The sequence below is a fragment of the Onychomys torridus genome, chromosome 7 (assembly GCF_903995425.1).
Source record: "Onychomys torridus chromosome 7, mOncTor1.1, whole genome shotgun sequence".
Taxonomy (NCBI): Eukaryota; Metazoa; Chordata; class Mammalia; order Rodentia; family Cricetidae; genus Onychomys; species Onychomys torridus.
The window spans coordinates 106920353-107037643 of NC_050449.1; the positions used below are offsets into that span (position 1 = coordinate 106920353).

A 117291-nucleotide genomic window follows, 5' to 3' on the forward strand; every position below is an offset into this window, starting at 1 on the left:
CAGTACATAAAGAACTCAAGAAATTAAACCTCAAAATACCGAACAATCCAATTAAAAAATGGGCTAAAGAGCTAAACAGATAATTCTCAAAAGAAGAATCACAAATGGCTGAAAGACATTTAAAGAAATGCTCAACATCCTTAGTCATCAGAGAAATGCAAATCAAAACGACTCTGAGATACCATCTTACACCTGTCAGAATGGCTATGATCAAAAACACTAATGACAGTCAATGTTGGAGAGGATGTGGAGCAAAGAGAACACTCCTCCACTGTAGGTGGGAATGCAAACTTGAACAACCACTGTGGAAGTCAGTATGGCAGTTTCTCAGAAAATTGGGAATCGATCTACCTCAAGACCCAGCCATACCACTCTTGGGCATATACCCAAGGAATGCTCAATCATACCACAAAAATACATGCTCAGCTATGTTCATAGCAGCACTATTTGTAATAGCCAGAACCTGGAAACAACCTAGATGCCCGTCAACTGAAGAATGGATTAAGAAAATGTGGTACATATACACAATGGAGTACTACTCAGCAGAGAAAAACAATGACAGCATGAAATTTGCAGGCAAATGGATGGAACAAGAAAAAATCGTCCTGAGTGAGGTGACCCAAAACCAGAAGGACAAGCATGGTATGTACTCACTCATAAGTGGATACTAGATATAAAGCAAAGAACAATCAGACTGCAACCCACAGAACCATGGAAGCTATCCATATATATGGCGTGGGGGACCCTAGGATGACTGTAGCTTATAATAAGAGTTGGTTTTACTCAATTACTGAGCACCCCTCAATGAAATATTATAGTATTAAGATAAGAATTTGTACTGTATCAAGCTGTAATTGAAAAATAAATAAATTAATTAAAAAATAAAAAATAAAAGAAAAATTTGAACTATAAAAAAAAAACAAAAACAAAACCGCTCTTTTGGGTCTTGGCTCCAAGATGACCAAAAAAAGGAGAAACAACGGTCAGGCCAAAAAGGGCCGCGGCCATGTGCAGCCAATCCGCTGCACGAACTGCGCCCAGTGCATGACCAAAGACAAAGCCATTAAGAAGTTTGTCATTCGGAACATCGTAGAGTCCGCTGCTGTCAGGGACACATCCGAAGCAAGTGTCTTCGATGCGTATGTGCTTCCCAAGCTCTATGTCAAGCTGCACTAGTGCGTGAGCTGTGCTATTCACAGCAAGGCAGTCAGGAATCGATCCCGGGAAGCCCGCAAAGACGGGACACCCCCACCACGATTTAGACCTGCTGGTGCTGCACCACGACCTCCACCAAAGCCCATGTAAAGAGATGGCTTCATAAAGACAGAAGAAAAACACCTTAGAAAAATAAAATGGGGCTTACACTTAAAAACAAACAAACAAAAAAAAAAAAAACAAAGAAACGAACAAACAAACAAACAAAAAAACCCAACCTAAAACTCAGAGAGGGTAAATCATGAGGTTACAAAGCCAATAAACTGAACTCAGATTAGCCAGCCTACAGAGTCTAGTAAGTGTCAAGTGATCTGCAGCAAATACAGTGCTTGGCGGTGGACTTTCTTGCTAGCATAACAGCATTGTTCAGGTCACGTGAACAAACGATCTTCAAATATGGAAAAAAATGCACAAAAGCCAGACTATTTTCAGCCATTGCTTTTACAGGGTGCATGACAGAGCTTTAGAGCCATCGACTCTTTCTCGAAATGGCCCTCGGACATTCCAATATATTTAGCCAATAATGTTGTGACAAATAATTATCTAGGTGCTAGCTTAGGTTCTCTGTGCTTGCTGGTGACGGTGAAGGTGATGGAAAGATGCCGGGGGCCGGGGGTGGGGTAGGGTGAGGGTGGGGTCTTTCCCAATCTCTCAGGGGACATTTCTGACATCAAGATCAGAGGCAGGCATGGTGATGTGCACCTGCTAAACTCAGCACTTGAGACAAGCAGGCAGGAAGATTTCGAGTCCATCCTGGGCGACATGGGATTCCAAACAAAGAAACAAACCAAAACACAAATCCATCAAGACCATTAATTGTACAAGTGCTGCCAACATTTTATCTGTCATGCAGCTGCATAGAAACTGGAAGAACCGGCTCCAGATGTGGGTCCAGCCTGAGGCACTCATCGTCCCTTGAGAATGCAGAGAGGAAAGGCCAGAAATCCGGGACGATGCTAATCCCGGCGGCGGGGACGGGGACAGCCGGTTTGTACCTGGGCGCAGTTAAGGCTGTGAACCCCGCTTGGACCGACTGAATGGTGGGCGGCGCAGGTTCCACTCTGGTCCCAGGTTACCGCCCCACTGAAGGGTGGGCGGCTGTGCCGCACACCTGACACACCTTGCCCGCCCTACCGCTGCAGCCCCGGTGACAGGTGATGCACGCGGAGCAGCGTTTCAGCTCGGAGACCCAGGAAAAAGACAGCGCCGCCACTGAGTACAGCGACTCACGAGTCCGCGCACGCGCAGTCCCCCGGCCTGGGCTACCGCGCGTGCGCAGCAGCGTCCCGCTCCTCCGACAGCCCCGCCCCAGACCCCGCCCTCGGGCTTGGTTCCCGCCCCCGCAGGCGCGGTCAGCTCCAGAGCCCCGAACGCCCATATCCGGGTTCCCTCAGCCGCCGCCGCCGCCGCCGCCGCCTCGCTCTTTCAGCCCTGTCAGGAGTGGTGTGATTCCCGACCAAGATGGCGGCCGTGGGGCGAGTCGGCTCGTTCGGTTCATCTCCGCCCGGGTTAGCCTCGACTTACGCCAGCGGGCCTCTGGCCAACGAGCTGGCGTCCGGCAGCGGCGGTGCGGCGGCGGGCGACGACGAGGACGGACAGAACCTCTGGTAACGGCCGCACCCCTCTCTGGTGCCCCGCGGGTTATCTCCTCGCCCGGGCGGACGCCTTGGGGATCCCAGAGCTCCGCGGGAGCAGGGAGCCGGGCGGGGCCTCCCGGGAGCTGGGGCCGGCGGTTCCCGTCCTGGGCCGGGCCCGGCCTCAGCCTGCGCTTTGCTCCCCGTTAGGTCCTGCATCCTCAGCGAGGTGTCCACGCGCTCGCGCTCCAAGCTCCCGACCGGGAAGAACGTGCTGCTGCTGGGTAAGTGCTCTCCGTGGTGCCCGGGGCTGCCGGGGCACCCATCGGCTCGCCCACTCCCTTTGTGCGGACAGCGGGGCCCGGCCGCGCCCCGCCTCCCAGCCTGCGGCTGACAGCTGGGGGACGAGGGGACCAGGTCCTCCCGGCATGGACCCTCCCGTCCTTTCTCCTCCCTGGGATGTGGGGTGGCCCTGTCATCTCCCCTGGGAGACAGAACGAACACAACCACCCAAGGGAATCCTAGTGGTCTGAGCCTCTACCTAGACCGACGGGGACAGTTTTTCCTTTCATAACAGAGATTGGTAGCAGGAGGGCTCCAGCGCAAATGCATGCCATTAATATTTAATAGCTGCCTCTTTTGTGTAATTGACAGGAGCCCAGACTGGGTCGTGATGAGTGTTATTTGAATCAGCGTTCTCCCGTTCTCTCCGCGCTGTGTGCTCGGGTTGCAGTTGGCTTTTTAACTGTCACCTAATAACTCCGAAATTTGTAAAGGGCTGTAGAACAGCGTTCTTCTCATTTAGTTCCTTCCACCGAATGGCTAGAATAAGGGAGCCCTGTCTCTCTCCTCCTTCTCTCCGGTATATTTTATCTCTGCTGGCTGGAAAGGACTGAAGGCCAACAGACAATCCCAGCCTCACATTTTTACAAGTTTTTCCAGCTCCAGGAGAAATTTCTTGCTATCTTTTCTTTTCTTTCTTTCTTTCTTTCTTTCTTTCTTTCTTTCTTTCTTTCTTTCTTTTTTTAAATACATGCAAGATATTGGAGTGTATAATAAGATGACAGATTTTAAAACTTTGATATGGGTGTCTCAAGACTTTAGACTCTTGAATTTTAGCCAAAAGGCTGGGAAGCTGTGCCTGAAGAGTTTTTGTTATGTGTGCCTAAGAATTGCTACCTGAGAGGCTCCACAGTTGACTGTGAATGGGTAGGTAGGAAGAAATGACTCATTTTCTATGACCTCCTATCATTATATTCGTCCATCTTTGTGTTGTATAAAGCTGTGGTCAAGCTACTTGGAAAATCAGCTTTGTACCTTACCTTTCTTTTCGTGTGATTGAAAGCACCACGTGCAGATAGCCTGGATTGAATAGAGGCCCCATCACATACAAACCGTGTGATATTAAGCAAGTCCATTGCTGTCTGTAAACCTGAATTCCTTCATCTTTCAAATGCGAGCTGTGGAAATAACAGTGCCTGCCTCCTGGAATTGTGGGAGGGTCAAACTGGGAAGCCAGGCAGCAGAGACTGTGAGATGGACTTGTGCCTGCTGCTCCCATTGCAGTGTGCCCGGTAAACCTGTCTTCTTCCTTAAAAACAAGAAAGGATTACTGCCTACATAAGCAGTATTGATAGGGCAGAGATAAATTAAAGTAGGGTCCCAAAGCAACCAAAACAAAAACCAGCTCCAGAGCATGCTTTTAATTACTAATGTAAACAGATTACTACTAATTGCTACAATGAATTTAAGACTGTATGACCCCCTTGAAGTGGATTCTGTTTTAATTACTCTGTTATATAGATTTTTTTTTCATTTGCAGCTCACCAGTAAAAAGTGGCAGTCTTGTTTCTTTCTGGTGTTTTCTAGATCCTTCTGACACTGGGTCAGTCTAAAGACTTGGTATACTTGGAGGCCCCACACTCCTTCAACTCCCCTCTGCCTAGACTAGATTTTTTTTTCTTATGAACTTAATAGTTCAGAAAGCTCCATCTGTTGTCAAGTTATATAAGCCTGAAATGTCATGTTTTTCTTTCAGTACTATTAGGGTTTTCTTGAGTCCTTTTCAGCTTTGGAAAAAGCTAATCATTAATTTTCAAATGCTGTTTATGCAAAAATACAGTTACTTTCCCAAAATTGCTCTAGGGAGTTCTTAGAGACATTTACTTATCAGGTGTTACAGCAGTGTTCAGTCTGTGGTGGTAGAGGAAGGAAACACACAGTAGGTGTGCCGTTGTCTTTGTTGTGAGTTTGAAACAGTCAGGCCAGGGAGATAGGTGCTTGGCTCTAGTGTGTCATTCATGAGTGAGGGTGGTGTTTTGGAGACTATGTTAAAAGAAAAAAACGAAGTCTGAGCTCATTAGCAAGGCTTTGTATTTCAGAATTCGCCTAGTAAGGGAGGGATGATGTAGGCCTTTGTCTGAATCCCTTGCATAGCTACACTGCTTAGCCACACACCATAGTTTAACCCTTAGCTTGCTAGTTCACCTTTCCTCCAGTAGGATAAAAGAGTCAGAACTATATGTAAGGGATTATCAAAAGTATTTCCTTTGCCTTTTATTATTTCAATTATGTCTATGTGTGTAGGTGGGTGGGTGGGGTTATATACACATGAATGCAAGTGCCCACAGAGGCCAGAGGTATCATGGGCCCCTGGAGCTGGGGTTACACAGGCAGTTGTAAGCTGCCTGATACGGATGCTGTGATTCAAGCTCAGGTCCCAGCAAGAGCAGTGTGTGTTCTTAACCACTGAGCCATCTCTCAAAAACATTTTCATACACATCTCATCTACAGGTCTATCATTGCCCAATCTAGAAGGTAGATGATAGCACCAATTTATAGACGAGGTGATGGTATTTAGATACAGTTAAGTAGGTTCTCCAAACTCATATTGTTGTTAAGGGTCCTGTGTGGTGTTGCACTGGTATAGCTTTCCAACTGGATTGAAGTCCCTTCAAGGAAGACAGTGCCATATACAAAACTCTTACTAGTCATTAGTTATTTTTGACCCAAAATACCGGTAATTATTTAAAGGAAAAAAATCTGGTCTTAATCCAGGAGGCTAAAGCATGAGAAAATAAATCAGGGCTGTATAGGAGACCTTGTCTTTAAAAGGATTTGGTGGTGAGCACCTGTTGTTCCAGTATTTGGAGATTCAGGCAGGAGGATAGGGAATTCAAATCCATTCCCAGTTACATAGTAAGATAACAACAACAAATCAAAAACCCAAGCAAACAAAGAGTGAGGGCTGGAGAGATGGCTTAGTAATTAAGAGCACTTGCTGCTCTTGCAGAGGGCCCAGGACCACATGGTGGCTCACAGCCATCTGTAATTCCTGGTCCAGGGGATCTGACACCCTCTTCTGGCCTCCTCACCAGGCACACAAGTGGAGCACATACACATGTGCAGGGTAAACGCTCATAAATGTAAAACAAACAAGCCCCCCAAAATCCGAACAAAAAATAACTCCTAAAAAACAGAACAACAACAACAAAAAATACCTAGCAGGAAAAGATGAAGAAAATCCAAGTACTTATTGGGCTTTTGGATGTGGCTTATTGAGGGATATAACTGGTCATGACACTTGTGAATAAGCAGACTTATTAATCTACTTAGGTCTGGCTCATAGTGAAGCCCAGAAGGACTATGATAGTACTTAATCATTCTACCTATATCTGTGTCTTATTTCTTTTTTAGTGGGGGTGGGGTGGGTAGTAGGGATTGAACTCGGAGCCTCACGCATAATAGGCAGACACTCTTACCACTAAGATGATCCTAAGCCCCTGAACTATTACTCTTTTAAGGAGCAGGGATTAAAGATCACCAGGGTTCTGTAGCCATAGGAAACATGTCTTTATTAGTTATGTCAATGCTGTTTCCTGGTTAGTGATTATGAGACTATGATGCCAGTGATAGAATGATACAAAGAAGAGTGTCTCATATCCTGAGTTGAGGATTAGCATAAAATTATGTGTTTAGTATATGTTACTACTAAAAAATACCAAATACAAAAGGTTATGAGGATCAGATGGCATATTGTTATCTTAAAATAGGGCATAGGGCTGGAGAGATAGCTCAGTGGTTAAGGGCACTGCTTGCTCTTCCAGAGGTCCTAAGTTCATTTCCCAGCAACCACATGGTGGCTCACAACTATCTGTAATAAGATCTGTTACCCTCTTCTAGCATGCAGGTATACATGCAGACAGAATACTGTATATATAATAAACAAATAAATCTTAAAAAAAAAAATAGTCAGGGCTGTTAGGTGGCACACGCTTTTAATCCCAGCACTCTGGAGGCAGAGGCAGGATCTCTGAGTTTGAGGCCAGCCTGGTCTACAATGAGTTCCAGGACAGGCAAACTACATAGAGAAACCCTGTCTTGAGAAACAAAAAGTCAAGGCCAAGTTTTCTGTAGAGGATCAGATACTAAATACTGTATGTTTTGTGAGTCTGTTGCAGTTCCTCAGTTCTGCTCTTTAGTCCCCAAACAGCCACAGATAATACCTGAATGAATGAAACATGGCAGTGTTGTAAAACTGTCAAAACCGAGAGCAGAGCTGCAAGACTGATCGATACAGACTGGTAGAAGGTTCTTCAGCTACAGTGAAGTCCACTGAAAGAGAGTGCCAGCAGAAGCACCTGGAGCATTCGGGAGAGTAGCTGGACATGGTGGCACACTCCCAGTGCTTGGGAGGTGCAGACAAGAGGGTTGGGAATTCAGTCATCCTCATTGCATAGTGAGTTAGAGTTCAGCCTGGACTACATGAGACTCTTTGTCTCAAAAACAACTTAAAAAACAACAACCAAACAGCAGAGCCCTGGATTATTGGGCAGACCTATCTTCACTGGCTTAATAGATCACCTTTTCATTAATTTCTTCAGTAGTTTTAGAATTACACTGTGCAGAGTCATCCAAAGAAAACTGGGTTGAGACTTCCTTTCTGCCCTCCAGAAGCTTGTAAAGAACTGCGGAGAGATGACACAGTAGCAGGAGTTGGATGAAATGTCATTTTGAAGCAGCAGCGCCCATGGGAAGGTGTTGCTGGAAGTGCACTGGCGAGGGATAGAGGAAAGGTTTGAATACCTGCTGAGAAAGGCCAAGGGAACTCAGATATGGTGGAGGAGTCCACCTAGAGACTGGGCAGCTTGGAGGAGACTCTGTCTTTGGAAGCTGTGGCATTGTGGACACCACTTCCTGACCTATAAACTGAGATAATTTTATACTTCATGATATTAAAAGAACAAAAAGACATTATGTCTAAAAACCTTTAAAGTTGGAAGTCACTAACTTAAAAGTTGTGCATGTTTCATGCTAGAGAAAGAAAAATAAAATGTTAAAAAAAAAAATGAAGCCAACTCCTAGGCGTGGTGGCCCATGCCTTTAATCCCAGCACTTGGGAGATAGAGGCAGGCGGATCTCTGTGAGTTCGAGGCCAGCCTGGGCTACAGAGTGAGTTCCAGGACAGCATGGTGAGAGGTCTTATTGGAAACAAAACAATACAAAACCAAAACCCAACACAAAACAAAAAACAAACTATTATATATATATATATATAAAATTTATTTATATAACTATGTTTAAATATGTATTATCTGTGTGGTGTGGAGTGAGGACAACTTTGTTGAGCTAGTTTTCTCCTACCTTTTTTTAGTTTGAAAATTGACACCGTTTTTATTATGAATTGTTAAAAGATATTGCATCACAACCAAGTTTTGTGTTACATATTTGTGATCTGAGCATTCTGTAGGCTGAGAAATTTAGTTTGAGACCAACTTGTGCTGGAGTTCTTTGCCATTTGGGCCACATAGCAAGAGGCCCTCTTACAACAGCAAAATGCAGTGAATAAATAACTTAAAATAATAAGAACAACAACATAAGAAGCAGATTATGGCATTTTAGGTTTTTTTTTTTTTTCTACAAAATATTTCCTAAACTGAATGGAAAGAGGTATTTGTTCCAAATACTAGTCATTAAATAAAGCCCTTGCGTCAGTGTATGCTAACTTACTTGCACATCTTTATGACAACCAAAAGGTCTAGCAGAGTAGCATGCATAAGTGTGTAAAATCAGTGTTGGTTGATAATAAAGCTGAAACATGGGAAACCCTTCCACCTTTATGGTATGGTCCAGAGATTGAACTCAGATTGTTGGGCATGCTTGGCAATCATTTTATGTGCTGAGCCACCTCACCAGCCTGGCTTTATCTTTCTGTATTGAATAATAGTATATTTGGCTGTATCGTAATTATGGTTGATTACAGGCCATTATTGTTACATCTTATTTTCCATGTACCCAGTATTATCTTTGGGATAAATCTCTACGAGTGACATTGCTGAGTAATGCATACCATAGCTTCTGATAAAGAGCCTTTAGTTCAGTAAGACTTTGACCTCTGGAGCAGAGGAGCTAGTGACAGCCATTGGGATCAGCATTTACTGGCCTTAATGTTAATTGAATTAAACTGATTTTTAATTTTTTAATCAGTCTGTGAGAGTCAGAAAAATAACTGAGAATAAGTTCTAATTTTCATGTGATAGGAACTATCCTGTTACACCAGTTACTCGTGCTGAGGTTCTCCCAGGTGATGTGTTGTGTAGTGAGTGTTTCTGCTGTTTTACAGACAAGGGCTTTGTGTCTCAGGCTTCACTGTTCACTAGTATTCAAGACTGGCTTTGTCTTTTTGCTCTACAGATACTCCTTGATTCATTCTGAACAGGTGCACCAATGTTACCCATGACTGCAGCTGGGTAACAGCCTATTCCCACTTTTCCCACCAGGGAGGGAGATGGCCCCTGAGGGATGGGAGCAGATCAAAAGCCCCCATCTCTCTGGATCCTCCATATAACCTGTGGAGGGCCAAGTGGAAGATCTGAGCCAAAAGTAGTTGAACGAAAGTCCTTCGTGAGGCTGGGCGTGGTGGTGCACACCAGCACTTAGGATACAGAGACAGGTAGATCTCTGTGAGTTCAAGGTCAGCCTGGTTATATAGGGAGTTCCAGGACAGTCAGGGCTCGGTAGAGAGACCCCCATCTCAAAAAATAAAACAAACAAACAAACAAAAAACAATAAGAAAGGTCCCTCATGGCTTTTGTCACTAGAACATTCAGATGAAACATGTTGGTTTATGTTATATCGTGCAAGACCAAATAAAATTGCATCTTGTTTTTATATGGCAGGTTGGGGATTCCTTCTCACCTATTTATCATGATGTGTACCCCTGATGTATCAGGGGTGTGGAGATGCCAGCCAAAGCTCTGCAGAGAAGGTTTGTGGCACAAAACCTCTGCTAAGCTGGAGTCCAGTGTCTCAGCAAAAGAGAAGAAAGAGAAAAAAGAACGCAGAATGCTATTTAATTTGGCTCATTGTCATGAATGACAGGGGGTTGATCCAGGCACAAGGTAGTAATGTGGCTTAGTGTTCATGAGTGCTTTGGGTCATGAGTTGCTTTGCATTTCAGACAGTGCCACCCACTTTCTAGCCTGGGAGCATGATGTGCAGTAACTTCTGTGGAACCCTGGGAGCAGTGCTGTGCTTCAGTGTTTAGGACAGCAGTCACATTACCTGCTGAGTGTGGCTGGCTTCTCACTTTCACATGGCTGCATGTTTTCTTGATGTTCTTTTTAAAGTACTGCTGTTGGTCCTACAGGAGTTTCATTCTTACATTGTCACGGATACAATAAATAATAATAGTAACAGAATTTCAGTCCACCACTGTGGACATAGTCCCTGATGTGTCCAGGTTCACACAGCTGATGATGGGATGTCACAGTTGGAGGTCACATCCTAATCTTCACATTCTTCATATGTAAGTTGATGTTACAAAGTATCTTAATATGGGCTGGTGAGATGGCTCAGTGGGTAAAGGTCCCTGCTGTGAAGCTTGATGACCTGGGTTAGAAATCCCTGGCATCCACAGAGTGGAAGGAGAGAACTGAGCCCCTCAAGTTATTCTCTGATACCACACATTCTTAGCTTGTTGGACATTCAAAATCACCAGGGGACAGTCCCTGAATGTCAGTTGGGAACTGCTTTGCCCTAGCCACAGCCAGGGAAGAACCTTGTCTGACCAGCTGATGAGCAAAGGAGCACAGGCTTGTTGATCACTGCTGCAGACAATAGTGAAGTCTCCACTTCAAGTAAGCCTGTAGTTGTCTGTCAGGACTGTGCTCACATGAGCCACACACAAGACCTAGCACTTACTGGACTTCAGTTTTTTTTCTTATGCAACCACAGCTGTCAATTCTTATTCCTCAGTTCAAATTTAAAAACCAAAGTAAGGGGGCTGAAGAGATGGATCAGAGGTTAAGAACACTGGTTGCCCTTCCAGAGATCCTGAATTCAATTCCCATCAACCACATAGTGGCTCACAATCATCTATAATGAGATCTGGTGCCTTCTTCTGGCACAAAAGCAGAACACTATATACATTTGTTTTTCTTTCTGTTGCTGGAAATCAAACCCAGAGCCTTGTGTATGCTAGGCAAGCTCTCTGTCACTGAGCTATATCCCAATTCTGTGTCTCATTATTAGTTTTTTTTTTTTTTTTTTTTTTTTTTTTTTTGAGACAGGGTTTCTCTGTGTAGCCCTGGCTGTCCTGGAACTTGCTCTGTAGACCAAGCTGGCCTTGAACTCATAGAGATCCATCTGCCTCTGCCTATAGAGTGCTGGGATTAAAAGTGTGCCACCACCACCCAGCATAAGTTTGTTTGTTTGTTTGTTTATTTAATGGGTGTATGTATGTGCATGTTTCTGTACTTGAGTATGTTTATGTGTGATGGGGTGCCCTTGGGGGCCCCAAGACGATGTTGGATTCCTGGAGCTAGAGTTACAAGTGGTTGAAACCACCTACAGGCAGGTTGGGAACTGAACTCTAGTCCTCTGCAAGATCAGCAAGTGCTCTTAACTGCCTAGCTATCTTTCCCTTCCCATTTCCCAGTTTTATAGAGGCCACTTACCTATTTTAGGAAATGGAAACATGCGTGACAACATTCCTGTCATGTCATCTTTTTGCCCTGGCTTCTCAGCTCTTTGGTTTTTAGTCTAGTTAACAGTAAAAAAAAAATAAAAAGTAATAGTAGTAGTAGTAGTAGTAGTAGTAGTAGTAGTAGTAATAATAATAATAATAATAATAATAATAATAATAATTTCAATACAAGGTTTCTCTGTGTAACAGCACTGGCTGTCCTGGAACTTGCTTTGTAGACCAGGCTAGTCTCGAACTCATAGAAATCCACTTGCCTCTGCCTACTGAGTGCTGGGATTAAAGGTGTGCTGATATCATCACATCTAGCCTAAATTATTCTTTTTTTTTTTTTTTTTTTTTTTTTTTTGGTTTTTCGAGACAGGGTTTCTCTGTAGCTTTGGAGCCTGTCCTGGACTCGCTCTGTAGACCAGGCTGGCCTCGAACTCACTAGAGATCCACCTGCCTCTGCCTCCCGAGTGCTGGGATTACAGGTGTTTGCCACCACCGCCCGGCACTATTCTTTAAAATAGGAAAGGGGATTTGTGAAATTCACAAGAATCTAGGCTAGTACTGAGTTGATGGCACCTTTCAGTGACCACTCTACGAAGACAGAGATGAATAGATAGTTTGTCACACTTTGTAGGCAGTGGGGCAGTGAGCAAAACCATCAGAATAACTTGGCCTTCTGCAGCTTCCAGTCGGAGACTCAGTGCAGCATGTGTGTACTGGGGAGTTCTGTGAGAAGAGCCAGCAGAGGCGAGGATGGTTAGCAGGCAGAGTTCCTATTTGACTTGTTATTATTGTTCTTACTGTGGTGGTTCTAGGGATAGAACGTGCTGCCAGATTCATCTAGCTAAGTGCTCTGTTACAGGGCTACAGAGCTACAGCCTTATCGCTCTCTCTCTCTCTCTCTCTCTCTTTCTCTTTAATTAGTTAATTTGTTTTGGGAGAGAGAGTAAGTGCATGTGTCTGTGTGTATATGTGTATACATATATGCTCTTCCCCCAACCCCTGTACACAGGTGTGAATGGCCTGGCATGATGAGGAGGTCAGAAGACAACTTACAGGACTCAGTTCTCTTTTCCTTCCATCTTGTGGGTCCTAGGGACTAAACTTGGGTTGTTGGGCTTGGTGGCAAGTGTCTTTACTCCTGCTTTAGATAGATCTCATTAAGTTGCCTAGGTTGATCTTGAACTCACTCTGTAATTAGGGCAAGACTTGAACTTGAATATTCCTGCCTTAGCCTCCTGAATAGCTGTGGCTACAGACTTGTGCCACTAGGCCTGTCCCAGGCTTAATCTTACATGAGTCTGGCTTCCTGGCTTCTGCCACACAATCTTTCTAAAATATCTAAACTGCTAGTGGCTTCCCGTCATCTTAAGGACAGTTTAACTTTCTTAGCCTGGCATGCTGGCCTCAAGCTTGCCTCCTTGGTCTACTTTCTACATAGTTCATGCTGGTCTCAAACTTGGGATCCTACCTCACTTCACATAGTGCTGGAACTATAGGCTGTGCCACAGTGCCAAATGTTTATTTGTCCTTGTTAGAAGGACACTTCCTTTGCCTGGGTCTCTACACTCCTTTTCTCTTCCTGAATGATTAACTCCGGTGGTTAATGAGTCCTGCTTTGGCTGCAGTGTTGCATTAGTTGCAGAGCTGACTTCAGGCATTGCTAGGCTCCTTACTTCTTAGGATAGTGACTGTGGCAGGTGGGGTTTTGTATTTTCTCTTTTGTTTTTTGAGATGAGGTTTCTCTGTGTAGCCCTGGCTGTCCTGGAACTCACTCTGTAGACCAGGCTGGGCTCAAACTCACAGAGATCAAACTGGCTTTGCCTCCTAAGTGCTGGGATTAAAGGCATGTGCCAAAACTAACACCAGCTGATTTTATTTTATTTTTTTTGTATTTCTAGTTCGTGGTTTGTAGGCACAGATCTCTTAAGCTTTCCTATAGCCCTTCAAACGTGGTAATTTAAATTATTTTTAGTGTGAGGATCTACTGCAGCCTCCTGAGGTGATGGATAGAAATTCTCTTCCTTATAGCTTTCAAGCAATTACAAAGCTGTAAGTTAAATGCTATAATGCTATATAGAGCTAAGAGAATTTGAATCGCAAGACTAATACAGCAAACACTTTCGACATATCCCACATTGCAGCAGTTAGCTTTATTTCTAGCTTTTAAGCATGATGGTTTATCATGGGAATTATTGTTATTATCATAGATATTACTGTTTTTAGCCTAATCTGTTGTTTTGATGGCTAGTTTAATAGTATACCATAAAAGTAGCATGGAATACTCATTTAATTGCCACATTCTTTTTTTTTTTTTTTTAATTGGGTAAAATTATACTTGCTTGCTGTGCACAACATACTGTGTGGGACATATGCACCCTGAGCAATGGCTTGTCATGTCATATGTTGCCAGTTTTGTGATGAGAAGCCTCAGCATGCTCTGGGCAGTCCTCACACACACACACTGCAGGCTGTTGCAAGTCATGGGCTTACAGCAGTGCAGGAGAACCCTGATACCACTTTCCCTTTCTACTTGAGACTTCGTGATCTTTGTGATCTGTGCCTCACCTGTTCCCCAGATCCTGGGAACCACTGCACACAGTGGGCTTAGTCTCTAGCTCCATATAGAAGGGAAACTCCTGTGGCATTTGTCCTTTGTGCCTGGCTTATCTCACTTAACATTGTGTCCTCTTAGTTCATTTCATGTTTTCACAAATTCAGGATTTCTTTTATGACTTTTTAGCAATCTCCTGTGTATCTATATGCTTCTTTTTATTTTTTGAGGCAGGGCCTCATGTACCCTTAACTGGCTTCAAACTCATAAAGTTGAGGTTGGTTTTCAATTTATAATCCTCCTGCCTCCAAATCCTAAATGCTGTGATTATAGATATGTACCACCACGCCTAGTTTTACTGAATTTTCTATCAATTATCCATCGGATGATAACTCTTAAGTTGAGTGTCATATCTTGGCATTGTGGATAATGCTGCAATGAACAATGGAGTGCAAATACCTTTTCAACATACCAATCTGATTTAATATGTATGTATGTATGATCTATGTGTGTATGTGTGTAGGTATTTATGTAATGTATAAATTCTGATACTTATGGTTGTATTTACTAATAATGAGGTGTTGGAAAATGATTCATGAAAATAACCAGTCTTCAACTACAGATATAATATGGTAGTAAATGTTGTGAGGTACCTTCTTTTGTAGTACCTATAGTCTGGTTTTGAATTAACTGTGTAGCCCAGGTTAGCCTCAAGCACTCATTACATTGCCTCAGTCTACTAAGTGCTGGGATTATAGGCATGCATGTAGCTGGATTTTTCTCCAGTCCTGCTCAGCACCACAGACCCTGCAAGAAAAATCCAGCTACACCTGCATCATTACTTCTGGTGTGTATTGGTTAGTTTTTTTCTCTACTCGATACAAGCTGGAGTCATTAAAGAAGAGGGAACTTCAACTAAGAAAATGCCTCCATCAGATTGGCCTGTAGGCAAGCTGTGTAAAAATTTTTTGATTGATGTGGAAAAGCCCAACCTACTATGGACCTCCCTGGATAGTTGGTCCTATGGTAATAAGAAATCAAAGAGGGATGGAGAGATGGCTCAAAAGTTATAGCTGCTCTTGCGGAGGACCCAGGTTCAATTCCCAACATGCATACAGACTTGCAGAGCCTGTAATTCCTGTTCCAGGGGATCTGATGCCCTCTTCTGACCTCCACAGGGCAGGCACACACATGGTGAACAGACATACATGTAGGCAAAACATTCATACAATAAAATAAAGATATAAAAAAGAAAGCAGAAAGAGCAAACCAGTAAGCAGCACTGGTCCATGGTCCCTGCTTCAGCTCCTGCTTCCAGGTTCCTGCCTTGAGTTCCTGCCCTGACTTCCCTGAATGATGGATTGTAAGCTCTAAGGTGAAATACCCTTACACACCAAAGTTGGTTTTGGTCATGGTCTTTATTACAGCATTAGAAACCTAAGACAATTGGCATCTGGAATACTTTGCTTTTTAAACTTTAATTAGGTTTATTTTATTTGTGTGTGTGTGTGTGTGTGTGTGTGTGTGTGTATGTCTTTGTATGAGTATGTGCTGGTGCCTGTTGGATCCCACTGGGGCTGGAGTTACAGATAGCTCTGAGCTGCTTGTTGTGGGTGCTAAGAACCAAACTCAGGTACTCTTAACTCTCCAATAAACCACCAGGAACACTTTGTTTTGAGTTGGATGTGTCTGTGTTGCCATTCTCTTCTCTTTTTCCTGTCTCACCTCTGTTTCCTCTTGACACCATGATTAGAAACACCAGTGAGCCCAGTGTGGTGATGCACACCTTTAATGCCAGCACTTGGGAGGCAGAGGCAGGTGGATCTCTGAGTTTGGGGCTAGCCTGGTCTACAGTACAAGTTCCAGGGCAGCCAGGGCTATACTGAAAAACCAAAAAGAAAGGAAGGAAGGAAGAAAAAAGACATGAACAGTGGGCAGGTGGCCACTGTCATCTTGTGTCAGCATTCAGAGAATAGAGGCAGTCATTCAGATTTGTGACGCAAGTGGCCTTGGCTGCTGCTGCTTCTGCTTCATCATCATCTTTTCCTCCTTTCCCCCTTCCTCCTCCTCCTCCTCCTTCAACATGAAAATGAAAATAGGCTAGAGAGATGGCATAGCCATTAAGAATATTGGCTGCTATTCCAGAGGACCCCTGTTCAGTTCCTGCACCTATGTGGCAGCTCACAACCAACCATGTGTAACTCTAGTTCCAAGGGATCTGACAGCCTTTTCTCATCTCCACTGGCACCAGGCATGAATCTTGTGCACAGACATACATGCAGGCAAAGTACCTATATACATAAAATAAAAATAAAATGAAGAAAAATATACAAGGTTTCATGTAGCCTTGGTTCAAACTTAGTAGCTGAGGATGACTTTGAACTTCTAAACCTTCTGTTCTACCTATTAAATATAGGATTACAGACATGCACCATCATACAGGTTTATGTGGTTGTCTTAGGGTTTCTTTGCTGAAGAGACACCATGACCACGGCAACACTCATAAAGGAAAACATTTAATTGAGTTGGCTTACAGTTTCAGAGGTTTAATCCATTATCATCATGGCGGGACATGGTGGTATGCAGGCTGAAATAGTGCTGCAACTGAGAGTCTTAACCTCTTGACCTGCGGGCAACAGGAAGTAACCTGAGTGTCACACTGAGCATAGCTTGAGCATAGGAAACCTCAAAGGCCATTCCCACAGTGACATACCTCCTCCAACAAGACCATACCTACTCCCAAAAAGCCACACTTCCTAATAGTGCCACTTCCGATTTGCTTATGGGGGCCAGTTACATTCTGACTACCTCAGTGGTACTGGAAGGGAATCCAGGGATTTGTACATGCTAGGCAAGACTCTACCAACTAAGTCACATCTCAGTCCTTAAACTTTCTATATTTGCTAAGTTTAAATACTACCTTCTCCTGCCATTAATATTTTTAAGGCTATTTCCTACTTTTGTCTGTTCTATCTTCCTTCTCTTTTCTCTTGTACAATTTGTTATCTCTTTTATTTTTTTTTCTTCTTTTTTTTTTTTTCAAGACAGAGTTTCTCTGTGTAGCCCTGGTGACCTGGGACTAGCTCTATAGATCAGGCTGGCCTTGAACTCAGAGATCTACCTGTTTCTGCCTCCACAGTGCTGGGATTAGAGGTGTGCGTCACCACCGCCCAGTTTACTATCCCTTTTCTGCTGTCTCAACCCCATGTCTCATGGTTAATAATGGAACCCACTTGTTTGTTTGTTTTTTGAGACAGGGTTTCTCTGTGTAGCTTTGCACCTTTTCCTGGGACTCACTTGATAGTCCAGGCTGGCCTTGAACTCACAGAGATCCGCCTACCTCTGCCTCCCGAGTGCTGGGATTAAAGGCATGCACCACCACTGCCCGGCGGAACCCAGTTGTAGATGTAATTCTGAATGGTTTTATTAAATAAGAAACACAGAGCCAAATGCAGAGTTAAAAGCCCAAGAGGTCAGAGCAGCCACCAAGAGCTAAGACCAAGACCGCCTTCTTACCTCTCATTGTCACTGTCATCCTTCCCCTTAGAAAGAGACCTACTTCCTGTGTGTCTTTTTATTGAGTTTCTGTTCTGCCTTCTCATTGGTTGTAAACCCAACCACATGATCTCCTCGTCACTGCCTGTCTATACAGACCTCCAGGTCTGTATGGTTCATATTGAGATTAAAGACATATATCTCCATGCTGGCTGTATCCTTGAACACACAGAGACCTGCCTGTCATGTGATCAGGATTAAGGGCATGTGCTGCCACTGCCAAGGCACTTTTATTTATTAACATACAGATAAAATCACATTTCAGCACAAATGAAATATCACCATACCTAGTTCTCTGCCTGACACAAATCAGGCCACTCCTAGGTCAAGAGCAGTAGCAGTCCTGTAATCCCAGATGAGACAAGCAGATCATGAGTTCGTGACCAACCTGGGCTATACAGTGAGACCTTTTCTCAAAAAGAAGGGGTGGAGAGTACTGGAGGAATGGCTCAGTGGTTTAGAGCATGTCTGCTCTTGCTGAGAATCTGTGTGTGTTTTCCAATACCCATGTTGGATGGTTCACAGCCATGTGTAATCCATGTCCAGGGAAATCATAGTATCTGACCTCCAGACACCTGCGCTCATGTGCACATACCACACATACCCACACACATAATTTTTTTTAAAGATTTATTTATTTATTATGTACACAGAAGAGGGCGCCAAACCTCATTACAGATGGTTGTGAGCCACCATGTGGGTGCTGGGAATTGAAGTCAGGACCTCTGGAAGAGCAGTCTGAACCATCTCTCCAGCCCCACACATAATTTTTAAAGTAAATATTTTTTAAAAATCCAAAAAGAGAGTGGTGGTTCTGTTCCCATCCTTGCCCTCTGCAGTTTGTGGTATACTTTGTATACCTTGCCTGTACTCTGGTCTTTAAACAAACAAAAACGGTGTCTCTTTGTAGCTGAGATTCTTCAGACTGAAAGCTAAGAGGGAGCCCTTTGCTCCTTATAAATTAAACTAGGATGATGTACATGTGGCATTTCCTGATGCCATGGCATCCCACTTTGTCTCCATAAAAGACTCCGTTTATAGCAGGATGGAAAAGATTTACCAAGAGTGATAGCAGTACTTGGAGAAGGGAGTCTGGCATGGAGACTTTGTCTTCAGTGGTGCAGCTGCCCATCTATCTTCCATCAGATTACTTTTGTGGCTGATGCCACTTGAGCTAGCTTTTCACAAAGTGCCAGAGAGTATCCTTGGTCCATATTAGAATTAAAACAGACTTTTTCTCTTCTTTTTTAAATATTATCTATCTAGGTGAAGATGGAGCTGGAAAAACAAGCTTAATAAGAAAAATTCAGGGAATAGAGGAGTACAAGAAAGGAAGAGGCCTGGAGTATTTGTATTTAAACGTGCATGATGAAGACAGGGATGGTAAGTGTGGCTTGTGTGACACTGGCCTCCTGAAGTCAACTTGGAGGGCCCTGCTGTTCTCCACTGCAGTTAGCTTTTCTCTAGTTTGTCATTGCTCAGCAGATCTGGGATGTCACTTGGGTCAGTGAATAGTTATGTCTAGACATCTAATGATGTGAAGTCAGGTTTCAAATCATATTGCTTTAAGCATCTTACAGCACCCTCTGTGGAATGTTAACCCTCTCACCATCCTTAAAAAAACCATCTCAGTTTTGAAGTTGGTTCTCCTGCACAATGATGATTGTTTTGCCTACCCCCTTTTCACCTCTTCCTCATTTTCCATAATAATGTAACCATCCTCATAGTTGTTTTCATTTGCTCAGTCTTTCTTTCTTCTATAGACCACTGTCCTTTTTGTGTAATTTCTTGAGTATGTACATCTCTATCTGCTGATGGTAAAATATGAACATGGTATTTACTGTCTTGCCTTTAAAGGAATAGGAAGTAGAGAAGGGGTGCTCTGTCCTATAATCACCTGTTACATCATTTTAGGTTTTTCTGAATTGCCATACTTGACCCAAATAGTTCAACTTTGTTGATTATAACAGACATCTCTTGTGGATAATGAAATGACTTAATAGTGCTGCTAGAAGAAATGGTGTGGATGCTTTTGTCTTTCTAGATCAAACAAGATGTAATGTATGGATCTTGGATGGAGACCTGTATCACAAAGGGCTGCTTAGGTTCTCTCTGGATGCTCTTTCTCTGAAGGACACTCTGGTTATACTGGTCGTTGATATGTCAAAGCCGTGGACTGCTTTGGATTCCTTACAGAAATGGGCAAGCGTGGTGAGAGAACACGTTGACAAGATGAAAATACCCCCTGAGGAGATGAAAGAAATGGAGCAGAAGTGTGAGTGGTCAAGAAATACTAACGTGGGCTTCTGATGCAGCTATCTTAGCTGGCTATAAAAATCATTTTGATTGTCTTTTCTACGAACCAGATTCAGTGAAGGAAATGTAATATGATTATCATTTTGAAATTCAATTTGAATGATGCACTGACTTTTACTATTTAAAATATATAATATAGTAACTTCTTTGATAGAAGTGTGTTTTATTGCTGTGTATTCATTTTGAAAGGTCATTTTTATGGCGAAAAATGTGAACCTTCAGTTGCTTAATTCCAGAGGTTTGGTGACTAGTACACTTATCAACTTTGTCAATATGAAAAGATGTTAACATAAATAAAAAGATGTTAAGTTGGTTTTGTTATTTACAGAGTACATTAGAGTGTTATGTATATGTTTGTTTGGTTTTGGTACAGTGTCTCCCTTTGTAGCTTAGGTTGGACTCAAACTTAAAATCTCCATGCTTTTCTTCCCCGGTGCTGAGATTACAGGCATGTGCCACACACCTGACTGTCCTAAAAGATTTCAATCTGTAGTTTTCTTTCATTGATGGTCATAGCTTGTGGAGTTGTTTCCCTTCCCAACCCTTAATCCATGCTTGTACTGGAACTGTGTTTGCTTCTAGTTCATACTCTTGTGTGTGTTATGTGTGAGTTTGTGTAGACATGTGCATGTAGATCCCCTTTATTTAATTTTGTGTGTATATTTTAAGAAATGTACACATGTAAGGCAGATCCTTAACAGAGTCCAGGGAAAGACTTTGGATCCCCTAGAACTGGAGTACAACAGTGTGAGCTGCCCATGGTGCTAAGAACCAAATTCTGAAAGAACAATATGTGCTTTTAAATGCTGAGCCATTTTTCCAGCCTCTCCACCTTATGTTTTGATTCATGGTCTCTTGCTGAACAGCTCACTTCTTCAGCTTGGCTAGCTTGTCTCTGCATCCCGAGTGCTTGGATTACAAATATGTGTTACTGGGCGTAGCTTTTATATGAGTGTGAAGATCTGAACTCAGGTCCTCATGTGTGCCCAACAAGTGCTTTTCCAACTTAGGCATCTTCCCAGCCCCTGTTAGAAACTCCTCAGTAGGTAAGGAATTGTGGACATACTTGATTAAGATCTGTATTCATCCAGGGCATGGTTGCTCACCTATGATCCCAGCACTCAGGAGGTTGAGGTGGGTTCCAGACCAGCCTGAGCTACATAGGCAAAACCTCTTGCAAGAGAAAGAAGTACCCAGCTGAATGTGGTGGCTCATGCCTATAATCCTAGCACTCTGTAGGCTGAAGCAGGAGGATTTAAGGTGTTACAGTCGGAATTACTCCCACTCAGGTTATGCTAGAAAAACAGGTGTATTCTCCCATGCTCAGTAAGCACTGTTTTTTTTTTTTGTTTGTTTGTTTTAAATTTTATTTTATGTGTATGGATGTTTTGCATGCATGTCTGTCTTTGTGCCATGTGTGTGGAATGCCTATGGAGACCAGAAGAGGGCATCAGATCCCTTGCAACTGAAGTTACAGATGATTGTTAGTCACCTTGTGGATGCTGAGAATTGAACTCAGGTCCTCTGGAAGAGCAGCCAGTGCTCTTACGCTCTGAGCCATCTCTCCAGTCCCAGCACTATGCCTAAGTTGTAGATTCTTCTTCTACCTTATTTAGTTTTCTCTAATTCCTGCAGTGTCTGGCCTTTAGAGAAGTCAGAGGGCGTAAGGTTCAGCGTGTGTGTGTGTGTGTGTGTGTGTGTGTGTGTGTGTGTGTGTGTGTATACACGCTCGCGTGCAGTGCACACGTGTGGAGACTGTATGCAGGATACACACTAAACACAATCAATTGTATTTTTTACTTGCGTGTGTGGATCCAGGCGCAACTGCTTGTGGAGGTCAGAGAGCAGTTGGTAGGCATTGGTCCTCTCCTCCCACTTTGTGGGTCCCAGGTATCAGATTCAGTCACCAGGCTTGGCAGCAGCTACCTTTACCACTAAGCCATCTTTCTGGCCTCCGAAGTCCTATACAACTAACTGACCGTGTGCAGAGCCCCACTGTGTGGAGTTGTCAGTGGGGAATTGTGCTGTAAAACCAGTATTGTGAGCCAGGTGGTGGTGGCGGTGGCTGTGCACGCCTTTAATCCCAGCACTCGGGAGGCAGAGCCAGGCAGATCTCTGTGAGTTCAAGGCCAGCCTGGGCAACAGAGTGAGTTCCAGGAAAGGTGCAAAGGTACAGAGAAACCCTCTCTCAAAAAAACAAAACAAAAAAACCAGTAACATGGGCCCATAAAGTGAGTTTTGTTTCTTCTCCCATGTAAGATTATGTCTAAGCCCAGAAAAATAGAGTTAGACTGGCAGAAATAGCAGAGGCTCACACAGTGCCATCTCTAAACCTTCTTTACTTGGACTTGCAGTGATTAGAGACTTCCAAGAGTACGTGGAGCCAGGAGAAGACTTCCCAGCTTCCCCTCAGCGAAGGGCCACAGCTGTGCAGGAGGACAGAGATGACAGCGTTGTCCTCCCCCTGGGTGCAGACACACTCACACACAACCTGGGTCTCCCGGTACTTGTGGTCTGCACAAAGGTCAGTTTGCTTCCTGGGAGTCTCGAACAGCATGCAGCTACTTTGTTTTTGGGGTGTTAGTTTTCCTAGATGACTTTTTGCTTTTTTTGGAGGGTGGGGGAAGTTTCGAAATAGAGCTGTGTAGCTTTGGAACCTGTCCTGGAACTCATTCTGTAGACCAGGCTGGTCCTGAAGTCACAGATCCATCTATCTCTGACTCCCCAGTGCTGGGATTAAAGGCGTGCACCACCACTGTCCAGCTACAGCTGTCTTTTATCACCTGTTATGTAATGTTGGTATGCCATTATTAAGAACTTGTTAGTTGTGTATTTATTAAAAGGCGTGTTTTCAAAGTCTGTTGGCTTACTGGACATGGTGACATACACATGGATCCCAGGTTTTTTGTTTTTTGTTTTGGTTTTTTCGAGACAAGGCTTCTCTGTAGCTTTGGAGGCTGTCCTGGAACTCGCTTTGTAGACCAGGCTGGCCTCAAACTCACAGAGATTCGCCTGCTTCTGCCTCCTAAGTGCTGGGATTACAGGCGTGCGCCACCACCGCCTGGCTGGATCCCAGCTTTTAGGAAGCAGGAAACTCATGAGTTCCAGACCAGCCTGTGCTACATAGCCAGACCTTATCTTATACTGAATATATTTTGTAATGAAAAGATACCTCTTTTGAAGTATAACTTATCTGCTAAGCCCATTTTCTCTCCACTTAGTCCTAAGTAATGTGTTTTTACTATTTGTCCATTGTGGAATAGTTGAGAAAGTGTCAGGACATAAACTGTTCTATTCCATTCCATCAAAACACAGGGCTTTGTATATGCTAGGCAAATAAATGTTCTGCCATTGAGCCCCACTCCTAGAGCTAACAGAACCATAAAGGCCTGAAATTATTCCTGCTTTTTAAAAAAAAAAAAAAAATTTATTTATTATGTATACAGTGTTCTGCCTGCATGTGTCCCTGCAGGCCATACGAGGGCACCAGATCTCATAACAGGTGGTTGTGAGCCACCATGTGGTTGCTGGGAATTGAACTCAGGACCTCTGGAAGAGTAGCCAGTGCTTTTAATCTCTGAGCCATCTCTCCAGCCTTATTCCTGCTTTTTATACTATGAAAAAGGTGCATATAATGAGAAGAAAGTGAAGAAATCTGCTCTCATCTTTGGGATAAAAATGAATAAAAACAAAACAAACCCCTAATGACCTGGCTTAAGTTTTATTTTAAATTTTATAAAACTTACTAGTAACTAAGGAGTAAGATGGAAGTATTTAGATGCGTTTAAACCTGTTACCTGATTTTCAAGTGGTGATTTTGGTGTAATGCATATTGTTACATCTTTTCTCTAGAACATTATTTTACAGACACTGGAATCTGTGTGTAGTTCATGTTTGTTTGACCCTGGTTATTGGTAAATACATCAGTATTTTGGAACTACAACTTAGTTCATAAAAAGCATTTGTGACTTATGTGTGTGTGAGTTTTTCTATAGTGACCAAATTGTCTGAGGACAATTTGTGGGCAGCGGCTCTCCTTTGAGCATTTGGGACCTGGGACAGAGTGCCTGATGTCAGCTGGCCAGGGCAGCAGCCTCTGCACTGTCGTTCTTAGGCTGATGTAGTTGAGTCACATTCCCATCCTTTTAAGGACACACAGTCTTGGTGTTCTTATACTTTTTGTTTTGTCCCGCACCCCTACTCCCACACACACTTTTTTAAAACTCATACACTAAAGAATGTATATAAAGTACTTCTCACAGTGTCTTAAGATTTTAAGAAATACAGTGTGCCACTGCGCCTGACTCAGTTAACCCTTTCTAAGGAGTGAGAGGATGCTGGGAGCTAACACATACTCTACCACTGAGCTATATCTCCAGTCCCTTATTTAGGTTAAAAGCTATTTACTAAATTGCTGTACTTCACCAATATGTCAACAGTATAATAAAATGTCTTTAATCACTTGAAATGTCACCTAGTAGTATTTAAAATGGTCAAGCTAGTGTTCATGATTATCTAGGAAGACTGTTCTATAATGTATGTGTGTGTAACAAATATATATATGAAATTTGACTCCAGACTGTTGCATATAATAATTAACAATCTACAGTGTTTATTTTTTTATATTCTACACTTTCTTTTTTTTAAATTTATTTTATTTTTATGTTCATTGGTGTTTTGCCTAGTGTATGTCTGTATGAGGGTGTCAGGTCCCCTAGAAATGGAGTTACAGACAATTGTGAGCTGCCATGTGGGTGCTGGGAATTGAACCCGGGACCTCTGGAAGAGCAGCCAGTGCTCTCAACCCCTGAGCTATCTCTTCAGCCCATATATTCTACACTTTGAATTTGGAAGGGTTTCAGTGAGATCATTTGGATGTCATGGTGTTTGAATATGCCTCTTGGTATTGTCCTTGGTGTTTTTCTGTAGCAAGGAAGAACTATTCTTGTTAACTGTGCAGGTGGTGTTTCACAGGCATCCTTGCTTTGTTATGGTGAGACTGTGATGAGGTGAAGCATCAGGAAAGAGAGGAGGGCCACAGGTGAAAGGAAATACACAGCTGTGTTCTATAGAGCTGAAGTAGGGTTAGATGAACTCATTCATTTAGGAGATTGGTGGCTGAATGGCAGATGTGACCACTTGACATAAGTCTGTTGGTCTTTATTCTTTTATGTACTGAAACTGTCTGGAGCATCCTGGCCAGATGGAGTGTAACACAGAAGCCAGTGCTGTTTAGGATGTCTCTGTTGATATTCCAGGTTCTGTTAGTCGGTTACCAGAGTGTACTGGTAACTTGTTATGTTTTCTTCTCAAACATTGAACTGTTTGGTTGTTTACATTATCCTATTGGATTTCAGTGTTTAAATTAAAGTTACTGCAATGCTGTCTTATGATTGCTTTATATCCACAGTGTGATGCCATTAGTGTATTGGAGAAAGAGCATGACTACAGAGATGAACACTTCGATTTTATCCAGTCACACATCCGCAAGTTCTGTTTACAGTGTATCCTTTAGCAGTGCCCCACAAGCAGACCCATTAGGATGACTTTAGAAAGTCTGTGAGTATTATTAGTCCACCAGTCCACTTGCCGGGTCACTTACATGCAGGTGTTCTGAGGTGTTACTGTAGTGTTAAGTTTGTGTTGCTCTCTCTGCTTTGTTGAAATTATGGGAGATGGAGACAGAAGTAAATGGGAGAAAACAGACTTATTCAAAGCTGGTCCTGAATAGGTTTGTTCTCAAGTCTCTGTCTTGGGAGAAGGGGCACAGAGATACAAAGTACTTTTATGGGACACAAAAGGTGTTCAGTGAGAGAATGAGCAGGACAACCCCCAGGGTTGGGGGTTGGCTGCTTTTCTCTGGAGTTTTGGGGTATGTGTGTGTGTTTGTGTGTGTGAGGGAGAGAGAAAGGAGAGAGAGAGAGAGAGAGAGAGATAGATAGAGATAGAGAGAGAGAGAGAGAGAGAGAGAGAGAGAGAGTGTGTGTGTGTGTGTGTGTGTGTGTGTGTGAGGCAGGCAACCTCTAAGTGTCGGGATTATGGGCTGTACCTCTACACTCAGCTCTGGGTGTGACCTTTTCAGAAAGGGCATCTCCCCATGAAAAAAGCCATCTGGGTCAGCATCTACAGTGTTGGTTGGTTGGTTGGTTGGTTTTTAAACAGACACGTCGTTTTTCTGAAGTCAGTTCATGTGAGCTGAAGAAAAAGGGTCATTACAGAAGCCTCTTTTTGTCTATAGTAGCACACTAAAGGGATGGTTCATTAAGAAATTGGGGGAACAAGCCGAGCCAGTCACCGGAGCAACCAATAGCTGACAGGGACATCTGAAGAGAGATGCTATGTGAATTTACCTAGCTGTTTCCTGAGGTTCAAGTCTCCTTCCCATTGGCTGAAGGTCATAGCCGCCCTTGGCTTTTGTTCATCCAGGAAGTCCTGTATGAAAGCTGAACTTGGTTGTGGTGTAGTTTGAATTTATTTCTGTTTCCTTTTTGAAAGGTTGTATTTTATCTACTTAAAAAAAATTGGGGAAAAGTTTGGGAAGAGGGGCACAACTAATGGCTCTTGCCCACTCTGTTATATGTGGAGGCAAGAATTGAAATATGTAATGTTAATTTGCCATGTTTAAAGAATTGTGCTTAAGAAAAATAATGATGAGGCTGTGTCGGTTTGAATGAAACTGGTCCCCATAGGCTGTTTGAATACTGCTCCCCAATTGGGAGTGCTGGTGGAGGAGGTTAGACTGTGCGGCCTTGTTGGAGAAAGTGTGTCACTGCAGATGGGCTTTGTGTAGAAGTACAGCCTGTAACCCAGGCACTTGGAACTGACACAGGAGGCTTTAAGTTCTAGGCTAGTCTAGACTACACAGTCTGTCTCCAAAACACACACACACACACACACACACACACACACACACACACACAGAGAGAGAGAGAGAGAGAGAGAGAGAGAGAGAGAGAGAGAGAGAAAGAGAGATCAACCAGCTAAACTGTAGAGAAAAGCAAGCAAGCCCCAACAGAGCCTAGGAACCATAGTATTTTATATTTACCTAAAATTACGTATGATACCTATAAGTATGTGCCATAGATAGAGATAGATAAATGGATAGATTGATTTTAGCGTTAAAATACGCACAGACTTTCTACTTTGTGCTTGTGTAAAGGATGTGAGCTGGCATCTTGCTCCGTCCTGCTGCTTGCTGCTATGCCTCCCTGCCGTGCCAGGCTTTTCTCCCTCTGGAGCTGGAAGCTAAATAAACTCTTCCTTCTCTAAGTTGCCTTGGTTCTGGTACTTTACCACAGCAACAGAAAAGCAACTAATACACAGGTGTATGTGGAAAATTACAGTGTAATATACTGTCAGTCTACCTGATTGAAAACTATGCTAGGTATGGGGAGCATGCCTGGAATCTCAGCACCTAGGAGGCTGAGACAATAGAATGGAGTTTGAGGCTAGCCTGGGCTATATAATGAGTTCAAGGCCAGTCTGGTCTTCATCCTGAAACCCTGTCTCAAAATCCAAAAAGCTGTATCCATCCATCTATCCATCCGTGTGTGTGTGTGTGTGTGTGTGTGTGTGTGTGTAGTGTATTTGTCCATGCCATATGTGTAACAGACAGGAGAATGCTGGTGTCTTCTTTGTTGCTGCCCACTTTATCATTTGAGACAGGATTTCTTACTGAATTTGAAGATCACCAGTCAGGCGGAGGCCAGCCAACAAGCTCCTGGGGTCCACCTGTCTCTGCCTCCCACTTTTAGATCCAGATGGTTGCTGGATTTGAACCTGGGTCCTCTTGCTTTCACAGGAAGCACTCTTACCCCTCATACCATCTCTTAAGCCCCTGTTCACGTCCATTCCCCTTTAAGACAAGGCATCACTATGTGATCCAGGCTGGCTTCAAACTGATGATCCTTCTGCCTCAGCCTCCTTGGTGCTGCGATTCCAAATGTGTCCTGCCATGCCCAGCATTTTCATGTGTTTTAAATATGGTAGTGGTGTCATTATGGTTAAATTTACTTATAGTTCTTAGCCTCATGAAACATCTACCCCCCTAAACTAAATTATAAAAAATTATTTTATTTTCCTTATAGCACATAAGTATTTTTTACTTTTGAAAAAAAAAATTTTTTTGAGACAGACTCACATATCACAGACTGGCTTTAAACTCTCTGTATAGCTGAAGCTGACTTTGAACTTCTGGTCTTCCTGCTTCTCCTTCCTGAGTGCTGGGTAATTCAAAACTTCTTGCTAAGTGTATCATCATATTAGATACCCTGGATGCTTCCTCCTAAGCCACTGTGCAGATGGATATGCATGTTAAGCTGAAAACATGGTTTATGGTACCTTCATGAATCTCATGCTTTTTTCCTTAATGAGATGACTAGATGGTGCAGCGCTTATTTACACTTCAGTGAAAGAGAACAAGAACATAGACTTAGTTTATAAATACATCGTCCAGAAGCTGTACGGGTTCCCCTACAAGATCCCTGCGGCAGTGGTGGAAAAGGATGCAGTGTTTATGTAAGTGTGCTCAAAGCACGGTTTATAATGTGCTGTTGCTCAGGCTCTGTGTTCCATTTTGAGATGGGACTGGGAGGCCTGTGTGACAAGTGGGTGGGGATAGATAGTTTGTTGATAACCTGTCCGGACCTACATCTCATTGCCTTTCAGTTTACTGCCTGTCTTTTGCAAGTTCTGTGCTGTTTTAGCTAAATTGTCTGTGAGGTGCCTTATTAGTGCATCTGTGTATTCAGCTATTACAGTATATGATGCCCAAAATGGAGTGTGGACTTGGTTTTACAGTCTTTTGTGGGAGGGGCTGGTAGAATGCTTCTCTAGCATGCATGCAGTCCCGAGATTGGTCCCTGAGGCCAATGGTAGAGCACTTCACTGCATGCACTAAGCTGCCACATGTCCAATCCATAGTGCTGTGCTCCCTTAACTCCCCAAAAATGTTCCATGGGTTAAGTGAAAAAAAATGATAGTGTAAATATTTGATAGTTTTATGTGCATTTCTCTTCAGTCCAGCAGGGTGGGATAATGATAAGAAAATAGGAATATTACATGAAAATTTTCAAACTTTGAAAATAGAAGATAATTTTGAAGACATCATAACCAAACCTCCCGTCCGAAAGGTAAGTTTTATCTAGACCTAAGTTAATATCTAGACCTAAGCTGAGAGTTACTCTGTCATCTGTAATGTTAAGGGTACAGAAGGAGGTCCCCTTAACTGTTCTGAGAATTGCTGAGTGTGTGTGACATGTGCACCTGTCCCAGCAAATGTCGGCTGACTACTCAACTGCCGAACATTAGTCTTTCTATCCTTATATTTCATACTCTAGATCTGAATCACTTTCTAACATACTTTGGAAGCCACATGAGTGGACGTGTGGACCTTGAACACTTAGAGTGCATGGAGATTGTGGACTTGGGAGGCTACAGCTCTTCCCACAGCCAAGGCAACCCTACAGTAGTTTCCTCTACTCTACCCATTGAGGCATACTCACCGCATTGGCTCACGGCTGTCTAAAACTTCCCATTTTGTTAGTCTTGGCTAAAGTTTTACTTTAGGACTGTTAAATCAAGTTCCAGAAGGTATTTTTCTAAGGTATACATCATGACTTTATATTAAGCTGTACATACATAATGTTTGGTAGATAAATACAGATATAGATGTTTCTGGAAGTGACATAAAATGAATATTTACATGTAATTCTTCTCAGATTTAATGCAGCATTTTAGGAAAAATAATACTGCTGTAATAAATATTATGAACCTTCTGTCTTCTGTGTGTGGGTTGTTAAGTAGTGAGAAAAGCAAGCTCCAATGAAAAATGAATCAGCATGTTAATTTGGTTTGGATATCTATTAAATAAATAAATAAATAAAAAGGAACCGTACAAAAATGCTCCCCATTTTATTTGTGTATGGGCATGTTTGTTGGTGTGGGGGCATATACACAGGAGCATAGTTGCCTATAGAGATCAGGAGAGGGCATTGGATCCCCTGGAGCTAGAGTTAGAGTGAGTTGTGAGCTGCCCAATGTTGATGTTGGAAACCTAACTCAGTTCCTTTGCAGGACCAGAGCACATTCTTAACTGCTGAGCCATCTACCCCTACCCCCCTTTTAGCAACATGATTATGCTTTATGGCGTCCTTCTCATTCATTCATTGCACTCGGGCACTGTTTAGGTACAGAGTGCTAACTAGGAAGGAGAAGGATACACATATAGTAATAAGCTGATATATAACTGGGCCTGATGGTACACACCTGTAATCCCAGCTCTTTGGAAACAGAGTGGGGAGGATTGCCACAAGTTTGAGGCCAGCCTACTCTACATAATGACTCCCAAACCAGCCTGGACTGCGGAGTGAGATGCTGTCTTTTAAAACAACAGCATGAGCTCTAATACATGGGTCATGAGTGGTAATGGAAAGTGTGGAGATGAGCAGGGTGTGGTGCCACTAGAAGACTGGGCCTGAGGGGCTGCTATAGGAGGGGAGAGTGTCGGAGCTGGGGACCCGGCTTGGTCCTGGTCACTGGTTGTGAAGCTTTTCAGTATAAAGCTAGCAAAATTACACACTGCACTAGGGCATCACTTATGTAAGAAGAGATCAAGTTCAAGTTCTTGAACTGTCTTTCAGTTAGTCTATGGGTGGTGGTAGCAAAATGTATTCAACTTACTCATTTCATTCACCTTACTTCTTTCAGTTTGTGCATGAAAAGGAGATCATGGCAGAAGATGACCAAGTGTTTCTCATGAAGTTACAGGTATGAAGTCACGTTAGAAGTGGTCTTTGTAGAATTAATTATGCAAAGATTGTTTGTTTGTTTGTTTGTTTGTTTGTTTATTTGGTTTTTTTTGGGTTTTTTAGAGACAGGGTTTCTCTGTGTAGCTTTGTGCCTTTCCTGCATCTCGCTCTCTAGACCAGGCTGACCTTGAATTCACAAAGATCCGCCTGCCTCTGCCTCCCGAGTGCTGGGATTTAAAGACATGTGCCACCACTGCCCAGCTGCTTTTACTTTTTTAAAAATTAAATTATTTTAATTAAAAATACTTTCTGCCTATGAATTTTTTGCTTGCACATATGTATGTGTACTATGTGTGTGTCTACTGCCCAAGGAAGTCAGAAGAGAGCTATAGGATCTCCTAGAACTGGAGTTTGGGAGGTTGTGAGCTACTGTGTTGGTGCTGGGATTTGAACCCAGGTCCTTGGAAGAGCAACTAGTATTTCTAACTGCTGAGCCACCTTTCCAGCCCCTTATTTATTTACTTACTGATTGATTGATTGGTTGGTTGGCTTTTTGATACAGGGTTTCTCTGTATGACAGTCCTAGCTGTCCTGGAACTTGCTTTGTAGACCAGGCTGGCCTTGAACTCACAGAGATCCACCTGCCTCTACCTTTCATTAAAGGTGGGCACTACCATCACCTGGCTAATTTATTTATTTTTGACACACGGTCTCACTGTGTAGCCCCAGCTGGCTTGGAACTCATAAGGATCCACTTGCATCTTTTTCTTGAGGGCTAGAAGTGCTGGAATTAAAGGTATATCACTGTGCCTGGACCATGGTTACTTTTAAGGTTAATGTGCATACAAATGTAAAAGTTAAGCTGTGGCTAGGTGCTGGTAGCACACACCTTTAATCCCAGCACTTGGGAGGCAGATCTCTGAGTTTGAGGCCAGCCTAGTCTACAGAGTGAGTTCCAGGACAGCCAGGGCTACAGAGAAACCTTGCCTTTAAAAAAAAAAAAAAAAAAAAACCTGTATATTGTCTTTAAAAAGACAGTAATGTGAGCTATGCATGTCTAAACTGGAATTATTTTTTCTCCCCCAGTCTCTTTTAGCAAAGCAACCACCAACTGCAGCTGGAAGACCTGTGGTCAGTATTATAGACTTTGACAAAACTATTAATGTTCAATACATGCTATTGTAGTTCTCTTAAACACACAACAGTGTGTATGCTTCAATATAAACTTCAGTTGGTAATTCTTCTGGAATTGTGAGATGTTTTTAGAGAATCTGTACTCCTTTGTAGAACATTGAAGTGTAAAGCTCCCATGCTCCTTCTATACCTGTGTATTACTGTATGTCACCACACAAACTGTGTGTATTCTTTTACAAACCCTCAAGACAGCCTTACAGAGGAGTCCTGTTACAGAATAGTTCCATGATGTAGATGGGTCATGACTTCCTGATCATGCAGCTGGGAAACCAGCTCTGTCTCCCAAGCTAGTGCTCAGAGCTGTACTTCATTATCCCATGCATTACTCCCTCTCCACTAGTGCAATGATTGGTATCCTAAAGGGGAATAATTCCTAATAATGAGACCGGGATTATTAGCATTTTTATCAATGAGTTGTAGTGTAAAAGCTAGTAGTATAGTTGGGGATGGTAGCAGAATGTTTTTTTTTTTTTTTTAATATTGTGAAGGTTTTAATTTTTAGTATTTGTGCTTTTCTCATTTTTACCTAGGATGCCTCACCAAGAGTTCCTGGAGGCTCCCCTCGAACACCAAACAGATCTGTGTCATCTAATGTTGCCAGTGTGTCCCCCATCCCTGCGGGATCAAAAAAAATTGATCCGAACATGAAAGGTATAGCTCTGTCTCTTGGAGGAAGCAGTGCAGTACATTTTATAATGAACATGCTTGTCTGGAATCTACTGAAGTGTTTTCCTTTCCTGCTCCATACTCCTAAGCTTTGTTTGATAGATAGGAGCTCATAATCAGCTGTAAACACCACAGTGTCTTCTCAGTGTATCACTGTGTTCATGGTGAAAGCTTTACTTATTCTCCTATGGGAGACATTGGAGAAATTAATTCTGATAGTAACCTAGGGTTGGTGAAATGGTTTAGCTGGTAAAGGCACTTGCCACCAACCCTGACAACCCAAGTTCAATCCCTAGAACTATCCACATGGTGGAAGGAGAGAACCACTCCTGCAAGTTGTCCTGTAACCTACACACACACACACACACACACACACACACACACACACACACACACACACATGCATATACACAGAGATGTAGCTAGAGTTTTCCTGGTCCTGCCTGGCCCACAGTCAGGACAAATCTCTCTCACCTGCCAGTCCTGCAGCCGCTCAGACCCAACCAAGTAAACACACAGAGACTTAATACTTCCTAAACTGTTTGGCCTAATGGCTCAGGCTTCTAGCTGTCTAGTTCTTACATCTTAAATTAACTCATTTCTATAAATCTGTACCTTGCCTCGTGGCTTACTAGTATCTTTTTTTTTTTTTTGGTTTTTCGAGACAGGGTTTCTCTATATAGCTTTGCACCTTTCCTGGAACTCACTTGGTAGCCCAGGCTGGCCTCGAACTCACAGAGATACGCCTGGCTCTGCCTCCCGAGTGCTGGGATTAAAGGCGTGTGCTACCACCGCCCGTCGGTTTACATGTTGGTACTCATGGCTGCGGCTGACAGCGTCTCCTCTCAGCCTTCCTGTCCCAGAATTCTCTTCTCTGCTTGTCCCACCTATACTTCTTGCCTGGCTACTGGCCAGTTAGCATTATTTATACAGAGTGATATCCACAACATACAGAATAAATGTAAAAAAGATTATGAAGCTCTTTTAGAAGGGAGAGGTAGCTGGTCAGTGGTGGCACATGCCTTTAACCCTAGCACTCTGGATGCAGAGGCAGGTGGATCTCTGAATGAATGAGTAAATAAGAATTTAAAAAGGGAGGGGAGAGATATATTAGCATCTAACATATATGTTTAAATGATTTTGGACCAGGGCTGCCGAAATGGCTCAGTGGTTAAGAGAGAGCACTGGCTGCTTTTGTTGAGGACTTGGGTTCAGTTCCCAGTACTTGCATGGCTGCTGAGCCATATGTAATTTCGGATCCAGGGGATCTGATGCCTCTTCTGATCTCTGTGGGCTCCTATACAATGTGGTCCCCATGCATACATATATACACACACACTATAATAAAATATAATAAAATAAAAGATACTCTTGGCCCCTTAAAATACCGCTTTAGGGCTGGCTAGATCCCTTAGCAAATAAAGTACTTGCTGCACAAGCCCAACCACCTGAGTACAGACCCTGAACACATTAAATGTGAAGAAGAGAACCAACTCCATCAAGTTGTCTCTGGCCTACACATGTGCAGTGTTGCCACATCCACTACTACCCGCACGCTCACACATAGATTAGACACATATGTAACTGGAGGCAGAGCTTTTTGTCCTATAAGCCTGATTATACCCAATAAGTTGCTTCCCAAATTACCACTCAGAGGCTTATATTAATTATAAATCCTTGGCTGATGGCTCAGGCTTATTACTGAGTACCTCTTATATTTAAATTAACCCATTTCTGTTAATCTATGTATCACCACATGGTCCCTGGCTTACTGGTACCTTCACATCTTCCTTTTTGGGTTGCTCACAGCGTCTGCCCCAGCTCTGCCCTTCTTTATTTCCATCTTCAGTTTGATTGTATCACCTGACCTTATTCTGCCTCACCATTGGCCAAACAGCTTTATTATCAACCAATGAGAGCAACACATATTCATAGTGTACAGAAGGACAGACAGTACACACACACAATAATAATGAATAAAATTAAGAGTAAAAAGCTATCCTTGCAGGGCTGGAGAGATGGCTCAGAGGTTAAGAGCACTGTCTGCTCTTCCAGAGGTCCTGAGTTCAATTCCCAGCAACCACATGGTGGCTCACAACCATCTATAATGAGATCTGGCGCCCTCTTCTGTATACGTAATAAATAAATCTTAAAAAAAAACAGCTATCCTTGCAATTACTTTTGTGTGTGAGTAGATGAAAGTATAAGTAGTTTGTAATAACTTATGAAAAAATGGAATCTTTGTTCTAAAATGCTTTTTGTTTGTTTGTTTTGAAGCTGGAGCAACGAGCGAAGGTGTCCTGGCCAACTTCTTCAACAGTCTGTTGAGTAAGAAGACTGGCTCCCCTGGAGGCCCCGGGGTCGGGGGCAGTCCTGGAGGAGGGGCTGCAGGGGGAAGCTCCGGCTTGCCACCCTCCGCCAAAAAGTCAGGTAGAGCTTCCTAAGCAGGGCACTATTCTCAGAATGCAGCCTTAGTGGGTATGACGTACAGATGAGTCACATGTGGCTTTAGAAACTGTCACAGAATCTAATTTCAGATCATGTTCATCTCTCAGAAGAAAGTCAAACTTTCCATACTTTCCAGTGTCTGGGCCACTGGTCGCCTTGTCTGGGGCTGCTTAGCTGGCTGTCATGCCCCTGCAGTCTTAGCAGTGTGTCTCGTTCTCTGTGTCCTCAGGCTCCTTCATGTAGTGACCTGTCACAGCTTCCTTTCTTTCCATGGCTCACTAACACACCCTTGTGTGCATAAGCCATATTCCATTTGGCTGTTGTTTCTTCTTCTCCTCCCTCCTTCCCTCCCTCCCTCCCTCCCTCCCTCCCTCCCTTTCTTTCTCTTTTGCCCATTTTGAATAATGTTTCTATGAATGTTAATTTTTATGTCAGCTTATATTTTTAATTAGTTGGGGCAATATTTGAGATTGGAGTTCCTGGGTCATGTCCTGATTCTATGTTAAATTTGTGTGGGGAGGTCAAAAGACAACTTTCTGGTTCTAGTTTTCTTCTACCATTTGGGTCCCAAGGATCAAACTCAGGTCATCAGTCTTGTTGGCAAGTGTCTTTACCTGCTGAGCCTTCACACCAGCCTCTATATTTAAAGATTGGAGAATGGCTGGAGTTTCAGAGAGTTGGACATGTTACCCCTTGGCAGGTTAGGACAGCTCTGGGCCCCTGACCTCTATTCACTGCTCATTTTGAGGCAGTTCTTGCTCCTCTCTCCAGATCTCCAGCTCTGCAGTTGGCTGGATTGTTCACTGCCCTGTGCCCTAAAATAGAAACAGCAACCCCACATGTGAGGTTAAATGATGGCTACCAGTGCACTGCCCTCAGTTTAAAAAGAGGACCTGCCTTTTTAAGGATGTTTATATAATTTAGTAGGCTACATAACATTTTTTATTATTGGGGCTTTTTTGTTTTTTTGAGGGGGGATTTGTTTTTTTTTTTTGTTTTTTGTTTTTTGTTTTAGATAGGGCCTCAAACTCATTATGTAGTCGAGGTTAGCTGTGATCTTATGGCAGTCCACCTTTCTCAGCCTCCTGAGTGCTGAGATTATAGGCATGGCCACCCTGCATAGCTATTGTTTTCTCTTGCCACCCCAACCCCCAAGACCAGGTATGCTATGGAACCTCCTCAGCCTTGAACTCAGCAACCATCTGCCTTAGCCACCGAGGGCAGCCTTAGGAGAAAGTGTAAAGCCAGTGAAAGCATTGGCCAGCTTTAGGGAGAAGACTATGTCTAACTCTTGTTCTTTTTGAAATGCACTGTAGGCCAGAAGCCTGTGCTCTCAGATGTTCATGCAGAGCTAGACAGAATCACACGGAAACCTGCTTCCGTTTCTCCTACAACACCTACGTCTCCTGCGGAAGGGGAAGCCTCCTGAGGACACCAAACAGAGCCATTTGTTCATTCTGCGGGAACGTCAGCTTGCCTCTGCCTTTTCCTTCCAAGTTGGAATTCGGGGGCTGGAAGCTTTTACAGACAAAGTTTATGTCCTTTTTTTTTTTCCCCGTGGCTGCCCATTTGAAAAGAGCTACACAGAAGAAAGACATTTTACATTATATAGAATAACTGTTTGCATTGCTGTTCTGCAGAAGGAAGTAATTTTGGATTTTGAAAAAATTCCCAAACTGTATAAGACTGCAATAGAACTAGGTGATCCTGTTCTCTGGGCCATATAAGCCATACAGGAGCATTTAGGGAAGGGCAGAAAAATGTGTAATTTGGGCAGTTGATTAACTCAGAAGTCTAAACTTGTTTTAGGTAAGACTATTCAAATCATTTTTAAAGATACCATGTTTTTCTGAAGAACACTGATCAGCTATCAGGTTTCACACCAATGACAGTGTAGTCACACCTGAGGCACAGTCGTCTCACTCCGTGATTCTGAAGTTACCATCAAAAGGACTAGAACCATTGGCCAAGATGCTCCTCTAGTCACGAAAGAAAGCACACCAGCTGAGTGTGAGAGCGGCGGAAGTTATGACCGTGTAAAGAGAGAAGCGGCTTTGCAGTTGTCTATACATATATATATATGTCTATATATATGGCTCTGCCTTAATAGACTCCTTTTTGTTCGTGACTTTCAACTGTAATCAGTTAATAAAGTATTTATTCTCTGCAGTCAGGGTCAAACATCGTGTTGCCTTTTCTTACATTCCAGTTTGATTTATCAGATAAGGAATGAAATCTGTTAGTAATTTGAACTGTTTGACTTAATAGGATTACACAGCATTCTGATCTTTCTCAGAGGCAAATGTAATCTGGGAGTTCCGGATCAGTACTAATTTTCCCCACCCCTTTACTTTTTGCTTTCTGTGGTTGTTTTTTTGTTATTGTTGTTTTGTTTTGTTTTTTGTTTTGTTTTGTTTTTTTAGAGACAGGATTTCTCTGTAGCTTTGGAGCCTGTCCTGGAACTAGCTCTGTAGACCAGGCTGGCCTCAAACTCACAGAGATCTGCCTGGCTCTGCCTCCTGAATGCTGGGATTACAGGTGTGCGCAACCACTGCCTGGTGAAAAATGATTCCCTCCCACAGCAACAAAATCAATAAAATTGGCCAAAGTCCTTAGCTAAGGGTGGGGCCTTATGAGTCCCCTCCCCATCCCTGCTGGAATGTTGACCGATGACCTTTGCAGGTATGGCTGCTGTGAATTGAAGGTGTGGCAACTATGTCATATCCAGAAGACAGCCTTCAACAACACTCCTGCTCAGTGTTTACATTATCTCAGCCCCATCTTGGTGCTCTTCCTTGAGCTTGAGGAGCAGCTGTTGATCTGGATGTCCCATTCAGAGCTGAACACTCAGCAATCACTTTGATAAGGTGCAAGTCTCTGAATTAACCATTCCTCACTGCAAACAGAAGCTCCCCTGACCAAGGTTGAGAGCAGCACCAATCTACAGCCATAAATATAATACTTAGACAGCAGTTGGACAATATGACTATCTTGCAGAACAATAGTGGATTCCCCACAAGAGCATGACTTCCCTGGCCACGGGCTTTCGGCCAGCTTTACAGAACCAGGCTTGGATATCCTCTTGGGGAGTGGGGTCCCAGATTAAATCAGAAAGTGGTTGATTACTCCCTTAACAGTCATACCACTGCTGCATTAGTAGGTACATCTTGCCTAACATTGAAACCAAATCCCACTATGTAGCACAGCCTGGCCTAGAATTTGGGATCGTCCTACCTAAGATTTCCAAATGCTGGGATTACAGACATGTACCTCCCTGGTCCCACCCCAAATTAGAAGCTATTTTTAAAACTTGGCAATTGTACTAGAGTAGAGAATAGTTAAAAACAAGTGTGACCAGTTCTGCCCTTTTAATGATGTCAGTTTTTAATGCTTGTTTTAGAATGTCCTTAATAAGATGGTGTTTTTATTGAAATTCAGCTGAGAAAAGACATCTACATTTGACCTATTAGTAATTTCAGATGGACTTGTCTTTATTGTTACGATTTAAATCTGAAATATCCCCATAGGTTTATTTTTTAAATACTTGCTCTCCCTGGTAGTGCTTTTGGGTGTGTTGAGGAGTAGTGACTGCTATTGATTCCTTAGAAGTTGATTCCTGGGCTGGAGGGATGGCTCAGAGGATAAGAGCACTGACTGCTCTTCTAGAGGTCCTGAGTTCAATTCCCAGCAACCACATGGTGGCTTACAACCATCTGTAATGATATCTGGTGCCCTCTTTGTGGTCATATATGCTGTATACATAATAAATAAATAAATCTTTTTTATAAAAAAAGTTGATTCCTATTGGAGGAAGTAGGTCATGGGAGATGTACCTTGAAGGGCTCATCTTGTCCCCAGGCTCCTCTCTCTTGCCTCCTTGTCTACTGTGAATTGAGCCTTTTTAACCCTCCACGCACTGCCTGCCACAATGTTGGCAAAGGACAAGTGGCCGTGGGCTAGAATAATCCTCACACTATGTTGCCAGCGAGAGGGCTCAGCAGGTAAAAGGCTTGCCTCCAAGTCTGAGGACCAGAGTTTAATCCCTGTGTCCATAGAGTGGAGGGGAACACAGACCTCTACAAGTATCCTCTGATCTCCACATATCATCTGTGGGATGTGTACCACTCTGTAGTATATGTAATTTTTAAAATTTAATAAAAAAGGGAGCTTGGAGAGATAGCTCAGCTGCTCTTCCAGAGGTTCTGAGTCCAATTCCCAGCACCTACATGGTGGTTCACAGCCATCTCTAATGAAATCTGATGCCCTCTTCTGTTGTGCACGCAGAACACTAAACATAATAAATAAATACATCTTTAAAAAAGTAATAAAAAGATAAATACTTAATGCTCTTTTCAAAGGTATTTTGTCATAGTGATGAAATGTGACATCAGTCATTTTTCCTGCTTCATATACTCCAAAGATTTGTTTGAGATGGTGCTTCTGTAACTCAAGTTGCTGCCCTAGAACTCACTATGTGGCCCAGGCTAGCCTTAAACTCTCAGTTATCCTTCTGCCTCGGCCTCTCCAGTGCTAGGATAACATGCATGAACCACCATATCTGGCTTTTATATTCCAAAGACTTTTTCCAAATAAATATTTGATTATAAAATCTCTATGGTGGTGGTGGTGGTGGTGTATGCCTTTAATCCCAGCACTTGGGAGGCAGAGACAGTAGGATCTCCATGAGTTCAAGGCCAGCCTGGTCTATAGAGCGAGTTCCAGAATACACAAAGAAATCCTATCTTAAAATCAACCAAACAAACAAACAAAACAAACTTCTATGACATAGCCTTATCTGGTCACTAAAGCTTTAAAACCTAGGCTGTATGTGGTGGCTCACAGTTGTAATCCTGTCACTTGGAATGCTGAGGCAAACAGATCTCTGAGTTTGATGCCAATCTGATCTACATAGCAAGTTCCAGGATAGCCAGGACTATATAGTAATGTAAGATCTTGCCTCAAGCAGAACCAAACAAGAAACTTCTTTAAAATCTGTGCAACTTTACAGTGCTATTTGACACCTTATAATTTGATGTGACTGCTAAAGATAAATACACAAGAGAATAATAATTTGTTTCTACATGGGGAAAACTGGGTATAGGAAAAAAATTGAAACCATTTTTTTTTTTTAATTTGATCTAAAAGGAAAAAGCTGCTAAATCTGGATATGACACACACCGTAATCCCAGCTGCTGGGAGACTCAGGCAGAAGGGTGAAAGTGTTGAGGCCTACCTGGTAGTGAGATTCATCTTAAAGTAAATGGGCTGGTAATTTTTAGCTCAGTGAGAACATGTGTGGCATACAGATTAAATACTCAGTATTGTGTTGTGGTAGAGTCATTGATAAAATCTAGACCAGAAAGGATTCTGTAATTTTAGCAATACAGGGGTTTAGAATTTTATTATAATTATCATTGTGAGGATACAGCATGTGTGGAGGCCAGAGGATAACATCCAGGATTTGGTTCTCTTGTACTAGGGGATCTGGGAATCGAACTCAGGTGGTCAGGTTGGCCGGGCAAACGCTTTTATCAGCAGAACCATCTCATTGGCACTAGAATTTTGCTTTGAAACTAGGTTGTTCCTGGTTTGGGGTTTTGTTGTTTAGACAAGGTTTCATGTAGCCCAGGCTGTTCTCTACAACTTGCTAGGAGCAAAGTATGACCATGAACTCCTGATCCTCCTGCCTCTGCCTCCCAAGTGCTGGGTTTACAGACAGGTACCACCACACCCAGCTAATCTTGTTGTTTTTTCAGCATATTGATCAACTGTGCAAATACAGAAAAGTGTATGTTACAATTAAGATTTGAAGCATCACAAAATGACCACATATAACCAACACCAAGATAAGAAAACATTCCCAGAATCAAAGCTTCTAGTGCACTTCTCAGCCCACATGTGTGTGCTCACACCAGTGAACACACATTTCTGTGTCTCTATTAGAGAAACACAAGAAAGGTGTCTGGAGAGAGATGGCTCAGCTGTTATGAGTGTCTACTGTTCTTACAGAGGACCTCAGTTTGGTTCCAGCACTCACACTGGGAAGTTCACAACCACCTATAACTCTAGTTCCAGAGATCTGATGCCCTCTACTGGCTTCTGTGAGTACCTGCATGCACATGGGTCACATAAACACACACATACATAAATAAAAAATAATCTTAAATACAAGGAAGATGACCAGAAACTAACAAACTTTGCTACCTGTGGAAGAGGGTTGGGCAGGAATATGGCAGAAGGAATTCTGATTCACATTTTTCATTGCTGAAGTTGCTTCCTTTTGTGGGAGAAGTGTGTGTGTGAGACAGGGTCTCACTATGTAAACCAGGGTGGCATCAGACTCACAGAGATCTGCTTGTCTCTGCCTCCTAAGTGCTAGGACTAAAGGTGTGCACCATCGCCTGAACAGTTGCTTTGGTTCTTCTGTTTTGAAACAGAGTCTTATGCAGTAGCCCAGGCTGGCCTGGAACTCACTCTGGAGCTGAGGATGACTTTGAACTTAGGAGTCTCCTGCCTCTACCACCAGAGTCCTCGGGTTATAGGTGTATACCACATCTGGTCTTGTTTTTTCACTTGGTATATGAGTGGTTTGCAGTAGGATGTACATGTGTGCTGTGTATCTGTATAGGTGTGTGTACACTACAGCATTCATGTAGAGGTCAGATTTGTGCTAACTTCAGATGTGGGTCTTCACCGTCCACGTTGTTTGTGATAGGATCATCCTGTCCACTGCTTTAGCTGGCCCATGAGTTTATGACTTGTCTCTACCTCTGACTTTCCCAGAGCAGTAGGTAGGGAATTCAGCATCTCTCCAGGTTGTGTGTGGGTGCTGGGGCTCTGAGCTCACCCGGGCAGGTTGGTACAGCAAGCACCTTTGCTGGCTGAGCCAACCCCTGGCCCTTGTTTGACTTTTTATTTTTATTTTGTTTTGTTTTGTTTTTTGTTTTTTTGTTTTTCGAGACAGGGTGTCTCTGTGTAGCTTTGCGCCTTTCCTGGAACTCGCTTTGGAGACCTGGCTGGCCTCGAACTCACAGAGATCTGCCTGCCTCTGCCTCCCGAGTGCTGGGATTAAAGGTGTGTGCCATCAATGCCTGGCAATCTTTTTTGGTTGTTTGAGACAGGGTTTCTCTGTGTAACAGCCCTGTCTGCCCTGGAACTTGCTAGACCAGGCTGACCTGGAACAGAGATCCACCTGCCTCTGCCTCCCAAGGCTGGGATTAAAAGTGTATACCACTTATGCCTGGCTGTTCTCACTTTTTAACCCTTATCAATGCTTCACATTTTCAAGACCTGAATTTTTTCTTATTCATTTATTTATTTTATTGTGTATTCGTGTTTAGCCTGCATGTATCTGTGCACCGCTGTGTGCCAGGTGTCCTCACAGACCAGAGGAAGGCATCAGATCCCTGGAACTGGAATTACAAATGTGAACCACCAGGTGGGTGCTGAGACCGGAACCTGGGTCCTCTGGAAGAAGAGCCAGTGCTCTTAACCTTTGAACCAGCTCTCTAGCCCTTAAGAACTGAAAGTACTCAGTATAGAAAAAAGGGAAAGAAAACAAACAAACCACCCTAAGGTGGATTTCTAGCTAGCTGGGGTGGCACTTTGTTTGAGACAAGGCTTCCTGTTAATAGTTACAAAATAGTGCCCAAGCTCCCTCTAATCCAAACTCCAGACTGAATCCCCACCCTCTCCCATCCCCAGGTAACTAGAAGCTAACTCCCCCTCCCGCCCAAAGTGGTCAAACTGTTTTGCACTAAAGTGCTCACAGGAGGCAGCTGACCCTTGAGCCTTTTCTTTTCCTAGTAAGTCTCTGGTCTTCTTCACCTTGCACAGTGAATGAACACACCAGCCCGCAGCCCTCCTTATCAGTCCTTTGCTCTTTGTTGCCCTCTGCTGGCGGAAATGGAGCATGCAGATTGGGAACACAGCTTGAACTTTGCTAAATTACCATGTCTGATCCATTTAAAGGGCTCCTTCATCCATTCTATGGAATTAAATCGCAGACTTCTTCTTTGCCTTTCCTAACTGTTTCTTGTGTTCTTCCCCAACCCCTTTAAATATTTCTGTATTTGTTTGTCTGTGTATTTGCCAGGTTGCTCTTTGGTTTGTCTCTCTAAAGTGTAAACCTGAGGGCTTCCCCAAACATTGGGTCTCATTCAACACAAATACACCTTTCCCCACCGCCCATTTATGAAGGGACCTTTTCATTTGCAGGTGTGTATTCTTCACCGTATCACCAGTACAGGGGCTCTGTAAACCCACCATGAATTTAAAATATTGAATTTTCATTGTTGTTTGTTTGTTTGGCTTTTTTTGTTTGTTTGTTTGTTTTTGTTTTTTGAGACAGGCTTTCTCTGTGTAGCTTTGCGCCTTTCCTGGAACTCACTCTGTAGTCCAGGCTAGCCTCAAACTCACAGAGATCCACCTGGCTCTACCTCCTGAGTGCTGGGATTAAAGGCATGCGACACCACTGCCTGGCAAAATATCGAACTTTTAAATGAAAATGTATTCTTATTAGTGTGTGTATGGGTGTGGGTGTGTGCATGACACACTGTGCATATGGAGGATTGTAGTAAGACTTTTTCATTGGCTTCCCAATAATGACACAGGGACTTATTAATATGAAAGCTTGGCCAATAGCTTAGGCTTGTTTCTAACTAGTTCTTATAAATTAACATATTTCTCTTAATCTACTTTCTGCCTCATGACTTTATTACCTTTACTCTGTACTGCCCATCCTACTTGTTCTGCTTATTCTGTGTCTCCTGGCCTCTCTACCTTTTCCCCAGCGTCCTCTCTGCCTGGAAATTCTACCTAACTATTAGCTGTTCAGATTTTTATTAAACCAATCAGAGTGACACATCCTCATAACAAAGACTATTGGGGTCCAGCCCCTCTATAGTCTTTTCCCAGAGTTCTAGAAGAGTCGCCATGAGCAGCAGATTAATTAATCTGTGGGATTCTCAAATAAATCTATGTGTACAAAACCTTTTAGTCCATTCACTTTATTCTTCTAAGTCAAAATCTCTCTACACAGCTTCAGTTCTGTTCTCACACTCAGCTCCTCTCTGTCCTTCCTCTCCTGTCCTCTCATTGTTCTCAGTTCCTTCCATCTTTATTTCTCCCCAGTCCAATTTAAATACACATATAATCCACAATTCTCTGGCTCTGCCTCTTTCTGCTTGGGTGGGGCAAGTCTGTCCAGTAGCTAGGAAGCCTGTGTCATAGCTTGATACATCTGGTATGTGAAAGCCCTTTTGTTCTGAGTTAATTGTTAAATTGAAAGTCTAGAGGTACCATTTTGGGATATGAGAGAAAAAGGAGGTTAAGCTTAATTTGCACAAGAAGCAAAGGTTTGTACCTAACTTCCACCTGACCTTGGCAATTGTCTCCATATGAATATTTACCTTAATTTAGGAGACTAGCAGGTGGTCTGGATGCTTATGTATCTGCAGTCTGTCCTTAGAAAGTCTGAGAGGTATCACAGATAAAATCCTTTGGTCCAGAGATGGCCCTAGCTGGGTGTTGCTAATAACAATAATTACAGAAAGGCCTGAAATTAGGGATCTGGCTGTGTGACTGCTTTTAGCACAGTTGGGAGATGTATCCAAATACTTTCATTGTATAGGGGAAATTGTGCCCAATGAATGATCAAACACACTGTTCTAGGAATGGAAAAGGTACAGTAGCACACAGGAAATTCATAGCAGGAAACAGCTAATATTCAAGAGCCAGTTTCACCAAGACTCCTTAAGCCTTGGCTTTATCCTCTGGAAGGGCTCTTGGCTTCTTCCAGGCACAGCTTTGTCATAGTCAGCTGCCTTCCTACTTCATATTTCTGTGGCCCACAGCATCTTCACAGTGTGCAAAAAAATTATTCCGCAACTGAGAACAGAGGATAACTTTAGGAGTCAGTTCTCTCCTTCCATTATGAGTTCCAAAGATTCACCTCAGGTCCACTGGCTTGTGAGGTAAACACCTTTACTGGCTGAGCCATCTTGCTGGACTAAGTTATTTTTTTGCTACAGAGTCTCATATAGTCCAGACTGGCCTCAAACTCAGTTGCTGTGTAGCCAAAGGTACCAAAACTTCTGGTCCTCCTTCAGGGTGCTGGGATTAGTGGTGTGTGCCATCAACTAGGATCCAACCCAGGGCTTCATGTATGCTAGGCAAGCACTCTACCAACTGACATACATCTCCAGCCCTATCTTCATATTTTAGGTCAGCATACAAAGTGTGGTTTTCATTGTGGCATTTTACATGTATGTCATTGTATGTGGGCCTCGTTCATTCCCCTCCCCCTCAACTGGCTCCTTCTCTTCCCTCAGGCTGCAATTCTGCTTTTGTGCACTCCATTGTCCTCCCTCCTGTCTCCTTCCCTCTCATGAGCCCCTTTCTAGTTTTATGATCTACAAATACGCCTATGTAAATACACACACACACACACACACACACACACACACACACACACAAATTTAGATTAAATTAAAATTTATCCTGGGACTGGAGAGATGGCTCAGTGGTTAAGGGCACTTGTTGCTCTTATAGAGCACCCAGGATTGATTCCCAACACCTACATGGCAGTTTACAACTACCTATAACACGGAATATTGGTTTAAGATGTATTACATTTGTTTATGCTGTGGAACATTTGTTTTAATGATGTAAAGATGTGTTGAATTCTTTTTTTTTTTTTTTTTTTTTTTTTTTTTTTTTTTTTTTTGTGGAGCTGAGGATTGAACCCAGGGTCTTGTGCTTGCTAGGCAAGCGCTCTACCACTGAGCTAAATCCCCAACCCTGAATTCTTTTATGTTGCATTTGTTTAACTCTGTGAAGCTGTTTACTTTGCCTGCCTAAAACACCTGATTGGTGTAATAAAGAGCTGAATGGCCAATAGCAAGGCAGGAGAAAGGACAGGAGAGGCTGGTAGCCAGAGAGAATATATGGAGAAAAAGAGAGATCAAAAATCAAGAGAGATCAAGGAGCAAGAAAAGAAGGGGCCAGCCACCCAGCCACACAGCCGCCCAGCCACACAGCCACACAGCCACACAGCCACACAGCCACACAGCCACACAACCCACAGCCCACAGCCACACAACCACACAGCCACACAGCCACACAGCCCACAGCCACACAGCCACACAGCCACACAGCCACACAGCACACAGCCACACAGCCACACAGCCACACAGCCACACAGCACACAGCCACACAGCCACACAGCCACACAGCCACACAGCACACAGCCACACAGCCACACAGCCACACAGCCACACAGCACACAGCCACACAGCCACACAGCCACACAGCCACACAGCCACACAGCCACATAGCCACACAGCCACACAGCCACACAGCCACACAGCCACATAGCCACACAGCCACACAAGCCACACAGCCACACAGCCAGCCACTGAGTAAGAGTGAAAGTAAGATTACAGAAGTAAGAAAAGGAAAAATCCCAGAGGCAAAAGGTAAATGATCCCATTTAAGTTAAGGAAAACTGGCTAGAAATAAGCCAAGCTATTTTGAAAGCCAATACATTTAAATAAGTCCCCATTTGGGAGCTGGGTGGTGCCCCCACCCCCCAAAATAGCAAAGAGCCAAAAAGTAAAATAACAACTACAATATAACACTAGTTCCAGGGAATCTGATGCCCTCTTTTGATCTCTGCAGGCAGTAGGCATGTATGTGGTATACAGATACACATGTAGGCAAACATAAATTTAAAGTTAAAATTTAATTTTTTAACATTTTTCTTTGTATTTCTATCTCTCTGTCTGTATATGTGTGTGTGTGTTCACGTGCACATGCACACACAAATGTGCATATATGTATGCATGTGTCAGGGGAGGCAAAAAAAGGACATTGTGGAGTTACAGGTTGGTTGTGAGCCACTCTGTGGGTGCTGGGAACTGAACTTTGCTCCTATAAAGGAACAGAAATTGTTCTTAACCACTGAGCCATGTCTCCAGCCCCATTTATATAATTTTAAATCTAGAATCTGCATATGAGAGACCATATGATCTTTATCTTTTGAATTTACCTTATAGATTTGAATTTACCATATTTATACTCTGTTGCATTCATTTTCCTGCATATGTCATGATTTCACTAAAAAGAAAAGCAAGAAGGCAGGCAGTTCTTTGTGAGTTCGAGGCCAGCCTGGTCTACCGAGCGAGATCCAGGAAAGGCGCAAAGCTGCACAGAGAAACCCTGTCTCGAAAAACAAAAAAAAGAAAAAGAAAAACAAGGACAATTGTTGAGTACAATTCCACTGTGTGTATATACTTCATTTTCTTTGCCCTCCATCTTTTGGTGGACATCTAGGCTGGTTCCAGTTCCTGGTTATTGGGAACATGCTGCTAGAAACGTGTCAGAGTTTCTGTGGTGCGCTGACTTAGAGGCTTTTGTGTATACCCAGGAATGGTGTACGTGGTAGAATGGAGTTCTAGTGTCAGGAACCCCCACCTGATTTCCATAGTGATGAACACGTTCACATTACATTCGTACTCTTGATAGCAGAGAACAGTTTTGTCTTTCCTGGTCCTTCATGACATTGCTTTCTTGATAATGCTCATTCTGACTGGGCTCTCACAGCAGTCTTAATTTGCATTTTCCTGACGGTGAAGAATGTTGAACACTTTTTCAAGTACTCATTGGCCATTTATCTTTCTTTTGAGAATTGTCTGGTCAGTTCAGCAGTCTGTTGACTGATAGAATGATTTGTTTCATAAAAATTATCAACAGTTGCAAATGTGTCTAACCCTGTTAAATATAGTATATTTGTTTAGCCGCCCCAAACACAGCCACATTAGCATATGTTTGGAAAAATTTTAAGTAATAAATCCAAATTTTTAAAATAATAGTTGACTGTCTCACATAATTTATTGAAAAGAGCCAGCTTCCAGGTCCAAAGAGTGGTTTCTGCTGAATATGTATGGATTCCATACTGTCATTAAGTTAAAATCTAAAATTGAATCATTATAGGTTGGCATGGTCAGTATCTTCATGTTATTTATCAATATCTGATATTCTGATTAATCTGTTTATTAATTGTCGTTTGGAACTTTCATTATTCTGCTTAGTGTCCTGCCAGGAAGGATTTTGTGTCTTTGGTTGGCATATGGCAATAAACTTAATACCAAAGGTTGACTTCTGATCTCCACACTCACACACATGTGAGCCTGCACCTTCATACACATGTGCACCACCCCCTATGAATGAAAGAAAAGATGACTATCTGAAAAATGGACGAGTATGGGATGTAGCAAGTCTTTCTCTGTCCTGCCAGCTTAGCCTTAGCTTAGGCTTGCTTGTTTTTAACTAGCTCTTATCACATAAATTAACCTCTTTCTGTATTGCCTTCCCTGCTTCTCTAGTATGCCTAGATTCCCCTCCTCTTCATTTCTCTCCTGGGAAGTCCCACCTATACCTCCTGCCTAGCTATTGGCCGGTTAGCTTTTTATTACACCAATCACAGCATCACACAGTGAACAAATATCCAAAAACAGTGGGAAGTGAGAAATAAATCAAAACTCCATTGGGAGGAGGTTGGGGGTGCATCAACAGGGGTGTGTGGTTTTAGCATACAGAAGGCCCTGAGTTCGAACCCTGGCACCTTTAAAAAACAAAACAGGTTGAGCATGTAGGGGTGCATGCCTGTAATCCCAGCACTACAGAGATCAAGGTTGGAGGATTGGTACCAGTTCCAGGAGCTACTACGAGTTCTAGGCTAGTCTGGGCAGATGAGATCTTGTTTCAAAAAAAAAAAAAAAAAAAAAAAAAAAATCAGACCGAAACCAAAATAAAAGTCAGGGCGGGGAGATGGCTGGGTAGCTAAAGGCACCAGCCGCCACTCCTAATGATGATTCAGTCCCACTCAAAGGGTAGGAGAGCTGACTCCCTGAACAGTCTTCTGACTTCCACACGGCGCCCCTCACTAGGTAGGTAGATTAAAAAATAAATGTAATTTAAAAAAACCCCACCCAAACCAAACCAACCAAAGTCCACAGAAAACATGCAACTGTCAATTACTAGCACTTTAAGAGTTAAAAGAGCCGGAAAGGTGGAGGGGGCGTGGCGAACAAAGGGACTTTACGGGCTGGGGCGTGGCGAGCGGAGGGGCGTGACAAAGGCGTGACGGGGGCGGAGTTGACCGGAAGCGGGGGCGGAGCCCCAGGAAGTGACGCCCCCTGCTGCGCCGCGGAGACTTTTGCTAAGCGGGCGACCTTTAGCCGGCGATGGAGAACCGAGCGGTGTATAGTCCCACTACCGAGGAGGCCCCGGGTGCCGGTAGGGGCGCGCGCAGCGGCCTGGCCGCCTGCTTCTCCCTGGGCCGGCTCCCACCGTCTCATCGCATTCTCAAAGGCTCGCAGCTGGTGAGGTCAACAGCGGCGGCGGGCGAGCGGGCAGTGGGTCGGGGGTCGGGTCAGGGCCAGGGCCCGGACCAGGGCGGGGAACTGTGGGCTAGGGAGGGTGCCTCGAGCTGCTGCTCGGCCTCGTCGTTCCCGAAGCAGCCGTTTCCACACCGCAGTTCCTTCCCTTTCCAGTAGGGAAGGGGGCGTTGCCGTCCGCCTCCTTCCCGTGGCCCGGCCCTCGTTCATCTCCCCCATCCACCGAAACCTCCTCTCCCTTCTCTCAGCTAACACTCTTTCATTGTCTCCGTGAGAGCTTGTGTTTTAGACAACCAAGTGCTTTCTGTTTATCTTTTTTGGCTTTTGCGGTTTTCCGGGTGCTAGCCCAGTTTAACTTGTCGGACAATTTGGGTTTGGGTTTAACTTGCACAGTGGGTTCGAGGTAGAGAGTCAAAAGGACATCTTTTCTGGTTCACGTGTGCCGGGGACAGAACTAGATTACTTCTCTTTATTTTTGGCAGTTAAGCCGAGGTGTGAACATACAGACATCTTTGATATTTAAATTATGATCTAACTGATACACATCTAACTGATGTGGCGTTTCAGGGTCCTAACTCAGCTGCCAATGGATATTACTTTTTTCAAGAAGACAATTCTAGGAAAAACTAGACAGTTTGGAATGTTTATGGTTTTTGCTTTGTTTTCTGAACCATTTTTGACAAACAAACAAACAAAAAACCAGCCCATGGGTTTCCTTGGGAAGATTTGAAATTCTTAAAACTCTGATAACCAGAACTTAGCATTCTTGGAACACAGCTGACCTACTTTCCTGGAGTAGAAAAACAGCGGTTAGAAAACTGGCACTGCTTTTAGTTGCGAGAGGGAAAGAAGCTGGGGAGAGGAGGAAACCATGTGGAGACAAGTTAGATAAAATGGTGTGTGCAGCCCTGGAGGATCTGGTCCTGTGTGTCCCTCCGTGCCCTCCTGGAATGGCCACAGTGGGCACCTTTAGGTTCCTAGGAGCCCGGGTTCCCTCCTGGCATTGCTCCTTTACAGAACCAGTTCCTTTTACACGGATGGGTGTGGTTTTGCTCCCCTCCCTCCCTCCCTCCACCTCCCCTTCTCTCCTTCCCCTCTCCCTCACCCTCTTTCCCTGTCTCCCTCCCCCTCTCTCCCTCTTTCCCTCCCTGCTTTTTCCCTCTTTCCACTCCATCTGTCCCACACTTTCTTCATAGGGTCTTAGTAGTACAGATTAGCTTCACACTCATTCCTGTATTGTAGAGGATGATCCTGAACTTCTGATCTTCCTGCCTCTACTTCTCAGTGCTGGGATGACAGGTGTGCTCTGCAGTCTATGTGGTGATGAGAATTGAACCCAGAACCTTGTGTGTGCTAGGCAAGCACTCTACCAACTGAGCTATTCCCAGAGATCCAGATTCACTTTCTTTTGCTCTTCCTCTATGTAGTCCTCACACATTTTCTAGATACCTGCTGTGCTTCTCTGCAGGAAAACACATGTTTCTAATGAGACTTTTTGGACAGAGAAATTACTGTACTACCGAAGCAGTCTCGCTGCTCCAAGGAAATCATCCCTGAGTCTGCTGTCCATTAAATCTCTTATTTTCAGTTGCTTTTATTTTTCTTTCTAATAAGAAATGCTAAAGCCAAAGTAAAAGTTCTCATTACTTTATTAACTCAGCAGGCCTTAGTTCTTTATCTTCAGAAGGGACCCAACCAGAAGTTTTGCCTGAACTTTAAAGTTGGACCACAGAGGTCAGTTTGCCTTGAGAAGGTTGTTAGCTATTTGCCATCATTCCTAAGGAAATGGGGACAGAACAAAACACTGTTTCTGTTAAATTCATTCGTTATGGGTAATTGTAATGTTCCAGGCATGCTTTCTTTAACACATAACTTTAAACACTCTTGTTGTTGTTGTTGTTGTTGTTGTTGTTTGTTTCTCTGTGTAGCTTTGTGCCTTTCCTGGAACTCACTCTGTAGCCCAGGTTGGCCTTGAACTCAAAGATCTGCCTGGCTCTGCCTACTGAGTGCTAGGATTAAAGGCGTGTGCCACCGCTGCTCAGCTACTTTTTCATTTTTATGGTTGCCTTTTTGTTCCTGTTTTTTCTGTTTTAATAATGTCTTACCTATTAACAATGAAAATATACTACAGAGTTATTCCAAAAGTCCTAAGAAAGTTATATATGAGGTCCATAAAAAATTCATCCAAGATGAGAGCTGTAGGCAAAACTTTCTTCACCTTATATTTCGACATTCTCGGTGTCTTCAGTTGATTTCAAGTCTAATAGAATTGCAGAGCTCTGATAAGAAAACAGGGTGTGGAGACACTGGAACAGGAGGCGCAGTGTGTTAACAAAGAACCTCTAAACCCTGAGAAATGTATTCAGAATGTATGTGTGTGATTTGTTATTCTGGGTCCATAAATCTTAACAGATTCTGAGATTGCAAAGAGGAAAGAAGCCACGGTGAAAGAGTGGACTTGGGGGATTCTCCCCTCAGAGCCATGAGAGGCGGGCCTGCGTCACCTCTAGCTTCTTTCCTGTAGATCTCTCAGGCTGCTCAGACATGCTGTTACTAAGCTAAATACCAAGGGGCACAGGGTGAACTTGCAAGCACAGGAGGTTAGCTTGTCTAGCTCTTGGAATTATGCTGCTGTGTCTGTCACTCAGATTTGACCTACATTCTGTCAAAGGCTTGTCTAGAAATGTAAAGGTGGGTCTCACTGTCTCATACCTTTCCAGAGCTCAGTGATGAATGAGTGTTGAAACAGTTGTCAAGAGCTACTGGAACCCTCCCCCCAGGCCCCCCCTCCACCTCCTAGACAGGGTTTCTCTATATAGCCTTGGCTGTCTTGGTACTAGCTCTGTAGTCCAGGCTGGCCTTGAACTCACAGAGATCTGCCTGGTTCCTGAGTGCTGAGACTAAAGATGTGTACCACCACCACTGGGCTAGAATCTTAAATTTTATGCAACTGGACTTTTGGTTTATTCTGTTTGTAGATTTGTCCTTATGTTCTTATTTTGTTATTTTTTAAATGTTTGATGATGAATTCATTTGAGTTTTAATGTTTAAATGACTACATGAACCAGTCTATCAATTAAGTTTTAAATTTATTGTGTGTATTTGTGTACATGATATGTAGATGGGTGTGTATGCTATGACATGTGTGTGGAGGTCATTGTTTACATGATATGTGTGAATGGGTGTGCATGCTATGGCATGTGTGTGGAGGTCAGAGGACAGCTCTGTGGACTCAGTTCTCTTCACCTTTCTGTGGGTTCTAGGATTGAACTCAACTCAGCAAGTTTGTACAGCAAGTGTTTTGACTTTGAACCATCATGTTGTCCCCACAGTCTGAAAGGTTTTTAAAATGGATTCATATCATCTTTTTCTAGATTACACATATGATTGAAAAACATTTTCTGAGCCAGGCGGTGGTGGTGCACGCCTTTAATCCCAGCACTCGGGAGGCAGAGCCAGGCGGATCTCTGTGAGTTCGAGGTCAGCACAAAGCCACACAGAGAAACCCTGTCTCGAAAAACCAAAAAAAGAAAAAAAGAAAAACATTTTCTGTTGCCAGCATCATACTATGAAACTGAATCGCTATCCAAAATGAATTAATATTTTTTTAGAATTTATTTAATTTTTATGTTTTTCCTGCATGTGAATCCCTGATGTCTCCAGAAGCAAAAAGAAAGTGCCAGGTCCTTTGGAACTAGACTTACAGGTGGTTGTGAGCTACGTGAACTATATTGGTTTGTGTGTGTGCCCACATGTGCTGTGTGTGTGGAAGGCAGAAGTCAGTGCTGGGTGTCTGCCTCAAGGAGACAGACGGGTCTCTTCTGGAACTTGAAGTTTGCTGATTAGGCTGTACTGGCTGCCTTGTTTCTAATCCCCAGTGCTCTGGTCCCGGGTGGTGCAGCTGCACCCCCTTTTCCTCTTTTTTTTTTTTTTTTTTGGTGGCGAAGTCTTGTGTAGCCCTCACTGGCCTTGAATTCCCCATGTAACTGAAAAACAGTCTCAAATTCTGCCTGTGCCTCCTGAGTGCTGGGATTATAGTTGTTCACATTCAACTTGCAGCTTTTTTTCCCTTTTTTTATTAATGTGGATTCTAGGGAATCAAACTTAGGTCTTCGTAATTGCACAGCCTTTATGGTTTTTCTTGTTTTGAGACAGGGTCTCATGTAGCCCTGTTTAAATGATTGACCTTAATTCAGAAAATAGCTGAAGGTGGGTCCCTGAGCTCAGGATCCTTCTTCTTCTATCTCCCAAGCCCTGGGAATGTAGGGTGTACTACCATGTCCAGCTTTTGTTTTGTTTGAGAGAGGATCTCACAGTGTAGTCCAGGCTATTCTGAGGCTTGCTGTGTAGCTCAGGTTTATAGTGTCCTCCCACCTTGGTCTTCTGAGTGCTGGGATTATAGGCATGTCCACTGTGCCTGGCTTCAGTTATATGTTATTAAATTTTTTTTTCTTTTTAGCTCTATTCTTTCTCTCTCTCTCTCTCTCTCTCTCTCTCTCTCTCTCTCTCTGTGTGTGTGTGTGTGTGTGTGTGTGTGTGTGTGTGTTTTGTGAGGCTAAGTGCATATGAATGAAGGTACCTGCAGAGGTCAGAGATGTCAGATCCCATGAGTCTGGAGTTGCAGGTGATTGTAGGCCACCCTGTGTGGATGCTGGGAATTGAGCTCAGATAGATCCTTTGCAAAAGCAGCAAGTGCTGTTAACCATTGAGCCATCTTCCCAGCTTCTTAAAACTGTTTTTAATAATGTGCTCTTCTCTAAGTACATGTAATTTATAGAGGATGATGCCTTCTAACTAATGCCAGACACTTTAAAGATGTTTAAGGGGACAGACTTACACTGTACAGGACTAGCTCAGATTCTTCTGTAAGCCCAGATGGGAAACTGTTCTGATGATCCCTGCTCTGAATGCTGTTTCCTTAGTCATACCCAGGTAGATAGGCTTAGAGAGCTGGCTGCATTGGGTCTCTAGTATAAGTGCTTGCTGTTTGTAATGGATGTGTTTACCAAGAGAACGGCGAGAAGCCTTGAATTGAATTTGTGTCTTTGCGGTATAGGGGACTCGCTTCCTGCCTCTGACCACTTGTGAAATGCTGGTGACCACTATTTCTTGAAATTCTTCCTTCTCTTATTGAGCACATTCTTTTTCTTTATTTAATACAGAAGGTATCTGTTTACCAAAACAAACAACTAAAATATGATTAAAATAAAATGAAACATCCCCATCAGACTCACTCGTAGGCATCACTGTTGGGTAAATTGTTTGGGATGTTTTCACTTGCTTTCCAGGTTTCCCTTTGTATTTTAAAAACAAACCCAGACCAGCACACCCTGACTCACTTATCCTGTGCTCTTCAGCCCCTTTACCTCCTGCCCTTTTTTGTTTGTTTGTTGTTTGTTTTTCAAGACAGGATTTCTCTGTGTAACAGCCCTGGCTGTCCTGCACTGGCTTTGTAGACCAGGCTGGCCTTGAGCTCACAGAGATTTGCCTGCCTCTGCCCCTGCTGGGACTAAAGGCCTGAGCCACCACCAGCCAGTTGTTCTCCCACTCTCGAACTGGGGAACTCCCTTAATCCCAGAGTCCTGTATTTCTCATCATATAGCCACACCCACTCCTTTCAAATTTCTTGCCATTCCCATCTAGTTAGGTCAGTACCCCTCTGGACTCACTGGGCAAGTTCTTGCCCTCATGAGTCTGTCCTTTCTCCTCCAACTGGAAATGTCCTCTCCTACTTGTGTGTGTCTCAACCCTGGATTGAGTCCTGTGTGTTCATCCATCCTTCTCTAGCTACTCTGGGCATTTCCCTGAACATTTCTCAACTTCCACGAGGACTGCTCAGTTGTGTGGTATCAAGCACTGATGCTTATTGTTTTTGTTGCTCTGTCATTGCATGCTCATACACATACCCATTGTTGCAGAATATTAAAGCACACTTGGTTCTAAAGAGGGAATAATGCTGAGGGTGATTATAAAAGAACTGTTGAGAGAGGAGAGTTTCATAGTGACGTAGTGTGTGTGGTGTTAAGTTCTTGGCCTTGAGAGATCAGAACTGGAAAGTGTTTAGCCTGGCTGTTGAACCCCATCATTCTTCTAGGATGGCCAGGCAGAGCCTGCCTCTTGTCAGTAAGAATGCCTCTTGTAAGTACATAGAGCAGGGCTGCTGGTGGCCTGGACCCTCTGCTTCTGGGGAGCAGTCCTGCCCTCTTTCCAGACAGGCACCCTGTGCTGCAGGTCAGGCGTCATTGTCTTGCAGCTCTCACAGGAGTATGTCAAGAGCAGCCAAACAGAATCCTCAATTAAAAGTTTTCTCAGTCATCTGGCTTAGAACTCTAGCCAAGAATTACCTTGAACTCTTGATCTTCCTGCCTCTGCTTCTCAGGTGCTGAGATTACAGGAGTGCTCACTAACCTGGCTTCAACTGACTTTTATACACATCGGTGTATTTTTATTTTATGTATATGAGTTTTTTGTTTGCATATATATCTGTACTTTTTGCATGTTTGGTACTCAGGGCAGCCAGAAGGGGGTGTTGGATCCCCTGGAACTGGAGTTACAGACAGTTGTGAGCCTCAGTATCGGTGCTGGGAATTGAACCTGGGTCCTCTGAAAGAGCAGTCTGTGCTCTTAACTCTGAGACATCTCTCCACTCCCATGTAGGTATGTTTTTCAGATATTTCCTAGACTCTTAAACTTGGATAAACTTAACATATACAAATACAGCAAGTAGAACCTTAGACATTAGAATTCATTGGACTCTCATCCTGAAATTTCATACTCTTGCTACCAGCACAGGAGGTTAAGGAAACAGTTAGGTGTGATTTGTCTCAGTGTGTCACTCTATATTCTGTGATGTAACGGTAGGGAATGATTCCATCAACATTGTTCGTGATGGGGTGTCTACTTTATGAAGTGTTAATCTAATTAATCTTTATCAATAAAAAATCAGGAGTCAGCCGGGCGGTGGTGGTGCACGCCTGTAATCCCAGCACTTGGGAGGCAGAGGCGGGTGGATCTCTGTGAGTTTGAGGCCAGCCTGGTCTACAGAGCTAGTCCAGGACAGGCTCCAAAGCTACAGAGAAACCCTGTCTCGAAAAACAAAAAAAACAACAAAAAATTGGGAGTCAAGTATCTGTGTAAGAACCTGAAAGATCAGAGAAACGGAGCAGCTGCCAGTTGCTTCCTATCTCTACTGTTCCTCTGTCCAAAAAGGCCAAGATCCTCTCTCTGCCCTGTCTTACTACTTCCTATCTCCTCCCTGTCTACAGTCCTCCAAACCTCTATGATCAGCTAGTGGCTCGCTCTACTCTCTGACTTCAGGCGAGCTTTATTTGTCAGAACACAATCAAAATATTACACAACAACTTTATGTCTGGTTAACTTCAGGAAACCAGAGCAAAGATGTCTGTTTTTGTTCTGGCGTAAAATCTTTTTAGTTGTGAGGTGGGAAGTTTCCCTTAGAACAGTTGTTCTCAACCTGTGGGTTGCAAACCCTTTTGGGAGTTGAACAGCCTTTCACAGGGCTTTTTTCCTTTTTGGATATATAACTTGTTTTTTGAGACAGAGTCTCTTATAGGCCGGAGCTGTCCTTGAACTCTTGATTCTTGACCTCCCAAATGCTGACTTCTCTCTCTGTCTCTGTCTCTGTCTCTCGCTCACTCTCTGTGCAGCCACACTTCCCCTGAACTCTAGACTAGTCTCACCATTTGCCTTCAACTATACCTCTGCCTAACTCTCTCACTGATTCCTTCATTACAGCACATTAAAAAAAAGGGGGGGGGGTGCTGGAGAGGTGGCTAAGCAGTTAAGAGCATTGGCTGTTCTTCCAAAGATCCTGAGTTCAATTTCCAGCAACCACATGGTGGCTCACAACAATCTATAATGAGATCTGGTGCCCTCCTCTGGCCTGCAGGCAAAACATGTAGGCAGAACACTATGCATAATAAATAAATTTTTAAAAAATGTGTATATAAAGATTTGCTGAGTGTGGTGGCACTCAGCCTTCTCTCCTGGAAGTCCTCTTTTGTGGCTGTTACAATGCTCTCATTTATGAGTCTCTGTGTTTGACACACATTAGGTAACTAGTGTATGCAGACTGTAAATTCTGTTGATCAAGTTTGTTGGCTAATCTTGTTTGCCCTGTCTCTACTTTACAAATATTTGACTAAACAGATAGTGAGTTTAATTTTTTTTAGAAGGGGATGGCCTCACTGTCTTGGCAAGGCTGGCCTTGAACTTTTGATCTTCCTGCGTCAGCTTCCCAAGTGTCTGGGTTTATAGGCATGTGCCACCAGGCACAGCGTCCATGTAGTTTTGAATGTCATGGGTTACCTGACTCACTGAGGTCACATGGTTTCCTTCTGTAGCTGCTGTCCCTGCTGGCCTTCATCTGTGAAGAGATTGTGTTCGAGTGCACGCTGTGTGGAGGCTTGTACTTCTTTGAATTTGTGAGCTGTAGCGCCTTTCTCCTGAGCCTCCTCCTGCTGGTTGTGTACTGCACACCAGTGTATGACAGAGTTGATGCTGGAAAAGTCAAATCATCGGTAAGTGGGGAAAACTTGGCCCCTGGTCAGGCACTTTGGCTTGTCGTCACACCTGCTTATTGCTACAGTAGTCATGTTTCAGAGTGAAGCTCTGGGAAGAGCACTGTCCGTGTTTAGCATTCTGTACCCTAGCAACTCGGGCTCCACTTCAAAGATGGAGATGGGAGATGAGTCTAGAATGAGAGCGAGAAATCACCAGTGATGTGTGTGATTGGTGGCTTCCCATAATTCATGTTAGACTTTTTGTTGTTCTTTAAGACAGGGTCTCATGGGGCTGGAGAGTGGCTCAGAGGTTAAGAGCACTGACTGTTCTTCCAGAGGTCCTGAGTTCAATTCCCAGCATCCACATGGTGCCTCACAACCATCTGTAATAAGATCTAGTGCCCTCTTCTGGCCTGCAGTCATACATGCAAACAGAACACTGTATGCATAATAAATAAGCCTTAAAAAAAAAAAACCAGACAGGGTCTCACTAGCCCAGACTAGCCTTGAACTTATGATCCTCCTGCCTCAGCATCCTGAGTGCTGGCATTATAGACTTGGGCTATCATGCCTTACCTAAACATTTCTTAGAAGTTTGATTTTTGTCACTTTTTATTTCTTACATTTTAGAGTGTCACTCATTGACTCTCTAGTTAGGAGTTGTGTGCCTACTTCTTTGCAGACATTATACTGTGTACTGGACATACTGATAAATAACATGGACACTACACGCTTTTAAACAAAGCAACATGCAATTCTGTCTGTATTTTGCTTTCATTTAATTTTATATATATATATAAAAGGGTGTCTTTAGGTAAATAAAGAAGGTATTTGGGGCTGGAGGGATGGCTTAGTGGTTGGGAGCAGTAGCTGCTCTTCTGATAGACCAGTACCCACATGGCAGTTCACACTGTCCTATTTCCAGGGGAGAAGAGACTGCTGAGCTATCTCTCTAGTTCACAACAATAAATAAATAGATAGATAGATAGATTAATTAATTTAAAGAAAGAATGTATTTGTTGGTTCACTGTTAAGATGTTTCCTAGGTTGGGTATGGTGGCACACATCTTTAATCTCAGCAGGTAGATCTCTGTGAGTTTGAGGTCAGCCTGGTCTACACAGTGAGTTCCAGGACAGCTTTGTAGAGAGACTCTATCTAAAACAAATATCTAAAACCAACCAACCAACTAGGACAGCTTTGTAGAGAGACTTTCTAAAACAAACAAACAAAACAAAAGAAAGAAAAGAGAAGAAAAGGAAAAAATATATTTTCCTTATAATGCTGGGAAAGCTTCATTTTCACATTAGAGGTGCTTAGCTTTCTAGTGGCAATCTGCTGACCCATGGTGCTTGAATATAATTTAGATTTGATGGCTGACAGGTGAAATAATTCATTTACCCCTTTATATTCATTTATTTAGGGAACACTTGCACATTTGATTTCTTAGGCAGTGTTTGGGTTGTCAGTAGTCGCTGGTAGAGAATGTGTTGTCAGGATTGACATAATTAAAGAGTTGACATCTCCAGGCAAGGATGAAAAAGATTATTATATTTTTAACCATTAACAGGAGAGAGCAGTGTAAAAAGAAAGCCATATGATTCCTATATTCTAAATTGATGAGAAGTTGGCATAAGGTCAGGAATTGATCATATGCTTAATATGCTTTTTTCTGTCTTCGTGGTGCTGGAGAACTATGTAGTTAGAGTTTTCCTGCCTGGCCCACAGTCAGGACAAATCTCACTCACCCGCCAGGCCCATAGACGCTCAGACCCAACCAAGTAAACACACAGAAACTTATATTGCTTACAAACTGTATGGCAGTGGCAGGTTTCTTGTTATCTACTTCTTCTATCTTAAATTAACCCATTTCTATTAATCTATACTTTGCCACGTGGCCCATGGCTTACCATTACCTTACATCTTCCTTGTCATGGTGGTGGCTGGCAGTATCCCCCCCCTTACCTTCTGTAAAGTTGGGGCATTTGTCTTCAGTCTATAGGGCTAGAGTCTCTCGGACACTTCTCTCAGTGTCCTGTAGAATGTCTGGCAGTTTCCTCTGCGAAGCAGGAACCTAAAGGACCATTTTGTCAGGCAAAGTTTAGTGGTCACCTTTCTATGGGTCCTGCATGTCCAGTCAATCAAGCAGTCCAGGCAAGAACAGTTTCTTGCCCAAATGGCTATATTTTGCCAAGATAAACTCCATATGAAGTGTCTTCAATGCCCATCCTCCTCTCTGAAGTAGATCGGTGTTGCCAGGAGCAGACACATCTCACTGTCCAGAAAGTCTAAATTTTAAAAATATTTTAAATGCCATATTCTGAAGATCTTTGAAGTATTTGAAGATTACCTATCTATCTGAAATATCTCTATACCTAGAAGACTTAACTAACATGGCTACAAGTATGATTATCATAGATGATTAATTATTAATCTATTTTTAATTATCCATTACAATTTTAAATGAGCTATACAAACATAATACCTTAAACACAAGTAGAAATATGCACACAGTATAACAAAATTAACTTTAAGTTTGTATCAATAGACTAAAATCTATACCAATGTAAAACATTTTAAACAAGTTGTTGCTCTTTAGAAGTAAGTTCCTTAATCTACCCTTTCATCTTATTATATCTATATCATATCCCCTTTTCTTTAGAAAGAGATTGCATTTGTAATCAACCTGCTTTAAATAAAAATACTGTTTTTTTTTTTTTTTCTGTCCCACATCAGAGGGCTCTTCTGATTTGGGACACAAGAATCTCCTAACCTTTTTTTAAAACAATGTGCTTGGGTTTAGAGAAGAAGTGAGACAATTCCATCTCCAAAGCCAGCTGGGAATTTGGGCGTAGTTTTTCTTACTACTTCCTGCTGGAAGAGGGCGCTGTATCTTATGGGGACACAAAGAAAATTTTAGGATTATGGAGTAGCCCGTGAGGGTGAACCTCTGAGCCAGTTGCCTTGAAACCATTCTGGATGTCGGATCATCTGGGCCATGGTGTCATTGGAGACCTTTCAGGTGGTCTTGGCTGATCAAACCTGATGTATCTTAATCTGGAACAAATCCATAGCCTCTGGCTTTCTGTGGAAACAAAAAGCAACATATCCTTATATCCAAATTTTGAAGTCAAGGTACCTTTAAAATTTACCTATTTGTTTAACTCAACAACTTTTACAATCAAATCTTTTTCTGTAGTTAAAAATCCCAAAGACAACATAAACCAGATTCTCTGTGTAATATCCATCTTTGTAAGACTGAAAAGCTGCTGTGGCTGCTGGCTCCGCCCACCTCAGCTTCCCAACATGGCGGTGGTTCAGTTTACCGCCAGCTCTGGGTCTGGAGCTACGTGTACCATCAACTATCAGAAGCAGTTCTACCAAAGCAGCGTGTAGCCCAGAAACTTTTTTTTTTTTTTTTTTAAACTAGCAAAGGCTAAATTTACCACGCAGCAGAGTAAAGTGCCACTTGTAGACTCCTCATTCCCGCCACACTGCAGGTCAGACACACACGCCAGGAACCCGCCATAGTAGCTGAAACCGGCAGGCTGCCGCTAACTTGAGAGAGACAACTATGAACTGTTTTTAGCTCTGTTTTAGAATCTTTTTTTCTCAGGTTTTAGGTAGAAACTCTTGCCCCACGTTGGGCACCATTTGTAGTTGGAGTTTTCCTGCCTGGCCCACAGTCAGGTCAAATCTCTCTCAACCGCCAATCCCATAGACGCTCAGACCCAACTAAGTAAACACACAGAAACTTATATTGTTTACAAACTGTATGGCCGTGGCAGGTTTTTTGTTATCTACTTCTTCTATCTTAAATTAACCCATTTCTATTAATCTATACTTTGCCACATGGCTCGTGGCTTACCATTACCTTACAGAACTATTTAAACTGTATTCCTTTTTGTTCTTCACAATTTTATTCTGTAGGAATCTGTTGTCTTAAAAAGGTCGGGAAATGGGGCTGGGAAGATGGCTCAGCAGGTAAAACACTTCACAGATATTAGTACAGGGATATGAGTCCTCAGCACCCACACATGACCACATCTTTTCCCCCAGTGCTGGATACTGGATACCAGTGCTGGAGACAGACTGGACTAGCCAAGTCTGCGAGCTGTGTTCCAGTTAGAGATGCTGCCTTGATATTAGGTGAACATCTGGGAAAGACATCTACCTCTGCCTCAACATACACACACATATACACACAAAACAACAACACCTCCCCCTCCCCCAACTGACAGGGATATAATTGAGTTGGTAGAATACTTAACTTGGTTTGCAGTGAAGCCTGAGCTTTATGAATTGGTGTAGTTTTACATGTCTGTAATCCCAGCAGTCAAGTTCTAGAGAGAACTTAATCCACAAGGTCGCCCTCTGGCTGCCACACACAGGCAATGACATGCCCCGCCCCCTCCTTCCCCCCAACACTAACAATAAGAAACAAATAGGAAGCCAGGCAGTGGTGGCTCACACCTTTAATCCCAGCACTTGGGAGGTAGAGGCAGGCGGATCTGTGAGTTCCAGGCCAGCCAGGACTACACAGAGAAACCTTTTCTTGAAGAAACAACAACAAGAAACGAACAAAAAAAGAAACAAATAAAAAGAAACAAGAAGTTAGGTGATTAGAAAGTGGTATAGCTTGGATTTGAACTGAGGTAGTCTGCCTTTAGAAGCTATGTTTAATTGAACACTGAATCTTTCTTTTTAAAAAATAGGAGGCTGGAGAGACAGCTTTCCAGCCTCAATAGTGCATTTTTTTTATCAAGATGTTTGTCCTAGGTAGGCATGGTAGTCCCAGCATTTGGAAGGTGGAGGCAGGAGGATCACAAGTTAATGGCTAATCTGGGCTACATGAGAATTTGTGAGAAATTAGCATAAAACCACTAACCAAACGTTTAGCTCAGGCTGGAGAGATGGCTCAGAGGTTAAGAGCACTGGCTGCTCTTCCAGAGGTCCTGAGTTCAATTCCCAGCAACCATGGTGGCTCACAACCATCTGTAATGAGATCTGGTGCTCTCTTCTGGCCTGCAGGAATACATGCAGACAGGAAATTGTATACATAATAAATAAATAAATAAATAAATAAATAAATAAATAAATAAGTCTTTAAAAAAAAGTTTAACTCAGTGGCAGTGTTTGCCTAGCATTCACAAGGCCATAGGTCACCCCTAGTAACACCAAAAAAAGAAAAGAAAAACCTATTCATAAATGAAAATGGGCTAGGTATGGTGGCATATGCACCTAGCACTCAGGAAGCAGAGGCAAGTGGTTAGAGCTCTGTGAGTTCAAGACCAACCTGGTTCACATACTGAGTTACAGACAGAGTAGCCAGGGCTACATGGTGAGACCCTGGCTCTGGCTCAATCCCCTCCCCCCACAAGCTGAGGATCAAACCCAGGGCCTTGCACTTGCTAGGCAAGCTCTCTACCACTGAGCTAAATCCCCAACCCTCAAAAAAAGTTTTTATAATGTACTATTTTCTTCAACTTAAAGTGGATAGTGTTTGCATGCAGGCTTGTTGAAAAGGTGCCTGGCTAGCATGTTTAAATTTGGGTTGCACCAAGAAAATGTAAGTCCTTCAAGGGTTTTTGAAATTAAAAATGTTAAACTTTGTGTCTGCTTTTCTAACCTGTTGTGTTCTTGGTTTCTCTACATGTGCAGGATTTTTACATCACCCTGGGAACAGGGTGTGTGTTTCTATTGGCGTCTATCATTTTTGTTTCTACTCATACTGGGACATCACCTGAAATTGCTGCAATTGTAAGTACTTTGCATTTTTAACCTTACTTATGTTTGTTTCCTTAGAAATAGTGAATTTAGAAAGTTCTTGATAAGTTATATATGAGTAATAATTTTTACTTATTTGTTTATATTCATGATGTGTGTGTTTGTGTGGGGTAGGCACCTGTATGCCATGGCCTGTGTGGAGGTAAGGGATGAGCTTCAGGTTGGTCCTTCTTTTTTCCTTGTTTGAGATGGTCTTTTCACTGTAGCCAACCAGCTCACTAGTTTCCAGCCCTCCTTCTGAGATAGGTCTCACTGTGTAGCCCTGGCTGGCCTAGAACTCATGGAGATCTAAGTGCTGGTATCAATGGAATGAGTCAGCTCACCTGGCCCCATTAGCTTCTTGGAATGTCCAGTTTCCACTTCCCATTTCCTGTAGGTGTTCTGGGATGTGCTTTTGATACGGTGTCTGACTTTTTGATGGATTCTGGGACTCTGGGACCTGAACTCAGATCTTCAGGCTGCCCCCCCCCCCCACACACACACACAGGCGGGCTAATTTTTCTTCTAATGTAATACTGACTAGAAGACCTAGAAGTAACCAATTCCGTAGTCTTCAGAACCTAGGAACCTGCCTGCAATTCGACTGAGTTTTGTTACAAAGTTTCCTTTACACTGCATAGAAACAAGTGTCTGCTAATGCAAATGGCAGGATGGCCTTTGTCATCAGACACGGGTTTTGCCCTTTAGTAATGCATTAGGTGCAGAGGCACTCTAGAGAAAAGGCTTGGGGGTTAGCCAGGCACGTTGGGATGGAGTGTTGGAGTGAGCAACAGAAGCTTGTCTGTGCTTTAGTCTTCTAGATTACTTCTTTTAGATTTTGTTTTGCTTTGCTTCTCTCTCTCTCTCTCTCTCTCTCTCTCTCTCTCTCTCTCTCTCTCTCTTCCCCTCCCCTCCCCTCCCTTCCCCTCCCCTCCCCTCCCTTCCCCTCCCCTCCTTTTCTTGTTTGTTTGTTGCAATACCGGGGATTGAATTTTGAATTTAGGACCTTATATATGCTAGGCAAGTATTCTACCTCTGAGCTACAAACCCGAGAATTATGTCTTGGATTTTGAGATAAGAGTCTTGCTCTATAGTCTAGGCTAGCCCTGAACTCACTATTTATTTTTGGTCTCAAACTCAGAAGTCTCTTGCCTCAGCCTCCTGAGTGCTGTGATGCCAGGCGTATATGCTGCTAAGGCCATCTGGAGCAGTCTTTAGCAGGCTACACGTATCTTTAAAGCCTAATCAAGACTTTGTGCTAGGCAGAAATAATTTTTGGGGAAGTTAGTCCATTTTTAGGTTTTTTTTTTTTTTTTTTTTTTGAGACAGGGTCTCTCTATATAGCCCTGGCTGTCCTGGAACACACTGTGTGGACCAGGCTGGCCTCAAACTCAGAGATCTGCTAGCCTCTACCATCTGAGTGCTGAGATTAAAGGTGTGCACCACCATGCCCAGCATAGTCATTCTTGAAATTAGTACAGTGACAGTTCTTCTGGTGGAGGAGTCTGACAGTTCTCTCCCATTTCCTTCTCCATAGTCACTGTTAATCCTTCTCACTCACTTGCCTGTCCCAAATCCTGCCGCTGTGGGACGGACGCCTTGACAAAGGAGAGCGGTTGAGGGAAGAGCTAATTTCATTGGAATCCTTTGGGCCAAGTGTTGTGGGGTTTTTTGTTTGTTTGTTTTTGAAGACTGTGTTTCTTTGTGTAGCCGTGGCTGTCCTGGAACTCATTCTATAGACCAGATTGACCTCAAACTCTGAGATGCGCAGGCCTTTGCTTCCTGAGTGGCTGAGATTAAAGGCGTGTGCTCCCATACCTGGCTCCAAGTTTTTGTTTTTTGTTCTTTTTAATTTGTATTATTGTAGATTTTAGAAAGGTAGTACTTGTATGTTCTGTATTATCTAACACCTTTAGAAGGCCTGGGGCAGAACTCTATAATCCAGTTTTAATATTTATGAAGAGAAACACACGAATATCTGTAAGTGAAGACTAGTCTTTGTGTGAATTTTGAGCCAAGCAAATCAGGAAAGCTGAGTTTTGTAGCTTTTCAGGTCAGAATTGTGAATGAAAGGTAGTGGGTTGTACTGACTGGTAGCAGTGTGGCAGTGTGAGTGACTGGCAAGGCCGACAGACCTGCAAGTCCGCAGCTCCAGTGCTTTGTAAACAAGGGACTTTCAGCTGGAGGAGCTATCAGCTATTGATACATTAGGAGGCCCTCGGGTGGTGTGTGTGTGTGTAGGTCAGAGGACAATGTGGGTGGGTTTGTTTTTAGTTTTGTTTTGTTTTTTTTTTTTTGCTTTTTTTTTTTTTTTGGTTTTTCAAGACAGGGTTTCTTTGTGTAGCTTTGTGCCTTTCCTGGAACTCACTCTGTAGACCAGGCTGTCCTCGAACTCACAGAGATCCAACTGGCTCTGCCTCCCGAGTGCTGGGATTAAAGGTGTGTGCCACCCCGCCTGGCATTTTTTTTTTTTTTAATATTTAAAAAAATGTTAAGTCTCTGTGTGGGTGTGTACATGTGTGTGCAGGTGCCCTTAGGCCCGAGGAGTCAGATCCCTGGGAGCCAGAGTTAGAGGAGGTTGTCAGCCTCATCACATGGTGCTGAGACCTGAACTTGGGGCCTTTGCAAGAGCAGCATATCCTCTTAACTAGAGCTGTCTCTCCAGCCCACAGCCTTGTTTTTGGAGACAGTTTCTCACTGGGAATTGGCCAAGTAGATTAGGCTGGCTGGCCAGCAGGCGCTGCCAATCTATCTTTCTCTGCCTCCTCAGTATTGGGATTACAAATATGTATCACAACATTTAGCTTTTGAAGTGTGTGTGTGCCATAACATACATGTGGTGGTCAGAAGACCTTGGGAGTCAGTTCTCTCCTGGTGTCTTTATGTGGGCTCGCACTTAGGTCGTCAGGCTTAGAGCATCAGGCACGTTTATCCATGGAGCCATCTTGCTGGCCCCCTTTTTTACTTTAATTAATTAATTAATTTATTTTGGGGTTTTCAAGACAAAGATTCTTTGTGTAGCTCTGGCTGTCTTGGAGGTTACTCTGTAGCCCAGGCTGGCCTTGAACTCAGAGATCTGCCTGTTTCTATTTCTCAAGTGCTGGGAATAAAGGTGTGTGCCACCAGGCGATGGCCCCCTTTTTAAAATTCAGGTTTGAGGAGACTGAATTCAGGTGCTCATGCTTGCGAGGCAAGAATTTAATTGAGTGAGCTATTATCTTAGCCCTGGAACTACTGTTCCCTATAGCTACCCATATGGTACACAGACATCCATGCAGGCAAAATACTCAGACACAGAAAAGAAAAAGAAGTAAAATCTCTAAAAAGAAAGCATTGAGAGAGTTACAGATGGTGCCTTGCCAGCCTGGTTGGTAAGGGGACAGACAGATACAATCAAGCCACAGCAGACTCCAAAAGGGGACCGCCTGGCTACTGGCTATGGTAGTGAGTTATAAATTAGTCTGTCTTGCTCTGCTGGGGACATGAATAATGCCAAGCTCACTTTGCTGTGGTGAGCTGAAACAGTGTGTCCTTTAGATTGGAGGAGCTGAGGAGAGGAAGGAAGCCAGAGACATCACCAGCAGAGAGGGCCGGTGGGCGTGGTGGGAGGAAGTGTAAGCCAGCTGTGGTCCTGCCTTCAGGCCTAGCGTTTTAGAAACTCAGGCAGAGGTTGAGTCTGAGGCCAGCTACCTAGGAAGCCCCCCGCCCCCCCCCCTCCACACTCCTCCCCCACACAGAGCACAGTCATGGAGGAGGCAGGCTGGAGGTGCCAGAGACTTGGTGCTGCTTCCTTCCTGTTTTGGTCTCACTTCCTCAATGGTGTTGCTGGTGAGGAAGCTAAATTTGAAGCATGGTCTTTTGTCTCTTGACAGATTCTCAGAATGTTTAGTCATCTGTTAGAATAATACAACGGGGAAGTGATTTAAGGAAGAGGAAGTAACACTGTGTTACTACAGTGTGGCAAGTAACTGGAAAATGGATTTTAGGTAATTTAACCTAGTAGTGTTGTTTTTTTTTAAATGGAGTTTTTGTTTTGATATGAATAACTCTATCTGTCTTCACCTAGCCTGGCTTATAAGTCACATTTCCCTTATCACATCTGTGGGTCAGTGAAACCGTTGCTAATAATCATGTGTTTGATACCATTTTGTGGAATCTCATTTATCTACTGCCTTAGTCTCATTGATTGACACCCCACATAGACTCCTGTGTCGATGTTAGATGTAGCAGAGGCTGCGACATTGCAGCTAGTAATGCTGGCCTCACCATAGACCTGATTTGGAATCCACTGAAAAGATGGGGAACAGGGGGTTGCCTTCCTTTTACAAGTTTCAGGGTAGGATGCTGTAAGATAAAATATGGCTCCACTCGAGGAATGTGGGATTTGTAGGACATACAGAAGTATGACCACACTTCAAGGCCAATTTGGGCTTGTCTAGATCCCTTCCATGCTACCTGGACTCCTAAAGTGGCCAGATCTTAAAATAGCAGGTCCAAGATGTAGCCTCTCCAGCCTTTTGTGAGTAAAGACATGGCTTTATAGGACAGGTGGGAGGGGTGGGGCACAGGGGATCGAGATGTTACCCGGAGTCTGTCTGTCCTGCTCTGTCAGATATAGGTAGTAGGGTTGAGACCTCTTGAGAGAATAGGAAGTGTTGATGTGTCTGTGGAATAAAGGGAGGGATTGTGTGTGTGGGTGTGTGTGTGTGTGTATGTGTGGGTGTGTTGTTATTGTTGGTTTTTTTCCCCCCAAGACAGGGTTTCTTTGGTAGCCCATGTAGTCACCTCAAACTCACAGAGATCCACCCGCCTCTGCCTCCCAAGTGCTGGGATTAAAGGCATGTGTCATCCACCATGCCTGGCAAGGGGGACCTTCTTAATGGCTAGATGGATTTCTCATCTTGAGGCAGATTTAGAAAGAGACAGCTGTGTGGCTTTGGGTATCCCTGACAGTATAGCTCAGCCAGCCTCAGAGCCAGGAGATAAGAGGGAGATATGCAGCCCAGGGGGGAGAGGAGACTTGGTAGAAGGAGCGGCTGTCTTACTTGCAGCCAGTGAGATGTTGAGAGTTGTGGTGAGCTTGCACAATGAGGGATCTAGATGTCCCGCCTTGGTGCCCCCTTGAAAGGCTTGTCTGAAAGCAGAGGGATACATGGCCACCAAAGAAGGACTGTGGTAGATGGACCTGACGATGGGGCTCTTGAGCTGTAAGTTTGGAAGATTAAGACATGTTTTGGATATATGTATCTGAGGTCTTCTATCAGAAGAGCAGCGTCTGGAGCCGGAGTGGATATCCCTGGGTCAGCACTGGGGCAGGAATAAAAGAAGTACCTGTTTAGTGGAGACTTCACAGGCATGGGGAGCAAAAAGAGTGTGCAGGAAGGGGAGGTGCACGTTGTCTGTGAGAGTAGGCCAGGGTGCCAAGGACACATAAAGAGAACACAGTTTCATCTAGTGAAGTTTACCAAGTTCTCCTGTAAGCAGCGGTGAGCTGAAATGTCAGGGACAGCACTATGGGCAGTGTGGCTGGTCACCAGAGCTCAGTGAGGAGAGTTTGAGGAATCTTTCCTGTGTTACAGAGGCAGGTGAGGCTAGGGGAGGAAATGGCCTCGTCTGGTTGATTTTTGAATAAGAGTTTGAGGTCCTCCAGGAGGTCAGAGGACTAGATGTGAGGGACTTGTGAGAGGTATTCCTCAGGGGTGGAGCCAAGAGTTGGGTTGATGTCTGGTTTTAACACAGGGTATTTGCTTTTGTGGCCTGTGAGCCGCTTTAACCGGGAAAATGAACAAGAGCTAAGGCCCAATGATTCAGCAGCAGTTGGGGCGAGAAGGGCCAGAAGGGGTAGGGGGCTCAGAGGTGAGGATTTTCAAGTAGAATTAGTTCCTCAAGTGGATTGGGAGAGACAGTGGGTCAAAGGAAGGCTTGGTAGCAGTGTGCCTTAGAACTGCCAGGTGGGCAAGAGCGTGGGTGTAACCACTTGGGGTGTGGGGAAGGCAGGGTCATCTAACAGGAGCCTAACGTATGCCAGTTGCAAAAGGACGTGGGCCATGAGGAGCTCAAGGTGCTGAGCATGAGCAGTGGGCAGGAAGCTAGCTGCTCCAGACACTTCACCCTGGACTGTTAGTATGACGCTTCTGCAGAAGGCCGTTCATCTCTGCTCTACGTGATGACGGAGGCCTGTCCAGGATATGTGACGTCCAGGTTGTGTGGAGAGCTTGGCAGGCTCCCTGTCTGACTTTAGATATGTGTGCAGGGCCATTGCCAGTTTGTATAGAGGCAGGGGGCCCAAATTTGGATACTATTTTAAGATATCCCTTACTGTGCCAGCTGCCTTGGATGTGACCCATTCAGAAGGGTCAGGACCAGTACATGTTTGGTCTTTTTTAATAGATGCCATATGGGTAACACCTGCCAGTCTGGGCCCGAGGTGTGTTCTTGGAGCACTTCCTCCTACTTTCCCACATCCTCAAGGCCATACAGTGCTCCCCTTCCTCTCTCCCTGCTACACATGAGTAAGAGACTGATGGACTAAGCACATTCTGTGGATTGTTATTCACCCACATGGCATAGAACTTCGCCTTCTAAAACCTATAGCGAGGTACCCACACTCTCTCTGCCTTGTAGGACTCCGCTCTTCTCAGAGCCCCCATCTTTCCATGGCACTCATAACTCACAATAACCCACCTCTGTATTACCTTGGACCCTAGTATCTGAGACCTTTCGGGTGGACCCCTCCTGGCATCTCCTCTTCTTCTTCTTCTTCTTCTTCTTCTTCTTCTTCTTCTTCTTCTTCTTCTTCTTCTTCTTCCTCCTCCTCCTCCTCCTCCTCCTCCTCCTCCTCCTCCTTCTTCTTCTTCTTCTTCTTCAGGAGAGGGTTCAAAACAGAGCAACTAGGAAGGGAGGGAGGTACCTGGCTTGAAGTTCGGCCTTCACATCAGCCTTATGATCTCCTAGGCTAATAGGGGGTTTTAGTGTCTCTTGTAGTGGATTGTAGCTGCTGGTTGAGGTGGAAGCAGTCTGCATCAGTTAGGGGCCTCTAAGTGACAGGTGACCTCTTGGTGGTTAGAAACCCTCCCTCCTTCCTGCCACATGGAAAGTGTGTTTGGAGTCAGCTTATCCACCATGCATTGGAGTTCAGCTGGGAAGCAGGGATGGGAAATCTGGTTCTTAAATAACCATTGCAGGGACTAGTCTCCTGCAATCGGAAGTTAGTTGGGAATGAAGGGAACTCCTGTCCTAAGTTTCCAGAGGAGGTAGTGTGCCAAGGTGACTCATGCTATCTTACAGTGACTATGGCTTGGGGGTGTCAGTCAGGTAGAGGAGGTGGGATTGGGGACTTCTCTGGTAGCTATGGAGATAGAGGAGCAGGGATCTAGATCTCTCTTGGGCTGCCATCTCTCCTGTTAGTGGCAGCACCTAACTAAGCCTGGGGCTGGGTCTGCCACTTTGTGAGAGAGTACTCGCTTGGTATGCAGTAGCACTGGGTTCTGGACCTGACACCACACAACACCAGAACTGGCATCTGTATCTTGGGGGACTTTGAGTAGTACCTGTAGTCCAAATATTTTTCTTTCCTTTTTTGAAATGATTTATTTTTATTTTATGTACATTGGTATTTTGCCTGCATGTGTGTAAAGGTGTCAGATTCCCTGGACCTGGAGTTACAGACACTTGTGAGCTGCCATGTAGGTGCTGGGAATTGAACCTGGGTCCTCTGGAAGAGTAGACAGTGCTCTCTTAACCACTGAGCCATCTCTCCAGCCCCTGAAAATTTTTCTTTTGTTACTTTCCTCTTTCAATGACTTTTACATTCTGTTAAAGAATAGTAAGTATGGGGTTGGAGGGATGGCTCAGCAATTAGAAGACTTGTTGCTCTTTTAGAGGATCAGAGTTCGGTTCCTACCACCCACATCAGATGGCTCTTTCCCATCTCCAGGGGACGCTGTGGTCTCTTTAGGCCTACAAAAGAACCCACATACATGTGACATTCACTCCCACAAACACATATACATAGGTAAAATTAAAACTTTTTTTTTAGAAAGGAGTTATAAGGTAGAATGGATGTGAACTCTCAGGCACATGTGATTATAACCTGCACTTCCTCATCTCACCCTCTTTTCTTCCTTAGGTGTTTGGCTTTATGGCGAGCCTGATGTTCCTATTTGACTTTGGCCTCATGCTGTATGAGAAACGGCAGGAGAACCAGCTGAGAAAACCTGAGAACACCACCAGGGCTGGAGCCCTCACAGAGCCACTGAACGGTTAAGAGAGGCTCCTTCCATGTGACCTGTGTGGACCTGTCTTTTGGAGAGAAGAGGAGGGCAGGGGGCAGCTTCTCAGTGCTGGACTGGGTGGGGGCCCGTCAGTTAGCTCAGAGCGTGTTTTTAATACTGTAGGGACTTGTCTCAAATGGAGGAGGCTTTGTTGTTGTTTGTTTGTTTGTTTGTTTTTAAAGATGAGGACCATTGTCTTTGAATTGCATGTCTGTCATTTGCTATAGGACACCCATCACTAGGCTTAGTTTCCAGACCATGCGTTCTCTGTCCTTTTAAGAACCGTTTCATTTTAAAATCATTTGCTTCACTATTAGTTTTTATATTAAATTCTGTTCTGTTGTTGGAGATTTAATTTGTATTTAAGATGCTGGCGTAGGCCTCTTTCCTTAATATATGACCCTTGTCTTTACTGTATCTCACTCAGCTTTACACTTGTGTGCTAACCTTTAAAGACAATTATTCCTGACCCATGCATTGCCTGACAGAAAGCACGTGGGCTGGTGGTGTTTTATATGATATAAAAACAATATCAGCGGCCTTGTGGTTTTTACATTGCACTCTGGTTGTTGAGGTTACATTTAAAAGAAAAAGGAAGATTGTTATGAAATGCAGAAAGTTGAAGAAACTGATCCTACATCCAAAGACCAAAGATAGATTAGACTCTTTGTCCTGGACAGCGGACGTGATTGCACAGATAGGCCTGGACCACTTGTCGTGCTGGGTGCACACATGGAAATCACAGTTGATGGTGTCTGTGATGTGTGCACACACCCAAACCAACAGTTGGTGATGTTCCTCCTGTGAGTTGGAAACTGGGGGTCTCCCTCCCGGCAGATGGTCATGCCTGCTCAAGTGACCCAGCTCTGCAGGCTTCTCTCCTTGTGGCTCACCCACCTGAGCCGCCTCCGTTCTGACCGTCTAGATAGTCCCTGTGCCACATCACCATCTGCTAAGGGACCCTTCACTCTTGCTCTTCCCTCCTCTTCTCACTCAGGTTCATTCCAACTGTCTCCAGACCATCCAGACACTTGTGCCCTCCTGTCACCAAAAGTCTGAGGCAGGAACGTCAGGTTCTTCTTCCCATAGGCCTTTGCTTGAGTTTCTCTCCAGGGGAGGTGTCTTGAGAAAGCAAATCCAAGAATCCCTGCTAGTGAATACTGTTGGTGGTTAAGGAGGCCACAGACTGTTCCTGACACTTTGGAAGGATTGCTTGTTGCTGTATGGCTATCTTAGAGCCACTGGGTACCTTTGTGCCCAAAGGGGACCTTTCTTATCTTCCTTCTCTGAAGTGGAGGAATCTGGGCACACAGCTTCTGCTGTTACTGACTCGCTGCCTGATCTGCTGGCATCGAGGTTACATACTAGTGACATCATCACACTTGCTTGGGAGATCATGAAACCAATCATGAATGTTGCCTTACTGGGCATGCCACCTAGGAGAAGGGACAGTAGCTCTTGAAACCAGGAATAGAATAATTCGAAAATTACCGGTTTATGGCAGACAGTTTTAGATTGCACATCAAACTGTGCTGTGGTCACAGTAAATATCATCTAGACCTGTTGAGAATTAACAGCCAATCAGGGTGACTTTAGTGTTACCAGCTGTTAGTGTCTGTTACTGTAACAAAATACCCATTGGGGCTGGAGAGATGGCTCAGACTTAAGAGTGCTTTTCCCTTCTCTTCAGAGGACCTGAATTCTATTCTCCAGCATCCACATGGGATGGCACGTGACTGCCTGGTGCTCTAACGCCAGGGCATCCAGTGTCTTTGGTCTCTGTCACCAGACATGTATGACATCCATTCCATTTGCACATCCACACATAAAGTAAATTGTAAAAGGAAAAGAGGGTTTATGTGGCATGCATTTTTATATGCTTCAGCCCACGGTCAGTCCTGTTGTCTTAGACGGCAGCATATCATGGTGAGGGTTGGTAGAGCAGGCTGCTGGTCCTGTGCCTCCAGGAAGCAAGGAAAGCATGGGTGTAACTGGAGGTCCTGTGTTCCCTTTGGAGGGTATGCCCTGCCGACCTAAGACCTCATACTAGGCCCCACCTCTGAAGGTTGCTGCCACCTCTCAATAGTGCCATCCTGGAGAGCCCTTGGGGACAACTCATCTCAGTGTGCACCTCTCTGCCCATGTTTGGCTTGATCAAGATGGACAGACATGCTCTGACTCAGCTGCTTCTTCCCTTTAAGAAGATACACTGGTCATTTGTATCTGTGGTCACTCTTAGAGCTTTCTTTCTTAGGGGACCTGGGACTGGTTGGCTTTTGCATTCTCTGGGGGGCAGATGGGGTTAAAGACTGTGGCACTAAATCAGCTCAAGAAGAACTGGGATCAGAGACTGTTAGTACAGAAAAGGTGTCTTTATTAACAGCTGTGGCAAATTGGATTTGCTGTATTTTATATAAATGTTTAGAATGGTTTTTAAGACTTAGAAGGGAAATATACTTACAGAACAAGACTTTTATAATTACTATACTTAAATTATGCTTTATATGGGGACTGGGAAATGTATTTTTACATTGCTTATATCCAATCACTTTTGTATTTGTTGATTTAAAGCCTGTGGGTCTTTTTTTTTTAATCACTCTTAATATCAACTTTTATAATCTTTTAAATAAATCCTCTTAAGTCTAGTGTTGATGCTTTCACTGTTGATCATTGCATAGACTTGTTGAGATAAGCCCTCATTGGACAGCTGCTGTCCCTTGTGGGTGTGTTCGGAGGAGGAGTCTGGAAGAACAAACCTGCGCCTTTCCAGGGCTGCCCTCCAGAGAGGAAGAGGATAGATTTAAACAGCATGCTTGCTGCCTTGGCAGCGGAGGGCCTCTAGCGCCAGCACTTGGGGCTGAGGCAGGAAGATCACCTGCTTCAAGCTGACCTGGTCTACACAGTAGTGAAAATATTCTTAGGACCAGCTGTGGTAGAGGCAGATCTCTGTAAGTTCAAGGCCAATCTGGCTACATAGTGAGTTCCAGGCCAGCCAAATAAACAAATGAACACAAAAATATTTTTAGGACATCACATGGGATGAGTTATCAAAGAATGTTCTACACTGAATGGTTTTAAATCCCTTTTGCCTCCTCTTTCCCCTTTCTCCTCTCCTCTCCTCTCCTTTCCTTTTTTTTTTTTCTTTTTGAGATGGGGCTCATGTAGCCCAAGTTGGCTTCAAACTCACTATGTAGACTTGAACTCCTGACCCTCTGTTTTCACTTCCTGAATTCTGGTATCATAGACAAGTGCTGACTCCACCTGAATAATTTGAAAGAAGCAAGTTTGGACTCCGCGTCACATTCTAAATGTGGCTCTGGTGCTGTAGACAGACAGATATATCTGTTTGGGAGAGCTTGATAACTGGAAAGTGTGAAGCGAAGCCAGAACTATTTGTGGAGTTTGTAAAATTCCTGCCTCCAGTCACTAGAGAATAACAGGACCTTTCTAGTCATCATGAATTCACTGGAATTTGTACATTCTTCAGGCTTTGTTGTTTTATGTTGATAAAGAACATTCTATCAATATTCAGCTAGCTGCAGAGAGCAGCAAATATACGGAACTCCTCAACAGAAAGGAAGGCTCACTTCAGGGGAGGTTTGGGAAAGGCACCATGCAGTCTGGCCTGTGTCTGTAGTCCTGGCTGATGTAGGGTCACTTGGGTCTAGGAGTTGGAGACCAGCCTGGGAAATTCAGCGCCTTGATAATATTATCCCAGACCAACTTGTGTCCTGGGTTTTCTGCCCATCCATTTTCTGCTGTGAGTTTTGTCCTCCAAGTTGAGACTCTGTGTGGCAACATACCTAGACACCATCTGCTCACAGGGCTGTCCAAAGGTGAGAAGGGGTTGTTGATTCTGCTGTCTCCACGTGTTCCTTTCCCTTGAGCCCTTAGTGGGCCTGACTTATCACACTCATGAATCAAGGTTATGCTGACTATGATGAACGCACTATGACTGGATTAACGTAATCCAGCCCCCTCCCCACCATGGTGTGAACATCCCTTTCAAGCTTGTCAGTTTCCAGTACCTACCAGAATTGGTCCTGCTAGCAGAGGAAGGGATTGTCATGTTAGAGTGAGGAGAAATAAAATCAGGGTGTGCTGATGATAAACCCAGTGTATAAAGCACTTGTTAAGGACTGGGGAGATGGTCCAGTCAGTTAAGTGCTCGCAAGGACTTGAGTTTGAACCCTAGAACCTACACAGAACTGGATGTGTTAGCACATGGAGCATGGGCAGGCAGAGATATGTGGATCCCTGGGATTTCTGACCAACCAGCGTAGCCTGCTCAGTGAATTCCAGGGCGAAGAGAAAAGGTAGATGGGTCCCAAGGAACACTTGACTTTTGTCTAGACGCCTGTGTGTACACGCTCATACACGTGGACTGCACATTTATGCACATGTGTGAGCTCACATTTGTAGTACTGGCTCCCCTGAAAGTGTCCATTATTTTTTAGGATAAAGTATAATTCTACAAGTAATTGGCATCATATATTTTTGTTGTTGTTTTGTTTTTTGAGACTGGGTTTCTTTGTATAGCCTTGGCTGTCCTGGAATTCAATCTGTAGAGTCTGGCCTCGAACTCACAGAGATCTGTCTGCCTCTGCCTCCTGAGTGCTGGGATTAAAGACGTGGGCCATCATGGCCCAGGAAAAAGTTGTTTTTAATAAAGGCAGTTATAACAGTCAGTGAATAGTGCCATTACCCCAACTTATTTTTAACATTTTTGTGTATGTACGTGTGTGTTATAGTGCCAATTAGAGGTCAGAATTGTGAGAGTCAGGGCTCTTCTTTCACGTGGGAGATCTAGGACCCAACTCAGGTGGGCCGGTTTGGCAGCAAATGCCTTTATCTGCTGAGTGGATTCATCAGTCCTTTAAAAGACATTTTTGTATTTGACTACTAGAATGAAAAATGTTTGTTGCATAATGACAGATGAATGTTGTCACCAAGGGTTGGTTACACAGTGCCGCCCCCACTGACATATGAACTCACGTCTCATGCACTTTCAGAGTGCGATACAACCACGGAGGAACCGGCATAAGAAAAGCAACTGTGTGGTGATTGGTGGGTTCCGGGTGTGACGGTTGGCAGGAAAAGACGTATGTGGTGGCTAATCGTGGTTGTCAGCTCTGCCACATCTGGAATCAACTAAAACCCAAGTACCTAGGCAAGCCTGGGCCACAGCTTGTTAAAGCCACTTTAAGAAATCCCGTGTGTGTGTGTGTGTGTGTGTGTGTGTGTGTGTGTGTGTGTGTGTTCTATCAGTTCTGTTGCTCTGGAGAACCCTAATACAAAGTAGTTATAGTTGGCTGTTTTCTTAATTCTACATAGTAAAACACTAATCTGAAGGAAGGAGGGACAGAGAGGGAAGAGTGGAAGAGACCAGGTGTGGGCCAGTGGTTAGCGTGTCTGGAGTTGAGGACTATGACTAATCCACGTTAAGAATGCATAGGGCTGCTTTATGTCCGAACCTCGGCCACTGCTCTGGCGGGGTCTGGGCGGCAGTGCGTCCCGCTGGCCGCTAAGGGGCGCGCGCTGCACGAGTGGGCGCAAGGCCTTAGCTTTCATCTCCGCGTGGAGTTTCGTTTCTGCATCTGGGATGCAGAGAGAGGCTGCTGCAAGCATGCACAGCTGCGGCAGGGGACCCGGGGTCCCTCGGGAGGCCTCCGCCCTGTGCGGCTGTGAGAGGAAACAGCTGGCAGCCCTGCAGGCCTCGGTTTGACTTCCCCACTTTAATCCCAGAACTGCCAGAACATGCGCGCCCTCACTCGCCAGTGGACAAACTGGCCATATCTGCCCCAAGACAGGTTTCGTTTGGCCTCAGCTGTATTTCTAGAAGGTTTCTTTGGCAACGTTTCCAGATCGGGAGATGCTTAGCTAGAAAACCCACATTTCCAATTTTCTGGGTCACTGGGGCAGCTGGCAGCAGTGAGCAGCTGGCAGGTGGCAGCCCCGGGCCAGCTGCCACCTCCAGAGCAAAGCACCCAGCAGGCAGGGTCTGCTGGGGCTTAGAGAACTAATCCAGGCAGCCCTCCTCCTCTAGAGGTAGCCAGTTCCTTTTTTTTTTTTTTTTTTTAATTGTACAAGTGTATGTGGAGAATATCTGCTGCATCTGGGGGTCCTGCCCCGTACAATTCCTAACAGTACCCATGAAGAGGTTTGCACCATTGGTGTTTGCTACCGGTGGCTGGCCTATATGAACTGTAAGGTGATAATACCATATTTCTCTTTTGTTAAGATTTATGTTTATTTTGTGTGTAAGTGTTTGCCTGAATGTATGTCTGCACTGCATTCATGCAGTGTCAGAAGAGGCCAGAGGAGGGCATTGGATTCCCCAGATGAAACGGTAGTTCTAGGTAGCTCTGAGCCGCCGTGTGCACACTGGGAATGGAACCAGGTCTTCTGCAAGAGCAGTCAGTGCTCTTCAGCACTGAGCCGTCTCTCCAGCCCTGGTAACACATACTTCATACATGCACCGAATGTCTGCAGCCCTGCAGTGCCTCTTCAGGCCATGACTCAGCCACCAAAAGAGGGGGGGTGGTGGTGTGAGCAGGCCCGGAAAGACCTGCTAAGTGTGCAGAAGTGGGCTTCTCGTGTTAGCAGCCACCTTGGGCCCCTGGTGTGAGCAGACCCTGGGTCTCTGTTTCCCAACTTCTCATGAAGAAGCTGGACTCTGCTGTCCTGTCTGGCCTCAGGAGACAGCCAAGCCTGGTGTCAAGCACCAGCACTGTCTGTCTGTCATCAGTCTCATGTCCTTCTGGTTTCCTTCTTGGGCCTTGTAGGCCTTACTGCCAGCCTGTCCAGGGTTGGTGCCTTCTCTGAAGGGCCTCAAAGGCCACCGGTTTTCGGAACCCTTTCTGAGCAGCACAGAACTCCTATTTGTAACAGAGGCTTGCCATGGAGAGCGTCTCCCGACCTTATTTCCCCTACACACACGTGGCCCTGCCTAGCTGTGAAAGTAACCCAGCAGGAGGCAGGGGAATGCTCTTGGTTTACTGTGTAGCCCTGGCTCCACTGGAACACACTGTTTAGACCAGGCTGGCCTGGAACTCATAGAAATCCTCCATCTCTGCCTCCCAAGTTCCAGGATTAAAGGCATGCACCACCTCTCCTGGCTCTGGTTAGGCTGCTGCTGCTCTGTGGGTTTTTGTGTGTTTTGCTTTTTTAATTGAGACAGGAGCTCATGTAGTGTTCAGGGTGACACTGAACTTTATGTAGCTGATGATGACCCTGATTGTGATCTTACAGTGTTGGGATGACAGGTGTGGGCTGCCATGCCAGGTAGGGAGGTGGCCTGGGATCCCTGACAGCCAACGGGCCACTTCAAAACGCTGCTGCTTGGCCACACTTCTCAGCTCCTTCTCCCCTGGTCAAGCCCTCCTCAGACTCATGCCCAGAAAGGCCTCTTCCAGTCCAGCAGCGCCTACCACCCGCAGAAGAGCACATCTTGGTTGTCGGTGTGCCTGGGGCCTTCTACCCAGCTCGTATGCCTGCATGGCCACATCACCCCATGAGCAAGGTTTTAGAAGACCCTCCCTTGCAACACATCTCTCTTTTCTTGGATAGAGTTGGTCAGCACACCCAGGGCACCTTGGTGGATCAAGGGCTGAAGCACAATGGCCACTCCAACATACTCAGCCTACTCTGTCCCTACCGACTCTCAGCTTCCATTGGTGCCCCCGCCACACGTAATGAATGCTTCCCAGGAACTCACCAGATTCTTTTTTTCTTTTCTTCTTTTTTTGGTTTTTTGAGACAAGGTTTCTTTGTGTAGCCTTGGCTGTCCTGGAACTGACTCTGTAGACCAGGCTGACCTCAAAACTCACAGAGATCTGACTACCTCTGCTTCCTGAGTGTTGGGATTAAAGGCATGTGCCACCACTGCCCAGCATCACCATATAAGGGTTCTGTCCTGTGTTCACATTGTCCAGGTGTACTCCTGAAAATTACACCAGATCCCATGTTCTAACTGGAAAAGAATTTAAGGTCCAGGATAGTAAAAGTCAAAGCTGGACATGGTGGTACACAGCTAGAATCTTAGTACTTGGAAGGTGGAGGCTAGAGGATCAGGAGTTCAAAGTTCACCTTTGCCTACAAGGCCAACCCAGAATATATAAGTAAGATTCTACCAGAAACAGGGAGATGTGTGTGCCTGGGAACGTAGCTCAGTTGGTAAAGTGGTTCCCTAATGTGCACTGAGCCCTGGGTTCCATCCCCAGCACCACAGAAAGCTGGGGATCTTGGTACACACCTGTAATCTTAGCACTGGGAGGTTGAGGCAAGAGGATCAGAAGTTCAAGGCCAGCCTTAGCTACAGTTCAGTTTGAAGCCAGCCTGGGAGGGAGAAAAAGGAGATAGGGCCTTTAGCATGGAGTACACACAGGGTTGAATGTGTAACAAACACAAGCTAGCATAGAAAAGTCTGGTGTTACAGACATCTAATTTAATAAGAAATCCTGCTGCAATTGACTGATGTTTTATTACCACCCCCCCCACACACACACCCCGTGACAAAGGCAGAGAGACAGGTACCGGAGAAACAGAGGAGCCACACAGTGTTTCTGCTCCTCACTTAGAACAGAGGGTCTTCAAAACCAGATTGACAGGCCAGATAATTTAGGGTCTGCTTCTTCTGTGAGGACTCTGGGTGGTCTTGGTCCTGAGGGGTATGAAAAAAGTCGAGTCTATGCAGGTGGATCCAGAAGTCTCTCCACTGTGCTCAGTACAGTTCTTGGTACCTGAGAGGTGCTAAGAGCCCAGAATGGAGGAATGTTCTCTGAGGCAGACTGGAAGGAGGCTGTAGCTGCTTGATGCTCAGGAGCCCAGTGTTTCGGCAAAGCTAGGCAAGGTACTGGCCTTGTCACCTGAGCAGTCCATAGCCATGCCTGGGATGAGCCTATATCCTGCAGATCCTTTGGAGGAGACCAGAGGCTATGGCCTTGTCAGGCAGATGCATCTTGAGAGAGAAATGGAAAGTTAGGTCACCTTGCCAGGAACAGTGTGTGTGTGTGTGTGTGTGTGTGTGTGTGTGTGTGTGTGTGTGTGTCTGTCTGTCTGTGTGTATGTGTATGTGCCTGAGCTCATGTGCATGCATGCAGGGGAGGGAGGAAAAAGGAAGATCAAGGTCAGGCATCTTCCTCTAATGCTCCCCATCTTATTTTTTGAGACATGGTGTCTTGCTGACCCTGGCACTCACTGTCTAGGGCTAGGGTGTCTGGCCAGAAAGCTGCAGGCATCTGTCTCCACCTCAGTGCTGGGATTGCAGATGGATGCCACCAATATTCGATTTTTTACATTGAGTGCTGGGGATCTGAATTCTGGCTCTCATGCCTGCACAGCAAGCACTTTTCTGACTAAACCCCAGCCTTCTAAGTATGTTTTTAAGAAGGAAGAAAAGAGGGGAATGGAGAGATGACTCTCTATGTTATGTTCCCAGCACCTGTGCCAGCTGGCTCACAACTGTCTCCAACTCCAGAGTATCAAATACTTTCTTCTGTCCTCTGAAGGTATCTACATTCACACACAGGACTCCCCACTTAAAATCTTAAAAAAAAAAAAGGAAAGGAAAGGAAGTTGTGGCTTGAAGAAAAGAGTGAATTAATCAACAGTTGTGTTGGTTTGGGCTTTCTGAAACCTCCCAGTATCTCTGTGTTTTGAGACAGGATCGCAAAGTGGGGGCTGATGGCCTTGATGGTCTTCCAGCTTTGGTCCCCACTCCTGGGACTACAGGCATCTACCACTAGCCCCACAATTTCACAGTTGGTTTTTAAGAACACAGCTTCGTGTGGTGGTGCATGCTTGTAAACCTAGCACTTGAGAAACTGAGGCAAGAGGACTGCCCAAAGTTCAAAGCCAGTCTGGGCTACACATGTAGACCCTGGCTAATCCCATTAAGGATGTATATCGGGGTCACTTTGTAAGGGCATTCGTTATAGCAGTATTTAGTAACAACAACAAAATTAAAGTCAAAACCTTAAAACTGAGTAGGAAAAAGGGTGAGTGATCCCATCACTGAAAAATAAAATAAAGATTGAGACTTCCTCATGACACCAGGCAAATGTCTGACAGCACATGATGAAGTGTCGAGGAGAAAAAGGCAGGCTTGGTTCCATGTTTAGAGAGAGGGTCTCACTATGTAGCTCTGTCCTGGCACAAGCTATGTAGACCAGGCCAGCCTCGAGATCCACAGAGATCCACCTGCCGCTGCTTCCCAATGTTGTGATTAAAATTGTACACCACCATGCCCTTTCCTGGTTCTCTTTATATACGTATATTTGCATGTCCCACCCCAGCCCAAGAGGAGGTACTGGATGGAGATCAGGCACTACTGGGCTTGGTGCCACACACCTGTAATCCCATGACTTTGGAGGCTGTGGCAGGAAGATTGCAAGTTCAGACCTACTCTAGGCTTTAATAAGACTGTAAGAGAAAAGCAAAACTGAAAACTTTGCCTACATTTTGTAAGAGTTCTGAGTTTTATTGTTACAGGACGCTTATTGCAAAAAAGCCCAAAATGCTTGCATAATCTCAGCACTTGGGAGGCAGGGGCAAAAGGATCAGGAGTTCAAGGTCATACTTGGTCATACACAGAGCATCCCAGGGTGTATCTCTGGGCATGTAGCACTGGGTAAGAAGGCAGGCAGGGCCCTTCGGTTCCACCCTTCCGTCTTCCGTACCCTGCCTTCCAACTCTACTTTGGCTCTTGGTACCAAGACAGCCCCTATTGCTGAGCCAAGGACAGACCTCCCACCCTGTGTGCCCTGCGTCCCGATGACCAGCGCTTACCTGTTGACTGAGTTATGCAGCTGATCTTGTAGGACAGCCACAAGCTTGCCAGGCAGAGGAAGCTGGCCAGAAACCCAAAGACCTATAGTGGGAGAAGAAAGGGAGCTCACACCACAGGGCCATCGCTCTGCTTTTCTTCTGTGTCCTAGGAAGAAGCTGGGGAGCCATCTGACCCAGCCACCTCATCCCCACTCAGTTAGCCTCGGGCCTCTGGTCTCCTCATCAGGCCCAGGAGCCAGGTCTCTGGGTTTCTAGCCTTGTCCTTTTTACTTTGGGTAACTATAACGCCCTGACTTGGGTTTGTATTTACAACCTAGTTGGGGCCAAGCCACTGGACCTCGATGATCCCAGACCAATAAAAATGAGAGAGGTGGTATTGTAAATTTTAATTTGGACTTAAACATTGGAACGTTCCTGCAGATTATGTGGCTAGCTAGCATCATTGGGTTTCATTGGTAACGGCTTCTGGTCTCTGCCAGCTTTATAGTCATGTCAGAGCTAAAGCTGAGACCTTGGAGCTCAGCTTTATGTCTGCACATATTTAAATAATGACAGTAAAGTAAGTCAGGGCCAGGCTCCTACCCTTTCCGGGGTCCATCTAGTGCAGGGTTTGGGGAGGGTTGAACTTGACCTAATAGGCTTCTCAAAGATGGTTGAGAGAGAGTAATCATGGCCCTGGTGTCTTGGGAACCATGAGGCTGGTAGCCATGGATCCTCCTTGGACCCTTGGACCCTCCAGTAGCCACTGAGGAGTAAGGACACATCTGCCAGGTTTCTAAGCCTTCAGGCAGCTAACTCTTTGAGCCTACAATCCCCCAAGGTGAGGATGGTGTGCTACCCCTGCCCTTCCCATTTCGTAGCTAAACCAGGAGAGGGACAGGAAGCTACCTCTTTTGCTTAAGACCCCAGAGCACACCAGGGCCAGGTACAGTGTCTGACCCTGGGCAGTGGGCTCCAGAACTCATGCTCTGCTAGCCCATGACCCAGGTGTCCTCAGACCCACACAAAGGCCTTGGGTCACCATGCTCCCACTAGTGCTGACACTGGCCAGCAGCTGACATTGGATAGGTATGTCCAGGAACAGCCAGATGAAGGGTAGAGTTCCAAAAGGGTTTGGTGTTCATTCCAGGCCCAGCTCACTGGTAGAGGTACCCGGCTGTCCCCAGCAGCCTATGCCCAAAGGCCCTCTCCTTGGCTCTCTTTGTACAGCTTGTCTGAGCCACATAATAGCTGGCTAGAGCCAGGCCTTGCTTCCCATTGTCTATTCTGCACAATTAGCACATTACTCCCCCAGTCCCCAACTGTCTGCACTGCATAATTGAACAGTTTATTATTACATCCCTACAGAATACTAGTCTGCACCACAGTGCCTTGTTTGTTTGCTAATTGTCACATGGGCCCTGTCCTCCTCGCCTAAGGTAGAGGGCTACTTTCTCATGAACAGGGACCTCATTTTGTTTTATTTTTCTGGCTTCCTTGTGGTGTGATAAATGTTAGCTACTGGGGTTGAGAGACCATGGGGCTGACACAGTTTATGCGTGACCTGATTATAAAACCCAGTGGGAATTCCTTTGCAAAATATAGTGTGTGTGTGTGTGTGTGTGTGTGTGTGTGTGTGTGTGTGTGTGTGTGTGTTAGTGGTTGGGGTGGGTGGATTCCTGGACTCTTCCTCCAGCATGTACTATTGCCAGGCAAGTAGCAACCAACCTGCAGGTGGCAGCCACCTGTCTGCTCAGAGGTCACGTGGAGCACTGTTGAGGGTGCATTGGGGCAGCATTGTTTACAGGCTTGGCCACCCCTCTGCAGTGATATTTGGTCCCCACAGTGTGGACCTGAGCAGAGAGTCTGTACGAGGGAAACACCAGGGGCAAACTGGATGACAGGCCATGGTCTGGAGAATTCTGGTGATAGCTGTAAGTGAGACTCGCATAGACCTTGAAACTCATTTTAGAAGTCTTAGCCCAGTTGGTAGAGTGCACCAGCATGCACCAAGTCCTGGGTTCCATCCCCAGCACCACTTACACCAGGTGTGGTAGGTGTTGCATGCCTTGGATCCTAACATGGGGGGGCCCCCCCGCTAGAGTCAGGAGAATCTCAAGATAAAGGTCATCCTTGACTATTAAGTTGGAGGCCAGCCTGGGCCACAAGAGACCAAGTCTTAAAACAAACACAAAAAAATTTCTTGCCTGGGTACTGGACTAAAGTCCACTCAAATAAGAAGTTGGCAAAATCACGAGTCAGACCACAAGAGTCTGTGGACCTTGTGGTAAAAACGTTTCAACCATGCGTCTGTATCTGTATGCACTTCTGTGTGCTCATGTGTGTCCCACAGTGCTGTATTTCTGCACATTCTAGCTAGCTGTATATGGCTATTGGGTGCCCCTTCCGGTCCTGAATACTGTTAAAACTAAAAATGGGGACTGGGTTCAAGCTCAGTTGGTAGAGTGTCTGCCTCCCACGCAGGCAGCCTAGGATGCTATAACCCTAGAAATAGGGAGGTGGAGGCAGCAGGATCAGAAGTTCGAGGTTATCCTAGCTACATCATGAATTTGAGGTCAGCCTTGGCTACATAAGAGTCTGGGGTTTTTTTTGTTTGTTTTTGTTTTGTTTTGTTTTTGTTTTTGTTTTTGTGACAGGGTTTCTCTGTGTAGTTTTGGTGCCTGTCCTGGATCTCGTTCTGTAGACCAGGCTGGCCTCAAACTCACAGAGATCCACCTGGCTCTGCCTCTGGAGTGCTGGGATTAAAGGCGTGCACCACCACTGCCCGATCTGTATTTTTTTTTAAGGTATCTGAGCAGAGTGGTGAATGCCTACCACTCCAGTACTCAGGAGGAGACAGAGGAAGGCAGATGCAGGAGGATCTCTAAGTCTAAGGCCAGCTTGGGCTACATAGTGCATTCTAGGCCACCCTGGGCTAAACAGTGCATTCCAGGCCAGCCTGGGCTACCCATTGAGACCCCAAAGAAAAGACAAAGGACTCATGGCAGACATCACTAATTGATCTCAGCACCCTTCCCTCTAGAAGCAAAAGAGATGCCCAAATACTTCTCTGCCGTGAGTATATGCTCAGAGTAGGCATGGGGATTGAAACCCCTTTGCTCTGATTTTTTTTTTTTTTTCAAAGGCAGTGGCTGTAAGGAAGATAGGCCCAGAGATAGGCTGTGAAGAGTAGGCCCAGCTACTACTGTAGCTCTAAAAGTTTGTCAACAGCCCTTCAGTCCACCTTCCCAGACCCTCTGACACGAGCCCAAGTGTCAGGCTCTTCAGAGAGGCCGATTGAGGTAGGCGTGGGTTCTAAGAAGAAAGGTCCCCAAATCAACCCCTTCCCTGACCCCTATCAGGAAGAAAGGAACTCAAATCTGAATTGGTTGCTAAAAGCATCTCACCGCTCCCGCTACCGGGCCACTCTGGTTGTAACTCTTGGAGGCCGCCACGATGGAGGCAATGAGAAGAAGCAGGGTGCCGATTAAATAGTGCAGCAGTTCCTGGACCAGGGCAAAGGAAAGAAGAGATGTGAGTGGAGAGCTCGCTCTGGTGCAGTGAGGTAGAGACAGCGCCACTTCTTTGCCTTGGAACACTTAGGCGGGAAGAACTGCATGTCTGTCAGTGTAGAAAGCTGGGCCAGAAAGCCACACTGGAGAGAAAGGAGAGACTGGGAGAGCAGGAGACACAGAGAAAGGAGGCATCTCTGGTGAGCCAAGCTATTCACTGAGAACTGCCTGGTTCCCTCACACACACACACACACACACACACACACACACACACACACACAGGCACTTGATAGATTAGGTTCTCAATCTGATGATGGATATCTATAAAAACTCATACCTAACCTCACGTCAACATGGAAGGCACATGCTTCCCTTCAGAGATCACAGTGGTGACACCTGCTCTTGCCCCTTCGGTTCAACATCCAGCCGCTCTGTTCGGCCAATTCTCCACAATAAAGAGAGGCAGTCAGATGAAAAGCATCTAGATTAGTCAGGAGACATGAACCACTGACATGTGTGGACTGTGTGATCTGCTACATGTTGGACTCTAAGGATCCACTAGGTCCCTGTTAGAACTGATGAATTAGCACATTTATGCTCAGGTAGAAATCAAGGCACAAAATTAAGTATATTTTTCAGGTGTGGTAGCACATACTTAACTCGGGAGGCAGAGGCAGGAGGATCTCTGTGAATTTGAGGCCAGCCTGGCCGACACAGTAAGACACTGTCTTCAAAACAGATCCTTCTGGTTTATCTTCTCAGCCTCTGCCACAAGTGCCACCATTCAGCACTCTCAACGGTGTACACACTCACCATCCTTACCAGCTCCTTCCTTCAAGGCTGGTCTTCCCACACTCCACACACACAGCAGATACACGCCGAAAGGAGCCCCAGCCTTCTAATGCTGGGAAGTGAGTTTGAGAAACCCTCAGGCGGCCAGCAGAGATGTATACCAGGCACTGAAGAGTCAGGGTCCAAGCAGCCATGTCCCAACCCTTGTCCCACTCCTACAGGCTAATTCTGGGGCCAGGTCTCCCTCTTACCGACAGGGGCCAGCTGATGCAGGTGAGCACACGGTAGAAGCGGAAGAGATGGACCAGGTAAAAAATGAGAATCATTATCAGGTCACAGATGGTGACCACTTCAAAGAAGCTGTACGCGCCATAGTCGATCCGCAGAGAGCTTCGCACACAGATGAAGGCAATCAGTAGGGTGACCTGTGGCAGACATGGGGATGTTGGCACACTTCTGCCCAAGACAGTTACCCAGTTAGACAAACAGGAAACCAGCTGAGCTGTCCCTGTGTCAAGCCTGAGTTGATACACTGCTACAATCCAGGTTATTCCCACACAAATTGGCTGGGATGTTGGAAGAACTTGCTTTCACATAACACAGGCTTTAAAAATATACTCCGGGGGAGCCAGGGCTTATGCATTAGCTAAAACTAATATTCAGCTGTTTCAGATGGCAAAGATAGCAACTCATCCATTGTCTTTATCAGTGGACAGCAAGTTATTATTGATTAACGTGTTGGCGTACATGATCCAATTGAAGCATTCAAGAATTCTGCCAGATAGACAAAAATCATCCTTTGTCATATAGGGAAATGGAGGCACACTGAGTCACTAATTAGTTCAGCTAGCTCAGCTTGTAGGCAGTAACATATTTGGATCAGTGTCTATGTACACACACACACACACACACACACACACACACACACACATGCACGCACACGCACAGATGCACACTTGTATGTATATGTGTGTGGAGCCAGAGGCTGACTTCCCATATCCTCCTGAATGCACTTCACCTTATTCTTTGAGACAAGGTCTCTCACTGACCTTGAAGTGCCCCAATTCAGCTAGTCTGGCTGGGCAGCAAGCCCTAGAGATTATGTGTACATGGCCAGCTTTTTCACATGGGTGTTGGGATCCAAACTCAGGTCCTCATGCTTGCCTGACTGAATGAGCCATCTCCCCAGTCCCCTGCTCTGCCGCCATAGCCCTTCTTCAGGAAAAGCCCACTTGAGAGAATCTAGTGTTCACAGTATTCAGTGTGGACCTGGGTGGCTCCAAGAAGTTTCTGTTCCATCTGTCTAAGGAGTCAATTGTCCTAACTGGTAGAAAGAAACAAGACACTACCTGCCTCTTTGAGGCAGGATATTGCTAAGAGTTTGAGGCCAACCAGGGCTGCACAGTGAGTTAGGGTCAGTGTTAGGCACATAGTAAGACCCTGTCTTAACACAAAATAAATAAAAAGAGCAACAACAGAGCATCGAGTATTAAAAGCCTGATGGTTGGAATTGGTCCCTGGGACCCCCATGGCGGAGAGATGGGACTGGAGTATACAAATTGTCCTCTGAGCCCGACAAACATGCCCCTGTAATAAACAAATAGGCAAATATAGTAATAAAAATGTTTTCAAAGAACAGTAACAAGAGCTGGGTGGTGATGGTGGATGCCTTTAATCCCTGCACCTGGGATGCAGAGACAGGTAGATCTCTGAGTTCAAGGCCAGCCTGGTCTATATAGTGAATTCCAGGACAGCCAGGGCTGCACAGAGAAACCCTGTCTCAAAAGGAAACAAACAAATAACAAGCAGACTTTCTTAGTCCATTTTCCCATTTATAAGGTAAAATACTCTGACATAAGCAACTTAAGGAAGAAGTTTAGTCTGTGTGGGATTTGAATGTATTTGGCCTCTATAAGTTCATAAGGAGTGGCACTATTAGGAAGTGTGGCTTTGTTGGAGAAGGTGTGGCCTTGTTGGAAGAAGTGTGTCACTGGTGTGGAAGCAGGCTTTGAGGTCTCATATATGCCCAAGCCATGCCTAGTGCCTCTGTTCACTTCCTGTTGCCTGCACAAGATATAAAACTCTCAGCTACCTCTCTAGCACCATGTCTGGCTGCACGACACTATGTCCCACCATGATGATACTAGATTGAACTTCTGAACTGTAAGCTACTCAATTAAATATTTCCTTTGTAAGAGTTGCTGTGGGGGGGCTGGAGAGATGGCTCAGAGGTTAAGAGCACTGACTGTTCTTCCAGAGGTCCTGAGTTCAATTCCCAGCACCCACATGGTGGCTCACAACCATCTGTAATGAGATCTGGTGCCCTCTTCTGGCCTGCAGTCATACATGCCGTATACGTAATAAATAAATCTTAAAAAAAAAAAAAAAAGAGCTGCTGTGGTCACAGTGTCTCTTCACAGCAATAGGAACCCGAACTAAGACAGTCTGGCTCACAGTTCAGTGAGCCAGTTCAGTGGTGTAGTCGTTCATGGCAGTGAGCTCAGTGCAGCAGGATCTTGAAGCAGTTGCTCACCTCTCATCCAGTCAGGAAGCAAAGGGATGGATCTTCCCAGCTCCTGTCTCCATCCATACAATCCAGGGTCCAACCCGGGAACAGTGCCTCCCACACCGGGCAGAAGTTCCCGCTTCATATGTGTGGATGTGTGTGCACAGGTGTGAACATATGGCACAGTGCAAGTGTGGAGGTCAGAGGACAAGGGTCAGGGGTCATTCTCACCCTGCACCATATGAGTTCTGGGGATCAGGCTTGGCTGTAAGAACTCTTACATGCTGAGCCATCTTGCTGGCCTTGTTGGTTTACTTTTGAGACAGAGTCTCATTATCCCAGCTGGCCTCCGATTCCACCTCCTGGACTGAGATTACAGGCATGTGCCATCACATCCAGTTTTATGTGGTGCTGGGGAATGAACCCAACTCCTACTTTTTCGGGGGTGGGAAGGGTTGAGACTATCCTGGAATGTGCTCTGTAGACCAGGCTGGCCTCAAACTCACAGAGATCCACCTGCCTCTGCCTCTGCCTCCTGAGTGCTGGGACTAAAAGTGTATGCCACCACTGCCCAGCAAGGAATAGCCACTTTAAAGAGACTTGTTTATTTATTAATAATTTACTTATTTGTATTTTATGTACATTGGTGTTTTGCTTGCATGTATGTCTGTGTGAGGGTGTTGAAACCCCTGATGCAGGCGTTATAGACAGTTTCCAGCTGCCATGTGGGTGGGTGCTGGGAATTGAACCCGGGTCCTCTGGAAGAGCAGCCAGTGCTCTTGACTGCTGATCCATCTCTCTAGCCCCAAGAGACTTGTTTTTTTATCAGTTTGAATTATGTGTAGGTGTATGTGTCTGCATGTGGATATGTGCACATGAGTGCAGGTGACTGAGGAGGCCAGAGGGATTGGATCCCCTGGAGCTGGAGTTACTGCTGATTGTGAGCCACCTGACCTGGGGCTGGGAACCAAACCTGAGTCCTCTGATAGAGCAGTAAGTGCTCCTAACTGCTGAGTCATCATCTCTCCAGCCCTGGAACAGGCACTTTAAAAAAAAAATATTATTTATTTATGTGTACATGTGTGTTTTTCATATATGTGCATGTATCTAAAATTAGAGCCATCCCCTGAATCTGGAGTTACAAACAGTTGTAAGCTGCTGATGTGGGTGCTGGGAATTGAACTCGGGTCCCCTGCAAGAACAATACATGTTCTTAACCACTGAGCCATCTCTCCAGCCCCAGAACAGACACTTTTAAAATAGGCCCTGGTCTGTGGTAGTGCAGGGCAGACAGATCTCTAAGAATTCAAGGCCAACTGGGTCTACAAAGCAAATCCAAACCAGCCAGAGATACATACTGAGACCCCATCTCAAAACAAACAAAACAATAGAAAACAAAACAAAAAATAAAATAAAACAAACAAACAAAAAAACATACTTGGCATGTTTTGAAAGTAATGTATGAGTTGTTATGGGTTTTGTGTTTGACTCTTGCTCAGAGTGGAGGAGAATGATGGGCACAGGTGAGGAACACACCTGACAGCTGTACCTGGGGTTCTGCCTGATGATGTCCCAGGGCCAGAGATACCATGGGGACAGGCTTAACTGAGCCACAGCTGATGCTATTGAGAACCTTGTCCCAAGGATGACACCACAGCCCTGAGTCGGGAACCAGTGAAGAACAGTGTGGTAAATCCCCACCTCTGGGCCACAGCCCTGGTGGGTGAGAGTCCTACACCCACATGCTGCCTGGAGGCAGGCACCCAGGCCTATAGAACTGAGCTTCTCTGTGGGCCAATGACAGCTGCTGATGGTATTCAGGAGCAGCAGGAAGACATACCAGCATCTTCTACACTCTCATGTATGCTTCCATAGGAGAAGATGGATCTAGTATCAAATACTCTCACACACTGCACTTCTTAACATTAAATGTAACCTCTCCTGGGACTGGTGAGATGGCTTAGTGGATAACAGTGACTGTTGCCAAGCGTGATGATCTGAGTTCAGTCCTTCAAACTAAGCCCGGTGGCTGTCCTTTGACCTCCTCATGTGTACTATGGCAGGTGTGTGCCCACATACATATTACATGTGCACACAAAATAAATAATGAATAAATAAAGAGACACAGAGGATGGCAGGTGTTTGAGTTTGCTGTAACAGTGCATTTTACCTCATTTCTCTATTTTTCCTCCAGACAAGGATCTTATGTAGCCCAGACTGGCCTGGAACTCACTAAGTAGCCAAGGATGACCTTGAACTCCTGATCCTCCTAGAGTACTGGCATTACAGGCTTGTATGACCATACCTAGTTTTTGCAATGCTGGGGATCGAACCCAGGACTTCTTGCATACTAGGTAAACACTCTACAGGCTGAGCCACATTCCCAGCTGTCCCTATGAAGAGGTCTAACTTAGCATTAGTGCAGCCGTGACAGGCTGCAGACTAACAATGCTGGGACTCGGCCTCACCGTTACAATAACTGGGAAAAGCTACAAACTGTACCCTGTGGGGGACCAATCAGAATTGAGACAAATAAGTACTAGGTGCTCCAGAACATTAAGGATAACTTACATCACTTGTATATAAGTTACTAATTTCCTTGCAGCAACACCAGTACCAATCCCTGTTTGACAAGACTTCTGTGCCCCACTCCTGCCCAGTCAGGAGTTCAACCCCCATCTGAACCCAAAATTCCACTACTTCGAATCCTTTCCTCCTTAAAAACCCTGCCATAACTGAGCTCAGGGCTCTCCCTGATCCAACCACTGTGTCAGAACGCACGGACAAACCAAGCTCGAGCTTGCAATAAAGACTCTTTGCTTTTGCATATGAACTCAGACTCCTGGTGGTCTCTGGGGGGCTTATGACAGGCATAACACCTACACTTTTTACTCCAAGCTACCATCCTGTTGGATCTAGAACAAGAGACTCTGGGATAGTGTAAAGCCATTCCAGTCACCCCACTGAAGGCTGCCCAGAGGAGGTGACATCAGCCAACCCTGACTCTCAGCTGCTCAGACTCATGACTTACAGGGCTGGCCTTTGAGAGTCCTGTCCAGCTGGCAGTAAGTACTTACTGGATGTCATTAAGATATTTTAGGGGTGGGTGGGGTAGAGTTTAGACAGAGTTTCTCTGTGTAACAGCCCTAGCTGTCCTGGAACTCACTTTGTAGATCAAACTGGCCTTGAACTCACAGAGCTCTGCCTGCCTCTGCCTCCTGAGTGTTGGGATTAAAGGCGTGCACCACCACTCACCTGGCTAAGATTTATAACTATGTATTGTGCAGCAGAGCTAACTGATACATCTGTTTTCATAACTGGCTTGGCTTCAAGGTCAGACTACCCTTGCTTTTAGTAAGGGAACAGGAACACATTTATGCTAGGTGTAGTGGCTCATACCTTTAATCCCAGCACAGCCTGGTCTACAGAGTGAGTTCCAGGACAGCCAGGGCTACACAGAGAAACCCTGTCTTTAAAAAACAAGACAAAACAAAACCAAACCATTTATTTGGTAATTATTCATTGAGTTCCAACCACACCCCAAGTTGCAATCCTTGTCAGTCAAGACATAAATTTACACGGAAGGGAAGCATGGTGGCCCTTGCCCTTAATCTCAGCATAGGCAGAGGCAGAAGGATTGTTTCAAGTTCAAGGCTAGTCAGTGCTACAGAGTGAGACTGTCTCAAACCAAAACTAAAACTAAACTGCCAAACAAACAAAAAACCAATGTTGGGACTGGGATGCAGTTTGTTTGGCAGAGTGCTTGTCTGGTGCTCACAAAGCCCTAGGTTCAGTCCTCAACACCTCATAAACCAGGCGTGGTGGGCCAAGCCTAATGCCAGCATTTGGGAGGGGGAGGGGAGGATCAGAAGTTCAAGGTCATTTTCTTCTCTTTTCTTTTTAAGGATTTATTTATTTATTGTGTATACAGTGTTCTGCCTGCATGTATGTCTGCATTGCCAGAGGAGGACACCAGATCTCATTATAGATGGTTGTGAGCCACCATGTGGTCCCCAGGAATTGAACTCAGGACCTCTGGAAAGAGCAGCCAGTGCTCTTAACCTCTGAGCCATCTCTCCAGCCTCATTTTCTTCTACATAGTGAGTTAGAGACCAGCCTGAGACCCCGTCTCAAAAAACAAACCGGCCACGCAGAGGTAGGCCGATCTCTCTGAGTTCAAGGCCAGCCTGGTCTACAGAGCGGGTTCCAGGATAGCAAGGGATGTTACACAGAGAAACTATGTCTTGAATAAATAAAACAAACAACTGGCTGATGAGATGGCTCAGCAGGTAAATGCACTTGCCACACAAGCCTGATGACAGAAGTCCATCCCAGAACACGTAAAAATCGGAAGAGAGCTGACTCCACATGGTTGTCTTCTGACCGCCAAAACGTGAGCCATGGGACACAAGCCCATGCACACACTTACATATATACATGATAATGATAAAGTTTAAACAAACAAACACCAAAGAGGCCACGCTGGCTTCCATGTAGCCACGGAGAGTCTTCAGGAAGCTTGGACAAAGAGCACATGCTGGGGCTGGCACTTTGGCCGTACCATGGGAAATCAATCCTTAGAGAATCAGCGTGACTAGTCAGACCTTGTTAAGAGGCCTGGCATGCAGCCTTGGGCAAGTGCCAGAAGTGTGTGCCTGTCAAGTCTCACAATGAGGCTGCAGGATGCCTTGCTTCAAAACTGAAGCAGGCCAGAGCCAAGCCTGTGCCAGCCTGAGGGGAGGATTAGCCGGGGATGAAAATGACCAAGCAAGTACACAAGAACCATGATGGGCCTGTGGCCTGGGTCACAGATGGAAAGCCACCGTGGTTCAGCATGTGTGATCACCCACCATGGGGACCCGAAGAGGACCAGGGAAGAGGGGTTGAGACCGCTTGAAGACTGGCCTTCAGTAAGAACATGGGAAGCTGGCGGGGAGGGCTGGCAGGATGTCTTGGAGGGTGAAGGCTCTTACTGCCAAGTCTGAGGGCTGAGTCGGAGCCTCAGATTCGACATGGAGGAATGAGAGAATCAATTCCTGTAACAGCCAGGGGAGAGCCGGGAGAGGAGGAACACAGGTGTGAGGAAGGCAGCGAGGCCCTCCCACCCAAGACCTCCAGTGGTTTAGGGGACTCTTCTGCCTGGTGATGCAGGGAGCCCTGTGGGTATACAAGAGGGTCCCTGGACTGGTCACAACAGCACCCCACTCCATCCTCACTGCTACAGAGTCCTTGGATTTTTCACAACAGTTTCAAATTGAGTCCAGATCCTCCTATAAACCAAACACTAATGACATCCACTCGGGCCTCCCCACCTCAATCCTGCAGGCGCGGTTCTCCACCTTCCTAATGCTATGGCCCTTTAATATAGCTCCTCATCTTGTGGTGACCCCAATCATAAAGTGTTTTCCCTTGCTACTTCAGGACTATAATTTTGCTACTGTTATGAATCATAATGTGAATATATGTGTTTTCCGATGGTCGTAGGTGACCCCTGTGAAAGGGTCATTCAACAACCCCAAGAGATCGAGGCCCACAAGGGCCGACTGCTGCTGCCTTACAGGAAGGAAAGATGGGGTCTGAGGCCCAGATACTTTGTTCTCCCAAGGTGTGAGTGCTGCTGTCTATGCCAGGCACAGTGGAGGGTGGCCCTCCCCGGCCTGTGTCTGAGTTCTCCTCACTGTGTCCATGTTGAGTTCCGTGGAAACAAAGGCCTCCCTTCAGTGACGTCCCCGCCCCTCCTTAGCCTCCACTTATTAAAAATAACCTGGGATGGCTGACCTTGGCTAGCCCCACATGCTCCTTTCACCAGCCTGAGGCTACCCGGGCTACTGTCAAAGCCTATCAAAGGAGAAAGACAAAGGCCTTTCAGTCTCGACAGAAGGCTCCGCTCCTGACCTGGAAGCCCTGTGAGGAAGTGGGGAGGCCATGAAGCCTGACTATAGGTCTATCCTCCATAGTGCCTGCACTCATCCACCTGCACCCAGAACTGCACAGCTCAGGTCAACCAGACACAGGCCTGCAATCCTTAGGGGGTGGGGGTGTCTACCAAGAGCAAAGGCTTTCTTCTAACCCCTGTCTCAGAAGTGGGTTGCAGAATATTGGAAGAGGTTAAAGGAAAAAAAAAAAATCAGCTGGGCGGTGGTGGTGCACTCCTTTAATCCCAGCAGTCCGGAGGCAGAGGCAGGCGGATTTCTGAGTTCAAGGCCAGCCTGGTCTATAGAGTGAGTTCAAGTACAGCCAAGGCCATACAGAGAAACCCTGTCTTCAAAAAAACAAAACAAAACAAAACAAAACAAAACAACAAAGCAAAAGTCAGTCACAGAAAAAGGACACGGATTCCGAGTAACTCAGAGTGGACTGTTCATACGCAAACATCTCAGAAGGAACAGCTGTAAGCTCTTGGAGTTTCTGCCCCTCAGTTGAATCTTAGCATGTCACACCAGCAACAGAGAAGAAATGGGAACTCCGGCATCTCAGGAATGCACAGCTGGTTTAATATTTTCACACGATTTGAACCAACACACTAGAGAAACAGACACGAGAGGCATATGTCCTTGTCAACTAATGCAGAAAAAGCAACAATTTCAATATCCGTTCATGATAAGAAAGAAAACAAAACACCTCTCAGTAAGCGAGGGCCAACCTTAACCTGAACAGAGAGCGGTCAAGACAAGGCACAGCGAACTGTGCTTGGCAGGCTGTGAGAATGGTAGGCTGTCCCCCAGGAGGCCACAAGGAGAAGATAGCTTCTCACCGCTCATAATCTACTGCAGCTGGGACAGGAACGAACATGAAGATTGAAAAGGGAAGCGCACAGTTTTAGTTTAGGCAATGTGCTCATGTCTACAAAGCATCCAATGGAACTCAAAAAGAAGGTTCTGGAAGGAATGAGTTCAGCGATGGCGCGGGTTGCAAAGTTCAGTTTACAAGAGCAACCAAGTTTCTATGTGTGAGCAACGAAAATTGAAGTTACACACTAAAAACAAGTTCCACTTCCTTTTTGTTTTTCCAGACAGGGTTTCTCTGTGTAGCCCTGGCTGTCCTGGAACTCACTCTGCAGACCAGGCTTACCTCGAACTCAGAGATCTGCCTGCCTCTGCCTCCCGAATGCTGGGATTAAAGGCGTGTGCCACCACCGCCTACCTACCAAATACCACTTCTAACAGCAGCAAATCAGCAAACTGGTGAGCCAGTTCAACAGAACCTGGGTCGAAACCCAGCATGCAGGCTTTCCTTCTTATTTATTTATTTTTTTTTTTTGGTGCTTGTGTGCATATGTAGGTGTTGACAAACTGATTCTAAAATTTATATGGGAGGGTAAAGTGGGAATAATCAAAACAGTTTTGCAGATGATCACTATATAGTTTGAGGGCTTACTGTAAAGGTAATAGTAATTAAAGGAATGTGGGTTGGGCTGAAGTATAGACACATGTTGGTGACACTAAAGAGAAGGGGAGGGGAGGGGAGAGGAGGGGAGGGAGGGGAGGAATGAGACCCCTCAAGAACATAGTCAACTAATGTTTTGTCTGACAGAAGTATAAAGCAAGGGGGTGGGGAGAAGACCCAGTTAGTGAAATGCTTGCTACACAGCTGTGAGGACCTGGGTTCTATTCCCAACATCCATGCACAGCTGTGCACAGCTGTGACCCCCATGCTGAAAAGGAGGGGCTGACAGCCAGCCAGTCTAGTAGAATTAGTGAGATCCAGGCACACTGAAAGACCCTGCCTCAAAAATAAAGTGGCTGGGGCTGGAGAGATGGTTCAGCAGTTAAGAGCACTGACTGCTCTTCCAGAGGACCCAGGTTCAATTCCCAGAACCACATGGCAGCTCACAACAGTCTGTAACTCTAGTCCCAGGGAATCTGACACCTTCACACAGACATACATGCAGGCAAAACACCAATGCACATAAATAATTAAAAAATAATAATAAGGTGGGCTGTTATGAGATCTCAAGAATTTATTAAGGTATAAAATGGGGATAATGCACTCACTGATACAGAATAAGGGAGCCGTCACTGCTGATCCTGCTGGTCTAGCTACTGCTGTCCTGTCCTGTCCCTGGCGGGGCTGGGGGACCAGCTGCAAGCTGCTCCATGCCGCTTGACCTGGTTCTGGCCACCCAAGAGAGAACATGACTCCTCTTCTCCATTTGCTTAAGGGGCCACGTACACAAAGCCACGCCCTAGGGCTTGTACCCCAAAGCCATTGGCTGAACAGAACGAATTCCCACAACAGTAGGTTGGCTGTGATGGTTGCATACCTTTAATCCCAGCACTCAGGAAGCAGAGGCAGGCAGATCTCTGTGAGTGTGAGGACAGCAGCCTTGTCTATATAGGACTATATGGTGAGACCCTGTCTCAAAATAATCAGGTGGAGAGAGATGGAATACATTGATACTGACCTCTTCTGGAAGTAATGCTGCAGTAGAAGGAAGTTTGATGAGAAAAGACCCAGCAGAGAATATAGGTCAGTTGGCACAAAGTTCAGTGTGCAGCACAACATAGGCCAAGTGTGATAAGTGCACACCTATAATTCCAGAAAGCTTCTAGACTGAAGAGGAAGAGATCTGACCACTGAATGAGATCATGTGTGATCACATGATCCTGGGGCCCTAGACCAGAGGCCGTTAGTGAGTTGTGGTAAAGTCTGACTAAGACTTATAGATAACATCATCAGTGCCATTGACTTCCTGTTAGCAGTATGTCGAGAAGGCCCCTTCTAGAAAATGTGCATTGGGTACAGCACATCAGTAACTCAGTCTCAACTGGTTCAGAGACAAAATTGTAAGCCAGGCTAGCTCTCCCAGCCTCCCATGCCCGGTAGGCACACTGCTATGATTACAGATGTGTGCTACTGGGTCTGCATTTTATGTGGGTTCTGGAAATCAGAACTACTGTCTCCAGGCTTGCATGCAAGCATTCTTACCCACTGAGTCATTTTACCAGGCCTGCAGCTCATCTTTAAAGTAGGTGTCAGAATGATAGTCAAGCATAGCGTTGAGATCCAGAAGGTTTATCTGGCATCTCAGGGTTTGAAGGAATCTGGGTGTGAAGACTAAGGCCAGGCACAGCACATATCTTTTTTTTTTTTTGGTTTTTCAAGACAGGGTTTCTCTGCGTATCTTTGTGCCTTTACTGGAACTTGCTTTGTAGACCAGGCTGGCCTCGAACTCACAGAGATCTGTCTGGCTCTGCTTCTCGAGTCTGGGATTAAAGGCGTGCGCCACCACCACCCGGCCAATAAATACATTTTTTTTTTTTTATCCTCTGTGACCACTCTGTCATCTGGGAATTGCTCTCTGGTGTTTTCTTTCTTACAGGGTTTTCCAGGGTGCTGCTTCCTATGCAGAGGGACTAATGTACTCCAAGAGGGCTGAGAAATAATTGCCACTCAGAGGGCCTTAGAAGCTGGCCATTGCTGCTCGGCAGGCTAATTCCTGGAAATGAGGAAAGTCCATTCAGGAGGACACATTAGATGCCTACAGTATACAGTGTTGATGTTATTTAGAATCTGGCCACACTTAGAAGTCTTTAATGGCCTCGTGGGTTTCCCGGGCTTTTGTAACCAATGACCCCAGTAGACATTTATTCTCTCTTAGTTCTGGAAGCTAAATCTGCACCCAGTGGAAGTGAGGGTGGCAGAAGCTTGTTCTCTGTAGACTCCAGCCCAGGATTCATCTCCTCCTTCAGCTCTTGAGGTGCACAGCTCTTCCAAGGGCTCCAGCCTCACTACCTCACATCTTCTTCTTTATCTTCTTTCCCCTCACACTGAGTTTAATTAGGGCAACTTGCCAGGGGCTACACCACTGAGGAAAATGTCTTTGATTCCCCCTTCCAGAAAGATATTTTAAAATCTGATGGTTCATTTTCAAAAATGCCTCGGACCAGCTTAGGTCCTGCTACAGATGAACGGAAAACACAAGACCCCTGCTATCACCTGCTGGTCTAGCTATTCCTCCCCACCCAAACTCTGCTAAATTACCCCCCCACACACACCCAAAGTAGAGGTTTAGAGTAGAAAATTATAGCTAAACTTGCCTGCCGAAGTAAGACACTGTGTGGAGAAGTTGCAGCAATTACTTTTCAGTACAGAACGGCTGTCACCACTGATAGTGACTAGAGACACAATCATGGAAGCAACTTACAAAAGAAAGGTTTAACTGGGGGCTTGCTCACAGTCTCAGAGTTTTAGCACATGGTCATCATGGCAGGAAGCATTGCAGCATGCAGGCTGGGCAGGAAGCATGGCAGCATGCAGGTAGGCATGGCACTGGAGCAGTAGCTGAGAGCTTAGATGTTGAGCAATGACCACAAGGCAGAGAGTGAGCCAACTGGAATGGTGTCGGCTTCTAAAACCTTAAAGACCACCCACAGAGACACACCTCCTTCAACAAGGCCATACCTCCTAATCCTTGCCAAATAATTCCACCAACTGGTGGTACCAGGCCTTCAAATATAAGAGCCTACGGGGGCCAATATGTATCTTGCCCCAGAGTTCTTTCCTCCACCCAAAGTGGACAGGACGCCCTGACCAATACTGGGAAGACCTTGGAACACCAGTGTCCTAGCTGGGGATGGTGGCACACAAGTGTAATCTCAGCACTAGGAAAGTGAAGAGGCAGGAGAATTGTGAGTTCCAGGCTCGCTGGGGCAACATAACAAGACCTTGTCTCAGAAACAAAACCAGCACTGCACTGTAGACATGCAGGTCTGCGGCTTGTCTAATTTTCCAAGGGAGACACAGGAAATATTGGGAAGGTTCCCACTCCAGCAGTCATGGACTGTTCTCCAGGACACATTTGTCCATGGCTGTGACTTAGGTTGTTACAAGAAGTTAAAAATGAAACGGTGTGCTGGGCCGTGGTGGCGCACACCTTTAATCCCAGCACTGGGGAGGCAGAGGCAGGTGGGTCTCTGAGTTCAAGGCCAGCTTGGTCTACAGAGTGAGTTCCAGGACAGCCAGAGCTGTTACACAGAGAAACTCTGTCTTGAAAAACAAAACAAAACAAAACTCCAGGACACAGTGAAGGGGCAGGGAGAAGGCTCAGGTTGTTAGTTGATGACGTGTTCTCTGCATACGCAGGAGGACCCAAGTTGGGTCCTCAGCACCTGTGTGAAAAGGCAGGAGTGGTGGCCCATACTTGTCATCCCAGTGTTGGGGAGGTGGAGATGGGCAGATTCCTGGGGCTTGCTTAGCCAGGCAGGGGAGCTCCAGGTTCAGAGAGAGAACTGTCTCAAAGGGGAACAATAACTGAGCACACCTGAGGTTGACCCTTAGCTTCCTCACACACATGCACAAATATGCACCTCACCAGCACGCACAGCTAAGCACACACACACACACACACACACACACACACACACACACACACACACTCTGATGATTCAGTTATTGCTATTACCATGACATTGTTGAAACAGGAAAAAGGCTGTTGAAATCATTGTCTTCCCCATCGACTTTATTTTTCACTCAGTGAATGTCAATCCCCACCCTTCTGCTCTTATTTTAAATTAGAGTTGGGTAAGAACAGCACAGGTCTTTCAGTGACAGCAGCGTGTGACATGGAAGTCCTGGGGTGCAGGTCCAGAGGGACACTGGGAAGACAGCAGACAAGCCAGATCACAGCCAGCAGGAATGCAGCAGGTGTACATACTCACAGAGCACCAGATGCCGCCAGATGTGTTCAACCTGTGGCCAGTGGGCCACATGTGCCCCAGGACACAGTTTGCCACAGACTGCCAACTTACTTAAAACATTTAGATGATTGTGTGTGTGTGTGTGTGTGTGTGTGTATGAGAGAGAGAGAGAAAGAGAGAGAGAGAGAGAGAGAGAGAGAGAGAGTATGCAGTTCTCTGGTGTTGATTTTGTGTGTGACAGCATCTTCGTAGTGTGAAGATGGACACACCTGGCAGAGACAGACAAGAGGCAGCCCCAGTGACTTCCACACAACACAGCAGGGTATCCACAACTCCCAGCTCCGATGTCCTCCTGCTCAAGTGCCCAGACTCCCTGTATCCACCAGGGCATCTCTCCAGCAGCTAGGGACGCTGCTGAGAACTCATTCCTCCATGCCCTCTGTTCTTGCTTCCCTTAGGCATCTGCGGCTCTGTGGCTCAGAGGTCTTGGGGCTTCACTGGCCTTTTTCTACAGTGTGGCCAATGAGGACAGGACCACTCTCCCTGGCCCCCCAGGACAAGCTCTGTGGCAGGCCTCCCTCTTCAGGGCTCCCCATGAAGTTGGCTGAGGCTGGGCCCAGGAAAACCTGCTTTTGTCTAGCTCCATCTGCCCAAATCTCTTCCTCACCCCATAAAACAGCTGCATAAGCTCTCCCAGCCAGTTCTGCCTCCAGGTCCACTGGCTGCAGCTCTCCTCACTTTCCAGGTTCCAGATAACTCCAGATGTGTACTCTAGCAGTGGTACTCTGAGCACCGTGGGGAGCCATGCTCTATGACAGTGTGAGGCTGGAGAACGCAGGCTCAGGGCAGGGCAGGCTTCTAAGAGCGAACATTTGGTCCATGAATGCTACTATTAGGAGTGTCTGTGAATCTCCTCTCTTGCCTTCTCTTCCTCACTTCCCTGTCTCTTTTACAAGATCTCACTCTAGTCCAGGCTGGCCCCAACCTTTCGGTAATCCTCCTGCATCAGCCACCCAAGTGCTAGGACTGCAGGGGTGAAGCAGCATGCTCACCTTGTATATGAAAAACTAAGATAATATCTACAAAGGACTCAGAGCTAACACGAGGTGGGAAGGAATCTGTGCCTGCTGGTGGTGACTGCCCACACTAACCACGGCAAGCCTATTCCCTGGAACACAACGCTGTTGGAAAGGATGCTCCTTTCGGTCCTTTTAGGGTTTTACAACATGGCCAAGGCTGTACTCAAACCTGCATGTTCCTGCTTCAGCCTAAATTCCTGAGAACTGTAATTACCCATGTATGCCACCACACCTGACAGGATTTTAATTTCTCCAGAATAGCTTGGAAAGGGACCATAGAGACGAGGCGGACAGCAGAGATATGGCACCAATTCTACAAGCTAAGTGGTTAGACAAGATACTCAGGTTGCCTATATCACTGCCTCATCTGTAAAATAGGAATGCCAGCTAACACCCAAGCACAATATAGTAATGATATGAGCTTTAAAAAAATCTTTAATTATGTGTATGTGCGGGTCCATGCACATGAGGAGGCCAGGGATGTAAGTGGGTTTGAGCCCCTTGATGTGGGTGCTGGGATCCAAATTTGGGTCTTCCTCAATAGCAGTATGCTCTCAACTGCTGAACCATCTCTCTAGCCTGACAAAAAAAGCTCTTACTTTAAAAAATTCCATACAGGAAGCTGGGCATGGTGGCACAGGCTTTAATCCCAGCACTTAGGAAGCAGAGGCAGGTGGATCGCTGCGAGTTCAAGGCCAACTTGGAACACAGTGATTTCTAGTACAGCCAGGGCTACATAGAGAAACCCTGTCTTCAACAAAACAAAACAAAACAAAACAAACAAACAAACAAACAAAACCAAACTCCACACAGGGCTGGGGACATGGCTCAGTTAGTAGTGTGCTTGCCTAGCATGCAGGAAGCCCTGAGTTTGAGCCCCAGTTCCACCTAAAACTGGGTGACAGTGTGCACCGCTGCACCTGGAATCCCAGCACTTGAGAGGAACAAGAGGACCTCCCCTTCAGGAAGGGGCAATGTTCCTTTAAAAGGCTTTTACTGCATGTGTTAGGCCCTCCCTTGGGATGAGCAGAAGTGGCTGCCTCTGGGGCCCTGACCGTGTCCTCAGCAGCCCTCACCTCTGCAACGGTGTGATGTACTCCTGGGAATGACGCTCTGCCCCTTTTTGTATATCATCATTGGTCAGCATCAGGAATTCACCCTTACTCAGGATGGACTTACATGAGAGTATGTCTCCCTGGGGTCCCCCAAGGGTGTGTCTGTCGTGTTGAACCAGTCTGGGACAGCCTGCTCACCATACACAAAAGCTGCAGGCTTGGTGAGGAAGAAGTGACTTGGTTGGCCCTGGCCAGGTTCAGGTGCAGAGGCAGAATTCAACAGAATTCAACACGGGGAAAGTCTTGATTATTTCAATGGTTCTGTTTATCCAAAGGGGGAAGAAAAACAGCCTGGGGGACAGAGAGATGGCTCAGTGGTTAAAAGCACTTACACCTCTTCTTGGGTTTGGTTCCCAGGACCCACACGACAGATCACAACTGCATATATATATATATATATAGCTTGTAACTCCTGTTCAGGAAATCTTAGGTACTGTGGTGCACACAAAATCATGCAGGCACACACACACACACACACACACATACACATAAATATAAATAATAAATCTAAAATAACCTCACACAGCCAGGGGCCTGAGACCTCCTAGGCCAGTCTTTTCTCTCCATTGTGGGCTTGGATGGTGCGGCAGAACAGTGTGGGACAGTACCTCAGCCTTCCAGGACCCTGCGACGATACTCCTATTCTGTGTAGTGAGTTTTCTTTCCTAATAAATTCCTTTTACCCTTTGAGCAGACTCCCGTGGATTTCTCGCAAAACCGAGTCAGTCTGGTGAGATGGGAAGCTGCAGCTGGCAGGTCAGGAGGGCTTCCAGGGCCGAGGTTGGCCAGCAGCGGCGCAGGCGGCAGGCAGATGGCAGGGAGGAAACAGATGGGCTGCCCACGAGCCATGCAGGAAACCATGCAGGAAACTGGGGTAGGGGAAGGAGAGGCCTTCTCTACTACCAGAATTGGAAGAACTACCTACACCTTTCCCCGGGTGCTGCTCCCAGCATAGCCAGGAGGGACCTAGAGGGTCTCTGGGACCCACTGGACAGTTTAAAACAAAACTAACCAAACAATAACCTCCTGGGAGTGTTGGCACGCTAGGGGACTATGCACCCTTTCCCCTCCGCAGCCCTGCAGCCTGGTGCACCCTCCTCATGGTCTCCAGGCAGAGTACCTCACCTTTGGCCAGGGGTTCTCAGCACAGCATCAGCTGGCTCTTCAGGATGCCTAGTGGGGGGGGGGGGGGAATACTTGGCCATGCCTGCAAAAGCCTTTGAATCTGCAGCTTGAGGATATAAAGTCTCCTACTTGTAGGGCTCTACCTTCTAGAACTGTCTGTGGTCACTGTCACCATGAATTAAATACAGGCACATTTCCAAGCGTGACTAACTAGCCTGTCACTGTTCCTTTTCCAAAATGCCAGGCATCAAATCCACTATTACAATTATGATTACTATTCTACTTGGCACGTTGAAGTCTGTGGGCAATAAAGGGAAATCCATTAATTTACAGACATTCAAAGTCTAAAAACTAGGCCTGGGAGGTTGATAGATGCAGCCTGGGAGAGAGGCGCTAGCTGTGCCAGCAGATGACTCAAGTTCAATCTCCAGAACCCACATAAAAAGCTCCACGTGCAGATCAGGTTTGGATGTGTGCATGTGCGCACGTGAGTTCTTGTGGGTGCACACACACAAACACACACACAAAGTAAGTGAAATAAAAAATATTTTAAAAGTCTGGAAAAGCCTGGACATGGTGGTGCCACCTTTAATCCCAGCACTCGGGAGGCGAGGGTAGGAGGATCTCTGGGAGTTTGAGGCCAGGCTGGAAAAATGTTCAATGCCATCCACCTCCGAGGGGCACAAAGCTCTTCATTTCTTTCTGCAGAAGGCAGGTGGCATCTATCCCAAGGAACTACTGGCACACTTGTTGGACACAATTTCTCTACAAGGAAGGGCGCTGTGACCGTGTGTACATCGACAGGCCTGGAGACCGTGAACTTGAAGTGAGGCTGTAACATGAATCAGTGCCTCCATGCCTGGCTGCAACCATGCAAGGAAAAAACAGATCGCAGCTGGGCCTACTGGGGGCATCCTGTCATTTCAGTACTCTGGAGGTGGAGGCAAGAGCATCATGAGTTCAAGGTTGTTCTCAGCTACATGGAAGTCTGAGGCCAGTCTGGGCTGCTTGAAACGCTGCCTCAGAAGGGGTGGGGGCCAAGACACAGTTGAGGCCAGGACCTCAAGAAGAGTAACCAGTGCTTTTAACTACTGAGCCATCTCTCCAGCCTTATTATCCATTTTAAGCATTTAATTTAGCCTTTAGCAGAAAGTGGCTTCCTGTTCTCGGGTCAGGATTGGGCAGAATCTTAGCAATGTGTTTCTTGGCTGCCCTTCAGTCTCTGTATTTCTGGAGGTAGAAAATGAGGGTGCAGGTCACACTTGGATGGGGTCTGAGTGCACCTTTACTGATTGTAACAAAAGATATGAGGGAAGCTAACATATTTATTTATTTATTTTGCTCTTTTTGAGGCAATCTTACAATGTAGCCTTGAACTCACAGATATCCACATGCTGGGAATTCTGGGGTTCAAGGTGTGTGACCCCATGCCCCCTCCCTAGGCAGAGTCTGTTGTAGTCCAGGTTGGTCTCGGACTCTATGTAGCCAAGGATGATCTTGAACTTTTGACCATCCTGCCTCCACCTACTGAGTAGCTGGGATTACAGGTGTGCACATCACTTCTAGTAGATTCCACAAAGCTGTCCTCTGACCTCTACATCCATTCTTTCCCTTCCAGCTATGGCCCCTTGGGCACCCAGGTGACACCAGAAGACTGGCCCATCAGCCTACTCTCTGTGAGGCTGGGCAAGCTGTGGGTGTCCCTGAAATAAAGTCCTGCTTCCCATACCCGGAGGCTGCCCAGATGCTCTTTGCCCCATGAACTGCTTCTCTTTCAAATGGCTGACTGGGCCTTCATTCCGGTCTCCTGTGAAGTCCAGCGGCTTTTAGTCTAGTCTCAACGGCTGTCTAACCTTCAACCACAACTTTGAACCGTTTCAGTCACCACCCCCAAATCTCTGCCCACCAACAGTCACTTCTGACTTCCTTCCACCACTGCAGCGGCCCAGCCCTGAGCGGCTACTGATGTTTGTCCGTGTCTGTGATAATTTGCCTATTTTCAACATTTCAACTGATCAGAACCACAGAACGTGATCTTTTGGTGGGTGGCTTCCCCCTCTCACTTAGCACACTGTTTCTGAAGCTCCAATACAGTTGCTTATCTCAGGACCCCCGCCCTTTTCTTTTGCTGTATTATACTTAAGTGGAGTGCTTTTTTTCCCTATTATTAATTCATTCACCATTTGGTGGGTTGTCTGTGTTGTTCCTAGTGTCTGGCTATTGTGGATGCTTCCACAAAAATGAATATATATGAATGTACATTTTCACTTCTCGTAGGCTAGCAGGAGTAGTGGTCACACACACACACACACACACACACACACACACACACACACACACACAGCAAATTCAGGTTTTCATGCTTATGTGGCACAACTTCTGAGATACTGCATACTACATCCTTACAGGAGCTGTGCCATTTCACACTCCCATCAGTGGTGTCCCAGAGTTCCACCCTCTTTACACCTTCCACACCCTAGCCATTTGTCATCTGTCCCTTGTATTACCGTCAACATCATGTGTGTGACATTGTCTCACCATGGTTTGGATTTCTCTGGATTGTCAGCAAGTTCAAACTCTGCCAGAATTGTGTGTTCTGGGGACACAAGGGGACACGTGTGCAAAGCAGACGTCAGTTGCTCCCACCAGCTGGGTGGCTTTAGGAGCTCATGGCCTTTCAGGCGGTTTCCTCACTAGTCAATGACATGTGACTCACTCCATTCCTTAAAAGCACTCAGTGAGATATGATACAGTCATGGTGTACAGTACTGCAATTCCCTGCACATTATTGAAAGCTGTCTTAGAAAAAAGAGCCTGGTGTGGTAATGAGTACCTTTAATCTCAATACTTGGGAGGTAGGGACAGGCAGATCTCTGAGTTCAAGGCTAGTCTGGTCTAGAGTGAGTTCCAAAACAGCCAGGGATATAAAGAGAAACCCTGTCTGGAAAAACAAAACAAAAAGATGCTTTTAAACGAATTCCTTCAAGTCAAGAACAGTGATCATGTGACTAGCCCATGAAGACATTGAGCACAGGACTGTAAGGTCACCCCTGTATAAATGACACACAGACACCAGGACTCAGGTGAGTCTCATTTCTTTCTTGCCTCTGGCCTCTTCATTTCTAGAAGTCACAAGCCCAGAGGAGCCTAAGGCAACTTCCCCTAGGTAGTCTGTAACCCTTCTCTTGTAGCCCAGGCTGGCCTGGAACTCACTGGGTAGCCGAGAATGACCATGAACCCCTGATTCTCGCACCCCTGCCACCTGAGTTCTGAACGCTGAGGTTAAAGGTAGGAACCACCATACCCATAACTAGGGTGACTAGGGTGCTGGGAATTGGTCAATTACATCTAATCTTTCGGTGGAACACACTGAAAACACTTCATATAAAGTTGAGACACAGAGGTCTGTATGGCACTGAGATAGTGGCCCTGGAGGGTGCTGTCAGTGAGGCGGCTTCTGCTTGCCCAACTGATAAGTGGGAGGTTTCTATCAATGAAGACCCCAGGTCAGAGGAGAGTCCCAGAACAGCTGGGCTGAGGCAGGAGCCAGACAGGAGGTCCCAGCAGGCAGCCTCACTCCCAGGATTTGATGAGCTTGCTGCAGCAAAGGTGGGAGACTCCTGGCCTGGGTTTTAAGAGGAGCAAACAGAGAGGCAGCAGGCAGATGAAGTCACTGTTAAAAATCTCTGCTCTCTGATTTTGAAAGGCCCTTTCACTGGCACCCATAAGGTGGCACAATATCCCTGCCCCTCAGATGCATGGGCCAGCATTAACGTCTCTCCCCTCCGTTATTAATGTTGTGCACCAAAATCACAGGCTAACACAGACATTTCTCACCAGCTTCACTTGTGGATCAAGGCAGAGGCCTCTAATCCACACCTCTGCCCATGGCCCTCATCTCCACCTGTGCCTAGAGTCTCTGACTCCCGCCATCTTTTCAAGATCAAAGAGCTGGTGGTATCTAGGTTTTGTTTGGCTGATCAAGGCCCTTAGCCTGGGTCCCACACACCACTCTGGACCAAACCCAAACAGCTTAGCACCACATGTTCAGTTCCTTTTATAAATGTCTCTGTGTCCTGATTTTGGTCCATTCAGGTATCCTTCTTAAGAGAGGGAGAACTTCTCCTTCCTGCTTTCCACACAGAATGCCAGTCGCCTTTCTACACACCAAAATGACGGCCACTGGTGGCTGAAAGCTCTGGCCCTGTACCCTAGCCCCGAGGGGCTGCTCCAGCTTAGCAGGCAGGACCCAGTTTCCGGGTTTGTGACCTTGCACCCGGGTCCCTAAACCTCTGTCACCACAGCTTTCTACAAAACTACTACTCCCCTCTCCACCCATGGTGAGTAGGGAGTCAAACCGTCCAACCCAGTTCCTAAACACACCACACAAACAGTATTGAAGACGAGACATTTCAAAGAAGTTGAAAAGCAAAGCAAAACAAACAAACAAACAAACAAACCCCCCCCAAAAAACAAAAACAGGAGGAGGAAAAGAAGGGTGGGTAAAGAGCGAACTGGATTAGGCCTGGCAACTTCTAGCCGGGCCAGAGGCTTTTTGGGCAGCCCTGGTCACACTAACAACCGGCCCCCTCACCCTGCCTGCCTCCAAGTGACCACCAGAAGCCCCTCAGCCACAGGCCTTCCCAGTTAACCATCTGCCTTCGGAGGAGCCTCTGAGGCCTGGGGAAGTGCAGGGGGCCCGGCGATCCTTTCAAAGGCGGCGCTTCTCCCCGTCCCCAGTAGAGATCGGAAAGCCAAACGGAGCCCTCAGCACTCGGGCGGTCGGGCGCGGCCTGGGGACGGCAGGGACCAGCCAGGGACTCTCCCTCCCCTGCCCGGGTGCGAGACGTGCGGCCTGGAGAAGGGGAAGGAAGACGAGGAGGAACTTGCACCCCAGGTTTCGGTGGGGAAGCCGGGGCCCCGCAGGGCGGCGGCTGGAGAAGGGAGGGGGCCCGGGGACCCTGCGGGCTGCTCCGGGAACTTTCTAGGAGACACTAGGGACACCAAAGCGGTGCGCGGCGCTCCCGGAGCCCCGGCCAGGTGCAGCCCCGAGTACGCGTCCCCAGGCCACTCCACTCTTCTTACCATCTGCGCCACTTTCAGCAGGGCGCCCTGGGTGCGCGGGTACACCCGGTCCAGCAGTCCCTCCGAGGGCTGGCCTGGCCCCGGCGCGCCGCCGCTGCTGCACGTGGTCCGGATGAGCCCCGATCCATGCGACATCGCGGGGGCCCAGACAGGCCGGCCGCCTCCGGGCCCCGGGACCTCTGGCCGGTGGAGCTGAGACGGGACGGGGCGGGGCCTCAGGGGCGGGGCGCACGGGTCCCTCTTCCCAGCTGTGGCGGGACCCAGAGACGACCCGCAAGCTGCTGCCCACCAGACGCGCGGAAGTTGGACTGGTGTGGGCAGGAAACCGGACGCCTGGGGCACTGGCCTCTCCCAGGAGTGCACCGCCCAGGTCACAGCTGGTGACGAGCCTCCAGGGATTTTTTTTGTGTGGGTGCGGCTGCCGCTGGGGGCTGACACCAGTAGGGAGAAATGCTCAGAGCATACCCTGCGTGTGCATGTGTGTCTGTGTGTGCACAGGTGCGTGCACACACCTTCCTTCCCCCACCCTTCCTCTATTCTGCTTTCTTCCTTCCTTCCTTCCTTCCTTCCTTCCTTCCTTCCTTCCTTCCTTCCTTCCTTCCTTTCTTTCTTTTTTATTTATTTATTTTTAAAGGCAGGCTCTCTCTTGCGGGCGTCGTGGCACATATTTTAAATTCCAGCACTGGGAAGGCAGAGGCAGGAGGATCTCTGTGAGTTCGAGATCAACCTGGTTTACATAGTGAGTTTCAGGGCCTCCAGGACTACATAGAGAGACTTTGTCTCAAAAGCAAGCAAGCAAACAAACAAACAAGTCAGCAGTATCTCACTATGAACCCCTGGCTAGCCTGGAACTCACTATATGAACCCAGCTAACCTCAAACTCAAAGGTATCCTGCCCCCCACCCCCAGTGTTGGAACGTAAAGGTGTGCACCACACTCCACTGAACTTTTAGATGACTCTAGGCTGTGTAAAGTTGACAGTTAAAATTAACCAAGAAACATCCTCAGTATTGTGAGCCATCTTTTTAATTATGTGTGTGCATGTATGTGTATGCAGCGCGCGCGCACATGACATGCAGAGGAGGCTGTTGGTGTCCTGCTCTGTCACTCTCTGCCTCTCAGAGGCCCATATCCCTCCTCTTTGTATTAATCACACTTCCTTCCCACACTGAGAAAACACCTAGCAAAAGCAGCCTAAGGAACCAGGAGTTGATTGGTTCACCAGGGAAGGTTTTTTTCTGGTCTGTTATTGGACCTGGGATGTCTCAGAAGTCACACAACACAGGCTTAGTCTTAATTCTTTTTTTTTCTTCCCTTCCCAAGACAGTTTCTCTGTGTAGCCCTGGTTGTCCTGAAACTCGAAGAGATCTACCTGCCTCTGCCTCCCAAATGCTGGGATTAAAGGCTTTTGCCACCACCACTGCCTGATTTAAGGCTTTTAAAAAAAAAAAAATAGACTCCTTTTTATTTTTAAATATATATATATATATATATATATATATATATATATATATATATATATATATATATTTATTTATATATGTTTATGAGTGGTCTGACTACATCTATGTCTGTGCACCACGTGTGTGCCTGGTGTCTGAAGAGGCCAGAAGAGGGCGATACAGACAATTGTGAGCTGCAATTGTGGCTTGAGGTCAGACTGTACATCTTGCTGATGTACTCAGCAGTAACTATTGCCCCTATGATGCCAGGAAGCCTCCCCCGAATCCATTCTTCCCTCACACAGTCCAAGTACGCACCTTCACATCCAGTCGTACTTACAGTATCTTAAATCATCTTCCCTGTATCCCACATCACCCACGCTTGCCTTTTACAGCTTTCTGCTTACAGGTCACTTCCTGTTTATTTTTTGTGTACTTCAAAGACAGGGCCTCACTAAGTAGCTCTGGCTGATCTTGAACTCTCTAGAGAGACCAAGCTGGCCTCCCACTCACAGAAATCAACATGCCTCTGCCTCCTGAGTGCTGGGATTAAAGGTGTATGACACCTGTATGTTGTTTATTTAAACTTCTTAGATTCACGACCCTGCAGGCAAACTGAGTAATTTTCTGCTCTAAACTAGTTTGGGCAGGAGAGGATGGATGGGTAACTAAGCAGAATTTGGGGGAGAACAGCAAGACCAGCAGGTGATAGCAGGGGTCTGGTGTTTTCTGTTCATTTGTGCCAGGACCTAAGCTGGCTCCAGGCACCTTTGAAAATGAAATGTTAGATTAGTTTTTTTTTTTTTTTTTTTTTTTGTTGTTGTTGTTTTTTAGCTGAGGATCGAACCCAGGGCCTTGTGCTTGCTAGGCAAGCGCTCTACCACTGAGCTAAATCCCCAACCCTAGATTTGATTTTTAACAGTGCTTGTCAAGTAGCCTAGACTGGCCAGCAAGTCTCAGAGATTCTCCCATCTCTGCCTCCCCAGTGCTGGGATTGCAGGCATATGCTGCCTCACCCAGCTTTCTGTGTGGGTGCAAAGGATGCAAACTCAGGTCCTCAGGCTTGTGCAGAAAGCACTTTACCCACTGAGTCAGTCATATCTCCAGTGCACATGTGTGTGCATTGTGTATACTCACACACTTACATTCCGGCATTGTATGTCTATGTTATTTTCTTTGGAAACTTTTCTTTTCCATTACATTTCAATAAAGGCCATTTTCCCACACAATGCCATCTTTTCAATTAAAACACTAATTGTCTTGGGGGTATAAAGACTTTGAGTTGTTTTTTCCCCCAGATGTGTCTTCAGCACTTCATACAGAGATACAATTTGCTTTTGAAATCTTTTGTGTGCTAAATACCCTGAAGGGATTTCTTCAGTGAAGGGAGCAATTTAAAAATCTGAAAATGAATTATTGCAATTAAATATTTCCTCTCTCAGTTTTCTTACAGTTTTCAAATACTAGCCAAATATTTATCATTAGGAGGATGGATTGGAAAAGCCATGAGTAAAGATGAAATGCCTCAAGCTTTTCTTTTATTGATTAGCCTGGAGTAGGTAAACACATTAAATTAAAGACCTGCCCAGTTCCATCTAAGAGGCCAGGAAACGCTGAAAAGTGGACTCAGCTGTTGAGCACAAATGATGGGAGAGATGATTTTTAGGTGAGCATACAAAGTAACGGCTTTCATCGTGGCATCTTAAAAATATTTTAATTACGTGTGTGTGTGTGTGTGTGTGTGTGTGTGTGTGTGTGTGTGTCCCACCGTGAGGTCAGAGGGCAGTTTGCAGGAGTCAGGTCTCTCATTCCATTATGAGAGTCCTGGGATTCAAGCCCAGGTCACAGGTGTGGTGACATCTTCACCGCAAAGCCATCTTGCCAGTCCTACGTGGAACCTTCACATATAAGTGTCACTGTGCTTTCTCTTCCGTGTCTCTCCCCCCCATTTTCTTCTATTTCCTTTTCCAAACAGGTCCAAACAGGTCCAAACAGGTCTCACTATGCAGTCCTAACTGGCTTGGCAGTCTCTATACAGACCAGGATGGACTCGAATATGCCTGTCTCTCTTAGGACCTGGCATTAGAAGTAGCTGATGGGAGTGCACGCCTTTAATCCCAGCACTCAGGAGGCAGAAGCGAGTGGATCTCTGAGTCGAGGCCAGCCTGGTCTGCAGAGAGTTCCAGGACAGCCAGGACTACACAGAGGAACCCTGTCTCAGGAGGAAAAATAAAGGATGCAGCATTAAGCTGTTTTGTTGTTTTGTTTTGTTTTTGTTTTAAACAACAAAAATACAACTCAAATCAAATCCAGTTCAAATGCTTCAACTATTGACACCAAACCAAACCAAAACAACCCCTAAAAAGAATAAGAGACGGTTTATTCTGAAGCCAAATTTGAGTGACTGTGGCCTGGAACCCAGATTAGGTTAGCTCAGATTCCATGTTCCCCTGCAGAAGCACTTGTATAGCTTTTTACAGAACAGAGTCACAGACAAAGGCAGGTTAAAATCCAATCATGGATGCATCCGAGAGAGGCTGTCACTGTAGGAAGGCCTTTCTGGAGGCCTCAGCTGCTATCTGATGACTCTCTTAGCTTTGGGGTTGTGGAAGCCTGTGTTCTGCTAAGTTCATAGATTCCAGAGGTTTTCAGGCTATTACTCACAGGTTGTTAGTTGCTAACCAGACACAGAAGTGAGCAAGGAATGGCCATTCAGGGGAGGGGGGATAGCGTGAGAGATAAGGTAGTTATCTGAGGACCTGGAACATTCCAACCTCTCCACAGCAATACAGTTCTATCAGTCAATCAGTTGTTACAGACATAGCTTCTTTCCAGGAATTCTTGTTGACACCAGCTTTCTGAAATCATTGTAAACTTGGAGATGTTTCACCAGAAAGGTCTCTTTATTTATTTTTTTCTAAAGAAAGAAAATTTTCTTTTGGTTGAACCCATGTGTATTGTTTTGATGAGTTCTCAGGGACGTTTATGGGCCTGCTTCTGAGAAACCAGAGAAAGGCTGATGGGAAGATGGTGTTCATGATGGTCTTTGGGATTTACAGCCTAGGAAGAGCCAGGCTCACCCCAGAGGACTTTACTCCCTCACACTTGAAAGAGCCTCCCTTGGAAGGGTTCCAGAAACGCCTTTTTAGGCCTCTATTTCTTTGCCCTTTTATGGAGCCTTGACAGCAGGATAAAGTACTTGACAAAATCCACTGGGTAAGTGGATGGTGTCCTTTCTTTGCTTAGAGAGAGGGCAGAGAAATGGCACACAAGACTGTTTTAATTAATTCGTTTTTGGTTTTGGTGACCTGGGGGATTAAATACAGTGAGATTACCCAAACTTCACTTTTTTCTTGTTGTTTTGAAATACACTCTTGCTTTGTAGCCCTGACTCACTAGGAACTCTTTCTCATGTAGACCAGGCTGGCCTTGAACAGGAACAAGCTGCCTCTGCCTCTGGACTTGAAATCGTATACCACCATGCCTCCTGGGTGTCTGAGTCCATGTCCTGTTGCTGTGAAGAGACACCATGACCATGGCAACTCTTATAAAGAGGACATTTAATTGGGGCTGGCTTACAGTTCAGAGGTTTAGTCCATTATCGTTGTGGTGGGGAGCATGGCAGTATGCAGACAGACATGGTGCTGGAGTAACTGGGGCTTCCACAACTGGAACCCCGGCAGCAAGAGCAAAACCACTGGACCTAGCTTGGGCTTCTGAAACCCCAAAGTCCACCCCCAGTGACACACTTCCTCAACAAGGCCACACCTCCAAGTCTCTCCCAAGTAGTGCCACTCCCTGGTGACCAAGCACTCAAATACATGAGCCTGGGGGAAGGGGAGGACATTCTTTTTTTTTTTTTTTTCCCCTTGGTTTTTTGAGACAGGGTTTCTCTGTGTAGTTTTGGAGCCTGTCCTGGATCTCACTCTGTAGACCAAGCTGGCCTTGAACTCACTGAGATCCACCTGCCTCTGCCTCCCGAGTGCTAGGATTAAAGGTGTGCGCCACCAGCCTATGACCCAGGGCCTTGCGGCTCTACCATTGAGCTAAATCCCCAACCCGGGGGAGAGGGGGCATTCTTAATCAAACCACCACACCTGGCTTTTTTTTTTTTGAGACATTGTTTCCCAGTAGACTAGCTGTCATGGTGGTGGTGAATGTACTCACCCTTTAGATCAGTGAGTCCTAAGGCTGCGACTCTGTGTACTTTTGGTGCTTGTCCTGGATCTCACTCTGTAGACCAGGCTGGCCTCGAACTCACAGAGATTTGCCTGGCTCTGCCTCCCAAGTGCCGGGATTGAAGGTGTGCACCACCAGCGCCCAGCTAGGCTGTGACTCTTTACTATAGTTCCTTACGTTTTGGTGATCCCACCATAAAATTATTTTTGTGGCTACTTCATAACTGTAACTTTGCTACTGTTATGAATCGTAATGTAAATATCTGTTTTCTGATGGTTTTGACCCCTGTGAAAGGGCCATTGGACCTCAAAGGGATCTGTAACCCACAAGTTGTTTTAGACCATGTGGGCAGTGAACGTGTTCACTCTTTAGACCAGCACAGCATGCAAAGTCTATGCAGTATATCTCCAGGAGCAGCAGCCTGGGCAGTAACATGAGAGCTGCTGGCAGCTTTACTGTATTTTTTGCCAAGTTGCCAAGCGACAGGTTGTCCCAGGGATGCCATGGAGAACCAAATAAACAAGACAAACCCAAACATACAGGTGAAAGAAACAGCTCTGATGGACAGGAAGCTCGGAAAGCCCTGGAAGCCCGTGGGACGTCATATTGAGAACGGGTGCTTCAGCCCTGCACAGACAGCAACCCCACTAACGTTTCTGTGGTTTTTCTTGTTTTTTAAAAACTCAAGTTGAAAAGTCACCTCAAGATACTTGCTGTAGCAGCAGGAACTGTCCCGCCTAAAAACACTTCCTCTCAGTGCACACGCCTGGCTCATCTGAGTTCTCCCACTACCTGATAACTGCTACTGAAGATGCCATCAGAGTCGAGATGAAGATTTGAAGTATGGAGACATTTTGGCGTGGAAGTTCTGCTCAAATTTGGCACACTTGTCTCTGGAGTCAGCAAGATCTGTGTGTGTGCACCCACGCTGGACAACCTTAGATAGGGTTCCTCGGGTGCTGTGCACCTTTTTCGAGACAGGGTCTCTGTCACTGGCTGCCTCAGAACTCCACAAGTAGGTTTAGCTGGCTGAGAAGAAACTCTGAGGGGTCCACCTGTTTTGCTTCACTGGTGCTGGGATTATAAATCCACTATGGCTCAGCCCTTCAAGGCTAGGCTCACAACCAAAAATAAATGCACTACCAGGCCTGAATTTTTTGTGGGGAGTGGGAGGCAGGGTCTGATGTAGCCTCAGGCAGACCTTGAACTTCTGATCCTCTAGCTCCTACCTCTTGAGTGTTGGGGTTACATGTGTGCGGGTACCTACGCCAGGGATTGAATTTGGGGCTTCTAAAGTGCTCTTCCAGAAGAGTCACTGCCTCCGCATCTTTTATTTTTTATTTTATTTATTTGTTTTTTGTCTTTTTTTTTTTTTCCAGAGCTGAGTAGTGAACCCAGGGCCTTGTGCTTGCTAGGCAATCGCTCTGCCACTGACCTAAATCCCCAACCCTATTTTTTATTTTTTAAATGTAGGTTCTGGAGATCAAAGCTAGGTTCCCTGCTTGCAAGGCAACTCAGCCATTTCTCCAGCTCTCAACATGATTTAAAGGTGCCTGTACCGGCCGGGCGGTGTAACACATGCCTTTAATCCCAGCACTCGGGAGGCAGAGGCAGGTGGATCTTTGTGAGTTCGAGGCCAGCCTGGTCTGCAGAGTGAGTTCCAGGAAAGACGCAAAGCTACACAGAGAAACCCTGTCTTGAAAAACAAAACACAACAACAAAAAAGGTCCTTTAATGGCTACATATTTATTTTAATGTGTTCTAGAATGAACAAGCCTGTCCTGGTGGCATCTTTCCCAATAGCTCATTACAGAGCCTGAGACCATGTCTCATTTGATTGCTCTAGC

General features: G+C 45.4%; 3 protein-coding genes and 1 pseudogene across 3 annotated transcripts; 3 read left to right on the forward strand and 1 right to left on the reverse strand.

Annotated features, from left to right (window-relative positions):
* The first annotated feature begins 957 nt into the window (after positions 1 to 957).
* Positions 958 to 1329, forward strand: LOC118586613 (annotated as a pseudogene).
* A 1220-nt stretch (positions 1330 to 2549) lies between these two features.
* On the forward strand, positions 2550 to 37425 carry Dync1li1 (dynein cytoplasmic 1 light intermediate chain 1). Its single transcript, XM_036193677.1, has 13 exons — positions 2550 to 2822; positions 3000 to 3073; positions 19139 to 19255; positions 19917 to 20147; positions 22543 to 22712; positions 25599 to 25692; positions 28570 to 28705; positions 29208 to 29319; positions 30896 to 30955; positions 32023 to 32067; positions 32661 to 32781; positions 35074 to 35226; positions 36561 to 37425. The coding sequence occupies exons 1-13, from the start codon at positions 2677 to 2679 to the stop codon at positions 36671 to 36673; spliced, it is 1572 nt and encodes a 523-aa protein (XP_036049570.1). The 5' UTR covers positions 2550 to 2676; the 3' UTR covers positions 36674 to 37425.
* Positions 37426 to 49426: 12001 nt separating this feature from the next.
* On the forward strand, positions 49427 to 73867 carry Cmtm6 (CKLF like MARVEL transmembrane domain containing 6). The gene is made up of 4 exons (XM_036192742.1): positions 49427 to 49628; positions 58007 to 58183; positions 63825 to 63923; positions 72058 to 73867. The coding sequence occupies exons 1-4, from the start codon at positions 49491 to 49493 to the stop codon at positions 72193 to 72195; spliced, it is 552 nt and encodes a 183-aa protein (XP_036048635.1). The 5' UTR covers positions 49427 to 49490; the 3' UTR covers positions 72196 to 73867.
* Positions 73868 to 80643: 6776 nt separating this feature from the next.
* Cmtm7 (CKLF like MARVEL transmembrane domain containing 7) lies at positions 80644 to 110146 on the reverse strand. The gene is made up of 5 exons (XM_036193191.1): positions 109824 to 110146; positions 87526 to 87699; positions 86377 to 86475; positions 82991 to 83072; positions 80644 to 81161 (listed from the first exon to the last, which is right to left on the reverse strand). The coding sequence occupies exons 1-5, from the start codon at positions 109956 to 109958 to the stop codon at positions 81148 to 81150; spliced, it is 504 nt and encodes a 167-aa protein (XP_036049084.1). The 5' UTR covers positions 109959 to 110146; the 3' UTR covers positions 80644 to 81147.
* Positions 110147 to 117291: the final 7145 nt, after the last annotated feature.

Coding starts and splice junctions, on each gene's coding strand:
- Cmtm7 (XM_036193191.1), bottom strand. CDS start 109,958: ATGTCGCATGGATCGGGGCTCATCCGGACCACGTGCAGCAGCGGCGGC. Junction 87,700..109,823: donor TGCTGAAAGTGGCGCAGATG/GTAAGAAGAGTG, acceptor TGTCTGCCACAG/GTCACCCTACTGATTGCCTT. Junction 86,476..87,525: donor GCATCAGCTGGCCCCTGTCG/GTAAGAGGGAGA, acceptor GCCCTGGTCCAG/GAACTGCTGCACTATTTAAT.
- Cmtm6 (XM_036192742.1), top strand. CDS start 49,491: ATGGAGAACCGAGCGGTGTATAGTCCCACTACCGAGGAGGCCCCGGGT. Junction 49,629..58,006: donor TTCTCAAAGGCTCGCAGCTG/GTGAGGTCAACA, acceptor TTCCTTCTGTAG/CTGCTGTCCCTGCTGGCCTT. Junction 58,184..63,824: donor CTGGAAAAGTCAAATCATCG/GTAAGTGGGGAA, acceptor CTACATGTGCAG/GATTTTTACATCACCCTGGG.
- Dync1li1 (XM_036193677.1), top strand. CDS start 2,677: ATGGCGGCCGTGGGGCGAGTCGGCTCGTTCGGTTCATCTCCGCCCGGG. Junction 3,074..19,138: donor GAAGAACGTGCTGCTGCTGG/GTAAGTGCTCTC, acceptor TTATCTATCTAG/GTGAAGATGGAGCTGGAAAA. Junction 25,693..28,569: donor CCGCAAGTTCTGTTTACAGT/GTATCCTTTAGC, acceptor TGAGATGACTAG/ATGGTGCAGCGCTTATTTAC.